Consider the following 136,813-nt stretch of genomic DNA (forward strand, 5'->3'; position numbering starts at 1 on the left):
AATGCTGGTTTTCGTCAAGCGCTGCTTTTGTCTTTTACAAATGAATTAACTGATTGAGTATACTTACTTAGCATTATGGATGTTTTTAAAATTTAATCTTTGCTGTGGGGGCACGTTGCTGGCTCACGGTCAACTTGCTGTCCACCAGGATCCCCAGGGCCTTTTCTGCAAAGCTGCTTTCCACCCAGTTGGTGCTATCTATATGGGTGCATGGGGTTCTTTCCCAGGGGCAGGACTTTGCATTTCCATTTGTTAATTAATGCTAATTAATATTCAGTCTCTATTGAATTTATAAAGAATAATGATATTCTACAGCAGTCTCTTTTCCTAAGCTAAGTAAGTTATTTTAGTCTTTTCTCATGAAAGATCTCTACATCCCTAGTCATTCTTGTAGTGCTTCTCTGCACTCTTCCTGATTTCATCTTTCTTTAGCGTGAGCCTAGTAACTATGATAATGTACAGCAATTAAAGCAATATTTAACTCACCCCTACTGGAAACTCTTTTCTTAGGTTTTATTTGTCTTTCTCATAGTTGCAAGAAATTACATATGTGTACATATGTACTTCTCCTTCTGTGCCATTCTCCAGTGAACAAGTCTCTAGCATGTAGCATTTTCATAATAGTTTCGGTCCAATGCCTAACACCCAGTACTATAAAATTTCATTCAACTTTCTCTTGCTTCAGTCTTCAGGACTACCTGGATATTCTCAAAATGTACTCTGATACTGTGCCTTTTGGCTCTTTCAGCTTTCTGATTACATAGATATTATTAACTGTATCTTCCCTTTTTGTACTGAAGCCATTAATAACGACATTATATATTGTATTGCCAAAACAGACTTTAAAGGAATTCAACAAGTAACTTCTACTTCCACTTGTGTATTTAGCACTGGTGATTATTTTCTAGTGGATTTGTCATCATTAGATGTGATTTCTTCACTGAAAATCAGTCTGCAATGGTGCGTGTCCTTTGCATTAAGCTTGTTCAAAAAGACTAGATTCACTACAAAAATTTTCACAGAAAAATACTGGCCTCTCACAATTTGTCTTTCATTGGGCAATACTCTGCCTTTTAGGCCTTAAGCTGCTCAGCTATCAGCTATGGCTGATTCTTATCTTTTCCTGCATGACTACACACAAATGTCACTTCTCTTTTTGCATTCTTGGTGCTTCACTTAAAAGCAGCAAAAGTACCTGTCCTGAGACAGGTATGATCAAAAGTATGAAACTTAATTTCCAAAGAAATTTATTTTTTTCATTGGAAATTAAGTTTCAGAAAATTGGAAATTAAATCTCAGAAAATCTCCTTATTTTGACAAAAAAAATGACTAAAACACTTTTTACCTTTACTGGTACCATGCTATGTTCTGTCGGCTCAATATTAGTTATATTTGTGTTTGATATTTTCTCTCTTACTTTCTATTGAAATTTTCTGATGTAATTGCATTTTGGAATGGCTGATATCTACAAGAAGTGCTGTAGGGTGAACCTTTAAGAGGAAGGGTGATCCTTTAAGAGGAAGGACAGAGGCTTAGTTATGGCCATGTGAGGCTTAGGTCATCACACCATTTAAGAATGTGGCTATACAGATCATAGGACTAAAATATAACAGTCCAGTAAATAACAAGTTGTTGAAAGGTACCAGATATTACAGATGTGAAAGTTACTGCTCAGTTAGGAACAGCAGACTGGCTGAAAAAAGCTGTAAGACAGAAAGTGTAGTTATACGATCAAAGAAGCCTAATGGACTCTAGTGCCCAGCTATCGGAGGCACTGAGTCAGAAGTGTCCCTTTGTAAAATAATTGTATTCCATTTTTAACACAGTTTTAGTTTGTTTCTTTTATTTATTTATTTATTTATTTATTTGTCCTTTAATTTCCATGCTAAATGTATTTATCAATGTACACCTTTCTTTCTCTGCCAGCACTTGCCTTTTGATTCAATGATTCCATGCGTAGAGAACAATTATTTCCCATTTCAGCTTTCATCTTATTGGGCTAGAATAGCCACATTCTGTAAACTTTCTTTTGTATAGAGAATCTCCTTCTTAATCATTCTGGGAGCCCTTCTTCACTTATTTTCTAGATTCAATTCATAATTGTATACGGTATTCCAGAAAAAGTTTCACTGAGAGCTTACAAAACAAAAATACATTCATGCCTCTGCAGAAAACAGATCTCTTGATGAAAGCTTAGCCTTATATTTGTTTTTCTATTAACTACCTCATGTCAACAGTTCATAAAAAATGTGACTTTAAGTATGTTCTCATTTCCTCTTCTGTTATTTAAAACTGTTGAGGCTTTAGCACATAGCATTGTTTTTTGTTCTCAAGCACATTTCTATAAGCATTTCTATATAAATGAAACTTATTCCCCTACATATTTCTCTAGGCTATAGGCTCTTTTAATGTAAATTCAAACTGGTAATCATTAATTATTTGCGTTGATGATGTTTTTTTCATTTTATCACTGAATTACACTAGTGTGTGTCCACACATCAACGTTGCCTGCTGCCATTTCCTTTTGTCAGCTTATTTCATGCTTCACTTTCACTCATTTTAGCTATTAATTTTCCATATATGATTGCTGAAATATGCTTATTTCTTTTGCTTAATAATTTCATAACATATTCTTAGATTTGCTACCTTTGAGTTCATGTTCTGTTCCCCCTTCTATTTATATTTCAGCTGTATTTTTCTTGCATAAGCTTCCGATTTGTTCTCAAGGACTGACTACACATACCAACATCTAATTCACATAAAAGAGGACAATCTCAGTCTTTGTTATTACAATGTCAAGAACAATCTTCTCAATCTTTGTAGTTACATAAAATTACACAAGCTTTTGTCTTATGATTACTTCATATTTTTTGTTGTTCTAGTATGCGGTTAATAATATCCTTTGTTATAAGCAGCACATCTTCTCTCAACGGTGTTAAAACCAAAGCTATTTCTTTTTAGCTTAGTGACTGTTTCTGATTTTGTAACATCGAAATAATTCATATATTTCCCTGTCTACTCTGGTAAAAGTAAGACATTTCATGCTTTCAGCCATGACGTAAGGTGCTATGTCTTCATCAGTAATATAATCACTGCTTCAGAAGCTTGCAGTTTGTTGGTGTTTATTGGATCCTTTATCCTTTGTTTGATAATGTTGTACTATATTCATTGCCACTTGACATGACAGGCATATCAGAAGACTGAAGCAAGCTGTGATAAAGCCCCTCTTCATCAAAGGAATATGCAGAGGTGAGAAAACCTAGCCTGTCAAATACAGGGCACTTTTCTGTTGCCTTTCGTTTCTGTCCTCACAGTGCCCAGGTTCTCAAGAACAGATTTCAGTAGGGTAGTGGAAGAACTGGGACAGAACTGTTTCTGCCTTGACTATCCACTGAGAGGGATGGATGAAGTGAACACCTAATAGTGGTAAGTTACATCAATGTCATGGCTGGCACAGTTACCTAAGTATCTCCTGTGAAGTTGCCTGTGGATCCCTGTAGCAGGAAAATACTGAATAGAAAGAGGCATCTGCAGCAGAGGAGGAAGAGAACAGAGGGTTGGGTAAGCCAGAGAGAACAGAAAAGTTCCCTAAAGAAAGGTGGATCTGTTATTTTTTGTAGCCTGCACTGAATGAAAAGTGAGTCAAAAAACTCCTGCTTGGTCCTGTGACTCCAAGGGATAGTTAGTGGGTAAGGCCTATATATTCAGAAAAGATATATACCAGATTGCTGGGCATCAATTTGCTTATACCATGTGACTGCCTATCCAAATTGAGCTGCAGGGATAGCACAGAGAACTATGGTCTTGTCATCAGGTCAGCAATGTATATCAGTTCTCTACAGCTCAGAGCTATTTGCTGTTAGTCCACCAGAAGCCCATACTTTCTGCCCTAAAGTCACGTTATCTAAAAAGCTCTACAGTTATCTTAGTTGCAGTCAGGTACACTGGCACAGGGTGTCGCTGTTGCTGATTGGGTAGGGGAGATAGTTAAAGACAAAGCCCTCACAGAGTTTGTCTGTGGGATTTGGAATTGGATCCCCAGAGCAATGCTGGAAGGCACATTTTCCTGTGTAGTGACCATAATACTGTTATATATGGAGTGGTAATTTGTGTTGAGAATATGTTTGATATTAATAAAGAAGGGGATATGTGGGAGTGTGGCAATGGGGGTTGGCAAGCCCCTTGGTTGATGGTAACATCAGACTCTGAACGATGAGACCATCAGGAATGTAAAAGAGTTTAGAGGGAACAAAGAAGTGTGATTCAGGAGACTCCATGCAGTCTCAGGTTGCTTGTTCTCCAGCCATTAAGGCGTGGAAGTTTCTGGGTGTTTGCTGTTGCTGTTATATGCAAAGTTGTTTGACCAATGAAAAGCTGTTTTTGAAAAGGACTGCTGTGGGGAGAAGGGTGTAAGAGGGGAGCCTGTCCTCAAGAAAGAAAGAAAAAAAAAAGGCAACACGATGAAGTTATGTCATCAATAAAGAAACATAAAGAAGGAATGAAAAGGAACAGGCTAGCAGAACAGAGACCAGGACGAGAACAGGGACATTGATTGCCTCATGAAGATAGGTTCGGACAAACTCAGCAAACCGAGAAGTACGAGAAGCTCTTACTGAAAGTCAATGGAAATGGGCGCACTGGACCTGCAAAGAAGCTCGAGCTGAGAGAAGTGGAGCCGCGCACACAACTGCCCCTCGCTGGTCAGCAGCTGCACATTATGGGGAATCATCCGTCCTTAGAAACAAAGACTGTCCTGGTAACCTTGCAGCTTATTCTCCTTATTAACAATCGGACAGTTTATAATCCTGAAATATGGGACCAAATTGAGGTCAAGGTGTGGGACTCTGCTATGAAAAACGACAAGGTTACGGTGGGGTTGCTCGGCACCTGGCGAGCAGTCTCTGAGGCCTTTAAGAGCCATGTGGGGCCGCAATCAGAAACGTGTGGCTTGCCAGATAGTGAGGGAGCTGCGGGCTCCTTTCTGATCCCGACTGCAATGCCATCAGCCCCCCCTACCGCTACTGCCATCGCAGGCCTTTGCTGTTACGCCCCCTGGTGACCTGGACATATGATTGTCACATATGATTAACCTACTATAAATTACTGACTGGACAAATACGGGCCCTCTTGACTATAGAACTGGAAAAGATGTATGCAATTATACTATTTACAAAGTTAAAAATGAACATGATATAAAGAAAATCCATGCAGGAAGATTTTATCACATTGCGTTCCCAGAACAAAATTTATTTTGACTTACACTGCTTCCGGCAGGTAAATTTTTTTTTTCCTGCTGTTGAGACTACAGGGTTACACCTTCTCTGTAGATCTTTGCCAGAACATAGCTGTACTCCTCTGATCAAAACACATCTTTGACTTAACAGAAATGAATAAGTGCACGGTCTGAGACAGCAAGATTTATTTATGCTAGAAGTTCATTTTGGAAAATGAGTGGCTGAACATTAGTGATGTGAAGTGCCATTGACTTTCTTTCCTGTAATGTAGTCATGCCCCCTAGCAAAGATTTGTCATTCTTCATCAAGGCTTTCAGGCTGGCAAAACACGTAGAGCCCTGGATAAATCACAAGAACAGCTACAGACTCAAGACAAAACAAAACTTCAATGCGTAAATGAGAGCAATATTCTTGCTGGAGATTCCATTCACAGATATTAAAGTATGGACAAATGCAAATCATACTTTAAGAAACCATATCATGATGAAACACATGTCATGTTGAAAAGCAATTCTTGTTGCTACTGTGAACTAGTTGCTCTGCCAACATCCCTGGCCCGAGTCTGGAAACTATCTCTAAATGATATAGCATGCAGCAGATACAGCAGTACAAAGACAAAAGGACTTTGTCTGGGTTACATTTATCTTCTGGCTCTTAGCCATGGTCCTGGTACCCATTCTGAGGTTTTTGACTTCTTCCCACCTGCTTGAGACATATTCTAGAATCCTATGTGGGACTGTTGTGGTTCCGCTTGAGTGGGCAGCCGAGCTCCACCATAGCCACTCTCTCACTCCCCCTCCTCAAAGAGGAATGGGGAGAAAATATGTGAAAAGGGCTCCAAGGTTGAGATAAGGACAAGAAGATCATGCAGTAATTAGTGTAATGGGCAAAACAGACTCGGCATAGGGAGATAGTAAGATTTATTGCCTATTACTAACAAGCGAGAGAAGTGAGAAACAAAGGAAAGTAACCAAAAAGCACCTTCCCCCCCATACACCCTCTTCCACCTCCTCCCCCCGAGCAGCGCAGGGGAACGGGGGAATGGGGGTTATGGTCAGTCTACAGCATTCTTCTCTGCTGCTCCTTCTCGGTCACTCTCATCCCCTGTGCTGCGGGATCCCACCCACGGGATACAGTCCTTGATGAACTGATCCAGCGTGGGCTTCCCACAGGCAGCAGCTCTTCCAGAACTGCTCCAGATATGGGTCCGTACCACGGGATCCATCCCTCAGGAGCAAACTGCTCCAACCTGGGTCCCCCATGGGCAGCAGCTCCTGCCAGGTCACCTGCTCCTGCGTGGGCTCCTCTCCACAAGCTACAGGTCTGGCCTGAAATCTGCTCCGGCAGGGGTCTTCCACAGGCGGCAGCCTCCGTCGGTGCAGGGCCACCTGCTCCACCGTGGTCTCCTCCACGGGCTGCAGCGTGGAACCCTGCTCCACCGTGGTACTCCATGGGCTGCAGGGGGACATCCTGCTTCACCATGGTCCTCACCACGGGCCGCAGAGGACTTCTGCTCCAGCACCTGGAGCACCTCTCCCCCTCCTTCTTCACTGACCTTGGTGCCTGCAAGGCTGTTTCTCACTCCTCTCACTCTCCCAGCTGCTGTGTGGCGCAGCGTTTTTTTCCCTGTCTTAAATATGCTCTCGCAGAGGCGCAAAACAAAATCGCTTATTGGCTCGGCTCTGGTCAGCAGTGGGGCCCTTACCAAACATGGGGCAGCTTCTAGATCCTTCTCAGAGAAAAACACCCTGCTACCAAAACCTTGCCACGTTGAGTGGTATGACCTGGAATGTAATTAGAAATTAAAATTTAGAAAAATAGCAGTAGTGGTAGGAGATCACATTCACAGAAACTGTGGAACTTCCTGCAATTAACTAATTTAATCACACACAGCCACAAATCAGTAACAGAAAAAAAAAGAAAAAAAAAAAAAGTAGAAAAGACAGAGAGAGCCCACAAGCACTGGGATCTCACATATAAGAATAGCATATTACACTGATTTGTAGCCATTGCCACAATGCCATATACAGTGTCCAGCTTATTTATGGCATGTAAACACCAATGAAAGGGAGATGTTGAATATCAAGGAGACCACCATCCTGCCTTTTGTTTTTTTTTTTTAATTCCATTTCCTTAAGTGTCTGCTACTGGTCTTACTTTGGATAACATTGAGAAAAGTATTGGCTCAGTTTGGCAGTTATTATCTTTGTTAATGTCCACAGAGCACATTTACAGCTATTGAGCAATGTAATCTAAGTTTATGGTGCACAGCTGTGAAATGCTACCGATGCTGAGGCAGCTCTGTTAAGATAATTTCTCATCAAGTAATGAACTATATGAATTCTAATCCAGAAAGCGCTTTGCTCAGAAAAATTACAGTGAGTTGAGCATAGTAGAGAGCCTCATGTTAACATTTGCCATATTAGATTGCACTTTTATATTCTTGGCAACACAGTAAACTTAAACTTTCCCAAGGCAATGTTGTAACACTTGCTGCCATGAAATCATTTCTATTTAAGACACTAGAATTTATATTCTATGCTTTAATTTTTGATTGCAGCTGTAATATTGCTATAACATCTCTGCAATCTGAAACAGGACCTAACTCTTAAAGCAGGATTATCAGGTCTTCAGGTTCCCAAGGACCCAGCTTTTTTTTGCTGAAGACTACGTAGAAATCTTTGCTAATGAGAAATGAAGAATATTGGCTATTTGTCAAAGGTTTCTAGTTATACATGTACTATCATTCAGTCTTCAGCACAGAGCAGGATGTTCAGAAATCCCAAACAGTCTAACAAACACACATTAGTCATGGCATTGCCCTGCAAATTTGGATCTAATTTGCATATACTGTAATGATGGTTTGCAAATGCACAGCAAATCCAGCAACTCAGGGTGTGTTGGAATTACAGAAAATGCCTTGTTTGCCCATGAAGCGTATGGTCTTTGATGGTCTACAGCTGCCTGAATGTGTCAGACTCACTGTTTAAGTGCTAAACCTATGCACATATACTTCTGTCCAGGCAGAGACACAGAATCCCCACCCTAAGAATATCAGTCTAAATGCAATCAATGTTCATAAACTCTGCAGGACAGAGAAATAATTCTGAGCTGGGACCTCCTCTTGGAGATATCTAAGGGTCCAGTAATCTGGTTATTAAGGCACCTCCATTCAGGTGTTGGCAGACATGACTTCAGTCCCCACTTCCCAGTTAGTATCTTTAGTGTTAATTTTCTCCCAAGGTCCATGAGGAAGACCTTGGCAGCAGGCTATAATATAGCTTGTGTGTGAATCTTCTCTTGCTCACTGTTCCACTTCATATAATAAATTCTTCAGAACAGAGATGTGCATAAGAAGCAGTATGTGGGTTAGAAAATGGATCCCTCCTCCTAGTCAGGATCCTCTTAAGAGGGAAAACAGATCCCACTCTCCTCAGGAGAGAAACAACTATCTCTTGAGTTGTAAATTACACTTATCCCTGTTCTTGGCCAGACTGATTAGCAGGATTAGACTTGAGTGCATTGCTTAGATAACCTAGGTTTCCAATCAGGATCTGAAGCAATCAGATGCCTAAAAATCAAACACCTTTGCAAACTTTATTCAAACTAATTTGGTGAACTTTGAGGCTCAAATGTAGAAGAAATCAGACTGAGCATTTTTCTTCTGTGAGACATTTTAATAGCTCTTCTTACTTCATGATGGTCTAGGATGTCCAGTCTTTGGCCATAGTCTGGGTGTGACTTTCAGGGTATAGTTGGAGTTTAAATCTTACTTTTTTCTTCTGCTTAATGCAGGACAGGATTTTGCCAAAATTACTATTGCATAAAATACTGTTTTGTACTGTGAGTTTATTCTATCCAACCTTGTTTTCTCTAAAATCATATCAATTACATTTAGCTTATCTGTTTCCACTAGCTAAACATTCTTTGGTATTTCACAGGAATGAAAATTGTTCCAAAGTTCCATGAACTTTCCCTAAACTACAGTAATCTATTTGGTAGAAAGAACTGAAGATAAATCAAGCCTCCATATTGTTTTACAGAGGGTAACTTTTTCTTTCATTTCCTTCAATATTCCCATTCTAGTCCTCACTGTCCTGTATCTTCTTCTTCTGTTATTAGACAGGATGCTACAATCTCTTAGAATCTCTTCAAATCATAAAATCATGGGAAAAAAATTGGCTGGAAGGGGCTTCATCTGGTCTAACCCCTGACTCAAAGCAGAGCCAACTCTTGACCAACTTCAAAATGAAATCTGACTGCTCTTGCTGCAACCCCCAATCTTTCCATTATTCTGATATATAGTGATTTCAACTCTATTGCTTCTATAAATGCCTATGCATGAGAAAGGAGAAGTAATTGTTTTGGAATTAACCTAGATACAGTATAAGCACAGAGCTTGAGTGTTTCATTTTGTTCTTTGCATTAGTGTGTAGGTGGTAAGTTCTGCTGTGCACCTATGAACAAAGAATCATGTACAACCACAGCACTGCAGGGCTCTGTAATTTCCAAACCCTAAATTACAATGTAGGTAAGTGCATCCAGCAGTAATGTAGGACAAAATACACTACAGAGATCTTGAAATTAATCCCCAATTCAAATATTACAAAACAAGAAAGTTCACAAAAAAGGTTACATTGAAAGGAAAATCAAACTATATCAAGATAGGGCAATGGAGCTCTGGCACTCGCTGGTGACACCAGGCAGAAATCAAGGGAGTGGCAGATAAAGTCATTTTAGGGCTTGTGATCTCAGATTAAATTTCATGTAATAGCATGAAATGCCTCTGCTTGTCTGTTACATCACTCAAAGGAGAAGATAAAGAATGCAGACAGTTCTCAAAGAATAGCAGCAGAGCTGACCCATTGTGTTTTTTACTGGGATCAGATGCTTGTAAGTGAATTAGACTAGTAGCTAGATCAGTATCTACTTTTTCCCCTTAGAAATGTCATTAAATGGAGCTGTGCATCCAGCTGAAGATGCAGTGATGTGCTCCTCTTGTATTCCTCTTGCACGCAGAGGCCTTTTTCCATCCTGAGGCCCAATGCAGTCAGATAGGGTTGTCTGATCAAGGACTGACAGCACCCCACAGGAGGCGGAGCACAAAGAACCTTAAGCAAATTCCCAGCAGACTAAAATGCCCCAGAAGGAAGCAGATATTAGCCCAGGCTATGGTATATTATACACCACAGGATAAACTGGAAAAGCCCTGTCTCTGATCGGCCAGCTAATTAATTTGAGTGCAGTGCCATGAGGATGCAATGATACTGCTTCCATTTCTGAGGTTAGCGCAGCCAGATGGGTTATGTGATATCTCAACAGTCTGGAATAGACACACATATAGTCAGTGTATAAGGGACATTAGCCTGATTATCTCCCTCAATAATTTTTTGATTGCAGCAGTATTCAGTAATTAGGAGTTGTGCTCTGGACAATGTTGCATATTCTCTTAAAGGTGACTTAATCTAGAAAAATTCAGATGACAGAGTTAGTTGCTTAGTCATAATGGAACTAAGAAACAGTGCTAGGCTTTCCTTGCTGATCAAACATGCTGCCTTCTGGACACACACATTTGTCTGATTAACAATCTTTCTCTGTCTAGACTGATGGGATTACCTTTGCATGCACAAACATAGATGTAAGCTCTAGCTCTATCCTGATTCCACATCAAGGTGTGACTTGACTGTACATCACCCCTTCTTTTTTCTTCTCTCATGCCTGGGTTTGCAGGAGAATAAGATTTGGGGTTGTGCATTAGCAAGACTCTGCAGCATTCTAAAGAAGGTTCGCTATCTATGTGGTCAGGGGACAAGGACCCTAAGGTCCACTGCAATGTGTATCTTCAATAGAATCACAGAATCATAGAACCACTGCACCAAGCCTGTCTGAATTTAAGAAGCGTTTGGACTGTGCTCTTAGTCACATGGTCTAAAATTTTGGGTAAACCTGTGCGGTGTCAGGAGTTGGACTAGATGATCCTTATGGGTCCCTTCCAACTCTGGATATTCTATGATTCTGTAAGCTAAAAACATGCTTTTATTCTTTCCTTGCCTGTACCTATGGAATCATTCTCTCAGTGGTGTAATGTAACACAAAGGACTTTGAATTTCTGTTAAAAGGCTTCAGCTGTTTAAGGTTGAGAAAAAGTTGGATTTTAGTTTTAGTTTGGCTTTCACATGTCATATGCAACACACAGTTTCACCCATCATCTCTTTCTTCTACCTCTTTAATCTTCTTTTGGGGCAGCTCAGAGTTATTCTTTGCCCCAGGTATCGTGGTATTTCTTCATGAGCGTTCTTTGTTTCCCTCCAGTCAACAATGCAATGGCTGTTTTATTTTAATCTTACTTTCAGACAAGTCAATCCTGCTTATAATTTATGCCCGGGACCATGTTCTAATTCTTCAACAAATGTATTTTGTTTGGGGGTTCTGCAAGGACTTATCCTATATCAGGACATATATTTCACATGGACTGCTATGCTTGTTCTAGCTGCAATAACCCTTTTTGTTAGTGCACTGGTGCACTAGTGGCTAGCTTTGTATCCTGCAATTCTCAGTGTAGTCAAGGCTAACATACTTCATTTGTTCAGCCCTATCCTTTAGTAGAGGGTCAGCCTCACTTTGAAAAATTTATGAGATTACCCAAATTACCAACCCACACACCTTCAATTACTGCACTTTTTGGAGGAATCTTGCCATGCTCATTAGTATCCTCTGTTGTTTCCTGAGCTGCTATCTTCAGTTTCTCCAGGATGTTACATTATTAAAGATTTGTGTCTTTCTGTTTGAAATTCAGAGTTTCTCACATACATTCGTTTAATATGTGCCACAAACTGATTATAGAAACATGCTCCTCTAGTTCTTCAGACACGTTTACCATACCCTGGAGCACTGTCCAGAATACTGTTTATAGATCCACTTCATTTGCAGCTCCTGAACCATTTTTGCTGGTAGTTTCCTTGTGACAGGCAATATAGTGCTGCTGGGATTCAGGGTCTGTCTTTCTTATCCCCAGTTAGGATATTTCTACTGCCTAGACAGTGGTGGAACACTTGTTCACAGTTACAATTGAAAGTTATCAAATCCCAGCTGAATTCTGAGGAGTTCATCTTTCAAGCCATAAAATATTCATGTGTTTCCATTGACATTTTAAAACATATTAAAGAAGCATTTATACTGATCTTCCCATTAGTTAAAGCTTATGTTTACAAAACTCACATTTGGATCATATTTAATCTGATAGCTTCTTTTAATACCTTCAAAATGATGGCTTACTTGCATGAAATGAGTATGACAACAGAAAATACCGTGTTTTGAAAATGATTATGATAATAATAATTTGATTTGAAAATACTTGAGTGTACGCTTCAGATGGCTGCTCATGTTAAATAAAGCACTTCTCCCTTGAAATAGAGGATATTATTAGAGCGCCACACTCCAAGTAAATATTATATTATTGGGTAGAACTAGTAGATTTTTGCAGAAATTTCTCATAAAACACAAAAAAGGTTCATCATTGCTGAGCAGAGTTCTTTAGAAGTAATATTTTTTTATAGCAATTCTTCCAAAAATGGCTCAAAACCACATTTGATCTAATTTTATTGTAAAATCCATGAAGCTTTTCATTAGCAAAAGTTAGAAAAATGTTATGGGTCAATATATATTTTCTTGCTCATGGCTATCTGCTGAAATTGTCATAGCCCATGCTTGAGAGAAGTTAAAGCCAATGCTAGGTGAAAGGAAGAAAGTTTCTCCTTCACAGAGAAATTCCTTGTGTTGCCATGTACAACGGGACAAGACACACGTGCAACTTTGTGACAGAGTATCTTGAGGAGGACAATTGATAAAGGAAGCTCTGAACAATAAAGGAGCTTAGAAAGTTGTTGGAACTCATCATTTTCTTAGATATTCAAGTTGTTGCATGAAAAAGAGGTAGGTTTTTGGTTCAAAGAATATTTTCTCTTTCCTAAAGTTGTTTGAATCCTCCTGTGATGGAAGAAATGACACAGTTAGGGAGGACTCACTTTTTTTTTTTTTTTTTTTTTTCCTGGCATATTTAAAATGTGAGAAAATAAGAGCACATTGACTAATTCTGCCAGGAGGAAAAAATTATCAAAACTGGTTCAGAAAGGATACTACATGCCATACCCAAAACCACGTTCCAGAGTCCAAACGGAAGAGAACAGAGAAAGCCAACTGAAAAATTGGAACTCCACTGAGTAAGATTTGCTTACTGCATGCCAGAACTTAGCACCGACCTGTCTAATACCTGGAAACCTATTTTCTTCTTAAGATCTAAGGGCATACTTTCATAACTCAAATGATGATTGCATGTCACATTTCGGTTCCCGCTGGAGACTGTCGAACAAAACAATTCTTGTTCACCTTAGCATTCAGGTTTTCTTTCAGAAGCAGTGCAAGTTTGATGATTTAGGGTGCAGCTAAATCAGCACTTTAACTCAAATCAGGCATGCACTTACAAAGCAAATCTCCTGATCCTATCCCATTACCATGCCTTTGTTCATACAGTGGAGCAACCTGAAACTAGAAATTTACTCTGGGAGACCTCCTAATGTGCCCCAACAACTAACTGGGTATTCAGTCCACAGCACTACAGTAAGTCTGGAGTAGCCCCCTACCAAGACATGTGTGTTGGTTTGAATATATTGCAAACATGGGTTTCATTGTGGGTAAGATCAATTTCCTTGTGGGTATCTATACAAAAAGGATGAAATATTTCTCCTAGGCATTAAGAAAAAAGAACTTAGGGAAACTCTTGTTACAAAAACAATGGCACATAAACAGGACTGTAAATTGTATTCTATTAACTCATCCATTCTGCATAGAAGTGGATAGTATGGACTGAGTGTAGCTCCAGTGAGACTCCAAATTCTAGATATGGGATGATTATGTAGGAGTTTTAAAATATCAGGTTGCTGTAATGTTTTAATGGATCTCTTTCCAATGATTTTGTACCACAGAAAAGCAGAACTGATCCAGTTGCTGTGCAGATGGGCTGCACTTCACAAGTTTGAGACAAGACTGCTCGTTAAGAAGAGTGCATTTCATTCCAGAGGCCAGGACATACAAGTTTGTAAATGTTTATCCTTGGTATAGTATGATTGTTTCCTTGGCTCAATAAAATTCATAAGGAAATTAGGTTACTACTTCGGTTTTACTGATAGTGAAATTAAGGCACAGCGAAGTGAATTGGCTTGCTAAAGGCTAAACAGCCTGCCAAGGTTAAGAATAAAATTTGGCTTCCTAAGTCCACAGTTGCTGTTCTTTCTAAGCCAAACTGCCTTCAACTCGTCCCAACATACAGACAAAAAATATTACAGCATTAGGTTTATTCAATAGCGTCAGCAAATATAGCCATGACTACTGAAAAGCTGAATACATAGAAAAGCTGGTGCTGAAAGTCCTACAACCTCGGAGAGAAGATGCATGTAGAAAAAAAGAGCTATGCATTGCATACCTATGAATCTTTCCAGACACAGTGGGTGCTGTGCATTGTCTTGTGCCACATAGTTCCCTGCAGGTGTCAGAATGCACCTGCTATTGAAATATGGTCTATATTTTCAGTCATATTTCTTCTGATGCAAAACCAGGATCATGAGGACATAGCTTGCTTTATAAAGTTTCTCTAACTTCTCCTGTATTTGGGGTTAGCACAGGGCTAGCATTAGCCCAGATTATATTGCAGGAGCTTTGTGAGCAAAATGGATGTATCTACAGTGATAGCTATAAACTTTATTTTTTTTAATTATACCTGCCCCTAAAATCATATAAGGCTAAGATTAATGTGAAACATAGTCATTTAACTGAATATTTTTGTCACAGTGAATTTATGTGTGCTGAGTACACATCCAAGCATTCTAATACTATGACTTTAAATCAAAGGACTCTTCTGTGGACATGCTGCAGCATCTGAGTTAGTTCTGCTCTGTGTGTCCAAAACGCACTGCATGTCCTCTTGCACAGGACATGTATTCTTCTTTTGTTGGTTTTAGTCTGAAAGGTGATTCTTCCTGAAAGCATTTGCTTTCCTTCAGAAAATGGTGAGAGTGCTGTGCATTTTTTCGTCCAGAGAGGAAAGAAGTAGCTGGAATGTCAGTTTTCTTTAATTCATTTAGCTCTATCCAATGTATTATGGATAAGAAATCATATACAGCTACCTACATAAAGGTCTATATCAAGTCACATCCATGAATGTGCCAGTCACAAGTGTACAAGGTGGATTGTTATTAATGACAAAACACAATACTAATAGCAATGAATGATTCCCTTTACTATGTACAGACAAATAGAAAATTGAATCCAATGAAATGGCCGCCTGAATATCTGTCTGAGTCATGCTAAATACTGAGCACTAATGTTATCTTTCTCCAGGAAATTATTAACCACTTTCTTAGTAGGGAGAAAAGAAATGCCTTCCCATTCACAAAGATGATTCAGAAAATGTCTCTGCATGTCATAACACATGTTCATACAACTCCTAACAGGGTTTATAGGTTTCAGCTCGTTCTTTCTCACTGTCTAAATCAACTCATTAGCCTAACAGCAGTTAACTGTAAGAAAATTTCCACTGTTATCATGAACCACACCGCCTTTACCTAGACAAATGTATGTATTTTGTACAATTTGATTTTGCACAACTAAGACAAGAAGAAGCACGTGAACAACTCTATCATGAAATTTACACATTAATGCATTATGCCCTTAGATGGGCAGCCAAAGAGATGCAAAGAGTCTCTTTTTACTGTAATTTAAACATTTAAGTCATTAATTCACCTTTGTTCATCTGGTTTATAAGCTTTATACTTGCCTCAAACCTATTCTGTCTTTCCCATTTAGGGAAGTGGATTAGAGCTCTTCTGCTTTAAGATACGTTCTGACATACCAATTTTGATGCTGGGTGCAGATGCAGCTGTACACTATCTCTTAGTGTTGTTTCACTATCACCTCTACTATGTCTCTTTCTACTTGTTCCCTCTGCACACATTCTACGTGCTAGGTTAGAATTATGGGACTGACAGTTAACACTTTCATGTCATGAAGTCTGTGTGATTGTCTACTGTAGCTAAAAGGACAGAGAGGACAGAAGGCATGAGGAGAAAGAAAACCACGGGGTAAAACAGAAACCAACATTAGAGAAGCCATAAGCAAGTTCCAGCCTGGGACACAAGTACAGCTAGGCCACTAGATACCATGGGATAATATTCTGAGGAATGTTTTAGAAACAAATCTGGGAAGCATCATGGTGAGAAAGCGGCATCAGCCAGCTTTCAGTCATACAAGTGTTTTTTGCCATCATAGCCATTCATGCACAGAAAACAATGGAAAGCATTTCTGAAAGAATGAAATTATTATCATGGAGGATACAGCAACAGACTGATGTAATGCTAAAGACATTACTGGTAAAAATAGTCCAGTGTGTACCCTGCCCCACCTGTAGTTTAACCCGTCAGGCAGCTAAGCACCACACAGCCATTTGCTTACTCCCTGCCCCCCTACCCCAACCCCTCCCAGGTGGGAAGGGGGTGAGAATCAGGAAAAAAAGGTAAAACTCATGGATTGAGATAAAGATGATGTAGTAGGACAGAAAAGGAATGGAAAAAATATAATTATGATAAAAAAAAAAAAAAAAACACTTACAAAACAAATGATGGACAATGAAATTTTCACCACCTGCTGACCAATGCGCAGCCAGCCCCTGAGCAGCAGCACCCCCCTGGCCAATTCCCCCAGTTTTATTGCTCAGCATGGTGCCATATGGTTTGGGACATCCCTCTGAACAGCTGGGGTCAACTGTCCTGGCTCTGTCCCCTCCTGGCTCCCTGTGCAGCCTCCTCATGGGCAGGGCAGCACCAGAAGCTGAAACGGCCTTGGCTCTGTGAGAGCTCTGCTCTGCAGCAGCTGAAACATCAGTGCATTATCAGCGTTATTCTCATCCTGAATCCAAAACACAGCACCATACCAGCTACTAGGAAGAAAATTAACTCTATCCCAGCTGTAACCAGGATACTCATTCTTGACGAAGTTTTCAAAAAAGTGATTCTTGGTTAATTAAACATGTAATCCTGCAAATAAAACTATGAAAGGTGGAAATACTCTAATAGATGTGTACCTTCCATTTGCACTTTCTTTTTGAACAAGACATTCAGTATAACAACTGCTCTTACATCAATTCACTACTGGAGCAAATATTAATATTCAAGCATGGACTATGAAATTCTATGTGCACCAATTTTCTGATGTGTTTGAATCCTGAAGGGTGAAAAAGAATTGTATATGTTGAGCTAAGGAGATGTCTGTCATGTTCATAAGAAGCATACACTTTTTAATGTACCACTAACTTAGTTTGGGACTTCTCTGGAAATGCTTTTGCCATGTTGGTATATTTAAATGATTTAGTATTTTAAATTATTGAAGGCAGAAAAACATAGAGCAAGGCATTCTGTTTTAAAAGTGGCTAGTGGAGCAGATCCTAGAGAAATAAAATGAAGTTACTCCTTATAAAAGATTTTACATGGAAAAAAACAAAACAAAACAATACTGGAACCACAGCGAGAACATACATGTATTATTGAATAATCTCTCCGTATGGCTTTAATCACTAGCTGTGTCACACTAAAGCTAGAAAAGCGGTTGTTGAAGTCATCCCTGTCATGAAACAATACTTCATATGGAATTTTCTAGAATCTCTCATGTTGCAGTCTCCAAGATTCAGTTTTCTTTTCTTTTCTAACTGGGATTAGCATGAACTAGAGTCTTAGTTGCTCTTTTTCAGCGTATTCAGATGTTAAAGGTAAAAGTCACAGCAAATGCCAGTTTCAGACAGTTCAGAGCTCTGATCTTAGAGCTATCTGTTAATGAATATAAAACTTGTTTTCTTGTACTGATTATGTTATTATGTTATTAACTGTGAAAGTACACATATTGTTTGTACTACACCTGCAACTTTTTGTATTTCAGGTTGTGTGCAGAATCTTTCAGCCATTATTCTCTCAGAGTAGCTGTAATTTATTGCTAACAACATGATCTCTCATAAAAATTGTTTTGTTTCTAATACTTTTTACTTATTTTAAAATGAATCATGCTAGTCCCAGAATTCTCTGAATTCCTAATATTCAGGATTGTCTCTTTACATGTGGGAACACTGACTGTCAAAAAAAGAAGTTGGCATCCTGAACTTCATTTTGAACAACTGGGTAATCTACCTTGAACTGGAATAGTTTGTATGAGAAGAGACTTCATCTCAAGTAAAGGAAGGGAAGGGATAAAGAATAGTATGTTGTAATAGATGTTATGCTAATGTGAGCCTATAAAGAAAGGGACAAGAGCAACCGTACATAGCTGTCATTACATGGGAGAAAGGTCATAAAAAAAAAAGGTATTTAGGATGAATGTTAAGTTACTACAAAAATTAGACAATGCTACTCACTTCCTAAGAGCAAACCTGAACTTCAGACTTGTCAGAAAGAGAGTGTTGGCCTCCTGAAACTTCCTTTGCATTCTTTTTGACCAAAATGTTCCTGTGTGCCACAGCTGCATGTGGCAGAACAATCAGGAAGCAAATGGTGGAATCAAGGAAGCTTCTTCTTGATGTACTATGCCTCAGTTAGAGATATCTGGGAAGGACCATGCAAGAGTAAGATGAGAGGCTTGGTGAAAATAAAAAAGAGCCCCCAAAAAGAATGTACATAATTTACAAATGATGTAAAAGACTTCCTTCCTGATCAAAGACAACATTCATTGTCAGAATTTACTGAGACATATGAATTATCTCTATCTGCTGCCATAATATTTGCACCAGTGTGAAAGAGAACGCTGAGCAGAAATATGCTGGTACAGACCCACACAAACCACGCAGTCAACAGTGGAGTGCATTCTTGGAAGAAAGAATTGGCTTCACTCTAAAATGCCAAAGTGTGATCCCTGGGTCCTTGACTAGTTTGCAACTCTCAAAGATCACACTTGTACAGACAGGAGTGGTGGTAATTGTGAAGGTGCAATTCCAGCACAAAAGCACAGCTGCAGACGTAAGAGTGGCATGTGGATGTGCTACACAGCTGTACAAGAACAGGTTGCCTGGAACTGCTGAGAGGATACATAGTTCTCCTACTTCCTCCTGAAAAATAGGGCTTCTCAACTGGAAGGCACTTGCTGTGCTCTTACACTATGTTTACTCTCCGCTACGAAGCAGGTTCTAGTCATAATTCCGCCATAGAAAAGCTTCTAGGAAGCACACTTATGCAAAGTGGAAAACAACAGCTGTGTTTTCTATTTAAAAGACTGAGTGTTAAATCACCTTCACGCAAACTTGCAGAACAATTTTCAAGGATTTGAGGAAAACAAATAGTCCTTTTGACTTGTTTTCCAGTTTGTAATGCTGAAATATTACCTGTCTGGAGCTGGTATTATTTAACCACAAATGTATTTTATTATTTTAATAATGTTCTTTACATGGTTTAAAGGTTTATAGAATTTGCACCTTTATATTGGAGAAGAGTATTACATGGTTTCAATGCTGATCTTCTTAGAATTAAAATTAGTTTACTCATACAATCTGGGTTATCAGTATCACATCAGTTGTCTAAAAAATATACATTTCAGTTATGAATTTGTTCAGAATTGAACATATGGTACAGTTGTATACATTCTAGCAAGTTATTTTCTTGCTTGTTTGAGAGGGTTTATGCTGATTTTGAGAGAATTATGAAAATTGTACTAATAATGTGAATGAAACTCTTTAATCTCCATGTCAGAGCACCATCTAGAGGCAAATAACACTCTGTATCATTGCACTCAAGATTCAATAAATGGACAATTTGTTTTTGAATTTAATTCAAGAATGTTAAAAAAAACCAAAAAACTTCTGTGGATTAGAAGTTCTTCTACAGTTGTTATTGTTGTGATACGGAACAAACTGGTGTGAAATCTCCAGCAACTTTTGCAGAGAGTAGAATGGGAGAAATCAATGATCAAAAATGTATAATAATTTCATGACACCCAGGGCTGAAGAATGATGCAGTCTTTCTGCTAGTCTTTGGAAGTATGGATACCATAGCTCTGTATGCTGAAAACATATGATATTTGCATGCCATGGTCTGAGACATCTATTAAGATTTCTTCAAGCAACATCCCATATTGGAGTACACCAGCATTAGCATCCACTTGAGTGCATTTAAATACCATTTCACATGCAGTAAAAGCCATATGCTTCCAGTATGATCATTTGTGAGGCTATACTTTATGTGTTTAATATCTGATAGGGAATTATGGGAGTTGCTAGGTATTACATGTATTGACAGCTGTCTTGCATAGGCAAAGCAGTTGTAACACCACTGAAATTGTAGATTGCTTTCGGTTTAAACTGAAATGAATTAGAAATAGTGCAAGTAACCTGTGTCCAGAAATTAGTATTTTGGAAGACTATGGATATGTTTATGACTCCATAGACGATTTTGATTTTTCACTGTAAGACATTTTGATTTCTCACTGTGTGGCATTTTAGCTAATCTGCATTTTGTGAAAAGAAACACAAGATGCTACAATACATATAAGAGTGTGGAAAAATATGTCTATATATTTCTGTTTTATGTGATAGACAATGAGCCTCCTTTCTTCACAAATACCAGATGCATCCATAGGTTTCTGAAATAATTCCAAAGTATGTACTGTTGTCATGGATTTACTATGGGCTTTAAAATATTGTAAAGTATAACTATATCTCTGTCATGAAAAAAAAATCACATTTGAATTCAGTTTTGCATCCTAGGCCTACTAGGGCTCTGTTTTCACAAAGGTATTCTAGCCTTGGTGGAAATGCATAAAGCTCAAGTATTAAAACACTTGAAAAAAATCCTCATAATAATCCTGATAATCCTCAAAATAGCTGTTAGTTAATAATATATATATTAAGTATAAATATATACCAGTTCCTGGGGTAATTTTTTTTTTCTTCAGAATCCTATTCTAGGTGCTTTCAGAGTTATGTTCAATATACTTTTAAGAAACACTCCCAAATTAAAAACACTTAAAAAAAATCACATTGTTGTATGAGCATTTGCAATTAACCAATTAGTCTACACCTATCCAGACCATTTAATCTGACAGGTTTATCCATACCCACTATATTATAAATAGCTCAAGCCTCACTACTATCAGCAAAAACATCTTCAGAGAGGTTGTTGTTTTGGGGCTTTGTTCACCCAGCCTTCATTATGGTTGTTATATTAAGTAGCTAGATTATAAGTAGCCTGAATGTGCCGATCCACACTGCATTTGCATCTTCACCTAGCTGAGCAGACATATCCTAGATAAAGATTTTACAGCATTTCAGTCTGCTTCATTAAATCTGCATAGTCCCATTGACATCTCAGTAATATTTGGTGGCTATGAGGGTTGCTCTGTGCTAGGGTGCTACAGTCCCCTGGCTCTGTAGCCCTTTCACTTCTTGCTCTTCCTGCAGCTCCATTCCCTTCCAGTTTTCTCCATGCTTTTTTTTTTTTTTTTTTAACTTTTCCTAATTTGTTTAGGGGTAAATTACTGTAAGACACATAGACAAATTTAAAAGGGACCAGGAAAGGACTTTCTAAAAACTGCAATCATGCTTTTTTGTTTCCTCACATCAGCTAAACGAAAAAAGGCCTTTTTTCTCCAAGTGAATGTGTTCTTTTCTCCTCCTCCTCTGTCTCTCCCTCTCCTTGCTTAATTTTACCAACCTTGTCAGATCTTGCTCAGCCTCCTCCTGGAGAAAGGTGTGTCCTCCTTTCTTGATCATGCATTGTACACAGGGGCACAGAGATGACAAACCTCAAACAGCTACTACTTTCAGCTGGTTCACTAGTTGCAGAGGTTGAACAGGAGATGAAACAACATTTTAATAAACATTCCGTGAAAAAAAAAATCCATTCAGACTCCTACTGTCTTCTCTGGGATGTCACTATCTCCTTTCTGTCATCTGTCATCAAGTTTCCCAGAATAGATATAGTCTTAATTTTATTATTAATATACTTTTTACACATTGTACTTTCAGTGCTTCCTTAGTGTTTGCTAACAGGGAACAAAATTTGAATGGTCACGGATTACTTTTTGTTTTATGTTTATGTCTAGAAAACATGTGACCTGCACATAGCACCTGCAATGGGTCAAATACATAGCTTATGTTCTGTGCAGCTTGACTGGATTTAGCTTCTTGTTAAATTACACGAGCCCTCTAAAAATGGAAAACACTTATCTGAACATCTTTTCCACAGAGATGTGACTTGTTTGCAATTTCACCTTCAAAGATGAGGCACTAGGAGTCAGCTTTTAAAGTATTGGCTTGCAATAGTCTTCCCTTCTTTGTCAGAGTGAGCACTTGAACTGTCACTGTCAGAGGTACAGAGCTAGGAACAAATGTCATTTGACAAAATGTCACAAAATGAACGGTGGCCAGCCAACAAGTCTAACATTCCTTCCAAGTCAAACACAAGACAAAGCTTTGAAAGTTGAAGGAGAGAGAAAAATTTTCTGGGATTGGAGTTAAAGCGTACTTGAAGGATAATTACACTTCTAATGATAAGACAACTGAAACCACAAATTTCCTAAGGACCAAATGATATACTTGAAGATATATGTAAATCTCCCTGGAGAAATCAACATAAAGGATATACAAGTGAACTTTTATTCTTGTTAAAAATTAGAAACTCTCAAGGAATTTTGTTTCTGTGTTTTTTGTTGTTGTTTTGTTTATTTGTTTTTTGCACTGGAGGAACTAAGTAGTGAAATTATATTAACATAGGTCAATAGTTCTCAGTTCTTATATGTTGGATCCCCTGATATAGCCAAAGTCCTAAAAAAGTGAAAGGAAAGATATTTTCAAAAGATTCTTAATTACTTGTTTGAAAATATTTAAAGTTCCATTTCCATGAAAACCATCTCACAGCTAAGAATAAGAAACAGCTTAATACATACAGCTTTACAGACACAGTTTATTTTCATAAGAGGCAGATTAGGGTTAGGGTTAGGGTTAGAGATCTTTTGGAGATGTACAGTTTTGGAGGTTAAGATTGTTTTACTGCATTGGAATAGTGATATAAGTGCCATTGTGTGAATAAAATACTATGGGAATAACTATTACTACATCTATATGTTACCTATAGCTTCTTTATCTCAAATATCTACAATTTTTTTGCATATAGGCCTGGCTTCTGTTGGTTTATTCTGGCTAGAAATCTGTCACTCTTTGCTCTGCAGCTGATTAGAAATCTCATACGCCAAATTCATGAAGCTCAGTATTTGTAAAGGTGACATCTAGCTAGGAGAAAGAGTGAACAGACAAGCTGGTAACATCCTAAAGCATCCTTTCTAAATCTGTCAACATTCATCTCTCAACTCTTATATCGCCAGAAATCAGCTACACTGCAGTCCAGATTCCATCTTTGTACAGCCACAATTACATTAACTTCATCAGAACTACCCCAGGGTTAACTTGGCCCCTTTTCTCTTCGTTAATACAGAAGTGGCCATGGAAGGGTTCAGTCACACTCTGTATTATCTGCTTAGTAAAACTGTTCAGATATTTTTCTTAGGAGGAGACCTTTTGGCTATCTCTTCTTCTCATACACTGAAACACTTGGTTCTCAATATGAAAAAAAGCATCCCAATTTTTTTGTTTCAGTAGCAAGAGCAAACTCATTCATTCACTGTGCTCTTGCTGATAATTGGAAGGCCATACTGTTTCTCTAAAGAAAACTTCCTCTTTTTCTCCACGTGAGAGCAGTGTTGCTAATAGCATACATCATGCACTGTGGCTGCATTCAAATGCCTCAATAGATGTTGCTCCATGCAAAAATGATATGTGGTCTTTCCCCTTAGGCTTACCAATTTTTAATTCCCCAGCAAGTAAACCCCTATACTTGCTCATAGCACATGGGACACTTGAATCTTTTATTGTGGATGTCATGAAAGCAAACAGTTGTAGAAGAGATGATCCCAAAGCCAAACAACAATTAAAACCTAAGATCCTGAACTTATCCCTATGGTAGGAGCTGGAGGGAGCCTCTTACAAGCCAATGTCCTCCCTAAAACATCACCAGCTCTTCAGGTGCACAATTTACCAATCTTTTTTAAAAATTACATGGGTTTTAGGAAAACCTTACGTACTTTCACTATATAAATAAATTGTCATTAGATATCAGTATTTAATACAAAATTAATTTTGCTATGACAAGGACTTCATGTTGTGCATCCCTACCATTATAATGGTAAAAGAGCCACCTTTGTTAATGAATGCATGTTGCCTCTCAGAATGGAAATCTGGGAGCTAGGGAATTTCATCTGTAAGGCAAATTCTCCTTTTTAAGAACACAGACCGAAGTCTAGGGAGTTTAGAAGTTTCCCCAGTGAGAGCATTAGGCCTGTGAGAGCAGTGCTCTCTGAGGAAACTCACATAATAGTGCTTGTGAAATTGTACAAATAAAAAAAGGGAAAGGAAAGAAGGAAAGGAGGGAAGGAAGGAAGGAAGCAAAGGGAAGGGAAGGGAAGGGAAGGGAAGGGAAGGGAAGGGAAGGGAAGGGAAGGGAAGGGAAGGGAAGGGAAGGGAAGGGAAGGGAAGGGAAGGGAAGGGAAGGGAAGGGAAGGGAAGGGAAGGGAAGGGAAGGGAAGGGAAGGGAAGGGAAGGGAAGGGAAGGGAAGGGAAGGGAAGGGAAGGGAAGTGATTAAGGAGGTATTGGGGAGGCATTGGGGAGGCAAGGACAATCCCCAGACATGGACTGTATATCTCGAAACAAGACACTGGAACTCATGATAAGGAAGCGGCAGACGGACAGAGAAACAAACGTAAGGACTATAAATCTCAAAACTGGACATTGGAATTCATTATAAAGATACAACAAATGGAAGAATTAGCAACAACCAGCTCTTGCAATTAAGAAACCTGCCAATTCAGCAGATTCCTGACCAAAGGTGAAAAGTACACTGTGAGGAAGACTCGGGGTCTTCCTCCCAAAGACCCCTGCCCACGTCCCAAAGACCCCTGCCCACAATTCTTGGAAGGCTCTGCGCAGGCGCAAGGTGCCAAAAGGCTAATTAGCATGAGAAGCGAGGGAAGGCGGGGATAGGTAATGCATATGTACAGGTGCTTGTAGAATATTGATAGATTGATTGTATAAATTCAAGACTGCTTTCCGCTTTAGGTATGCACGATAGGTGGAGAGATCCCCCGTGCATCCAGCGCTGCAATAAAGAATATACCACTTAAAGGAATTTCGGCTTCGATCTTTGAATCAGAAGGGAAGGGAAGGGAAGGGAAGGGAAGGGAAGGGAAGGGAAGGGAAGGGAAGGGAAGGGAAGGGAAGGGAAGGGAAGGGAAGGGAAGGGAAGGGAAGGGAAGGGAAGGGAAGGGAAGGGAAGGGAAGGGAAGGGAAGGGAAGGGAAGGGAAGGGAAGGGAAGGGAAGGGAAGGGAAAAGGAAGATCCTTACAGTTCGGGTGCAAGAGCCACTTAAGAAAATTTGTTCTATTTAATCTACATTGAAGGAAGCCGTTGTCACGAAACTCTTGAAAATGTTGTCAGAGCTCTTTTGAGTCAGAAAACATGGATATAATCTATGTGCACATACTGAGTAAACAGAAAAGGAATTACAAAGTACGTCTTCTACTTGTATATGTGATTTAGACAGTACGGTAAGTTCAAACACTTCCTCCCTAGTAATATTTTGTACCTTTGGTTTGTTTTTTTCTGGTTCTAAGAAAGATATCCCAAGAAATCAACTAGCTGCAGAGATGTAATGATAACATGAAACAAAGAAAATGCATGCTAGGCAAAGAATGAGCTTTGTGATACATCCATCTCAGCAGATCTGCCCTTGATTACAGATATTCATGACTAATGGCATAGTTTTAATTATACTGGAGTACTTATTGTTGAGATGCAGCAAGTAGATCAGATTTTCAAAAGCTTTTGTATTTGAATGTTTTGCCAGTGCTTGTTGAAACCCCCTAAGAGGTAATAATTTCCTATGAAACTTGCCAAAGCGAACTTCTAGGCAAAGTATTGCATGATAAAGATCCCAAATGAAGTAAAAACACATGGATTAAAAATAATAATAATTAAATGCACAAGTATTATTTCCTTTCACATAAATATTTTTATAGCATCTGGATATTTTTTTTCATGAGGGGACAAAAATTCATGCTCAAGTGGATGACAGCTCTTGACATGCAGTATTCTTAGGAAGACAGGAATTACTGAATCAAGTCATACTCAAGGTCTACATGCATTTTGACTTCTTTATTACTTTATTAACATATTTAAAGAATTCTGAGAAAAATAAGGCAAGACCTGTCAAAATGTGCCTTTATACTGCAAATGCCAGTGACACCAACTTGGGGAGTACAGTCAAAAGCTCAAAGGCAGGCTTGCCATTCAGAAGGACCTAACATTCAGTTAGAAGAATGGGTTTACAGGAACCTCATGAAATTCAGCAAGGACAAATGCAAAGTCCTGCACCTGGGATGGACCAATTCCTTGCAATAGTAAAGGCTAAGGACTGACTGGCTAGAGAGCAACACTGCTGAAAAAAGCTCAGGGCTTGGGTGAACAGTGAGCTTAATGAATCAGCAGTAAGTAGGCTGTGGGAGCAACGAAGGCTAACTGCATACTGGGACATATCAACAGCACCTTAGGCAGCAGACTGGGAGAAGTGATTATACCTTATTACTCAGCACACACTGGACTGCATCTGGAATCCTGTGTCCACTTTGTGGGCTTATTGTACAAGAAAGATGACCAAGTTGAGCAAATCCAAAATCCAGTGGAGGACCACCATGATGTTCAGGGGCTTGGAATAGTTACTCTGTAAGGAGAAGCTGAGGGAACTGGGCTTGTTCAACCTGGAAAGGCTTATGAGGGCCTAATAACAGCCTTTTCATACCTAAGAGGGGTGCCCAAGATAAGAAAAACAGGCTGCATTGTGAGAGAATGAGACAAAATGGCCACAAAATGAAAAAGGTCAGATTCTGACTGGGTATAAGGTAAAGAAGTTTTCCCTTAAGGGTAATTAAACACTGAAGCAGGCTGCCTAGAGAGCTTCTGGGATCTTTGCTTCTGCAGATTTTCAAGAACCAACTGGATAAACCCTGAGCAACCTGGCCTGAATTCACTGTTGAACCTGCTTTGAGCAGGTGGTTAGACTACAAGGCTCCTAGGAATCAGAATGATTCTGTGAAACAGTAGATAGTCAAAAGCTTCCTTTAAAATTGTTACATTGACAATAGTCTCTTCAGAACATTGGGAAATTTGAAAAGCCCTTTGTATTCATTTGTAATCTGTACTCAAAAAAATAGAAATGCAACTTATTTCCTATGCAATCCAAACTATTGATGTGATACCATCACCTGGTTAGTCTAACGTTATTTACACTGCAGCCATGAAAGCTGAATGACACGTGTTTCACTGTCACAGCACCAGGGTGTAAGTAAATGCCTGTAACAAAGTACTTAAGATACTTGCGCAGTGAGATAATACAGAGGAGTGTTTTATTGCATAGAGGTGGGATTGACACTAGCAATAACAGCTGTCAGTCTGAGTCTTCCCAAAAATTCAAAAAATGACAATCATTCCATTCAATATTCATATTTTTCCAAAAAAGCTTTTACTTCATGCTTCAGAGAACAGAGCTATAAATTAAGAAGAGAAATATGCATTCATATTTCTTCATAAACATGGCAGGCAGTGTGCCATATGACTGATCATAAGTTAGGAACAAAAGCCCGGGAGAGAAACATAACACAAATGGATAAAACAGTGATGGTTGATGGAAATAAAATAAGGATGTGTAGGTAGTACATACCTAGAATGAAAATCTAATAACACCCAAGAAACTTTAAAAAAAACATCTGCAGATTTTGTGTAATACCTCTGTGAAGACGAATACAGGGAAGATGAGACTGCAGCTCCACTGAAGCAGGAAATATGTGCCTCTTGCAGGAGGTAGATCATTTGTGGCAGGGAGCTCGTAAACATTGCATAACAGTGCAGTAATAGACTCACAGCCCTGTAGTCTGCATTGCCGTCTGGAATGCAGGACTCCACATACCAAATGAGCTCAGCTTTTGGTCTCTGCAACCATAATGTTATACAGTGTGGAACACTCTTAACAGAAAGTATCTCCACTTACATACAGTGATGCAGGGGCCTTTCACTGATATTTTCTATCATTCTAGGTAGATTTCAGCTTGGAGTTTTATAGACTTTTTCTTATTTCTTTTAGCTCCTCTGTAAAATAGATGTACATGTAGTTAACTCTTCCCTCAAAGATAGTATGAGGATTACAATAAGCAAGAGCACTGTTCCGGCATTAGTGATAAAATAACCATAGAACACTCTCTGCTGGAAGGATACTGTTCCTCTAGGTATATTCTTAATGTGATGAGGTCGTATTTGAGCATCTGTGTCTTCAGATCTGCCCATTTCAACCCAATGTTCTTTTAAATTATTAGGCTGTTAGGCCACTGTAGCAATGAGCTCAGCTTGAGAAACTGCTCAGCTTGAGAAACCAGCAACTGGGCACAAAATTGCATGTATTGAGGTATGTGTAGTATTCGGTTTGCAAATCCTTTCAGGACACAAATGAATTGTAAAAGGCCCTTAGAATTGTAGATAGTCAGTATTTGGTCCAAGAGTGACACTTCCACTTAAAATACACTAGGTCTCCAGATTTGTACACAATTCCTCCTTTAAATATAGATTTTGGAACTCCAGAATAAGATCTATTTAGTGTAAGGTGCTTCTTAAATACTATTGTTTTCCAGAGGAAGAAACATTTCTCTAGCTTCTATTGTAATCTTAAGTCCAAGGACAATCTTGCAAGTGTGCATGATTCAGACTGAGTATTTCCCTTCCTCATATAACTCAGCCATGTGCATCCAGTCTGGTGTGTACAGAAGTAGGCCTTTTTAGCCCTTGCTGATTTAACTTCAAAATTTGCATTACTGTCTGACATTTCAGATCTGCTCTTCTTTTTAAATGCACTTTAACAAACCTCTGCAGCCAAACTCCAAACTGTCCGATGCTGAAGATTAGCACTGCTCCTTTGAGTTAGTGTAACTGTGTCAACTGAATAACTGCTCCAGTGAGTATTAAATGTAAGCTAGAGGGATGCACTAATTTTACAGCAGTGCACAAAGAGCCCAGTTTGCAGAGTGAATGAGTATGTTTAGAGAACTGACTTATGTAATTCATCTATTTTGGGCACTAGCTATCCCTGAAGTTCTGAAAAAGGTAACTGGGTTGGGCTATTTATAAAGTCCGTTCCTATAGTTACAGCACAGATGCTAGCATGCAACAAAAACAGTTAGCTCAAGCCATCTCTTCTGTGCACCTTAGTAAATCTATATTCTCACAAATGTTTATGGATCTCCCAGATACAAACAGATTTTTGGGTCCAGAATACTACTACTACCTTTGCACATTAGTTTGTCCTATTTCCTTTCAGCTTCTGACTGTGCCTTTGTACTGTTTTTCAGGTCATTTGTATTAGAGATACCCAGAGACTCCTTTAAAAGGAGTTTCCCAGTGTATGCAAGGGGAGACAGGGCATTAATCTTGAGAAAACTAATGAGTCATTGCTTAAATTCTTCTTCTGTCTTAAATATCACAAGGCTGCTAGGGATTATGGTTTAGGATGTGCATAAAAATTCATGTGAAAATGAAGCCCATAACCAACAAGTTCAGTCTTGAGATCATACAGAATTAGAAAAATTACTTTTTATAAGGAATTGAAGTAATGGTTTGCACTAGTATCGTGTATGTTTGGGCTGCTTCTTACGGATTCTGCTTTTTTAATATATATTTTGCTATATATATTCATTGCTGTCTTTTATTAAGCACTGAAATACAGTCAAGAGAGAATTTTGCAGTGCATAGTAAGAAGGGGGAAAAGAGTCAAAGGGAAGAAAGTTAACTGGCTAATGGAAGAAAGCCTGTTCCTAACATATGGGTTACCACTGAAAAAATCACATTAGGGACAGGACTGTATAGGGATGGCCATTTTAATATGGACTCTGAAGCATGGAAAAATGAAGTGACTTGCTCAGGCAGGTGATGAAGAGCCACAGATAGAAGTGGTTAATTTTCACCTTCACTTTACTATGCTAAGAAATAGGAAGATTACAATATAAAACAAAAGGTAGTAGAAAATGAGAGCAGAAATATAGGACTGGGTCCTTCACTACTCAGCCTTCTATATTGTCACTTATGCATAATGCGAGCTAAGCAAATTTTGATTTCTTAGTATCCTAGTTCAAAATGCATAATTAAAATGACAATATGTTGTGCAACAAAGTGTGGATCTGTGCCTTTTACTAAAAGCCTAGAAAACTAGGATAAGGAATGTAAATTTCAGATGGAGGGAGAAAAGCAGCCTAGGAATATGTTTCAGCAGAGGCTAAGCAGAGAACTAAATGTTTTATCAGGAAAATCAAGATAAACTGTGTAGTTTGGTGATAGAGAAGAAATATATATGCCAGCAAGCAAGATCCAAGAGACATACTGACTAGTATCATCTAATTCATTGAAATTACCACTACATTAGAGTAATAACATTCTTCTCTACTGAACATCATAATAGAAAAAGCCAGGCTGATGATTTTTAGATTCAAAACCATTTTCTTCTTTTTTATCTCACCAGCTGAACATAGAGACTGAAACATAGAGAAACAAAGAAACAAAATCAAATAACTGCTAAGCACTGAGACTCATGAATTTTACCATAAAGTGCATTTTACCATAGACAACATTGTCAAATCCAACCACAGAAAAGAATGAAGTAAAAAGGAGAAAAAGAAGTGACTGGTGGTCAAAATACATAAGGGGCTGGACTTCCTGACTAATTATATTATGATAGTTACTGTAAGAATTTCATGTTAGTACTGACATTTCGGGAAATTTTAAGAAGAAAAATGAGTTTTCAGAAAATTACTGATCAATATGGAAGGATTTAAAATATACATAAAATGCAAATAAACAGTATTTAAAATGTCTTTTGAGTTTTGTAAAAGAAAAAGATTAATTCAAGAATTTGATATTGACAATTATTAATATCAAGTTAATAATTTAGTGAAAAATAATGACTAAATAAAGGAGGGAAAATAAAGAAAATATATTATTACTTCAGAGCATAGTATATATACAGACTAAATATACAAATAAGTTAAAAGAGTACTTGAAGATACTTCAGGTAAAAATATTTGACAACAAATTGAGTTAATCTTCAATAAAGTTTGCTATCTATAAGTTTTAATTTAAAGTATTTGATTATCTGGGACAAGTTCTTTAACATACAACTTAAAACATTTTATTTGCCATAATTAGCATCTCAAATACTGAAACACTTTGTATACAATACAACACATTTTTGTCCTTAGTAACAGTTATTAGAAGGTCTCCATCTTCCTGCATGTTTGCATAGCACCTAACACAGTATTTTCTTTCATAATCCAAACAAAACAATGTTTTTTTGCCAGTTCTCTATTCTCCACGTTTTTAAGCTGTTTATGAAGGATTTTTTTTCAGAACATTCACTGGACTGAAGAAGTCTGAAATGTTATTTTTCATTTGTAAATTGAATACATCATTCCCATGAGATTTCATCACGCTCCAGATCGCTTGCTTGGATACTATCTGCTCATCTGCAGTGACTGCAAAAAATATGGGAATATGAACTTGAAATGCCTTTTCAGTAGAAAGAATAGGAAAATATGTGGCTACCTGCATAAAAAATGCAGACCTTCATTGCTCCATCCTGGGTCATCCTGAGTTGTCAATGCTGTTTTATGCAGAACTAGCATATTCAGTTACAACAGTCTTTTTAGGTCAAATCTCTTACTTGTAGGTATCTGCTGTTCCCTAGCTCCCACCTCTAGATTCCAGTGGATACTAATATGTAATTACTCAGAACTGTTTTAGTAGATGTCTTAATGGATTTGAAAATGTTTTAGAATGTGTGTGTGTGTGATACATGTTCAAGAGAGGGTTCCTAAATCTTTAAGCCTTGAGTGAGGTTCTTAAGCCTGGAAAGGGAGGGGGGGGGGATTTTAGATTCATCCCTGTCATCAATGCTAGATGCATTTTCTGCGCATTTTCAGGGATTACTTATACTCTCAAAACTGGTCGCCTTGTGTCGCTTGTCAGGAATGCCATGTCAATTTCAAGGATAACAAAAAAGAACACAAGGCCCCATTAGAGCAATACTACATTTCATGTCATTAAATGGGAACTCAAGCCTGAATCAAGTACTTACAGCTAGTAATAGGCCAATAAACACCGTGGCCTATATAGGACTGTGTGTCTGCATATGCATAAACATATACCATTCCATTTGGTATTGACCCCAGAAATCTGATGATCCAACAACACTTTTGAATTCTGTACCAGCTTCTTATCTACTGAAAAAGGTCATGAAGTACACTATGCTTCATTATAGCAATGTATTCAGCAAGACATTGACAACATGCTTCATTGTCATCAGGGCTAATATTCCACTAAGTAATTACTGACTATAAAACAATTTATCAGAACTTTAATATGTGAAGTAATATCTATAGTTTCATATACAGTTCTATAAACATTTATACCTTTAGTCTACAATTCCCTAAAAGTTATTTAGCAATGTGTCAGTACCTATGAGTTGAAATTTAAATAAAGCTTCCTTAACATTCAAGTTATACAACTGTATTTTCATTACCGACCATTGAAATGTCTCTGTAGGAAATAAGATGTACCTCATCGTCATGACTTTGCTTAACAGCCATTTTAGCATTCCTCCTGGATGTTCTGGGCTGTTTCTCCAAGTTTCAGATTCTTCTCATGAGAAAGAGATGAGGTAAGCACAGCTCTCCATTTAGGCTTCAAAACAGCCATGTAATGCTATATGAAATTCTATGCAGCCATGACATAGGGTGGCATGCAAAGAGCAAACACTCATACATTCATGATTATGTCATCAAAGCCTGACATGTCCATGATAGGTCAATAGTAATTCGTAATAAACTGGGTATCTCCATTATGTAACTTGGATAAGTTACACTGACAGCACAAATGGGTGTCCATTTAGACATTGCATGTTTCACTTAATCAGTGAAAATTCTAAAAATAATCTGGATCAAAATTACCATTACAGTGTCTAGATTAAGTCCCTAGGCAACCATGTGTAGTTGAAGTCAGGTGAATGGGACTAGACTCTACCAGCTTCTGTTTTCTTCCTAATCTTTTTCTCAGTGATCTTTGCATTTAATCTGTATTTGTTTCCATAAAACAGAAACAAAGAGCATCAATTTTTTACTTTCCTTACAAAGAAATCAGGGAGATTTGTTAACATTCTGATTCTCAGATGAAAAATGCTATGTAACTGGATAAAGATTATTTCCAAATTTCAGTAGCTGCAAAAAACACATTTTATGAACATGGTAGACCACCTTTTGATTTTCACTTGTCTGCAGGTTTTTTCATCTAATTGGAAATTGGCATGTGGTAGAAGCTTCATCTAGCTGCAAGAACTCAAAAGGCACCTGAAGATACCCAGCATTGCTTAAATAAATTACCAAACATGCTGCTGTGGTATTTGAAAAGCCACAAATCTTGTCAATCAAATGAAGTTCTAAAGAGTTTACTGACTGTCACTTTGGATCTTCATTGTGTCAAGGCAGAACATTCCTTGGACACATTTAGAAAGGTTGTCTCACCAGTTATCCAGTGGGCCACCAATGATCTGTTCCCTTGCTCAATGATCTACTAATATTCTCTTAGTCATAGTTGCAGTTAGAATACATTTTATCTGGAACTGTCTACTGGAACAACCACAGTGGCAAAAAAATGATTTTGTAAATAACATGGAAAAAAAATAACTTTAACAGTTAAATCTTAAATCTAGGGGATTAGAATCCAGAATTCTTAAGGAATATTAATACACCAGATTATATAATTGATTTGTGAAAATATTTCTTGGTCACTTAGTATATAATCCTAGAAAGTATTATATTCCACTAATGTACCTCAGGATGTGTTTAGTTTCAAGGTACAATATAATACTTCTTCCTAACAAAAATGAATAGACTTTACAAAGTAGATTATTCAGTATTCAGTATTTTTGGAATACAGCCATTGTTTACCTAGCTGGCTGTAAAATCCGTCTAATTGCTTTCCACTTGTCTTCAACCTGAGTGTCTGATTACATGCAATGGTACCAATTCAAAGTAAGGTGTCACGCCTCCTGCAAACAAAGAAACACGGTGGTTTTTTTCATGTGCAGTTGATTAAAGTATCTGTACAATCTATAAGGGAAGGTTAAGGAAGGGTAGTTCTTTGATCAAGATACAGACTCGTCAGAGGAATAGGCTGTGGTCATCTTTTCCCTCCCACCCTGTCATTTCAGCATCTTCAGGTTTTCATCTCTCTCTCTGATAATGCAACAACATACAATTCCTTGCAACCAATTGACAAATTGGTTGCCTTTCTCTGGTAGATACCTGAGATATCTAACAGTTCATAGTTTCTGGACTGCTCTATTCAGTTCTACCCGGTTTTATACATTGGCTCATTCATAGCCTGATAGCCTGCCATTTTCAGAACATGGAAACTCAGAATCCATTGTGGGTTTTCTCGTCATGTTCCAAGAGAAGCAAAAATTGTCTCTTGTCTCATTTGTGTGCTGTAGAAATGTATTCTCACTAACATAAGGTAATTTCCTAAAAAAATTGTGATTTTTTTTTTCCACCCATTATCTATATGCACACTTATAAATTCAAAGGATGATGAAATGCTTTTTCACAGCAGAGATTTTATTTTTGCATTTGTTCCTTAAGAGTTTATATACCTCTTTATACCACAGTGACTACAAATTCTGGTTTTAAGCCTCCCATGGAACAGCACTGCAGCAGGTGTTAGCCCCGATTTCTCCTCTTCCGTTAAGTAGTGCCCAAAAGAGACCTGTTGTTTTTTTATTGTTTTTTGTTTGTTTGTTTGTTTTACAGGGATGATTAAGAAAGAGAAAAAAAAATCAGAACATGAATCTTCATCTTTCTGAAACATTAAAAGAGCTCAACATCGTTTTCAGCTGAGAGTTACTCAGTGAATACACTGTGTTCAAAGGAAAATGTTCACAATTACAGTATTTTGTAAAAGAATTACATTCATTTGGTCCACTAACTGTCATTCACACATTTGATATGCCATGTTTAGTGAACACAGATGACATAAGTATTTTCAAATAACCTGATTTCTTGGTATCAGGGATAGTCCAAAACATATTTTTTTTCAGTATATACAGATTAAGCAATATTTAACTGTAATGAAAAATTTATATAGTAACTATCACAGGCTCTATTAGTTAACAAATGTATATCTATATTTCAATTTTTAATTCTTTTTATTATTATTTTTGTATCTTCTCTCATTCAGGGAAAATGTTGCAGTTCTAATTTGTCTTCTATATTTTTTTCACATGCAACTTCCTTTCAAATGATCAAGTTTAGCAATCTTTGCTTGAGATTTTGGGTACAACAAATTTAGTACCTTTGAATAAAAATGACATTGAATAAGCAATCCTTTTTCAGAGTTGCTATAAAGACTACGTATGCTTCAAATCAGCCAGCTAAAATCACGTCTTAAGGGCATCTGCACTAACAGACTCTAAGCTGTCTGAAGTCAATGAAGTATTTTCAACTGCAATATACTCTGGTGCTTTCTCTGTCTCATTTTTTTCAAGGCTCCAGCCTGGGGTCTCTTCCAGATTTACATGTGCATTGTAAAGTATGCAACTTCAATAGAAAGAGCAACATCTGCAGCTCAGGTTTGTTAATACTCATTTTGCAATTGTTCTTAATGGCTCATTGCCCATTTTCACTATCTGTTGCTACCAGTTTATACGAAAGCAGGTTTTTTTTTAATGCCATGCCCTTGCTATATGTTGAGTCGCTAAAGCCTTCAGGTTAGCATTGTTAATTGCTGAAGTGGATATAAATCTCCTAAGAAAATATATCATCCCCATAAACCTCTATATGCTTTCTTATTTGTGTAGGTAGAAGGATATTGACAACCAATTAATACTGGAAGCCAGCTCTATCCTGATCTCTTGAACATGTTTAAGTGGATTATTTCTTTACTTCTCAGATTACTATTTACTGAGGGAACCATGAACACTTTTTGGATTTTTTTTGGAGCTTCTGTGTTTCCTTCCTTTCCCCATGACAATACCATCTTCACAATTCAATAGTATAAAATATCTGTTCTGCCTTTTTGTGAAATACTACAGGTATATAGATAGCATAATCTAAATAGTATTCACTGTAAAAGCAATGATAGCTTCCGAATGGTGTGTTAAAGTGTGCAGATGTAAACATATATTTTTTTCCTGATTAAATGGGCTAGAAATCAGAAGAAGCATCTACTGCACGAAAACTATCATGCAGCCAAAAATAGTTTTTATTCATACATATGGGATAGTATTATTTACACATTTTACTTCTTAGAATGTAGGCAGAGTTCTTTATTTCTTTGCCAAATTTTTTAAAGTACTAATTTATATCACAGCCTCTTCAAATGCCTCCACTTTATCTAACACATTTGAGTGATTCAGGTATATCCGTAAGTGTAGGTGCAATGGGGTTCTAACACTATATTTTAATGACTTTTCAGTACCATCAGTTTCTCATTAAAAACATGACCTTCTATCATCTCAGGGCTTCTGCTCCTCTTCGGTATATTCTTTTACAAAGAAACCTGGAATCTGACCTAAAGTGTCAGTTACCTATTCTTATAGGTATAAGTATTCTTATTTCTCACAACTATTACACTTATTAGCTTTTCAGTATTTTTTATCTTGCATTTGTAGATCACTAACCCACTGCCTGCATTTAACATCACAAAGCTTTCTCTGCAAATCCTTCCAACCAGCTTCAGAGATCACACTGTCTTGGGCATAGATCTATGAGTAAAAGGGGACTTGAATTTAAAAGTCAAACTTCTTCACAGCTACCAAGGATACTTTTTCGCTGAGACCTTTCTTTTCCCTGTAAATGCCAAATTAACAAAAGCATCTGAGGGTGGGTACAAGAGAGTCAGGAGGGTGTGTGTTGAGAGTGACATCAACTGAGACAATAAAAGGGCTTCTAAGTTACTTAGAAGCTCTATTTTAGAGTTACATTTAAGGGCCCACTAACCAATTCAGTAGTCTTTAAATACACTTGACATCAAGAGACAGTCATCTGCCGACATACCCAAACGAGAAATCTGTTTAAGATAGTATCTGGTAAGTATATATTTTATTTCCAAGTTCTCTAGAAGGCTTATCTATAAGATTTTATCATTGATTCTTTATTCAGCTTTTACTTCAGCTTCTTTTCAAAGTTAAAAATAGTATCTTACGGATAAAGTGAATGTATGTAAGATCGAGCTGTTTTGTTATCTGAACCGTATGTTTGAAATGCAGAAGTCCGACACAGTAAACTAGAAATTTTTAATATTGACTTAGATGAACTGCTAGGACCACATTCATTCTATCAAGGAAGATGCCATGTAGTAAATGCTTTTCTGACCTAGTGTGAAACTGCAGAAAATATTGCAAGAATGGCATTCTGGAGTTTTATATTTTTAATATTTATGTTACCGTCTATCAAATTTCTTAAGCTCTAGAAAAAAAAGAAGGAAAAAAAAAAAAAAAAAAAGGCTTTTCTGGCTGTCAATACTGAAAATCCAAACTGGAAACTGAAATTTTGTCTGTGTCATACCTGCTTGCTGTAGCATCATCAATAACAAATATTCTTCAAGTACAAACCAAGTGGAAATACTGATGATGATATACAAAGCAGAGTGGAAATCATACTGGCAAGGCAGGATTTATAATGAAAAAATGTAGGGCTTAATTCTCATTTCTCTATTGTGAGATTATTGTGAGATTCTCTACTAAATGGAGAATGAAATAACTCAGTAGAGATATGACACTATGCAAAATTGTCAAGAAGAGCGTCAGCTTCTTCATTCTAAAGATAATGCAACTAGATGACACAAAAGAAATAGCTAAAAGAACAAAACTTTTTCACTGGCATAGCTGTATATAAGTATTTCAATAGACTTGGAGCATATCAAGTATAAATGATAAATAACGGTACTAAAAGGACACAATGCTTTTCAGCCAGTTATTGAAAACATGGGTACCTAGATGAGGATGATGCAGAGCAGCTAAGGCTCACAGAATTTTTTAGACTTGCCTACAAAGTAAGTTGCTCACAAAACTTAGTATAGAACTAAATTCTTCTGTTGCATTCCTTACTCTAACCCATTTCATGAGAAGAATGCTTTTAAAGTCACTTCTCTGATGTCTTTCTTCAACCTTTCTTTTTTAGAACAGTAATTACCTGAAATACAGATTTATACATGTATTAATTACTATCTTTGCAGACAAAATGACTTCTATAATAAGACTGGCCAAGACTGCAATGATTTTATCTGCCATATGCTTTTTTACAAACTCTGATGGAAGACCAATGATGTAAGTACATTATTATACACTTTGAAATTTTGCAGGATAATGTTAGCTGTTCTTGAGAAGATGGTTTGTCTGTATATAAGTTTATGTGTATGTCAGGCTTTCTATCCCTGTTTTTGAACCCCTTGGCCCAGCCAGCCACACTGTCTTCTAGATACATCTTTAGAGATCTCATACACAGAGTTCTTAAACATTTTTTGAAAATAGTGGAGGAAGAAAAGTCATGTAAGTGTTCTCTTAGGAAGATCACTGGGGACGGTTGGACCAGATGACCTTGGAGGTCTTGCCCAACCTTAATGATTCTGTGATTCTGATTACATGTTTGGAGGATCCTAAATAGAAAAACATCTTTCTTATTGTGCAAGAGTCTAGCTGGACCTCACCTGTGGGCACTAACATCAATCAGCATTGAGATACAAATCCACAGGAAACCATGCTTCCTTAACTCTAGTGTTCATAGAAGAGTACTCTGAACAAATACCATAATTTTATTAATCAGTTAACTCTTGCCATGTTAAGCCCTAAGCTCAACTACAACAGATAAAATAAATGGTAAATATACAAACACTATTATCATGGAACCGGACTACTTCCCATTTTTGATGCCTTCTGACTAATATACCTATTGTCATTAACAAATTACCATCCACCTTCCTCCTCTTCTCCAGATGTTATTCTATCTCTGACAAATTAGAAAGGAAGGTTGTACAGCTCTGTATTGCTGAACATTACAAAAGTTTCCAAGCCTGGGTTTTGAGAGAAAATCACGAATTCAAAAAGACTCTGCATCTGTTCCTTTGCTTTCCTTTCTTTCAGGAAAAGATCAGTGAGTGAGATGCAATTAATGCATAACCTTGGAGAGCATCGACACACTGTGGAAAGACAGGACTGGCTTCAGATGAAACTGCAGGATGTGCACAGTGCCCTTGAGGATGCTAGGACCCAGGGGCCTCGAAACAAGGATGATATCATCCTGGGGGAGATAAGAAGTCGGAGGCTGCTCCCTGAGAATTTGCGGGCACCAGGGCAGAAAAAAAAACATTGATCTGGACAAAGCTTATATGGATGTACTCTTTAAAAGAAAGCCATAATGAAAAGACCAAGAGCATTATATCTGTCCAAGTAAGCATGTGTCTGTAGATCACTGATCAAGTAGGGCATTTTATTATTATTTATTCAAACTACAATAATGATTAAAGGCTCCTTTCAAGACTGTAGCCCCACTGAGTTAGGCATTTCACAGCCAAATAAAAAAAATGTATTTACAGGCCATTCATGACCATTGCTGCTAATTTCTGGGTATCTTTTAAATAGCTAATATACCTTACAAATTTCCAGGGAAATTAAAAACAAACAAACAACACCATAAGAAAGCTAAAAATCATTTAAGACCAGTTCTACCACTCTTATACAGAGAGCATTTGTCTGTAATCATTAGGTCTACTTGCCCTGTTAATCAACAGTGCATAAATGCATCTGGCCAAGGGCTAAACTTTAACTTTGTACTAATGAAAATATGTAAACTTAAATCCACATTTATTTTCAGAAGAAGGCCTAAAACCAGATGAAACTGAATTGCATAGCAAAAGCTGCATGATAATAATTTCAGATTAAAGACTGCAAATATGAAAAATAGAAGCAGGAAAGTAAAGCTTAAGTTTAAAGTAGAATGAAATAAAATTAAAACAAGTTCTATATGAAATAGAAGAATGGAATTTTGCAAAACACAGAAACAAAGGGAAGGTTTGATTAACTTCCCCTTTTTCAAAGGATGACAATCCATAATTAATTGCAGAAACCGTGGGAGCAGAGATGGTAGCACATATTTATTCATGTCCCTAACTATATAACTGGGAAGGATTCTACACCAGACAATCACAATTGAAACAAAGATGTTGTAATACTTACATTTGTCCATCCTTCAGTCTATAAACTATCTATCTACGAATTTCTGCATATTGTGTTTAGGCCTCATGGGTAAATAATGTTTGTTTGTGAGACTACTGGCTCTCATAAGTTAAATTACTTATTTCACATGTACACTTTTATAAAATTGGGATCGCAGTTTGTTGAATCCCTGAAATGAAAATTAGCATGTAGAAATCAACATCTGGTACAAGAACCATTAGATATAATACATGAAAACTCTGAGCAGGATTCAAAAATAATTGGACATAAATACAGATGGGAAAAAATAAATATTTTTTAAAAAGGCAGCAAATACAAAATTATTTTGAATGGTATATACAAATATGTGCTTAGGAGCTCAACCACTTCTGACTAACAAGACTGTTTTCTCGGCAGGAGTAATGGCAGTTTCCTCCAAACTTGCCATTGCCAGAATTCAAACCTAGATGAATTGCTGCTCTAAACTGCTGCCAAAACATCTGTGTATTCCCATATCACTTCTTGTTTGTTTGATGCCTAGCACACCTTGGGGAGCCTAGTGAAAAACTCACAAATAATTACAAATATAAATGCAATCTGCTGGAGGCTAGAAAGGCACTCATAACTAGTGAACTGTAGTTCATAATCTAGGCTGTATCTTTACTAATCTAAAGGCCCTGGTGCTGCAAGCAAGCAAGCAGATGACATAGCAGTGCACATCAGTGTGCCCAACACACAGGGAATGACTCCATACCACTTGTCTCTTTGTAGAATTGCCTTAAAATGCACTTTCTATTTATTCTTTTATCTGACATCTGTGCTAATTTAAATAAAATTGCATTTTTGTACCTATGTCGCACATATGTATTACAAAATAAAGTGGACCAAAAGCTCTTGGACATTACTTGAAAGCATAACTGACTGAGCTGTCACTATTTAGCATTTTGGGCATGATTATCAAACCATTTTATTTTATCACAGCAATATAAATGCAAAAAAAAAAAAAAAAAAAAAATCTTTCCTTTAATCTTTCCTGCATACAAAATCATCCTGATGGTTAAAAATAAAGGTGTTTACCTACAATGCACAAGTTCATCTTCACCTGGCCTAATGTGTGCAACTTTGGTTATCTGTTTCACAGATTAAGGGGACTAGGAAGAAATAGGACCACTAAAGCAGCTACATATGATTATAAATAGTAACAACAGCAGCCAGAATAGAAATAAAAAGAGGCATGATAAAGATCTATGGAAGAATTAACAGTACAGAGAAACAAATGGTATTGACCACCTATCTTCCTACAGGAACAGTAAACCAGAGGCAAAGGATTGAGCTTGCACATGGCCAAATACTAGCTGTTAGCTAGTATGAACCAAAATCGAATCTCCAGACAACATTGCTGGAGGAGACACTTCAGTCATGATTCTCCAGTGTATGCAAGCTCTTTTCCCTGCCTTAGATTTACACCAGCGTTTCTATTTGCATCTAAGCACTTAAGTTTGCTCGCATTTCACAACAGAATCAGACATGCATGTGACCACCAATGGAGACTTCCTGTGTCTCCTGTTACAGTGAGGTAAGGTTAGAAAAGTAGTAAGTCCACATCCTTTCTCATCCATAGGATCAGCCTCCCAAAGATGGGGTCCTACAGTGTCTCTATAAGGCCTCATCCCTTCCTTGAAGAATGCAGTTTCTATGCATCCAAGGCAGAAAACCTTGTTTTCTGGTTTGACAAAGGCCTTTTGCTAAGACCTGTGCCCTCAAACACCTCAAACATCTGTGCAGATGGACATCTACTGTACACACCTCTTTTAGATAAAATTATCAGTAAAAAGAAATATAATTGTGATTCATCATGATTCATCACTGAAACATCAAGCATTAACATCAATATCCATTCTCAGGGGAAATAAAAACAGTGGCACATAAAAAAAAAAAAAAAGGCATGAAATATTAACAAAGCTAAAATCATGAGAACTCCAATTAAAATCTAGACAAATGGTTAAGATCTGTAGGCAAACCCTGCTGCTGGTGATTTGTTTTTCTTAGCTTCTTCTAACTAACGCTGCTGAAAATACTGCTGTTTTGTATTGCTCAGCTTACTGTTAAATAGTGTGTAATATCTGACTCCTCACCTAGCTAGCACATTCAAATGCTTTTGTGCAGCCTGCATTGGCTGTCATTGTTTTTACCCATGGATTTCTAGAACTGCATGGTTCGCCTCTGTGTGGCTACTGTAAAGAATGGAAAACAGAATTCATTTAACGGATTCACATCTGCAGCAAAGCTTCTGTCTTTTATGGGGCATTTTGGTATAGTAATGACAGAAATCCTGGGTCAAAGGGCATTGGCTATCAAGTTCCAGTCTTTGGAATTTGATAGCCAATTTGTCAACTTCTTTCACTGGCTTGGTAATGTTGAAAAATAAACAACAGCAATACATCTTTAAGTCTGACAATACCCAAACTCAGATTATCAGGCACATTTCTGCAACACTCCCACCTGAATCACAAATATTACTTTGGCTGGTGTCACTCTGGTAATGACTCACTGCACAATAGCTAAGATGTACATAACTGAGTCCAAAGGAATTTTTGTCACATGTATTTCTTCACATTCAGACATCTCTCGTCCTCTTTTACCTTCCCTCTTAAACTCTTATCTTCTTCTCTCCATTTTCATAACAATCAGCTAAAAATGGCTTAAGCTTTCAATACCACTGCCCAAAAGCCAGCTAGTGCAATTTAAGCACTTAAATAGATGTGCAATCCATAATATTACTGTTTCCAGCATTTCTTGCATTGATTTCTTAACTAAGAACCCTGCTCAAGGTGAATAGACAGGATATAGATTGAAATTCCCTCTTACCTGCATGATTTCCCTGGGAGGTCTGGCCCAACAGAGGCTTAGAACAGCATTTTATGAGGCTCTGAGATGCCCCCATGCACAATGGGGCTGCCCCAAAATAACCACTGTGCAACCAAACTGGCTTCCCACCATGCTCAAAGGGGAACAGACAGACATTCAAAACTTGCAGCATGGCTTTGCTCTTCCTCCTTCCAGACCCTCCACTAGTTCTCATTTGCTTGAGCACTCTTATTACCTTAAGTTCTTCAGCTCTTCACCTGATAGTAAAGATGTGTGTGCTTAACAGTGGTGATAATAAAGGATATCCTAGAAAACAGACGGCTGTTGCTTTCAGACATGGGCACGGCTGGAGCGTGGTACCTGATTTTCTCCCTGCGTGGGGAGCGCTCAGGGCTCAGTGTCACCCCAGCAGCTGGGGCACCTGCGCACACTGAAGATGCCGTAACACGGAACATGGCAGCCCCGCAGAGGAATCACGGAATGAGACACAGTCACCGAGTATATTCCTAACAGGACTGCAGATGGCGCAGCCCGAGGAACCCAGAGGACCGCACTAAGCCGAAACGCGTCTCTCGGGTTTACCCGGCAGCGGCTCACCACAAGCAGCGGGCGGCGCTCGCTCCTCAACGCCGCCTCTGAGGAAGGCCCTCCCGTAGCAACTGCGTCGCCGCGCGCCCTCAAAGTCTCGCGAGATCTCAGCGCCACCGTCTCCTCCCCTTGCGCGACGATGCGGCTCTCGCGAGAGGTGGTGGTCGCCGGGCCTGGGCGCAGCGGTGGGGGCTCGGCCGCGGCGCCGTGTGGGTGAGTGGCGGCGGGCGGGGGGGCCGGGGCCGGGCGTGTTTGCGGCCCTGCTCCCGGGGAACCGCACGGCGCCTTCAGAGGGGCGTCGCGGTAGCGCCGGGTGGGTCTCGGCACGGGCGGCGCGAGGGCGGCACGGAGGCAGAGCCGCCCCGCACGCTGCCCTGCCCTGCTCCCCGAGCAGAGCTGTGCCTGCCCCAGGATTGCCAGAACTAATTATCTTCTATATATATATATTTTTTTTTCCCCCACATAACCACATCTTATTTGCAGAAAAATATTTAATCCCTTCGTGGTGAAGCTGTCACAGTGTAACTATGTGCTAGCTGCCCAGCGTTACGTCTTTTTTTCTGCTTCTGCATCCTGTCCTTTGTATCCCCCATCTCACCCCGCCTGTCGCTCCAGAACTCTTTCTGTTCAGAACTGGGGCCCAGCTCCGTCTCAGATCTTCCCCAGGTTTGTTCCTGTCAGTTGCCTGGCTCCTCTGCCCGAAGTAGAGGATGTCTGTTGTATCTTTCTGTCCCTCGCTGTTGGCTGGCTTCTAAAAGTTCAACTACCTGCTCAAAACCTGGCTTTTCCAAAGTAGCCTTTGGACTGTTTGTTTTGTTTGACTTATTTTTTTGATTTATCTTTTGTTTGACTTATTTTTTGTCTGCTTCTGTCTTCGTGAATCATTTTTGGTAACTTATTTAAGGAGTACTTAAGTGCTGCTTCACCTTCAATAATTCTTTTTCTGGAAGACCCTCTTTTTCTCTTTTCTATTTGCTATTAAACTAGATGGTCCAGAAATGCAGCTCAAATTATCAGCTTCACGCAGTTGACAGTTCTTGACCGAACACTTTGCACTTGTTTTGTTTTATCTGATTTAAAAATATCCCTCTGCATCATCTTGCAGGGGTTAATTTGAACTCATATACCTTGAACACAGTCAAAAGGAACTAGCTGATTTTTGACCATTTCTCTGTAGTTAAGGAATGCTCTTCCACTGCATTAGTTTTGTCAATCTGTTATCGTCTCTGACTAGGTCTCTTTCATGCAAAACATCACAGATATTTTTTTTTCCTCTGTTAAGGTAGACAACTTCTCTTTCCAGGGACTTTAAATATTACATCTATGTTTGTCCCATTTCTGTCTCCAAAAATTCATTAGAGTGAATGGTGTCCTGTCTGTGGTCATCATTGAAATCTACTCATGATGCTGTTTCACACAGTTCTTCAGACATATTTTTCAGCACATTTATCCAGTTTTATCCAGTTACATTTATCTCATGTAACTCACTGTATTCATTCTTGGAGCCCAGTTTTCCTTTTTTATTCACAGTGGCACTTGAAAATGGTAAAATGGTTGATGTGTGGCTGATTTATTAATCACAAATGTCATCACTGTTGTTTTTTCCTGTCTCTTTGTTCCAATTTGTATTCTTTCTTAAATTATATGCTTGAGACTGGGGTTATCTCCTCCTCTATGTATACAGAAGAATTAAAATCTCATAATGAGCTAATATTTTTCAGCACTGCTTTCCTCAACAGTGCTGCTTAAATATGGGCATGGTACTGTTCCTTATCAATGCATGTAGCTTTTAAGAATACATATACAACCAAGTGCTAGTTTAGAATTCATGCAAACTGTGGAAAAATATTTGGGATTTCTTTGCTGCTGAGATTTATTTGTTACTGCTGGTGTGATCAGTGCTGTAGACCTTGCTTGTTACTTTGTAGACAAAGAAATCTACCTGATCCCCTGTTTTATGGTATTCATCTCCTTGTTGGTGAGGCGTGCTACAAAGTCCTATGTCTTTTCTTTGTTTTATGTTGCTGAGCCATGTGTGATGGCAGTGATAGAACCCAACTTTGTGCTGCTACTGCAGTGAGGATTCTGATTTTGTCTAGAAGTTGCTCAATCCATTGACTGTTTTTAAATTATTATTTATTTATTTTAGAGGTAAACCTAGTCTGATTTTACTCATTGGACCCTAATATAGAAGGGGGAAAAAATCACCTGCCTTCTGCTTTTTAGGTTTTCAATGTCAGATAACTTTATAATATGACCATAAAACAGCTAAAGCCTGCAATATAGTCACTGGGTATCTGTTACTCATGGTGCTATAAAAATGGGGGAATATCAGCTTCATGTGACTGTTTCTATTGATTTTTTTTTTCTTACTCATTAAAAGAAGCTTCAATCTTGACCTACTAGCTTCAGTGTTAGTACTGCATTGCAAAGGATGTTTCTTAGCTATGCTTTTATCATTGTAAGTTTGATAACATTTCAATGGTGAGGACTCATAAAGCTGCTGTGTGTGGCTAAGTTGTGGCTGCTGTCTGTGCTAGCTTGCAAGAAACTCACTTGGCAGGTATGGGTTTCCATGATACGTGGTGTTTGCATTATTATCATGTGTACTTTGAACTGTATTCCTTAATTAGGATGTAATATCATGCTGTTCTTGCATTCCTAGTAAATCTTATTTGTAAGTTTTTTGTTGTTTATGCTTTCGTGCTTTGCCTAGAGGCAGTGAGCAGTAAACAGTCTGTACAGTCTAAGTAACTGGGAGTTTTAAGATTGCCTGTCACAAATAATGCCAGGTTTTGTCGAAGCTGGTGACCCCTCTGATTAACCTGGTTCAGCTTTACAGGGCATTTCACTGATGAAGCTGGTTAGAGCAGATGAGCTGCTGAAACCTGCCCTACTTTAGGAAGCCTTTCTGACCAATGCTTAAATCTGAGTAGCCGTAAGACTGCTGAGTAGTAGTATTCTTTCTTCATGTTGTATTCTGTACTGACAGCTGGAGCAATCAGTTCCTTGTTCCACCTGATTCTGGAATGACTTCCTGGGCTTCTGCCTCAAAAGTTGGGCTATTTTAATCTTAGTTAGCCAGGCTTCAGAGCTTTGCAGCCTTACATTTATGCCCAATAAATATGTGTCTGGCTAGAAATGTATAGAAAGTTGTTTGAGGTTAACTTTACTCCTTTCCTGAAGGATTACTCAAGATTTTTTTTCCACCTGCGGTACCTTGAAGAATGCAAGCCCTGCATCTCACAAAAATATGTGTTCTTCTGTCCACCATTGGATGTTTCCTAAATGTTGCTCAAACTGCTGTGTGCTCTTGTGTATTACCTTTTGTCATAGCACAGAAATGAATATGCTTGAAATATTATTGGACACAATCTGTTCTACTGCTATCACAAGTTAGTATATGATACGTTCTTTTATGAGCTCCTGAAGTAGTGGTGTAAACATGTTAATTACTGGTTTTTGGAGTGCATCTATTGGCTCTACTATGTGCATTGCTAGTTTCCTGAACCTGTTGCGTGTCTGTCTGCAATTTTACTGTGTCTCCATAGCCTAAAAAAATCAAATTAGTAACAATTTCAATTTCAAGTTGATGTTAGCAAATCTATAGTGCTCTAGCTATGTTGAAAGGTTTGAAAATCTGTCTGCTTCCTGATTTGTAGCAGTACTGTTCTACAGAGTTTCTCCTTGTGCTAATTTTCAGTACATTAGCTGTTTGCAGAGGGGTCAGAAATCCCTATTTGCACCTAGAAAATTGCTTATTAGCTAATTAAATAGCAATCAGGTTAGCCAATATGCCAGTATTGTGTGTTTTACACAAGATCTTCAGATCCAATTTTTTTCTTTAATGTGTTTCTAGTACCTTTACCAACATTTTTCAGGTATTTTTTTTGATTTCATGGGAGGCACTGGGTGGTGTTTGGGACCACGTCCTCCTGCACTTATATTTTGTTTTACACCCAATGCCAGAGTGTTCTGCAAGGAGATTTGCTTTTGTGTAAATTACCTGTATTGCCCACAATGTCAATCTATGCCAAACAAACAAAAAAATCCCCCAAAAAACTGTCATCATTTTAACCATGGTTGAAGCATTTATTTCTTTTGCAGAAAAAAGTGGATTTGTAAAAGTGTTTAAAATTAATCAGCTGGACTAGTTAGACACTACACAATGCAGCATTTGCTAATTGAAAAAGTAACTATCTTCAATAAGAATAATCTTATGATGTGTTTCTGTTACTTACGGTTCTAGGGGTTTGTTAAAACTTGGAATAAAACTAAAAAATACATTTGTTTATAATCAGCTTGAAAGCACTCAACAACATTCGAGAAGAATTGGCTTTGCTATAACAAGTTGTTTCTTAGAGGAGTGTTGTTTGTTAAGGTCCCCTTGAGTGGAGAATGCAGGGGAGACGTTGTTTGTAAGTCCTTAGCATGGTATGCTTGGGAATTTATATTAGAAGTTTCACAAGATGTGACTTTGGACACTTCAGGTTGTTGATCTTGGTCTCAGAATTGTGCTCCAAGTGTCAGCTGCATGTGGGTCTGGTACTCCTGCAGTCTGCATTGCTGAAACTCTCCTGTGGCTTTTCACATGCTTTGAGCTGGGAAAAGGGAATAGGGGGCAGTCCTGTTTACTCCTTTCTGACCTTTTGTCACGTATTGTTTGTAATAGCTTAAACCTGGCACGGCACAGCAAAGCAGATTGAGGAAGTGATCCTACTTAAAAGTTTTGAGTGCATGTGGAACTATACCCTCATGTCAAGCCTGTCACTTTAATTAAATGAACAAGGTGAAGAAGGCAGAAAGCTTGACGAAACTTAGTGACCTTAAAGCACCTTTTCAGCTGCAGTTTTTGTAATAACCGCTGTTTTTCCATGTCTGATGTCCTTATCTTAATGAAATAAGTAAGACCTAGCTGCTAGCTGACAAACTGGGCCTGATCAGGCAGTGGTTTGGGTCCATGTGAGAGAATGAGGTATTTATAAGGCTCCAGATGGGAAGAGGGAATTTGTGGAAACAAACAGAAGCTTGGAAAGTGAGGTTGTGTGTATGGTGCTGCACAAGCCTATCACTGCCATGCTTCAGCAAGAAGGGAGTCTCCCCAGGTACCTGCCTTAGTCAACAGCTGGGAGATGGTGACCTGCCAGGTGGGAGTAATTGCCAAGGACTAATTGTGTCGTCCCAGGTGGAGAGTGCTCTGTGCTTCTCCATCTAAACTGCTGTTGCCACGAGTAGTAAAACTTGCTGTGTATCTTGCTTGAGTGACTCGGTCTAATGAATGCAATTTGTTTTGATCCAGGATAAAAGTTGTCCTTATTTTTGTATTGCTTGCGCATTAAAATAGTGTGTCGTACAGTGCCTGTGTCTTGAATGACAGCTGCTGAAGGAACTCGGTTCTGCATTTGTAAACCAGGCTTCCTTTCACTTGTCTCCTTAACAAGACTTTTTTCATTCTGAACTAGGTTTTAGGTTTGTTTTTTTGTTTGTTTGTTTTTTTGTTTTAAGTATCTAAACACACTTGATATAAGAGCGTAGATCCTATAACCTTCTGAGTATGTACTATCATCATGCAGTGACTGTGCTCTGGTAACCTGAATTTCCAGGTATAATACACACTGAAATGCTCGTTGGGACTTTTTGCATGAGGAAGTTGAGCATTTGCTATAATTTTTGATGCATTAAACCTTTAATAAAATGTTTTTTTTTTTTCTTTCTACGACTTTGTATTTGACCTTATTAGTCTTCTAACTGAATAGTATGGAATTATAGAAACTATAGCAGGAAAAAAAACAACCATTTGGTGGAGATTATAAAAGGCTGCAGCTTTAACAATGTGACTAAGCAGCTGCTCAGCAGTTCACATGTGAATGGTGCTGAAGATAAAAGGTTAAGCAAATATCTATATTTTGGTTATACAGGAACATAAGGGATTTGCAGGACAGACTGTAAATAATCTGTTTACTCATTTTAGCTGCAAAAAATATTTAATTCTGGGAAATAGATTTCATACTATTTTCTTTGTTAAAATGGAACGTGAAAGAAAAACTGGTATGCAACTAACATTTCTAAGGAGCTAGTTCTCTACTATTCCCCTGTAATAAAAATTTCAGGTCTAAATATAGCTGGGAGCTTTTCTCTTTTCCATGACAACAAGGTCTTTATTTGAGAAGCTACAGTGTTTTAAAGGAGAAGTCTCAGTTCCTTTGGGACTTGCTTCCAAAAAGGATAAGTTGCATAGAATGTAATGGAAATATACTAATTATGGGGGTGTGAGAATATGATGTTTCTAAAATATTTAGCCTAAGATTTAAGAGAAATGTGGTAGGCTTGTCTATCTGTTACTGGTTTTTTCCAGATCATACAGTCATGTATGTTGGAAAAGACCTCAAAGGTCATTGAGTCCAACCACTGTAGGTGCTATAGAACCATCAGCTGGTCACTTGTGGCTGCTTCATTGCTTTTGTAACCAGGTCATTTTGATCTATAAAACTGTCTTGACAAAAGGGTTGTTTCTAGGCTTGACTTTAACACTAGTTGTTTTGGATTATTTTGAATTACAGTCACAAAGTTATTTTACCTGGGAGTGAGTTTTTAGTGGGTGTTCAACATAATATTGTACCTCAGTCAAACCAAGGGTAGGGTTATGATGATTTGTATTTTTCTATGAAATTTTGGTCTCTACTGCAAAATTCAGTCTACTGATTGGATTGAGTGTTTCTAAGTAGTGTTGTTTGTTCCATTTTGGAGTAAGGACTCAGATAAAAATGTTAATCTTAATTCTGTTTACGTTTTGGACAGCCACTCAAATTGTAAAACTAATCTTTTTACATTGGCATGTTTCTTTGAATTATGTTCATACGTTTGAAAGAAAGTGATGTTTGCCTTGTGTTTTATAACCAGTGACTTTTCTATTTGGACACAGTGCAATTAATTGTGGCAAAAGCTGAAGTTATCTGCCAACACTTATAGAACTGGTACTTATAACAAAATCTTTTTAGTGCAGGTATTAACCAAATGTGTAAAAGATTATGGTTGTATGATGTAGAAGTCGTGCTTCAGAATACCCTATGTTCTGTAATTTTTAATTTAAACAATGAAAACTAACAACACTAAACTATGCATCTGTCTTTTTTCCTGTATGGCATTATTTAAAGGTAAACACTGCTCTCTTAATGTAGGTTGTGAGTGCTGCATGTGTGCTTTTGAGAGCAGTAGTGTGAGGAAGCTTACAGTGGAATGGCAGGACGGCCTCATCCTTATGACAGTAACTCCAGTGATCCAGAGAATTGGGATCGGAAATTGCATAATAGACCTCGTAAACTTTGTAAACATTCAAGGTAGGTGCTATGTACAATCTATTGCATCTCAGAACTACAATAAAAAACCATTCTAAAGGCTACTGTATCTGGTTGTGGCAAGTCCTGTCATAAATTTCATAGTTCTTTTGAAAAGGAATGCTACTTAATTCTTTTAAAACATATTACCTAACTGATTTGTCAGTTTCCCTAATTTATCTGTGCTTACGTTTGCTTTATGGTGAGTGAGATCTTTGTCTCTTTTTTTTTTTTTTCCTAAATGTCTTTTGTGTATATCAAGACACATCTAAATATCTGGGGCGCTTAATATGAATGAATTGCTTCCTGTTCGTTGTTTTTTAGCCATTTGGTATTCCCTGTTAAGTAGCACATTTAAAATACTTGCAACTTGGTCATGATGATACCTAATGGTTGCTTACATGCAAGTATCATGCTTTATAGCACTTTCTTTGTAAAGCTGTGTGTCTGACCTTGCTTCCACCACCATGAGGATGTTTTCTAAGTGCTTCTAGAAGATATTTTGAAATTAACTAGTGTTTTTCCAGCATATTGTGTTTAAAAAAATATTACTTAAGCCAATTAGTTACCTAGCAAATGTATGTGAAAGAACATGTTGCTGGAAATACATCCAATATAAGCATCCAAAAAAGCGTGCATCTTTTGAGTTCATTGGCCTTTTAGAAACACTGAATATAACATCTGTTAGCTAGCTTAAATTGTTAGTGATGTAAGCTTTCCTACGTTTAAGATGATAGGAATAGAGTGAAGGAGCATGTTCAGTAACAGCAAGTTAATTCACATTTTTATTGTATAGATCCAGGTAAACTGGACTGCAGCATTGCCCAAAGCAGTTTGCAAGCAATTAATGTTGTTGGTTATTTTCCTGTCATTAAATCTTGGATAATTGAGAAATGTCCAAAAGGGTAGGGAAAAAAAAAAAGAATGCACTGGTAATTAAAAGGCTTACAGGGAGACACAGGTAATTATAGGCCTGCTTGTGACCTTACTTCTACAGCGAATAAAGGAATGGTTGCCGCAGAACTGAAGAGGGAGGATCCTGCTGCTGGTCACTATGGGTTTATGGAATATAGCTTTGTACAGCTGATCTTTTTGTTAAGATTAGTGTCTGGTAAGCAGTTGATCTGCCCTCCTTATTTAGGGTCAAGATGGGGCCCAGTATCACCAGATGAACAACATAGGGCATATGAGTGGAGAACTGTTCACTGTCAGGTGCCAGGCTGTAATAGCAAATGAATAATTTGTTGCTGAGTCTAGATCCCATGCTACCTCCTGACTGGTGATCTGGAATAAAACCTAGAGCAGATACTAATGCAGATGATGAATGGTGGAGGAAGTATTAAATAATGAAAAGGACTCATTAACAGTGTGCAATCTGACTGGTTTGATAAAATGGAAGCAAATGAACCATGCGTTTCTGATATTGCTAAATGCCAAATTAAACACTTAGGATCAAAGAATGTTGGTCAGTTTTGTGGATTGAATAAACTCTGTCATTGTCAGTTCAGACATTGAGAAGCACTGTCTCAGTGGGTAGTTACTTGAACAGAAGCCTCTAGTAACATCATACGATCAAAAGGGCTAATGCACCTCTTGGACACATGGTGAAGTTACTGGGAGCCAGGTATCAGCAGTTCAGGGAAGCTTTTGATTAAAGTGGATTCTGAAGACAGAAGATCTAAGTATCTTGTGAGACAGGGAACAGTCAAAGGTTAAGTGATGGCAACTTGAGCAGTCTGCAGAGATCCTTGCAGAAACAGTAATACAATGGTGAGTCTTAGGAAGCAAATTCATAATAAAATGTAGCAGCTGGAAGCTGAAGCTAGGTAAATCCAGAACACAGAAACAATATGCATCTTTCCATCTGTGGCCTGATGTGGATTATCTATATTTTGGGGACATGTTTAAATAAAAAAGCCGTGCAGCTTTCTGAAAAGATTATTTGATGCAGACAGGAGTTAATTAGAGGAAAGCTGTGACTTATGCCTTTCAGAAAAGCTGCTGTTGATCACTTCATAAAATCTGAACTCAGGGCGTACCCATCAGAAATAACTGCAGTTAAGTTGAACACACTTCTGGCAAAACATAGTCCATCTTTCCAGTAAAATGTTGAGCAGCCAACGTATTATGGAAGTTCTAGTATGGATGGTAGGGATAGAGTGTTTAAAGTAACACTTCTGTTACAAATAACGCAGAATCGTTTTGGAAAGTTTTGTGAATGAAAATCCAGCTTATAGTTTGAGGCTGTTACGGAGTAAGGAATACATTAAGGAGAAATATTCTGTTACCTTTTTCATTTGAGCTACTTGATTTCTTCAGCAAATCAAGTTATTGGAAAATAGTGTACTTTATTCAAAAGCCTAAACCAAATGATTTGATTTGAAGTGGCTGAATATTGATATATTATCATAATTTCTGACTTAATGGATGCTTTTTCTTAAGAGAAGTCCATGCAGAATGCAGCATAAGGGAAAAATGCTTTTGAAAACAAATTTAAAGGTAGAACTCGAACAGAGCTGCTTCATTAAAAGGTTTGAGTACTGCAGTCTTATTTGTCTTGCATTTTCAAAACAATTCTTATTATATTAAGGAAAAAATACTTCAGGTTTTAAAAATGAAAATGTGAAGTAAGAACTTTGTAAGAAATCTCAACAAGGGAGTAATACTTCAGATGCTTAGCTTGTCACTTCTTGAAGCTTTGGAGTGTTCAATCCACCAGCCGTAATGTTCTTAAAATAGCTTAAATAATTGTCTGGACTCACAGAAACCATCCAGGACTGTGAGCCATCCTTCTCCATGTGGGGCTTATGCAGCGGCAAGGAGAGCTGTTGACCCCTGCTCCCTTCACAGTGCCATCTGCTTAAGGCAAAGGGCTTGTGGCAAAGCTGTCAGGGGGATGCCCATATTAAACAGGTTAACATGTCTATTTTATTTTAGTTTATCAGCCCCAACTTTTGAAACCTCTGTCAAGCTGTAGCATTGTTTTCTCTCCTCCTTTTTCTTTCTTGTTCTGAGATGGGTGGTGAAGCAGAAGACAAGGACCAAAAATATAATGATGCAAGCGATCCCTGGAATAAATTGAAGGATCCCGACAGGGTGGAATTATATGGTGTTAAAACTGTCTGTAACTAGTAACAATACAGTCTTGTTTGTCCAAGCTATTATGGAAACCTTGGAGATAATTTTTATTCAAGTACCTGAATAAGATGGAAGAAAACTTTTGGGAATCAAATACTGACGGAACAGTGGCTAAGATTCAAGTAAATAGTCATTCATGTTTTCATTGATAAGTATTGCTGCTCTGTGTTTAGTATTAATTGTGCATTGGTTGCTAGCTTGCCACATTGCTTATTAGCTTCCGCAGTGCTTTAGTTGTTGGAAGATTTTAATTTTAATTCTGTTGCACTAAGTGCTTTGTCTAGAGTTGGGCTGGAAAATCTGTCTGAAACTTGCTTCTTTCTTAATATTTGTTCTGGATTTCTCTCTGCTGCTCTTTTAGACTCATTTGACAGTCCCACATTTGTTTGCTCTGTTTAGATAGTATTAGATTTGAAGTCCTCTCTGGCCTACTACATTAATGAACAAAATGTGGCTGTACCATGATTCTGTTTTCATGACTCCTGAATCTTTAAAAATCATGAGGTTTGAAAAATTTTCCATAGATGACAAATTATTGTGCAGATGCTGAATGCTGAGAATTTTTTCAGCTAATATTTTTGCATGCTGGGGAGGATGTACTCATGGGTTCTGAATGAAAATGCCACTTGCCTCAGCATTTTGTAAGTACATGAAGCATTCCAAAAGGCTCCTTTTATCATTCTTGGAATTATATCAGAATGTATAATCTGTTTTCTGCTGCAGGACGAGTTTCTATCCTTGTAAATAGGGTTTCTGCCATTGAGCAATTTATAGGATGGGGCAGGCCTACACAATGCATGCCACTAAGACAATTGAGCCTGTGAATGAATCAGGCCTAAGTCATAGCCTATGAAAAAGTTACCCTGTGTCATCTACTTTGTTACCTGCAGGCATGCCTGCTTTTAATTGCAGCCTGACATTGACAGATCAAGACCTTAATCTGGCATCTTGGTGGATATAAAGGCCTCAGAAGAACTGGGATAAACTGGGAAGAGATGCTCTTGAAATCTAGAAAAATGAATGGCACTTGATTGTTTTCAAAAACCTATCAGATTAATAATGTTTTGTAAGGCCCCTAAGACAGTGGTCTTAAACAGCTTTTTTTTCCTTCCCTTTTGAATTTCTTCATTTCTGAAAAGGCAGCTTGTAAACATTTTTGGAAAATCGACAACAACAAAAAGTGACAACCTTAGTGTCTTCTTTGCAAGACAGACCTTTCAGATTCCTTTTGAATCTCTCCAGCATACAAATGGCCACCAAATATCATCTGATATTTTTTTGTAGAGGACTTTAGAATCATGCAAATCTCCTCAGACTTGTTATTAAGATACAAAATAGTGTAGAGGTTAAACTGTTATGTTCATGTACATTCCCAGAACTTTTAGGGGAATTTTCTTCTACATTGCTCCTTTCATTGCTCCTTCTTCTGCTCATTTCTGCTCTGAGAGTAGAAACTGTAATGGCTCTGTACGTGTTCAGTAGGTGGTTGGACCCAATTCTTTTTGAATATAAACTTCTGAAGCTAATTTTTAATAGATGGATATGCATCCTAGCCCCAAGGAAAAATATTATGCTTCTGATATTCTTAAAGATAAGAAAACTTAAAACTATGAAAAAATTCCTATATAAAATATTATATGTTCCTTTTTGAATATGGAGGAGGCATTGCTGTATAAATAGAAGCAACAAGTACTGTTGTATAGAGGTCATGTGTTGGGGTAGTTTGACAGAAGACATGAGGTATGGTTGTACATCTATCTAAAGGTTAATTCCTTGCTGTTGAAAAATCCCTTTGGCAACTGAACACACATGAAGCTGTCTGTTTCCTTCCTGAAAAGGAACTGAATTACTAAGAAATATATTGCTCATGGTTGAGAGGGCCTGCTGAAAAGCATCTAAGAATTTTTGAGTAGGAAATGTGTTTGCAGAGCTGCTGTGTTGTGCTGAGGGAAGATCCTGGAGCACTCCCCTGTAGAAGCGGAGAGTTCTTTCCGTGGGCTGGCTGGTCAGAGACTGAGCCCTGGGTTAAGCACGGCTGCTGCTCCCTGCTTCTGTGTGTCTAAAAGGGTGGGAAATGTCTGTGAGAGGACTTTCGTAGCATGCTTTCTGGATGGCTGCTTGTAGCCACGTCTTTTGTGAATTATTTTGAAAGACATTACTTATAAGACTGGCCATTCTGTCTCTGGAGGGTGGTTGTGTAAACCCTCAGGAAATCCTAAAAGCAGGAGGAAATTCACTGGCTCAGATAACTGAAATTGCACAAGCAGAAATTTTGCCTGCTAGATCTAAAGAACTGACTCTTCAGGTGGGAGTGCCGATGCTGTCTTGCCCTTCTAGTCACAAGTCTTATTTTTCTTACTGACTTCCTCTTTCCAACATCAGTCTTATGCTGAAATCCCCCTTGTGCCTTCAACTTTCATATTTTTGTTTCCCTGCTACTGCAAATCCCATCTGGATTTTTTTTTATTAGGAGACTTGCTTTTAAGCTATTCTGCCAGTGCATGGTGAGTCCTTAAATCAGCCTACAGCCATTTAACAAGACTCATTCTAAAATGCTGTAGCATAATGTTTACTTATCCCTCCCCAAAGAAAAAACCTCTAATATACATGTCAGGATAAAATTTTCTCATGTGCTTTGCTTCCTTCTGCATTCAGTGGTCTCATTCTGTTGCCAGGCATTGGATGATCTATTGATGCAAAGATGTGCTGTATCAGGAGTTGATGCGCTGGTTTCAGATCAGCAAACACACTGATTGCTATAATTGTGTGCTAATATTTAGGTTGTCAAAAAGCACAGTCATTTTTCTTACCATAAACTTGCTGTGAAAGACGTTTACAGTTTTAAAAAAAAAAAAAAAAATTGAGAAGAAGAAAATGCAGCCTCCAGAAGCTATTGCTTTATCTGCTGATGAGCTCAGTGAAAGGTGAATTAATTTTAAGTGTTAACCCAGACAGACTTTACAGGAACAAATTCAATGTCTCTGAAACTCACACGAATTTGTGTATTTTGAATGATCATGACCACAAATGGGATGTGTACCAAGAGAAAGTTAGCAGTAACCTTTTCAGATGTGGTGTTTGTGTGCTGAAGCCCGACAAGCTGGCAGGACTAGAAATAGCTTCGCAGATGGTACTTGGCGTGGCACCGAGCAGCTCTCCTCTCGTGCGCTCCTCGCCCTGCCTGTCAGTCGCGTCACCCAATGGCTGCTTGGAGCAGGGGAATGGCAAGGCTGAATTCAGCTCACAGGAGGCTGCGAGGTCAGACGTCAGGACTGCACTACGCATGGCTGAGTCAGTGACTGGGAGGAATTGAAGTGGATTAATACCTAGAGGGGCTCACGTCTTTCAATGCCTAATGGACTGCCTAGCTGCAACCTCTTGTCCTTGAGGGGAAGATGATGGAGGAAAAGTAAGGCTTGCTGGTGGTGTGATCAACTGCTGAAGAGACGATGGCAATATCAAATATGCTGAACTTAACAAGTAATGCCAAAGGATGCTGATCTGGCTTTCAAAGCTGCTTTCTTGGAAGGAACACAATTCCTTTGTGCTCTGATTTCAAGATTATTTCCATGCTTTTGTGTTTCCTCCCTGATAGATACCAGAGGAAGGTGCGTATCTGTTAACAGGCATAATTTGTGGGTAATATTCAGGACCAGAACGAGTAACAAGGAAAGCACTGTCCTTTGTGTGTACCGGTCAATTTACATATCTGCTAACAAAGAACAGACTTCAGGGGGAGGAAGAGGGGCATAAGCATTGTTGTTGTGTAAGTCATAGTCATAGGAGCAGAACAGATTTTTTTTTTTTTTTCTCTAAAACCTAATAGAAATATTGCTGGAAGTTGGTCTATATAAAGCTCTATATCCACGTTCTGCAAATGTTGATTATGTGAATCATCCTAGGAAAAGATCCTAAGTTTATATGTGAAGAGTTAGTTAATATAAGTTCTAGAAGATAAAGGGAGGGAACAAAAGGCTGAAAATCTTAGTTAATATTCAATTGCTGCATCCTTTATGCTTATATACAGTTTTATGCTATTTTTTATGGTTGCTTTTTTATGGCTTTTATATCAGTTTGCCACCATAATTCTGTGGACAAGGTGTGTTTATTGGCAGTGTTCAGTGGGATGCACACAAACTTTTTGTATTGGAATAAATGCTAATTGTTTTGGCAGTAGAATTAATCCAGTTTAATCACTTCTTTTAATCATTAGTAATATATTCAGAGCAATATGTTATGTATAAAGACAAACTGAAGCTCTCTGTCCACAGATAACTCCAAAGCATCATTAAATCATAAATTGAAGAGCTTTCACATTTTTTTAGAAAAAGCTCTTCTGTTGCTGCACGAATAGAAAGCATACTAGTATGACAAATGTACCATTTTGATGGTACTCTCCTCCTTCATATTAAATAGGTTTCTTTAAATAAACCCTTTTGCTTATTTGGTTTTCTTTGTGAGATAGCTGCTTTTAAATAAAATGGCCCTTTCTTTTTACAAAGGCAGAGCTTCCTTTATCAGTGACTGAGGAGGGAAATAAATTCACTTACTGACCTAAGGTTCTTGAATAGTTGTAATGCTACTCTCCCAGGTTTCCTTTGGAGCCAGGAAAAGTAATATGTTGAATTTGTGAAAGTTGTCTAAATGCATAGATATTCATATGGCTGGTTTCTTTCCAGTCAGAAGGCAATTGACAAAGGAAGATAGTCTTAACCTTTCCTTTATAAACTTCAGTGGACTAGGTAGTTTGCGTAATGATTTTTTTTCCAGCTTAGTGAATGAGGAAATGAGGCTGTTGATTTACTTTTTTCTTACTGTTTTAAATGAAATGCAATGTTGTTAAGCACCCAGGAGAAAATTTTTGTACCTCCATCCCTGCCTGCAGCTTCCCCGGTGCAGTGCACAGCTGTTAGTCATGAGCTGGGAAATTAATTGAAAGATCCAAATTGCCAGTATTTATTTTTAGAGAGAAAGAGAGATCTGAGACTATAATGACTTTCTCAGAGGCTTGAAGTAATGTGCTGTGCCCTTGACTGTTGTAGGCTGAAATTACAGATTAATAGTGTGACAGCCAGGTGCTGCATAAGACCAGGGGCTTCCTGGCACTTCTATTGGTGGTTCACTGGTGTTGTATCTAGTCTGTGTAGTGCATTAATGAACCACGGTATTTAACTAACCATTTGCCTGGTCTTGTGAGTAGAGCTGCTCTGCTTTTGTTGGTGGCTCTCATCACCAAGGGGAGCTGTGCTGACACAATGCAGCTCCCTTGTGAACACCCCTTTGGCTTGCCTGTAGGCAACAGGTTTGTAGTGAAAGCCTGATTTTCAATGAAGGTTTGGACTTCTAGAAAATGCACAGGCAAGTCTTGGTTAGCAGCTTCAGAAATCCATGTTTTAAAACTATGGAGAGACAGCAAATTCTTTGGTCTAACTTAACGAATGAAATAACTCAGAACAAGTTTTGCATCACTGGAGTGAAGCAAAGAGTTTGTGTTTCACTGTGGAAACAGCCTCCTGTTCCCAGTGGCTTTGCTCGGAAGATGGGGGGAGACGATATTGCTAAAATGCCCTTCTATTGGGGGGGAAAAAAAATTGGTAGCTTTGATGTCTTTTTTCTTTTTCTTTTTCTTTTTTTTTTTAAATGCTTGCAACTTCTAAAGCCTCTTCATAGTAAAATATAAGTCACAGGTTGTCCTTCCTATGTATTGGGCAAAGACGTAGCTCCTTTTTCAGCCTGATACAATTGCTCAGTGACAGGGTTCTCCAAGTCCAAATATCATAGATTAAAGCCAGTAAGTGTCTCTTCTGCTATGCTAGGTCCCACACCTTCCTTTATATTCTCCTTGCTCAGATTTAAACTCAGTTTAGTTGCCTCATTTACTGTAGAGCAAAGTTGTACTTCAGTGATAGTATTTATCTGCCTGCAAGTAGAACTTCAAATTTTTGTCACATGTGTCTCCAGTGGATCAAAGAAATGCGTTTAATTCTTCCTGTGTACTGTGATTCAACAGTGATAAGATTTAAGACTGACATTGAAAATGGCTGTTATTAAGATGAGTGGAGGGAGATTCATGGTTCAGTGCTGTCTCAAGCCAGACTGCTTGAATCTCAAAAGCCTTGCATTCTGCATGGCGTTCTCCTGGCTAGCAGGTGATGTGCTAGCTCACAGTCAGCACTAACCTGTACGTTAAAGGGAGACACGGGCAGCATAGAAGGCGTGTCCAGCTGCATCTCAAAAACTCTTCTTCAACACTCTTTGCTACTCTGCCAGGCTCAGAAATGACTGGGTAGGTGAGAGGGTCCTGCCCTCCTGGCTCACAGCCTCTGCCGTGGAGCTGGGGGCAGCAGCAGGTGCTGTGTCCAGGCTTGTGCCAGGCTTAGCACGGGGCTGTGGCTGACAGTGGCCACCAGCTTAGTCCCTCGCACGACCATGGATGAGGAAGAAGCGTGAGGCCGACTGAGTCAGTGCCACTTCCTGCAGCACCTGTTTTTCGTAGCTCCTGCCAAGAGATTATTAACCTGGGCTTATCCCACTGCAACGTGCACTCTGAATCACCAATTTGAGGGGAATGTGTCTTCACATATTTTTCTGGATTAAGAAACACATTCCAATTGTCATCTCTGTTAAAGGGTGGTTCGTGTCAGCTCTGCCAAAATGCATGATAGGTTTACCTGTCCTTACAGCGGTTTGGTTTCGTTTTCTAGCATATGTCCCTTAAAGAAACTAGAGCTCTTCAGCTGCAAAGAAACAGAGGCATGCACTTAGATGCTATAAAATCTGGCACCTGCAAAACTCAGGTTCCTCACAGCATGGTCAAAAATACTGGGACTAGGATCAAAATGCACTGTTACAAAAGGCTCTGTCAGGGTTTGCTGAGATATTCTCCGCAGTACTGCTGGGTGCAAGTGTGGTAGCTGGTTTGTATCTGCACAACGTGCTCTAACCCCATAGGTGTAGGTGAGATGGAATTTTCCTAAGTGCGTGACTATTTCTTTTGAAGTTTAGCTGTAGTGTAATTATTAATTAATCATATATAAACAGCATTCAGACTTCGGGTTCATGTTACGTTTTAATTATAAGCTACAGTCCTCCATTTCTGATGCTTTGGAGTCGTATTTCATGCCTATTTAAATGGTTAGCTTCTGTATGCTTTAGTAAATATGAAAGAAAGGTGCAAAGATTTTCCTGAATTGTTGATGGTCCTTGAAAGGGAGGTTGGCAGATCTTACCCTTGCAAACTTCTGTACATTTTGTTTTCATAATACAGAATTTAAAGGAACAAAACAAGTATTTCAGCACAGCTAATCCATTTCCTTACATCTTCATATACTCAAAATAGTGTTGGAAGTCCTGTGAAAAATACTATTTTAATTTAATGAAAATGTTTGGATTTTAATCCTTAGACTGTAAAATCTGAACACTTCCAGCCATGAGCAAGTCTTGCAGTTGTTTTGCCTTATTCAATAGACCTTTGGCTGACTTCTCATCTTAAAGATGCATGTCTTAGTGCAGCATATTTTAAGCTTGGCAGGAAACAGTATTGCAGTACATTCTGTCTGCACCAAACTTGCTTTATCAAGCTCTTTCCCTCAATTGGTGTGGGGGGAAACTTGTGTTCCTTAGCTGAGAGGTATATTTCTTATTCATTGCATTGTGTTAATACTCATTTTGGGCTATTTTTAGCACCAGTGTAAAATGAAGATCTGTTACAGGTTTTTTGTTCTCATTTATGTTCTTCCTCTTATCAGTCACTGAAACACAAAGCTGAAATATGTTGAGTTAGATGCTTACTTTTTGGACTAGTCCTGTGTGGTGATTTTTTTTTTGTTGTTGTTTTTTGTTTTTTGTTTTTTGTTTTTTTTGGTCACTACTTCAAAGCAACTTTAGAAACAAAATTATTCTATTAAAAGTAGAATATTCTGCTCAGCTTGCTTGTTCATACTTGTAAAAATTTCTTCTTAGCTAGGGCCTTATTCTTACCTCTTCATGTTCTTGAATGCTACAGCATTCCTAGCAATCATGTTTAAGGTCTTTTGGTAAATGGTGTGATTCACAGGTTGCAGGCAAGTGGAACATTGAGGATCCTGTGGGAAATGATGCCTGTCTTTGCCTGTCAGATCTTGTAGCTGCCTGCATTTCTGTCTCAGTTGCCCAGTACTGGAGGTTTTGGGAAAGTTTCTCTCAGTTAAGCATATGCCCCATAAATGAGGAACATTGTCACGTCTGTGCTTGAAAGGCAGATAGCGAAGGAAGTGATTTAGGAATTCTGGTGGGGTACAAAGACACAGATGTGTCTGTGCTCTGCTGATAGGAAATCATATTTAAGAGTACAAACGAAAGGCATATGTAAAATTCAGCAATAGCTTTTGCAAAATGCTATTAAATTTTTAGGTAGTTTCTGAGAGTAGTGAACCTTGAAACTGAGAGGTTTTATTGATAGGTTTAATTAATTACAAAATAGAATCAGTATCTTAATATAGGGAATGTAACATAACTTTTTCACAGTCTCAAAACAAACAAAAACATCTTAAACCATTAAATTAAAATCTGCTAGTTTAAAAAAAATGTCCTGCTTGTTACTGACAGTGCTGTAGGTCTTAGCTTTAACAATGTAATTTGTATGTTTGCTGTATTAGTTGTGATCACTTGTTACTGCTCCTTCAAAGAGTAACTGAAAATTCAAAAAAAGAATGCACAGAAACTCCTGGCTGGTAAACTTCTGGCTGGTGTGTCTTGACGTATTAACTAGTTAAAGGCTGATCTACTTTAAAAAGGGCAAGTTGCAATGGGAGGAAAAAAGCTAACTCAATACTAAGAACCTGTGCTCTGAGAAATGTTTTCCAAACCAGGTTTTATTGAAAAAAATGACCCCTAACTTTTGATTTCATTGTTTGATTAGAGCACTTAATTTTGGCTCTTATTTTTAAATAAAATAATTCAGTTGTATTTGAGTAACCTGTTCTGGAAGGGATTTTTGTGATTGCAGGTTTGCAGGTAGTCTCATCTGATCAAGCAGCATCTCTTTGTAGGTCATGGAGCAATAACCAGCTAATTCTTGTTGTTGTCGTGATGTTCCAGACCATTGTTTACATTTGCAAATGTAAACAATATGAGTACAGCAAAGAAAGAAAATGGATGTGAATAATATTAATCTTCACAATTTACACTCTATGTACATGTTCTGGATGCCTTTAAAATTTAAATGTAAAATGTTTCTGAAACTTTGAAATGCTGAACATTTTTCTTCTGTTTTCAGCACCTCATCTCGTGTTGCTAAAGGAATAGACTGTACAAAAATGAGCCTCCATGGGGCAAGTGGTGGACATGAGAGATCAAGGGACAGACGCAGATCAAGTGACAGATCGCGTGACTCATCCCATGAAAGGACAGAATCTCAGCTCACTCCATGCATCAGGAATGTTACTTCACCAACAAGACAGTACCATTCTGGTGTGTTCAGATCTATGATGTTTCAGGATTATTTTTTTTTTTTTTAAGCTTAATTACTATTTTGTTAAAGAAATACAATAAAAAGCATTATTTTTGTTGATGCCACAACATTCAGATTTCTTAGATGTACCGTGGGCTGGCAGTACCATTTTTTGCTAGAACATCATGTAGGAATACATAAAAGTTATGACTGTATTTAATTTGAATCACAAAAATGATATGATCTAGTTTTCCTAAGAAGAGAATAGACTAAATTTCTGGTTTATTTGGTAGGGCTTGACTACATAGAAGTAAAGAGTTTTTTTTTTAATTAAGTGACAAAACCTGATTTGTTTCTTTAACCTATAGCACTAAACAAAAACTGCAATGCATAGCTCCAATACTATGTTGATTTGCTTTTTCAATACTAGAATGCAAAAATTTTCTTGTCAAGAGTTTGGGGAGACAAGGTGGTTTGATGTGATCTTTGTGAGGTTCAGCAATGTCAACTGCAAGATCCTACCAGCTGGGTTGGGGCAATCCCTGATATCAGTACAGTATGGGTAATGCATTGGTTGAGAGCAGCCCTCCGGAGAAGTTCTTGGGAATACAGGTGGTAAAAAATTGGATGTGAGCTGGCAGTGTGTGCTTGCAGCTCAGAAAACTGATTGTGTCCTGGGCTGCCTTAAGATAAGCATGGCTAGCAGGTCGAGGGGTTTCTCCCCTACTACTCCGCCCTTGTAAAGCCCCACCTGGAGTCCTGCATTCAGCTATGGGGCTGCAAGCACAAGAAACATGTGGAGCTGTTAGAGTGGGTCCAGCTGAGAGAGCTGGAATTGTCTAGCCTGGAGAAGAGAAGGTTCCAGGGAGACCTTATTTGCAGTATTTTAATACATAAAGGAAATTTAAAAGAAATACGTGGGGAGACGTTTTACCAAGGCCCATGGTGACAGGACAAGATGGTAATGACTTGAAGTTGGAAGATTTAGATTGAATATAAGGAAGAATACACACACACACACACGAAAACACACTGAGGATGGTGAAGCAGTAAAATAAATTGCCCAGAGAAGTTTCAGATAGCTCATTGTTGGAAGAGTTTGTGGTCAGGTTCAATGGGGCTTTGGGCAACCTGATCAAGTGAAAGATGTCCTTGGCTGTGGCAGGAGGGCTGGACTTTAAATGATCTTCAAAGATCCCTTCCAACCCAAACCATTCTGTCATCACCAAGTAGTAGAAACTTTGTGTTCTCATATCTAGACTGTAGCAATTTTTGATGTCTTCTTTAACTAGAATAGCTTTAACTAAGTTTTTATCAGTTTGGCATGTTATGTCCCTGGAAAGATATAAACTGCATAGTGCTTATGTGAAGTTATAATTCTTGGTTTTTGTTTTTCTCCCACCTTTTCCCCTCTTAAGATCGAGAAAAGGATCACAGTTCATCTCGACCAAGCAGCCCTCGTCCTCAAAAGACTTCACCTAATGGTTCCACTGTTAGCATGGTGAACAGCAGCAGAAACAGTAGCCAGTCAAGTTCAGATGGGAGCTGCAAGGCTGGTGGAGAAATGGTGTTTGTATATGAAAATGGAAAAGAAGGAGCTCGGAATGTAAGAACTTCTGAACGGGTAACACTCATAGTGGACAACACCAGATTTGTTGTGGATCCTTCTATTTTCACTGCACAGCCTAATACAATGTTGGGCAGGTTTGTATCTTTTTTTCCTCTCCTTAATCTCTAACTATAGGTGAGAGTCATTTTGTAGGTGTGTTTTTTAAAGGTACTAAAACTATTTAAATGGCAGTTGAACTCATTGCTTCAGCTGATCTTCTAACACTTGATACTAGAAATTTGTAAAGGTCTTTAAGTGAAAAAAGAGATGAAAGGTCTCTGCTTGGCGGGGATGTCAGTGGATGTATATTGCCTAGAGACATCATAAGTAAATTAACATTTCATATGAGAATGATATTCATTTCCTTCTGTCTTTCCGGGTATCACTTCTGTATTGAGTCTGCCTCATGCTATCTGTTTTTAAACCTAGTTGTTTCATAAAACAAAGTCATGAACATATAACTTTTTTCAAAAGCAGCAAGGAGGAAAACTTGAAGGTGTTTTTTTTTTTTTTTTTTAATGGGCTTATCTGCACAGTATTCAAGCTCAACAGATTTATCTTCTGAAATGCTTTTAAGAAAGGGGAATATCAAATGAGTATTCTCGGTATAACACGTCAGAGTCTCTCAGCAAAGAGAACTAATGTTTAAAATGATCAGTAGTTGAATGAAAGTCCACTTATTTGTGTCCAATACTTCCTATAGAATCTATGATGAGCTACTTATTAACATGTTTACGTGGGAGAAGATTCTATACTTTACTTGCTTGGATACTGACTGTTTTCACATTATCCAGATGTAGAGAGCAATGCTTACAAACTTGCAGCAAGAAAGACTTGTTTTGCCTGTGTTGCTTTAGATTTGGCTTTTTTATTTAAAAAATAAAAAATAAAAGCAAGCATTTTGGATGTTTCTCAGTCCAAAAGGATATAATCATATTATAATTATGTATATATGAAGCTACTTGTCAAGGCACAGGTAGTATATACAATGAACTAACTTCATGCTTTGTTTAAAACCCCTATGTGGGATAAATGGTACCTTGTTCCCTGTTTTGTGGAAAGTTGAGGGAAGAGTTACAGAGAGACAAAAAAGCTGTTCTGTATAAAAAAAATAAAGGGAAATAAGTTGAAGCAATCATTAATTTATGGAAGGCTTTTGCATACTTACAATGTGCGTGTGTGTATATACACACACAAAAACTATACAGACTAACAAACTGGTGGTGTATCAGCATGTGTTGAAACAGTATCTCTTTTCATGTGCAGCCAAAGCTCTGCGTGTGTGTGTGAGGAAGTGGTGCTGGCTAATATAGTAGATTTTTTTTGTGCGTGTATTGCTGTTATTCTCCCCTGGGGACTGGTTCAAGGAACAAGCTTATTTTATCTTCTGCTAATTCACAAGTAGGTTAATAAAAATGTGGAAATAGTGTTCTAAAATGCAAGTTATTTATAAACCCACTCTTCCCCAGTGTCAGTTCACAGGACACTGAGCAGGAACTGCTTAACTAAAGTGCACTAGGAGGTAAAAGTAACTAAAATAGGAACATATTCTTTGCCTCAAGCCTGTATCCTGTTAGACTGCTGTTTTCCAAAATGTTTCTTGGCTTGAAAAGTGGTCAGAAAATGCATGTCAAATCATTAAGTGAAAAAAGTGAATTTGTTTTATCTATTTGTTCATCTTCTATCAGAATGTTATTTTTAAGTTTGGAATTAACTAAATACCTTAAATTAAACTGTAGTGAGTTGCATGTGCTTGAACACTTGGTTCTATTTCTTAAACTACTTTAGGTGTTTTTAAATAGAATTCCACAACAGAGTCTGGTCTACTGCAACACCTACCACAAATGGACAAAGGCTTTTTTGGGGTTTCTCCCACAGCCTCTGGAACTGTCAGGAAGTGGCTTGGTCTGACTAATCTTATGATCAAATGATATTGGCAAGTTAATGCTGAAGAAAGCTAGTCCTTCCAGAATTCCACTGAGCTTTCTATTTTCTAGTAGTCTTGCTAATTACAAGCCAAACTGTATGTACATAAATAGGCTGGTTTTATTCCTTGCTTTTTGAGTGCAGTTTCTGATGTATAGCTTCACAGATTCACAAAAAAAAAAAAGCATAGCAAAGGCAAGACATAGTAACATAACTGACTACTTATTTTTGATCAGGATGTTTGGATCAGGCAGAGAACATAATTTCACACGTCCTAATGAAAAAGGAGAGTATGAAGTTGCTGAAGGAATTGGGTCTACCGTGTTTCGTGCTATTCTGGTGAGTTTTTATGGAGTGAAAAAAGGCAGGTACTAAAAGTATTGTTAGCACAAGCACTGTAAGTATTAAGAAATGTAAGTTCTTGATTTAGTCTTACTTACGTATCTGGACTTATTGGATGGAACAAACACTTTATGTATTGTTCTCAAGAGGGGGAAGTTGTTTGACATGAAAACACTCTTAGGTTTTTTAGTTACATGCATGTGACAGCCAGGGTGAATACATAAAAACAATTTAAAAAAATACAGACTGTCAGAAATCTATTTACCTTCTATGCATCTAGTTCACCTAGTTCAGATGTATTCTATTCATTCCTTCTTGTGATAAAATTAGCTAAAATACAATACCGAAAGTTAACTTACTGCAGGCCACAGGAGAAAAGCAAACTTCAGTCTCAGAAGAAAATGTGCCCTTACATATTACATGTCTACGTAAAGAAATAGAGATGCTATACTGCTTCGTCAGTGGAAGTAGAATAGCAACAGCTGAGTGAAGTATATATATATAAAAATCATCATACGTGCACCAAAATGATTTCTATTAATAGTTTTTGCTTAAACAATTGCTTTAACCACAGCTTACTGCTCTGAAAGCAACTATCTGAGTAACTTGATGAATTTGAGGACAATAATATTCATTAAGTTGTATGTTTCTTTTCACGGGGCTTTATTGTGGAGAAATAATTTGTTTTTTGAGGCTGAAATGTATTTGTCAGTAGATGTTTAAGTGATTTGTGCTTGCTTGTTTGCTGCATGACTTCAGGATTACTACAAGACTGGAGTGATACGCTGTCCTGATGGGATATCAATTCCTGAATTGAGAGAAGCATGTGACTATCTCTGTATCTCTTTTGAGTATAGTACCATTAAATGCAGAGATCTCAGTAAGTATGGAACTTATAAAAAAAAAAAAAAAAAAAAGACTTACATGTTTAGACTTAAGACTAAACATGGATTAATTCTGAATTGTATCCTTTAGTAAAGTAAGGAACATGTCTGATACTACATGAGCAAGATACATCCTATTATCTCTCTTACATAATAGGGCTCTAAAGGTGATGGATGTGCAGCTAGCTTGTGAAGAATAATGGTTTAGATATTTGGATATCAGATATTGAAATATTTTTCTGTTATGGTGGGTGGTATGGAAGGTTAACAAGTTTAAACTTCTTTGATTAATTTGCAGTACAAATACAGTAATGTTAAGTAGTATCTTTTTGCAGAAGAGAGGGTAAGTTACTTACCTCCTTGCTTATGAGAATTAAGCTGCGTTGCTAGCTTAACTACAGCTTTGCTGATGATGTAAGGCTCATCTGAGCATGTAGCAACTGTCCAGCTTGTTTCTTCCTGAACACAGGCAAAGCTTTGGCCAATGTTTAAAATGAACTGGTGTGTCTTTGGTTCCTGGGATCTTGTGTTATTTGTGTAGTGCCCAGTGATAACATGCAACCTCACGTTGTGTTGGCTGCTGAGTCACATTCAGTGCACCTTGCCCTTAGAAGGATTTCACAGGCGATACTAGGAGGATTTTGAGAGGCTTTAGTTTTAAGCTAATTCTTACAAAAAGTGGGTTGCATGTGCTCCTCCTTAACAACTGGCTGAAATAGTGTTTCCTTTTACGAAGCCCAAGAGTCTTGCATACAATTATCAAATGTTTAGTGGTAGTGAAAACATTAAGGAGGTCTATGTGAAGTCATGCCAGTGTTTACCCAACAGAATGTTACTATCTGCAGGATAATCCTATCAGTTTGAACTTCTGGTAAAAATTTCAAAAAGTTCTGATCTTACACAAACTAATAAACTAACAGTGTCTTTACAGATGTCTGCAGTCAATAATACACAGTAAACAGAACTGCTGTGTTCCTTGCTCCTGCCTTCATTTCTTTACCGATCTTTAAAATGTCTGCTATTTAAAATTTTGTTCCAGGTGCTCTCATGCATGAATTGTCAAATGATGGTGCTCGCAAACAATTTGAGTTTTATCTAGAGGAAATGATTCTCCCATTAATGGTAGCCAGTGCCCAAAGTGGTGAGAGGGAGTGCCACATTGTTGTGCTGACAGATGATGATGTTGTTGACTGGGATGAAGAGTATCCTCCACAAATGGGAGAGGAGTATTCACAAAGTAAGCTTATTTTCACTGTTTCCACCGAGCCACCTCTATGGTAGTAGTAGTCAACGTGCTCATTCAACTTATTTACACATAAGCACTGTTAGCAAAGTCTTTACAAAATCCTTAATGCTTCACAAAAGCTTTCTTACTTTTTTCCTTTGTTCAAGCATATGTTGCATGCTATGTTCAAGTCTAATTAAAAAGAGGAGATAACTTTTAATACCAGTCAATGAGGGGAGAAAGAAATACTTTTTCAGAAAGTTCTCAGAAAGATGGGTAGGAGTCATTGTGTGAGAGCAACTGGGGGGGTGGGGGAGGGGTGTCAATATTTTGAAGTGTAAGAATTACATCTATAGATCAGTTAAAGCACTGTGAACTGTGTTTTCTTCCCTGGATGTATGGTGTCCTTGCTGCTAGAAATCTCTTCAATGTGAAAACTCAAAATTCAGTTTTGAGGGGAATGTAGGAGCTTGAAGTACCCTTAGTACTCGGATAGCTTAAGATCTTTCTAGAAGTCTCTTTTAAGCTGTATGGAGGATGCTAACCTATAGCCCCACCTAAAATGTGCAGCCCAACTAAAATGTCTGCAGGAATTCCATCTTGGGGGGGTTGGGGGAGAAGTCCTTTTCTGTGGAGGGGCCTGAGAGTATAGAGTATACAATGTGGTTGGTGAATTGTCTTATTATATTCCTAAATCCAGCAAAAAAAAAAAGTGTATGAAACAGGATAAATTAATAGGGGGAAAAACATAAAACACAAAACCAACAAGTTTCACAGTGCCTTTGGCTACTTTTCTCTGATTTCTGTTTTGGATATTTTAAGGAGTTTTTAAGTCTCTCCCCTTCATTCTGAAATAGAATTACACGAGTAGAGCAGGACAATGAGATCTTGTTGTTTGTAGGATTAGAAATATAATCTTTTAATACAATTATTCCTAATTAAAATATATTTTTAGTTATTTACAGCACGAAGTTGTATCGATTCTTCAAATACATTGAAAATAGAGATGTGGCCAAATCTGTTTTGAAAGAAAGAGGACTCAAGAAGATACGACTGGGCATTGAAGGTAAGAAAAGTATTGCATACAAACTAACTCTTTGGGAAGCAGGTTTGTTGTATTTACCTGATGATCATCTGTATAGTTAAAGAAACAGTGATTCATCTTTCATATTGAAGTTAGATGATATATTGGCTGGGGGAGTGGTACCTAATAAACAACTGGTCCAGCTGGAAAACCTGATTGCAGATCAGTCATGAGCCTGTAATATTTATTTATCTGCTAGACTGCTTACAGAGTAACTTAGGTGGTTTCTCCTGTCTTACAGCTGCATTTAATGTCTTTTTCCCTTTATTTTTCATGCAGAATGTTCTCTGTTCTTACTGTACTTTGAGTCACGGTGCATTTTTACAGCTTTGTTCTGTTCTTGGCCTGGTGCTTTTTTCAGGGCTTGAAATGAAAAAAATTAAGTTGTAGGTAGATGTTTTCAGGAAATACAAACCTATCAAACGGATCACTAAGGTGCAAAGAAATACTAATCTGAAATAAAAGTCCTGTAAATTCAGGATGCTGATCTGTAAAGTTTCAGCTTTGGCCTTGCAAAAAACAACTACAGTTAGTTGTCTTAGATTTTTATTGTGAATATAACAACTGGGTTGCTCTGTATTTCATTTTCTTCATGATTGTTGGCCCAAATATTTAAAAATCCAGTGTTTGTAATTTGAAGGATTTTTTGCATTCACTTACCAAGTTGTCATGGTTACATTTGTAACTTGCCAACCAAAAGCAAATGCTTTAACAGCTTGCAATCCTTAAAAATAAGTTCAGCTGAACAGAGTGCAAGCCTTCAGACTGACATGCCATTAAACTAAACAAGATCTGTTTTTGTCTGTAACACTGGCTAACACCAGCTTATTTCTGCTGGCTTTTTTTTTTTTATTTTAGATGAAGAGCAACTATTTAACTAAATTGTAATGCTAGTACCCCACAGTAATACGCAACTTCCTAGTAATGAAAATTACTTAGGGCAGGGAGGGAGAGATGACATGAATGAACATAGCATAACCAGAATTGTTAATTGGTTTAAAACTCTGTATTTTCTGAACTGCAGGAACTGGGCTGAATGTGAGATGAAAGTGCTAAGATTCTGCTTGCAAATTTAAACCACTGATCAGAGCAACACTGCTCTCTACCTTTGAGGTCTTGTTTCTTGCTTTCCAGATTAGTATATTAAAAACAGATTGACACTTCTGGTCCAAGGAAAAATCAACTGGCATTGCCTGTAAAATTTGGAGAGTTGTTTTATGACAACATCGACATTATCAATAGCATTAATCTCTTTCGTTACAGTTTCTGTGGTATTTTAGCCTCTGTCTCTATGTTGTCCCTGCTTAGATAACATTAAGAACAACACAATTGAATGTTTCCATGCAGGATGCTGATAGTAACAACTGCTAACTTTCATTGTTTCCACATACTGCTTTTTGTGAGTGTGAAAGAAAACCCTGAACTAGACAGTACAGGAAACGTTAACTTATGCTGTACTCTGTATTGTAGGTTACCCTACATACAAAGAGAAAGTGAAAAAGCGACCAGGTGGAAGGCCAGAGGTGATTTACAACTACGTCCAAAGGCCATTTATACGGATGTCATGGGAGAAGGAGGAAGGAAAGAGTCGGCATGTTGACTTTCAGTGTGTGAAAAGCAAATCTATCACAAATTTAGCAGCAGCGGCAGCAGATATACCCCAGGACCAGCTTGTGGTAATGCATCCTACCCCCCAAGTAGATGAGTTGGATATTCTGCCTATTCATCCTCCACCTAATAACAGTGAGATGGATACTGAAGGACAAAACCCCCTCCTCTGATCTAGACTGTTATGAAAACAAAAGCATGCTACTTTAAAGTGACTCTGTACTCAATTCATATTACACTGCAATTCCAGTTTTCTCCATTGTGTAACAGTGTTTAGGATATTGCAGTATGGACCTTTTAGAAGTCCAGGTGGAGTATCTGATTGTTTTTGAGAGAGTACAGATTAAAACATCCAGGAGTTAGTTACATACATGTATTTGTTTACCAGTAGATTTGTGACATTGGTTATTTGTACACTGGACTGTCCTCACTCTTAAGCCCATTGAAAACAATGGGATACTGGTGGCTAGTGTACTTCAGTATTGTTACACTGGGGTTAGCATGCAGAATTGGAATTGATAGTAGCACTTTACAAATGGTTGATAAATGGAATTTCAAGCCATTTTTATAAAAAGTATTGCACAATACTAACAAAGTGCTTCTATCAAAAGTATTAATTGTAAATAGTTTTGCTCTGAATAGATTGACCCTTTTAAAGTTATTGTATATGGCTGAGCACAAAACTACTTACCATTGGGTTTTTGGATTGAGGACATGATTCAATTACCCATGTAACATCTTGTTCTTCAGTGAATTTTTTTCACTTGTTTGCAGTGTGAGCCATGGTCAAAAGCTGTGAACGAGGGATAGGGGCTTTATCTTAAATTTTGCCTTACCTTAATATGTTCACAAATATTTATTTACTAAATTTTTCGTAAGTGTCATGAAATAGGAAAATGCAAATGGTTCATTCTTCATTTATTGATGATTGTAAACAAGTTTTTCATGCAAATAAAATTTCCATTATTTTAATGGGTTTGAATTATCTGTGAATGAGATTATGTATACAGAGGAGTTTTGGAAGTGCTTTTTTTCCCTCAGGGTGGTTGGAGATCACTTAATATTAACCACCTTAGTGAAAAACAGGTATTACCTAAAATTAAAAAGAAATCTGTTGCACTATCAGACTGTCTTAATTCACCTTATTCTTAAGTTTTTCTCTTAGTTGAAATAGTAATTGACAAGTAATAGCTTCTCTGTAAAATTTATCATAGTGATAAAAATGCTGTAAGTGTATGTAAGGCATTGTTTTTCTTACCTTTTTCCTCCAAAGCTAAAGAATTGATAAATAGGCAACTGCTGCTAGCATGCATCTTCAGCAGGGTTCTATCAAATTTATTTATCAAAGTAAATGCTCCATCTTAGAACAAAGGAAACATTTATTTTAAAAATATTGAACTGTCTAGTACATTACACTTCAACAATATTTATAGTAAAGGATTCTTACAAGAAAGAATAAACAGCTTTATGGTACAATTAGTATAAGAAATATCCACATGGGGACTGTTTTGCAGTGTAAAAACACACCATACATCTGAAATGGTCATTTGCATATAAAAGCTACCACTCATCCCAGTGAGTTGCACAGTGATTTAAAAAAAAAATCAAACAACAAAATCCAAAATATACAGGTATTGCAAGCTATACACAGCTAACCAAATCAACACAACACTGTAGTGGGTTATTCCACTTTGTCTGAAGTTACATGTGGTAGAATGAATTGCATTCTGATATGGCTTTTATGAAATTCATACATAAAAGCTTCTCAATCCAACAAGCTTCACAGACTGTAGAACTCCACCAATAAATGCACTTTGATATTTGGATGTTGAAGCAAGGTGCACCACTTACAAGGGCCATGGCAAATCACTAAAATCCACAGGGCCACCAAGACCTGCATCTGCTTCAAGAAGGCTCATGATTACTGCCATTGCTGCTTCATCATTGCTAGGGCTGCTTGATCCTTGATCGTTGTCAATCATGTCAATGCCTATATGCGAGTTCTCCCCTGTAAATATAAAGGCAGTAAGTTGTCAAAAGTTGTTTTGTGTGCACCTGCTACAGTCACTTGCCATATGACTTGAAGTACAATACCTGACCAGGCTCAACTATGTGGGGAGTATTAACATGTTTGATAAGCAGAGTTTCAGGGATACAACTGACACCCGCACATCAGAGCACAAAGGTTAGGTCACTTCTCAGGTATGATCAGACCAGGCCCGTGAGCCTTCCTTCTCATCTCTAGTTATGTAAAAGTACTCAGAAAAAGCAGGTCAGGCATTCAGCTAATTCATACCAGGTCAGCAAGAAAAGAAAGGTATCCAACTGCTGCTTCAAAAATGATAATACAAAGTAAGCTAGCAAAGCACAGTGCCAGGATACTCCTTGTAGCTACCCCCTTAAGGTGAACAAAGTGGTAGGGTATGTACTGCAGCTGGTAAAAAACAGGCCATCTCTAACAGCCATCATGTTGTTACAGTTGTCTGTGTAGTTAGCTGATACTTGGGTGCATTTGTGTATGACTTCACTTACCAAGAATAGAGGAGTTGTCAGAATATGGGTAACCAGAGCTGTCTTGGATTTGCCCAGATAGTAACCCGGCTGAAGAAATGTCTGGAGTGCCACCATTCAGGATCTGAGAAAACAGAAACCATAAAACAGCATGAAATGTTGCATTAAGTCTCAACTGTTTCAGATTAGGATTTTTAATATAGGAAGGATGGATTTCCTGAAAGAAAAAAGAAAACAACTCGCACCTAAAGGCTAATCAGACTAATTGTAAACTAGGAACTACCTTCCTCTGTATTGTCTACAAACTTATCAGACAGTAGATCTGTTCCTTTCTGGTGGGGGGAAGTCAGCACTACATGCTAAACTTCTGAAAAACTGCCAGAAAAAGTCCTGAAAGGATTTCTGGGCATTATCATTGTAAATATTCCATCTACAAGTAAGAGTAATCACAGCTAACTACAGAATGTTTTTGAATTTACAAATACAGTGCATATTGCCAATTAAGATTCTCAGTTTTAAGAGTACAATCCTCCTAGGTAGAGGGAGACTGCATGAGCTGAATATTGCTCCTGGATTTTAAAGTCTTAATTTTTTTGGTGCAGAGCAGCACAGCACTACCATGTACACCAGAGCTCACACCAGGCAAAAGTGCCTTCCCTGGGCTTTTTAAACAAATAGTAAAGGAATACCTGAACTGTAGTTTTGAACAGCTTGGATAGGCATACACTAGAAAGGGTGTAGTTTTGAGCTTCCTTCTGAGGGCAGCATCATCTGGAATGTGTGTTCTTTATAGAAAACTAAGTATTCTAAGGCAAAATATTGAGGGAGCATACTATAAGAAATACCATATATCTACGTGTATTTTCCATTATTCCATTATGTTGCAGTAGCCTGCTATATGTGATGGTGACTTATTCTTGGGCAGAAGGAGCATGAATGATTGTTCCTAGAACCACAACTCAGTTTGTTCCAACTTCAAGTTTTATTTTCAAGTACAAGGCCAGAAATGGAAATATTTAGTGTCAATTATATGCTCCAGTCAAGCAATTCTTATGTATAGTCATCACAATTTCTGGGAAAAAAAAAAAAAGTTAAATCTGAAGCAGTGTGTGAATGCACAGAATAAGGCTTTGGAAAAGTGCTCTTCCAGCTTTGAATATGGCATCTATAAGTAGCAATTTACTAGATGACTTAACCTCCAAAGCACTTGTACTGGCTGCATTTAAGTGTTAGCAATGGTATTTGAACGCTACTTAAGCGATCTTAGAAGGCGGCACGATACATAGAATTGATTTAAAAATAAAATGTCAGTACACAGTGAAGTATCTAAGTGTCATATTTTGTGCTACAGCAGTACAGTATAACTTGAAATTCATTTGAGCATCATCAGTGCTCAAATGATAGCAATTCCATTGTTCACCAGTATGTGGTGTGAAAGAGTGGAGGATCAAGAGACATGAAGAGAGCCGTTTCCCTACTTCTGTGTTGGTTTTTTTTTTTCTGTTTGTTTGTTTTTTGTTTGTTTTTTAAAAAGTAAAGAGCATGTGGATTTCCAAAGCTGTCAGTGCTTAAGAACTGTTGGTCTCTGCACTTCACAGACTACTGTAACAGGATTTTCCTCCCACCCTCTCCAAGAATACTTTGACCTGCTGTCAAACTTTTTCAGCCAAGCAGTTAAAAGTTCAACACCATAATTCTATAACACGATTTGTGTGTCACTACTGCTACAAGACTGTACAGATTGTTCTTACCTTCTTGTTTCCTGGGGAGGATGTATCAGGTGGTGGTGTGCTGGTAATGTTCAGTGGACTTGAACCACAGCTGGACGGTGATGATCCTCTTATCCTATTGTATGGGTAACACGGAATGAATCTACCAGGGGCTTTGAGACTTAGGTTCCAGAGACTCAGAGTTTCAAACGCCAATCTTAATATCAGGCATACAGTGTTTAAAAGCATGCACTTCATTTTTAGTTTCTTCAATTTTCAACATTATTCAAATCAGCAGCAGTAAATTTTTATTTGCAGCTAGATAAAGTCTGTGGATAAGTGGCCCAGCTTGCTCAGTCTACAAACTTAAGCTGTTTCTCATGCTACCCTCCTTCTCCCTTACTTGTTCCTGTACAGCCTTCACAGAGATGGAACACGGGAAAAGTGTTGGATACTGAGGAAAACCTAATTTTTGTGTGTTACACTTCAGTTTCTATCAGTGATAGAAACTAATGTGAGCTCAGTTCCACTCCCCTAGACTCATTAAATGGGCTACTGCTACAGAAGTATGCTGGACATGTGAAATAGTTAATATATGTATATATGTTTTTATTAATAAATAATGTATTCATTATAGAACTGACAAATTCCCAGACTAAATGAAGGTGGGATAATTACAAAGAAAAGCAATTAGACTTGGGAATTTCATCCTTGGCAGAGTTCCCCTGGGAAAGCTGAACAGAATGCAGCTTTGAAAATAGTTAACAGCTGCCAAAGGACTAGAAATAACCAGGTGTCTTGTAATAAAATGAAAACAGCCTCAGATATCCTGTATAGGTAGCTGTAGATGTCTACTTATACAATGCAATTGTATCAGTATGTATTTAGTTTGAAGAAAAACCTCCTTACTTCCTTTTAAAGAACAATGCTGATTTTCTTATTTCTTCATACCATTTTCTCTCACCTGTGAATCTCCATGATCTCTTCAGCAATCATCCTCCCTATTTTTCCTGCCCCAGCTCTTGTTCCACCTGGAATGCCAGGGACAGTAGGATGGGTCCTTTTTGGGCCACCTAAAACAAGTAGGTTTCTGAAGTGAGATAAAAGTTTGCACCTGTATTCCAAATAGCATTAGTATTTAGGCATGCAAAGGTCCCACAGCTTGTCAGAACTACCTAAGCTTTATTTACTTTCAATTGCAATAACTGTTGAGTATCCTTAAATATATGGAAAGCTCTGACTTTGAGCTATGCTGTCTATCTTAGACATCTAGGTACACCTATTCTGGTACACCTATACAAATCTGGCTGTTTCAAGCACCTGGTAGTACCTCTAGTCCAGACATAGTAAAGAATAGCTCATCACAGCTGCTTTATTCTGTAGCTGAATAGGCTCATCTCCAGCCATGTTTATTTTTTGCTTTGTGTTAAGAACTTGCCACCACAGACAATACAGAATAGATCTGAGTCACCTGATGAACATAAATTAAGCCTCTGCAGGTAACTGCAAGTATCTAAGAAGGGGGGAAAAAGTGAGGTCTGAACAGTTAGAAGTTCATTGTTTCTTTATGCTTGCACAATACTTAAGAGGTAGATAGGAAGGAGCCTGATCTATTCCAAGGCATAGTAAAGAAAAGATGCCATTCTGAAAGGGGAAGAAAGCCACAAAGTATTGTTTATGCATAACAGATAATTGTCATCTTTTAGAAATTTATACTTAACAACAGCAACCTTCAGTATCTTTTTAAAGCTCTGACCCATCAGGAGGCAAGAAGGTTCACTTAAAAGCTCATCAAATCCTTAGCAGAACCAGAACCACTTGAAATTAAGCTTTACTCAATCAACTTTATTTTTCTGGGGACAAGAACTGTCAGTATAACAATACTCTATGTCTGGTTTCATCTCAAAGTTAGTATTGTGGCAAGAATTAAGTTTAGAATGGTTTGTTTTATATTTTTTCCATTCTCGAAAGGCCTGTATACTGTATTACTGCCATAATTCCAAATTTGATTACTAGCCCTCATACCAACATAGCAGCCTCTCTTCCTACCACACTGCTAACTGCTCCATGCTTTGCTACCATTCCTCCTCAATAGTTCACTTACTGAACCTCATTTTTCAGAAGAGAGATAACTAAAAAAAACAAGTCTGCTGAAGTTTTGCACTGTTTTGCTAAGCATTTGTATACAATTTAAGAAGTAATTCCAGACAAGCACAATATCCTTGTTCTATGGCTGTAAGTGCATAGCTGATAAAAGTAGTATCTAGTAAGCAAAGTCTCTAAAAGCAATGGTTCCCAGTTCTGGAAAGTATAAGTACTATCATCATCTTTCCTCCCCAGTCCTTCATTCATGGGCTATAATTGCATCCTCCTACTCTTCCTCAATTCAATCCTGATCCAGTAACACTTGGTTATTAAATCAAGCTCCGTTCCACATTATGTCGCACACCACCTGTTATAAAAGATATTTTAGTCATCTTCAGCAATGGTAGCAATCCCATGACAATTACTAGATGTCAGTCTTCATGTCTTGACAAAAAGTCAAACAAAGGTAACAGAGGTTATAAGCTGAACAGCTAACCTATGTTTATGATCCAGCCACACTGAGTGGTCATAGGCACTGACCACAGAACTGGAAGGCAAACATTTTTCCTTTAAATTGCCCGTTCAACCCTAGACTTATTTCTTTTATCTGGCTCTTCCACCTCTCTTTGATCAGCTATAGACAAAGTTGGTATTTAAGTTCAACAGGACAAGAACTGCATTAGCACTTCTTTTCCCTAAGCCATATTATTCTTTAAGATGTTAGCAAAATTCTAAGTGTAAGACTTCAACAAATCTGTGCTGCTAACTATGCATGACTACTGGACTGCAAGGAAATGATTGGCAATTACCTTCTCCAGCCTGAAGCATGCTGTCCATGCTATGTGGAGAAGCTGCAAGCTGTGGAAAGGCCGCATCTCCACTATCAAGAATGCTGGTGCTGTGGATTTCAAGAATTAGAAGAATCAGTGCTAAAAACGCCTGTGGAACAGTCATTCTACCAGTGTGTCACAATGGAATGCTTCAGGGTTTAAGTAGCTCGTGAGTCACTATCACCTCTGTGAAAGAAGCACTATGACTGACACCAAGGCTAGATAAACAACAGAAATAAAACACTATGTTACAACTCAGAAGTATGCAATGCAGAACCCAAACAGCATCTTTAAGACAATTTTCTCTGCAAGTTAATTCCACTGTGAAGGCACAGCAGCTGTACAAAATCGTCAAACGGGGAAAAAAAAGTGGAGGGGAATTCCTTCCAAAGCAAAGAAATGCATCTCCCTTAAGTCCCTACAAAGATGAACACCCCTGGTTTTCCCAGTGAAAGAAAATACTTTTATTTTTTCCAGCTTTAATAAACACTATTTAGCCCATCTTGCAATTATTAAACTAATTTCCCTCCCCTCACATATGCAGCTCTTCTTTTTTTCTCCAGGGTGTTACTTGGAGAAGACACCTATTGCCACACAGAACACGTGCATGTATACATGTGAAATATCACCTGAAAACAGTGCAAAACAATCAGTATTTACATAAATCTACTTAGTGAGAAATACTTACGAAACAACTGTATTTGTTGAGACGATGTATTCTACTTCTTTGGTCCAAGGGTTCATGAAACTGAACCAGCGACTCCTCAATGTAATAAAAGACCCATCTTTTATTTTAAACTTATAGCAATTAGTTGTAATTTTTTCTCTTGTCTGCAAAACTAAAACCAGACAGAAAGTAACTTTGTGTGGAAGAGGCAGCATGATTATATGAGCAATATCACAGAAAACTCAATTCAGTTAATTCCTCCCTCTCATCCCTGGAGAAAAATGTTATTTCTGTAGTCAACCCCCTTACCCAATGTGAGCCTTAAATATTCACAAATAAATCCGTGGAAGTCTAAGACATTTGGCACATACAGAACAATGATCTCAACTAAAGCATTTACAAAGATACCCAAATCTTTTACAGTTTGCATAGTTCTCTTAAATCAAAACTATTCACATTATTTATACAAAATTTCTTTACTGAATTATTCATAATTGTACCTTGTCTATGACATTCTGCAAGATGTCCTATATCATCTTGATGAAAATATTCATAACATGAAGTACCTAGAAGTTCCTGGGGTAAGTAAGCCAGGATGGCTGTTGCCCTTGGGAACGACAAGGGAAAGGAGGTAGGGGAGGGAAGGAAGGTAAAGAAAGAAAAAAAAAATGAAAAAAAATATATGTATATATTTTCAAGTTGAAGTATTAATGATAGCTTACTGAAACACATTCTGAAGATGGGAAAAGTACAAGTTATGCTGAAAGTTATTATTTTAGTGTAACAAGTGTTTCAGAAGCATTTTCTCCCCTAGTTACAACCCTTAAGAGTTGGACAAAAAACAAACAAAAAAGCAAACCATCAACCAGGCCCATATGAAAAGGTTAACAAATAGAATTTTCCTAAAGAAGCATTAAGAAACCTACTATGCATCTGGTTTAAATCAAACAGAAGCATGAAGCAAATACAACTATTTTTTTCTTTCATCAAAAGCAGACACAAAGCCAATTTATTTTCTTCCTCATCAGAAAATTGTACAACTAAACACACCTGCAGTACAGGAAAGTCAGGGACTCTTGATCAGACTCTCTGGTAGCATTCCAGGAGCTGCTGGCATGGATGGAGAACAAGAAACTACTGAGCCCTAGTAATTTCAGAACCTGACTTCAAGAAAGATGCAGTTGAATCAGGCACTCCAGAGGCCAGCAACAAGAACACCCAGAAACTACCACCTGAGGAAAGATTGAACTTAACTCTCTTCCTACCCTCACAAGAAAGACATTTCATTACACTTGTGACTCCCATCTCAAAGGAACATTAGAACAGCAAAAAAAAAGAACAGATAAAATCTGTTCACCTAGTTATAATGGACTTAAAGTGCAACAAAAAGGATTCAGATTTAGCATTCAGATGGAAAACAAACAAGAGTATACACGTTTGAATCCAAGTCGTCAATGTTTTCTGAATCATTATTTTGGAAATACTTCAATATCTATCAGGATAATAGGTTTGATCTTTCAAAAACAGAGTTCATAAACTACCATACCTTGGCATGACAGCTTGGCACACTTTCTGAACAACAGAAAGGCTACGAGTATTTTCAAAGCTCCCACAGTGACCACCAGTTTTAAGTACTGCTGCAGAAGAGCTGGTATTTCAAAAAGCTTGCTACCAAATTAAAAACAAAAGAGAAAAAAAAAAAAAAACACCCCAACCAGACAGACACCATTAACAAAGGTTCTGCTTACTGTAATTTTTCCTCAAGACAACCAGCTCTACTTCCTCTCAAAGTCCACTAAAAATCAGCAGACAGCAGATACACCCCAGAAACAAATTCCAGCAGGCAGATTCTGGCAGAGTTTGGAGCCTGGTCTTTTTTTTTTTTTTTTTTTTTACATTTTAAGTAATTGGGCCTAAGCCACAGACTCTGTGAAACAGTCTCCGCTGGGCAGTCTCAACCCATCTTGGCAAGGAAGTGAAACAAAAACACTCCCCCCAAACAACCCGTCCCCTCCCCAGTACCATCCTTCAACCACCCCTTTTCCCTTGGGAATGCCAGTTATTTTGAAGGAAGGTTCAGGTCATGTCTCTTTACTAAGTAAGAAAATTCAAGCAATTTCTTTTTTAAAGATAAAAATTAGCCTTAATAAATAAATAGATAATAAAACTGATGTTTGAAAGAAGATACCACATCGGTCTGAGTTCTCAAATCTTTTCCAAAAGTAAAGCTTATGGAAAGCTTTCTTTCTTAAAAATACATAAGATCATATACAGAAGTATTAATTCAGCAGAGTATGTCCAAGTAGATAAATGTATATACTACCAAAGCTTAATGCAGCCTGTGCGATAACTTACCCACGTAGCATTTGCAAAAGATTGCAAACAACAAAATGTTGTAATTACAAAGTCCAGTTAAAAAACAGGATAGCATATTCTTCTGAAGATTACATATATACACATATTCCTAATGAACAGGCAGAAATGATACTTGGATTATTCTGTCTAGTAAAAAATAGTTTTGGAGCTTTTGTTATTTAATCAGTAAAACCTAATAAATACATAGTGGTAGCTTTAAGCTGGATCTCAAAAGCCAAAATAATTTGCAGTTGGGATTTAGAAAAAAGCTGAAAAGAACTTTTTTTCCAATAGTAGTTACACTTCTCTAAATACCACACTATCATCAAATCAGTATTAGAATGATGTATTGTGGAAATTACAAGTATTCTTACCTCTGATCTACAAAAACAAACTTTCCATCTATCGCATGTCGAGAAACATATTCTGTAGGTTTCACCCTGATCTCACCGTTGACCGGCTGCGGTACTACATGAGGATGCAGCCGTCCAATTGCAACAAGACAGCTTAAATTACAACCCTCATTATCTGGTTCATTATCTTCATCTAGTCCCACTTTTGTTGGTGGCCAGCTTTTTAAATAACCTGTACTATGGATAGTGCAAAAGCTTTTGCGGTCCACTGTAAAAAGAAAAAAAACAACAAAACAGTTAGGCCATAGATACTGCTTTTGGAGAACTCATCTCTCAGTTCTGCTAAAATACATGTACAGTTCCTCTCTCACCCAGGATATTTGTGACACTGCTCACTAAGGGCTTTTTCAGCACTCCTGTTTCAATGCAGCTCATTTGAGATACATCCATGTAAAAGTTCTCTCTACAAAGTCATTGTTTATACTGAAACATCCCATCGTTCAGACTAACTTCTGATCATCTTTAAGTAGAAATTGCATCACATCTTATTTCAGCAAAGGATGCTAATGTAATGTTAATAAAAGGTTGTTTGAAAATACATTATGTTAATAAAGGATTGTTTGAAGAAATTGATATATTAATAAATAAGACACCTTCGTCAACTTAACATGAATCTCCTACCAAAAAAAAATGGCTGGCAGAAAATGCACTGTTTGGGTGTACAGAGGATAAGTTGCACATGGAGGAGAAGACTAAGATTCACAATGACAAATAATACAGCCCATATCTGAAAGAACTGATACTCCTCAGCACTGAGCAGGCCTTATAACTGCAAGAAAGGAGACTTTCACAGAAGAAATCCTTGTGCCTAACTGCATAAAGTGATTTACTCAGGGATGAGCACTGAAGTATGATACAAATTTAACTAATAAAAAATGCATTCTCTGAAGTACTCAAAAGAAGAAACTTTCAAACGTGGTCAAAATATATACTCCAATATATCTGGAAGAATACACTGCAGAGGAAAAAATATCCAAACCTTAGATAACATTATGACCGAATACTTCTGGTGTAGAAATACTGTTTCCGCTACTCAGAATGTACTAAACCCAGAAATGAACTCATAATAAATTCATTTTATAAGTTGGATATCCATCCAGATATTACTTGTCAAATATGGAGCAGAAGAACAGCAAGGGTAACAGCTTCTCTTTACTGGAGACATGGGCTAGAACATTAAGCATGAATGTAATGTTTGGCTTCTGAAGATGCATTAACCACACCAGAACCATCAGCACAAACTGCCAGCAACAATTTCAAGAGAGCAGAGGGGAGAATTTGGCTCTATATGCTAATCCAATATGTTAAACAGGAAAAAATGGAACAGTATCAAGAGAGAAAAGTAATAGACCAATACGTAGTTCACATAACATCTTATGAAGAAACATTGATGCTGCTCAATAAATATAAAAACCTTAACCACCGCAAGTGAACAGTTATATACAAAAAAGCCTGACTGCCACTATACTTGATAATAAAATTCATAATTGTTACCTTTCTTCTTTGAACAGGTTGAAGGAAAATCCTTGTCTTCTACTTTCACTGAAGGTCTATTGCACTTCATCCTACAAAAGAAGGACCGTCTTGCTCCAGAACATAGTCTTGATGGCCCAGGCGTTATATCAGTTTTAACTGGGAGTCCAGCTGTAGCAAACAGAGGAAGTGAGGAAGCCTTCTTTGGAGGGTAAAAAGTTAACTGAACAAATAATTACATCATACTATTAAACTGCATGATGTTTTAACTTTCTGAGGACTTGCACAAGGTCCCAGTCATTATATCCTCATTCAGAAGCTGAAGTGCAATTTTGGAGATTTTCATTTACATGAACATGCACAGGATAGCTCAACCAACCACACAGAATTTCTGATTACATTTTCTACCATGAAAGCATTGACACAAGCTTGAGAACAGAGGCTTCTAAATGTGAAGATTAGAAATAGATGGTAAAAGTCCATACAAGTTTTGCGATAAACATGATTTCTTCAAACATTAATAAACAGATTAAAATTAGGGAAAGATTATTTACCCATAACTAGAGCAGTACTTCATACATATAGTTACTAGATAAGCCTGTGACCCTTCAGACTGGAAGACTTATTTTTAATCACAAAACACACCCAAAGAGCCTATATGCATGTACAAAGCAGAACAGACCAAGTGACGTTCCAGGACCCTCTCAACTGCAGTGTCTCAAGACATATTTTTACATTGTTCTGACAATGAAGCATAGCCAGCAGGTCTATGGAGGTGATTCTCCCCCTCTGCTCTGCTCTTAGGAGACCCCATTTGGAGTGCTGTCTCAGCTCAGGAGGCCCCAACACAAGGACATGGAGCTGTTGGAGTGGGTCCAGAGGAGGGCCACAAGGATGAACAGAGGGCTGGAGCACCTCCCCTACGAAAACAGTCCGAGAGACATGGAATTGTTTAGCCTGAAGAAGAAAAGACTCCAGGGATGCTTTATAGAGGCCTATCAGTACTTAAAGAGGGCCTACAAGAAAGCTGGAGAGAGACTTTTTACAAAGTCACATAGTGATAGGACGAGCAGGAATGGTTTTAAGCTAAAAGAAGGGAGATTTAGATGAGATGTTAAGAAGAAATTCTTCACTCAGAGGGCTGTGAGGCACTGGAACACGCTGCCCAAAGGAGCTGTAGATGTCCCATCCCTGGAAGCGTTCAAGGCCAGGTTGGATGGGGCTTTGAATAACAAGGTCTGGTGGGAGGTGTCCCTGCCCATGGCAGGGGGTTGGAACTGGATGGCTTTTAAGGTTCCTTCTGACCCAAACCCTTCTATGATTCTATGATGGAAGGGGGAAAAGGTAGCAGCGACATACACAGGGACTGCAAATCCCCAAGACCTCTGATTATGTATAAGAAATTTTTCTGTCCTCAAAGAAAGTTCATATGAATATGCCCTAACAATAAGCCCTGACCTTTATCATATACTTGCAGGAGATTCTCACATTCTTTTCTATGGAAAAGAACTGTAGAAACATGGTACAAAAAATGCATGTCAAATCTGGAAGCCATCAACAGAGTGCTGGTACAACCAGAGCGGTAGGAAGATGCTTGGCATGCATCAGAAGCATGGGATATCAACAAGGCCACTGATGCAGCTAGAGCTCCAGGGGAGAGTTCTCTGGGATATGGTGGAGGATTTAAATCACATAGCAACTTTTTTCACAGCTTGCTAACTACTTCAACTACTTCTGCATAGGGATGTATATAAATGAGCAGCTACAAATGTACAAAACCTTCTAGGACCCTGTAGACTTTTAACGTAAGGAGGAAAACGGTGATGCCAATGTTTTAATTAAAATTAGAATTGCAGGAGGTCACCTCAAGGAGGTGCTGCAGACTGACTTTCACCATATACACTCTAAACTGCCATTCAGTGGACAAAGTACAAGTTGTGCCCAAGTCACTTATGCCAACTTAAAAAATAAAAAAATACTAGTACTCTTAAGAATATTTGTTCTTGAAAACTTATCAGTTGGTCTATCACAGCAGATGAGAACACTAATTTGTCGTATTTATTTTTGCCCTAACTTTTTCAGAGGCATGCAAAAAAGGGGATAGAACTGGATGAGCATGTTTCATGACCAGACAAAACCATGAGCTAGAAAAACTTCAGCTGATCCAGATGCCTCTAGGCTCACTGCCCTGGAATGACCTTTCTTGGCTCCACTTTCTGAAGTTGTTCTGGTGGCTTCTTTGCAACAGAGTCCTACCAACTTCTGACTTGACAAGCATAAGACTTAAAAACCTGGAAATCTGTAGTTGTAAGATACCACTTTCTACTTAAGCAACAGACTCCTGTTATGAATGTAGATTAAACTCACACTCATCTCAAAACAGCACAGATACAGAACTACTTCAAAACACCATAATGGTCTAGAACTAAGGTGTACAGTAGGAAATGATTCTAATGACTGGATTAAAAACTTTGTAAAAAAAAAAAAAAAAAAAAGTTAAATCATTGCTGGAAGTGGCAAAACAAAAGAAAACAAGAAGTCCTGTCATGACTGACAGTTATGGATAGCCAAAATAATACTGTGTATATCCTGACCACTGACTGAAGGATTAGAACAAATACTTCATGTGTCAGTGGGAAAAATTAAACCTTTGATGCCTGGAAATGAAATAATACCTCATGTGAAGCCAGTTAATGCATCTATACTGTAGGGCATGCAAAAACTACAAGCTTCTACATTCAAGTATCTGTTTCATACTTTGTCTTCTGTCTCTTCCTTGGCATCCCCAAAACACTTTGCATGTTAGTGAAATATTCAGAAGTATTTTTCAAAAAGAATACTCACTTTTTGCATCTATAAGCCTTTCTCGTGGTGCAGTGTCAGAAGAGGAGAGCTGCTCCTTCACTTTGGCAATGTCTTTAGGATGAAGGTAATCAAATAAACTTTGACCAATCAAATCATTCTGTAGGGATTGAACATTTGATCAAAAATTTAAATAAATGTACAGTGTATATTCACAATTTTAGTACCAATTACAAAGAATCCTTCTACATGTAAGTCTAACCAATGAACATCAAAAATCTCAGATCCAAGATTAATTGGAAGATATCAGGATGTTTTGAAGTTACAGAATTTTCAGTAAGAGGTTTACAGAATTAGTATGCTCAATCAACCAACAGGTATTGTTGTTTCTCTTCAGTTTCATTTTGTATGCTACACGTTTTAAGTAAAAATCATAGTTGCAAATGTTCTTTTTCAATATTTACTTGATTGGTAGGTATTTGGTACATATCTAGCTAAAGGCTGGGTGATGAAAGCTTTTGAAGCTAATACAATGTTTAAAGTTGGAAAAGAGGGCAGATGTATAAATAACGATCTTCATTATTTCTGTCAATATACATTACAAGTTCCATTTCATTTTAAGACTATATTTAAAAACCTGGCTTTGGTATTATTGATTCCCAGTTTCCTTAAGTAATTATGCTAGCAGAAATAGAAAGATAACTAAGTTGAAAAAATCATGTAAAGCTATTGGAGAAACCTCAAACTGATTTTTCTATAGTTATTTACAAGTCAAATTAGTTAACACTTCGCGAGTCCGATGTTAAAACCTAACCTGAATGTGTCACAAACAGTGAAATAAAGTTGGTACCTTTTTACCTCCTTCCTTTGAATGGGAGCCAGCAGCAGTCTTCTTCAGCAGCATGACAGAGAAAAACTTTCTTTGCAACAAATCGCAGCTTTCAAGGCAGACTATTCACACAAATACCCCTCCCATATCAACGTATAATAATAAAATAACTTTCAAATCTTTTAAGGCCTAACATTACTTTAAATGGAAAAGAATACCTGACTGTAGTTGAGGATCTTGAAGACAGATTCTGAAACAAACAGTATCTTCCCTCTGTCACAGCCCACAACAAAAAGAAATCCATCTGCTGCCTAATTATGAAATGAAAAAAAGTAAATTTCTAAGTTATAGATCTTCATTGCACCATCATAACCTTTAAAAACACTTTGTAGACAGCAGGATTTCTACACTAGGAGAACTCTTTTAACATTTAGAGATAACTTAGTCAACAGACACTATGTGAAATTACAATGAAGTTTTTTTTGCATCTGCAAACATTTCTGGCATCATTCTGGGCAGAATTTACAATCACTTATGTAGGAAGAAAGAATATTTTGTCCAGTAATATTACAATGATGTTTAATAATGCCTGTTTTAAAATTATTATTTCAACTGCACTTATTCCATAGTTCATATTTCAGAAACTAAATGTAACCTGTGTATTTATCTATCTGTCTGTAGGCAAGTTTTGAAAGTACTATTTTTTGACCACATAAAAGCATGCAGGATTAGCCCCTAGCTTTATAGCTCAAGGTCACAATGCTGCAGAAATTCAGTTCTGAATATGCTGCAATTGGCCACTACAGTTCTTCACAAATTACACAAGCTACTAAAAGTGCTTAATTATTGGCACAAGCCATATATACTCCCCACGCTATAAGTATACACAGGAAGCAGCCAAACACACTGTCACATTACATCAGTGACCTCTAAACAAGGTGCTTGTTATATCATTGGATGGTAATAATCATGTTAAGGTAATCCATTGCAGAAAGTCTGTAAGAAAATTGTTTTTGTTCATTTCATGAAGTAACTGAAGATTCAGATGGTTACCATTAAAACAGCAGTTTCCTCAGATCTCCCCTTAAAATCATACCACTTAATTTTAGAGATGTTAGTTATCTTTAAAACCCAGATACTTTATGCAATAGTCTTACAGATTGATACATTAATTTCTATAATCAAAACATCCTTAAGTTGTGAAGCAACTTACAAGGCAGAAAAATACTGGAGTTTCACTTTGGGAGAATTATATTCACAGACATTAATATAATTAAAAGCTGAAACATACCCTGAGAATAAGATGTTTTAATTCATCATCTGATAGAAAAGCAGGCTTATAGTTGGCTTCTGTATATGGGTTTGTAGCACCTAAAGAAAACAATCCCCATATCACAAACTTAATTTGTGACACAAAGAAAAAAATATACACTTAAATAATTTTTATTTGGCTCTTTTTTAGACTGTTATTCATTTCACCTGTTCTTTAAAATGAAAGGCGCTTTTTGGTTTCATTTTACTATCATGACAAATTCTGTTGGTACTAACTCAGAAAAGAATGAAGCTTTTTAGCTAAAAACACAATATTGCATGATGTAGCAACACAAATGCCTTCTGAGATGGAAGTTTTTTTGGACTTTTTTTTTTTTTTTTTTTTTTTTTTTTTTTTACTCAAATGCTGTGCTTGATTCATGGTCTATACTCAGAATCAGAAACTAAAAGTAAGAGATAAAATAAAAATCTTCAAACTGTTTCTTCTCCCTAGATCCTAGTAAAACATGACAAGGTGATGTAAACAGATTGTCAGGTAGGATCTTGCAAATCAGTACTCTCATGCCATGCCATGCCAAAGACAAAACATTCCACTGACTTTACCTAACAATGCAAAAAAAGCCAAAAATGAGCAACCAATGAGGCATCATCTTATTAAAGAGTGATTCTTTTTTATCTTATTCTCTTCATAAAAACAAGAGAGTCAAATTAGTAACCACTGAACTGCTATAAAGTATCAACATGACAGTGGCAGAAAAAGCTGCACCTTACAAAACTGCTAGGTTAAGTATGACTGGAAGATGTCTTGTGTCCTAAAAACTAGAATAGTGACCATTTCTGTAAATTACCAGCATCACTATTCTTTCTCAAAGGTGGGTTGCCAACCACTAGAGCAGGCTGCTCAGAGCTGCATCCAGCCTGGCCTTGAATGCCTCCAGGGATGGGGCATCCACAGCCTCCCTGGGCAACCTGTTCCAGTGCCTCACCACCCTCTGAGTAAAAAACTTTCTCCTAATTTCTAACCTAAATTTCCCATCTTAGTTTAAAACCATCCTACCTTGTCCTATCACTACCAACCCATGTAAACAGACATTCCCCCCTCCTGTTTAGATGCTCCCTTCAAGTACTAGAAGGCCACAATGAGGTCTCCCCGGAGCCTTCTCTTCTCCAAGCTAAACAAGCCCAGTTCCCTCAACCTTTCTTCATAATAATTCATGGGGTTAGCTAATGGAAAATTATTATTTTCTCACCTACAAATTTCCCTGCTGGATCAGGGTATCAGACCATGAACCAAGCCATCCTGTGGTTGCTCAGTTGCAAGGAAGAGGGGAAAGGGAGGCCATATCCCTTACATGGTATCTTGATGTTAAAACAAATCAGCCACAGCTCCAGATAGAAAGTACAATTGGCAGCATTTGCTTTCTCATGACTTCCTTCTCAAACTCTGGTAGCCCCCACAAACTCCTTTATTTGTTCTAGGATGTGATGTTTTTGTATTCTTACAGCTTCCATAGGAAAAGAAAGTACTAAAGATGACAACTGTAAAGTCAAAGGAGTTTCTAAGGAAGGGGAAACTGAACGTAAAAATGAAATGTATCCTTATTATATTTTCCTTTTGTAAACAGCTCTACAAAAATAGGTAAGAGAGAAGGCAAAAATGTTCATGGCTGCATCTGATGAAGGGCCTGCAGCACTACCAAATGAGAGTGTTAGGTGAAGAGTTCTGAAGAGAATTTCATCTCAAACCAGCACAGCACAGAACCAACAAAGCTCAGGGCTCCAGCAGAATACATAGCTCCAGGGAAAAAATAGCATTCTTACATCAGTTTCATTCACACAGGAAAAAAGCTAACAACAGCTACAGCAGAAGATCTTTCAAATGTCTTTTTTTTTTTGTTTGTTTGTTTAAATAAAGCTCCAGAATTTAAACTCCACTTTGCTAAAAGACTACACATTGTTCTCTTCATACTTGAGAGCATGGCAGTTTTTAAAGTAGCTCTGGTGAATTTGACAGGCACTAGTCCTTTCAGTTCCCCAAATATAACTACACCTGACAAGACTAGTGCTTTAAACTGCTTTGGTGCCCATAGCTCATGAAAAAAAAATGCAACCTATGGACCTACAGGAGATTACAGTAAGCTATAAATGAATGTGCAACATCACACGCTAAGTAAAGGGGAGAAGTCCTCCGAAGAGGTGTTAACTTACTTCTCTTTGACAAAGGGGCAAGAAAAGGGTAGTAAAAGCATGACTTTGAAGAAACGCCATTGTGTTCTCCTCCAGTCCTGCTCACCCCTCACACACACACATTGCCCTCAATCAACTTACCACGTAATGTTTTCATATGCTGGACAGCCATTCTCAATACAGTGAGCTTATCCAGTTTTCGAGACATCGCGTTGCACGTTGGTACCAAAGATGCCAGTTCATCTATAAAGCTGTTCATTTTATCTCTACGTCTTTTTTCAATTTGACTATGAGCCTCCCTAAACAAGTGAGGTGGTGGGGAAAACAGAAAAAACATTAAACCATATTAAAGAAATAGTAATCCCCAAATCCTGTATAACAACAACACAAAATAATCTCCCCTTGATAATTTAATCACCCTAAAAAAGTACATACAGACTTTTTCAGACATTATATGATCATTACTTGGAACAGTAACATTTACAAGCAATAGGCAAGGTTGCAGCACTTGGCTCTAGTTTACCAACTATAGATATTGTTGGTCATATAGTACATTGAATCCTCAGTTCTGAGCAATCCATGAAACAGCAAAAAATTGTCTGGAGATTTCTCCTGCTGAACAACACCTTTGTTGTTGTTGTTCCTAGCACTGAAACATATCAGGAAATCATAGAGGTTACAGATAAAGAAATATATAAATTGTATATACCAATGGATAAAGCATTCAGTTGTGTACGTGTAATCAGCATACTGCATGAATGGACTAGTATTTAACACTACCTTTTGCTGTGGCAATATAAAGCTTCTAATCATCCTATAGTTTTCCATTTCCAAGTATTTGAGATACCTCTGAACTAAACTCTTCCTACCCAGGAAAACTGATGATAAACACTAAATGATTTTTGTTTTTGTATTTTCACATATTACAGTCACTATTAACACTTCTACAACCCACTATTGAGTTTGAAAGAAATGAGATTAGGAATATAAGATTATAAGAAACATGTGCAGGCTTCAATTTCCATGTTAACACTAACAAGAAGTGACTAAAACAAAAGTTACCTACTGAATCAGCATTTTCACAAAACTATAACATGCAGTTTATACATGAAAAAAATGATAACGTAAAGATAAAGAGAAACGAGAAAAGGTCAAAGTTAGAAAAAACAACTTTCAAGGTAAAGCACGGCCACATATTTCATATATGGCAAAAGGCAAGATATCCGTTCTTTTCAGCATACTTGTTTAGAGTACTACCTTGCATTTTTTATTCTGCCTTGTTGGTCTGTATACTCCAATCTGTTAAGAAATGATATCACAAAATTACAGTACTGAAAACAATTTTTAATGAATCATATATCTACTGATATTAATTAAAATAATTTTTAAAATAGAAACTGTTTGAGACATTTGACCAAACTGACACTGAAAGAGATCATACGTCAGTACTGTGGAACTAACGTTTTAGCGACTGTATCTAATAGTACCTGCCATGTTGGTCATCTTTATCTGTATCCATACCTTCCCTGCAGAAAGAGAATATAGCAATATATCACAAATTAAGCAATATACCACAAATTAAGCAATACCATAAAATCAGAACAAAGTATTCCTGTCACCTTTAAATCTTGAAAACAAAAAGAAGAGTTTAAAAGTAAGAAACTGGAAGAACTAAAGAAGTTCCTCATTTTCCATGATATTAAAACATTTTCTTAAAATCAGTTGCATTTCCTTTGAAGCAAACAAAACAGCATGGTTTGATATGTTTGACAGTAAAACATGCTGCAGTTCAAGTCATCATCTGCTACAAAAATATTTTTCAGTTAACTAGAGAGGAAAAAAACACCAAAGGAAATATCAAAGCAGATATTTTTCATGCCTTCATCAAAAGTATGGCTACTAACTTGCATTTAGAACAGTTAAAAAGTTCAAACATTGGCAGTTATCAAAGCACCTACCATAGAATTCACAAATTGCCCTGAATTAATTTGTGACTGTACATTCTACACCTCAGCGTGCCTTACAGTAGTTGATTTTGAGATAGGATATGGTAATAATCTGGACAACATAATGCAGTAGAACATTGGAAATGGACAAATGCACAGAGTGGATGGGAGACTGTACAAAACTAAGCAGACGTACTTTAAATGAGTACAACTTGCAGTGTATGTGACTGAATTTGTCTCAACATCAGAAAAAAAAAAATCTAAGGAAAAGAAAAAGGATCCTCCTTGTTACATTTTAATATTGTTAACACAATACGGAAATAAGTAGGAGAGGAAAGTGTAAGTCTTCACAGCAGTATCTGGAAATAAAATGGAGAATGCCTAAGTCTACAGGACTGTTAGACAAAAGAATTAGGAAAATAATGTTTTGATACAGATAAATCCGTACAACTGTGCTTTAAGCTTGTGCTCTTAAGCCTGCCTTAGTCTGGTTTAATTTTTACCTGAAAATCTTAGGTAAAGTGGAGGGAAGGCAAGGAGAAGCATCAAGCATCTTTTTCAAGTGAAACCAATTACTGAAATATTTATACTTACTCAAAAGGAAAGCCATCAAGTCTGAAAAGAAAGAGAAATTAAATACACCATATATAGGAAATAATAATGTCTTTCATTTTCTACTGAAATGCTCAAGCTAACTTATATTCTATTTGAAATGAAAAAGCACGATGAAAACAAAGACAGTAGTAGTGACTGTAGTAGTGACTGTATTTTAAGGAGACAAGTTTGTTCAAATTAATCTGTTTTCTCAGAGAATAATTCTGCTTCTTAAGAAAAGCTAACGTAGTCCATTGTGCTTAATGTGAAAAATTAGTAAAGCAACTAACTTAAATTATGTCTATTATGCAAATCATTGAGATACTGTTTCATAACCAAAACCAAAAGATATGTGCTTTATGCACGATGTCCTTGCAGTTAGATAAATGGAGTTTCGGAGGACTCCAAGGTTGGGAATAAAAATACCGATATGTATCCCAAGTTTCTCAGATTTTAATTCTGCCCAACAAAACAGATGAACATTTTGTTTTGGTCAGTACCAAAGTCCTAATTCTGAACTTTACACAAACTTTATTGTATGAAAAAGAAAACGAATTTCTACATGCAAGTTAACTGCTGGCATCACTTCAAGACTGCAGAGTCTTCTGAAATCCACTGAGCTTTAACATGAGAGGCTACATTCTATAAAAGCCTTATGAAAAATCTTCTCATACTAGCCATTGATACAGCACTTACTCCCATTCAATACTGGACATTGGTATTCTTTAAAATAAACATGTTATTTTTTCATGTATTATTCACTGAACTTCTTAATTAGTCATCTTTGTGATTAGTTTTTAAAGAAGTTTGAATAATGCTTAAGGTTTTATTCATCTCTCAACATTTGAGTTACTGATTTTGTCAATGGCTCTGAGCACTTCTGATGCTCACAAAGAAATAGCATGTGGGTCTAGAATAGGACTTAGAAACAAGGCATCAGTTATCCACTCATGATGCCACTTTTAGCTACAGGATGCAAAATCCTTTTTAGTCTTGTAGAAACACAGAAAATAAAACATAAAAGAGATATTTCCACCAGGTAGAGGGTAATTTACAGAAGTGTCAGGATAATTTAATTTCTTATAAAATATTATTTCAATGTTTAACACTACTGCCAAGAAAAGAAACTGTTTATAGACCTGTGCATGAAGTCTTGGATTCCAGCAAGTGACTAGAACACTCTGTAGTGGAAAACAGCTAACCTTTGCTGAAGTGACAGCAATAGGTTGGGCAGGAATTTCCCTAGAGGAATAGCAGCAGAAAGAACTGAAAAGAAGTTGCTAGAAAGCTGAAAGAACAGCTGACCAACAAGCTTTTTTGTACTTGAGAGGTGGATGAAGAACCACACTAAGACAGTCAGGTTCTTCCTTACGCCCATCATTCTCTGGCAAGTGAAGCATAAAACTGGACACACACCATTTATAAATCATTAACAGGCAGCAAAAGCTGAACAGTGATTTCTGAACAATACACATAGAAAGGGAATTCTACCTTACGTTCTACTTAAAAATAGGAATATTTACTACCACTTCCTTTGCAACACGACATGAACTGCAGTACGATGACAGCTGTTGTAAACTGATTTTACTTAGGACTTGAGGAAACGGTATTTCATGTATTTAATAAAAGGCACACACAACCTAAAGGGCAGAATTATAACTTACAAGAGCAAGCTGTCTTTTGGAAAAGAAGACTTGAGCAATGCTTCCTACCCAGAAGAATAAAGATGGAGAAATTCTTTCTAGAGAAGAGGAAGTTGGTATGATTGAGGTTGTTCACTGAATTTTGTAGTAGTCAATTCAACTAAAGAGAATCACGTACTCTTCAGGAAGGTTAAATGCACATTACAGAAGAGATGTATGCAGTATGTTTGTGGTCTCTAAACAGTAATTAAAGTTTTGCACATAAATTCTCCTAAAAGGAACTCTATGCACAGAGCATCTAATTCTTAATTGTCTTCCACAGCATGGATCAAAAATTCTACCCCTCCCTGTAGAAGGAATTGCCAAGTATCAGAAGGCCCACAATGAAAAATGTGTGTCAAGAAAAAAAAAAAAAAAAAGTCCTCCATAGAAGGACTCCCTAAGTGTGTTAATAATGGATATAACCCATTCACAAGTTACACTGCAGCTAGAATCTGTAACGTTACAATACATACGAAAGTTGCACAGTGACTTAGAGTAAGGATGTTGGTCTTGGTGTACCTACCATGGAAGACATTACACAGTTGGAAATTTGGCAGACATCACTACAACCTTCACTATTCTAAAGCACAAGTGGTATGATTTCTTTGTGTTTCAAATACCTGCCCTAAGACAGAAGGTATTGCTTGGATGATGCGTCTAAACAAGAATAAGAGAAGCAGCTTTCTTGAAACGAAACCATATTCTACCACTGATTCAGGAGAAAACATTTTTTTATTTTTCCAGGAATAACAGTTTGCAATCAGAGACCAACATAAGATTAAATCAGTTGATTAAGGAAAAGGCTGATCTACTGCATCAAACCAGAGACTACCCAGATTCATATTCAACTGGGAAACCAAAATAGCTTCATCAAGCAAAGACTTGCAGCACACTGATAGGAAGCAACAAACAGGCAAAAAATAGGTGAAGAGAAGGAACTATTCCTAGTTTTGCTTCTGCTTCTTAATTATTAGCATCCTTCCTGTTAGTGAGACTTTCTATTTGCTACATGAATGATCTACATCATCAACCTTCATGTTGTCCACTTCGTCAGTATTAATTTTTTTCCCCTCATTTAAGCCAAGGTTTCTTTCTTCAGCCATACCTCATTTGATAGCCCTCAATTTTAGCTGCACTAATGTGAAGGCATTATTTTTATTACTAAGTAATGAACATTCCTCTTAGCCCATAATAGCTTTTTTCTTCTTTACAGCCTTTACAACAGGTTGTCAGGAAAAGGTTATTAAAAAAAAAAGTCATAAATATCTCTATTGTCACCCCCCCACTGTATTGTTCTGTTGCAACCTCTTTTCAGAAGGGTTAAATCAAGAGAAATCCAACTTACTGATAATCAGTAGAGCTTCCCTTCCTTTTCCTATTACAATCCACTCCTGAAGTGCTAAGGGAACTGGAGATCAAGTCAGCAGGGTCCGGTGACATAAAATCACTAATGGTAGAAGAAATGTCCATCCTTTGGTCTGCCATTGGATTGTCTAATGTTATCAAAAAGATAAATGCTGCCACATAATAGAACCAGAAACATACGTATTTTTAATACACAGAACAAATCTCAAGTTTAGTATAAGCTTAAAAATTAGCTTAGAATAGCAAAAATTACAATCCCATTATTTGCTTTTGTCATAAAACAGACATAGGCTATTTCTGTTTTTTAATCTACTTGTATATTACATACAAGCCATGACCATTCTCAAAACACATTATTTTACAGAATTGTCAAAATGACTTAACTAAAGCAGGCTTACTCATATCTTAACTGGAGGCCAACTGCTGCTACCTAACATAAGCAAAGTCTAAGTTCTGTCTGTCTTTTGCTTAGTGGGAACACTGATTTTACCATGTCTCTCTTTCATTTGAAGATGGTATTCTCGAAGTTCATAAGGTTTGACAGTTCTACCTCCCTTGGATTTTATGGAACAGAATTCAAAAGATTTCCATAGAAAATAAACAAATTAACTGAATAACTCCATCAAAGCAGAATCCATAAATGAAAAAAACTAATAATCCAGTGATGGTCTAAGATGACTAGTTAAAGGTACAAAAGAATTCAATTAGCTTTTTTCCTCTAAGAGATACACATTTTAATCCTCTAGACTGCAAATCTAATACTGTTGGAAGAAACACTGTAAAGCTTATCCATTACTAAATGCCATCAATTGTAAAACAATAGAGATTTTACCTGAAAGCTTGTCTTGGAAGCCTAGATCCACCTGAGGGAAGAAGATGATGCTCAGCCTGAAGCAGTTGACCACCTCAAAATATTTTCATGCCTCATAGTCTGTTTAGTCAAGTACTTTCAAAAACCTGAATGGGAAGAAAAGCAGCAAGCATTGTTTTAGACACTGTTGACAACAGCAAATGTTTTAAATGAGAAAAAAAAAAAATCTTAGCAACACAACGGTTGAACTTTAATTTCCTTATAATATATAGAAGCTCCATCTATCATCAAAAGGGTTAAATGTTGGGATGTGCAGACCAAGTACTGCAAGAGAAGGAACCTCCTCAGCATCACTTGCCTTTGGGCTCTCTTTATCACTCTTTGGTTCCTGCAGCTAACCACATAAAACCCCTCCATTCACAATGAGCAGATTTGAACATATTTGATGTCACATGCTAGCAGAACGAGGCAAACTGTTGTTGCAGTACACAGAAAAACCTCCTGGTTGCCTTACTTTTAAGGTGGCCATAGCAATAAGATTGGGCTGGGCTTTCTATTTTATTTTTCCTTACAACAGCACTTGCCATTTTCAGAGAAAAGAATGGTTAAACTTATTGTTATATTCTGCATGTTTCAAGTTTTATTTAAAATTCACACCCCATACTGGAAACTCAAGTCATAACTGTGTCTCCTAACTACACTGTATACCTAGTGGATGGCATGCAGATTAATGTTCTTCCTTCCATAGAAACTTATTTTTCAGCAAAACTTCTATGTGAGACTTGAAAACCATCTCAGGACTGCCTCTTGCAAGATCTTTAAAAGTCTTCTGGATATGCTCTTTTCTGGTTAACGTATCTGTGATCATTGTGTCTGCCTTTCCAAGCTGTGATGCCAGCAGAACTTCCCAAGCACACGGATCAGCAAGCTCCCACGACACTTTCAGAAGTTCTCAAGTCTAAAATGCTAGTATTCTGTCCACGTGGCCATATTATAACCAAATCTACTGAATCCCACATACAGATATGCTAAGAGTTAGAAGATAAAGAAACCCCGCAAAATCCAAAGTCAATAGTATAATTTTCTTCAGCTCTGCCAGAATAGCAAATTCAGAACTTATTTCAGTAAGTTTAACATATTGGACTCACTGGTCCTATTACAGTAATGACAGTCAGGATCAAGGTGCTTAAATCCAAGGTCAGGCGAGTCATCGCCTTAATACCACCAATGTGTGAACACAGAATCATTGCTGCTCTACAAGCAGACCTTCCAAACTGCTTTTGAGGGCTCACCATGCACCTCACCAGACAGCTTCTCTGTGGTCCTTTCTCAAAAATGAAAAAGAGTCAGGTGTTTATGAGTATGTGGACATCCTGGTCCTGGCAAGTTGGGAGCATCGGAAAGCCATGGACAAAAGCTAAAGCAACACAAATGTTAATCAAATTGTGTGTTGCCATCGACTCCATAGCCACAATTGACTTTACAAGAAAGCCTTTTTTGCACACTAATACAGCTACTTGTAGACCAGGCCTTACTTTCACCTATCTGTCCTTTCCTAGTTGTCTACTTTATCTCTGCTACTCAAGCAGCCCGACAAAGTACAAACTTGATTATGTTACTGTGGTTTATGAGATTACTGCAGATTAATTTACAACCCTCCAGTTAAGCCACAGTCACTGCCCATTTCTCTGCTCTTGATTCAGATGCAAAAACATTATCTTTGACCTCAGCTGATGTGCAGAAGTTAGTTACAGCTATACTTCATATAGCCTGTGGCTAAGGGGAACAAATAAAGTGATAAAAGTACTATGACACCAAACTACCTCTTATGCTGTCCAATTACTGTACATCCATGATTCAGTCTCGGAACCTAATCTAAAACCCTGAGCACTGTGTAATGCACCTACTAGAAACTTCTGACCACCTTCATATGCAAGCATACTTGTTGAACTCACATTTTACCGCATAATGTAATTTCATTAATCACTTAGGAAGACCTCAGACCTCAGGGTGGGATGTGCTGGAATTAAGAATAGTGGAAAAATAGATTTAACACAGTCCTTTCCTTATACAAAATGCCTGCGACACCCAGAGTTTCAGATTCAAAATGAGAACACTGCACAAGTCGTCGGTGTGCTGTAATGCAAACAAACTTTGCTTTGTTCTTCACCTCAAAACATAAATTTCAAAGCAGTTTTTTTTAAAAAAAAAAAAAAAAAAGAAGTATCCATTCAACTCTGCTGCTCTTTTAAATCGTCTAAACAATTGCCTATATTTGACAGTTTCAAAGCAGCTACTTAAAGTGTCTTGACCATTTAAGCAGTGCAAAACTACATGAAAAGAAATTGAGAATTTTGCTTTTTAAAGTCAGCCCTTTTCCTGCCATTTCCCAAATGCTCATCCCCGTTCTAACAACCACAGTCCTACATTTCAGCAATATGGGAATTAAGAATCATGCATGTCTCCTGAAATGAGGTTTAAAGTTAAAAAGTGTCAACGCAATGATCAGAGCAAAAATTGGTATGCCCTGCTGTAATAAACAGTGAACAGTTCAGATAAATATGCTATTGCAAGGGTTTCTTAACATTCTCAAAAAGGGAATATTTTAGTAGCTTTTCAGTCTCAAGCTGCTAGTTGTTCAATGGCTCAAAAAATCCCCTATGAAAAGCAACACAGTAATTACCCATACATACAAACAAAGCCCAAATCTTCCATTTACAAACCTTACCCTCTTGCCAAAGTACTCCAAGGACCTACTTGAAAATATGCCATGTAGGCCACTTCCTGATTAAATTCCCCCAAAGATGAGAATCAAATGATATTTTGTCATTGAATTGCATGACAACGTCTCTTTGCAGCCTATTTTGGACTGCTTCCTTCAGGGTTCCCTTCCCTTGCATCCAATCTCATTCTCTAAACCCCTATAACAAGGCTGATGAGTCAATAGAAACAAATCTTCCTCTTCATCCCTTTAAAAAGAAAAAAAAAAGTTAGCTGTCACATGACTAGCTTAATGATGCAGGAAAGCTGATCACGAGTACATAAACACCTCTGAGCAAATCCAGGTCAGAACTGAAGTAGGTCAACCAAGTCTGCCAAGCACCCACTCAGGAGTCAAGACCTCTTTATGCAAGCACCACCAGTTTCAATTACTCCCAGGGAAGAGTCAGCTATTTCCAGCATAAAATACAGACTTATTTTAAAATAAATATAATTCATAACTTTATGAATCAGAAGTGTGTCATTTCTTAAAGCATTTTTTTGCAATGATTGAGGAAAACTGTGGTGTGGTTTCCTTAGGAAATAATTAAAAATACGCTCATCATCCCTGTGCATAATGACTCGAACCAAAAACAAATAGCTACAGAAAGGATTTTTTTTTCTTCCCTTCACTGCAAACTCCACCTCAGAAGTAACTGTCACAGCATGAACGAGTAAGAAATAGAACAGGATCATTTACCTCCGCTATCTGTATTTCTCCAAGACGTGCTGTGGGTGTACGTGTACTCCACATGTGCACACACTGACTAACCATGGAAGATTTCTGCTCAGCAGCACAAGGACTGCAAGTGCCCCGTGATGCAAGATGCATACAGGCACACAGGGGCATGGCTACTGCAAGTGACAAGCAGTTCCTACATCTAACAATCTTTATTAGGAAATGGTGTGAATCAAAAGAAGGTCTTTGAACTAAACCAGTGGTATTTTCCTTTTCCTTCAGTAGCTAAGGAGCAGCAGCAAGAATACCTCATATTTGTCCAACATAGTGATGCTATTTTGTTTTAGTGACACGTTTGTGTTCCTTGAACTCCCTAATGTTATTTGCAGGAACATTCTGTACTCCCAGATGATAAAATGCCCCATGGCATTATCTTGTGTGCAGATATAGCTCGCAGCACTCTCCGGAGCAAAGAAGTGATTTTACTGTTTTGCTTGTTGAGGTCATCTTTTTTCCACTCACTCACTCAACACCATGTTTACCAACCTCTGGCAGCACACAAGCCACATCTGAATTTTGGTGCTCTTCCTTACCCAAGCTCTTTGCAAAGACCAGAAGCTCATGTTTCCACCCCATCCATAACCATGCTCGCAAAGCAGCAGTGATCAAGCAGCCTCCTGCACCTCTCACATTAGCAGCTGCCACTACCCAGCCCTGCACAAGATGGGCTGCATGAGCAGCCTTCAGCTGCTCAAGTGACTTACTGTTCAAACAGATGCTCCCTGTCTTCTCCAAGGAAAAAGCAGCAGGCTGGAGGGAGGCATCCCATGAAATTAAACCAGCTACAAGATGAATCATTCTGACCTAAGGAAAGAAGTCTGCACAGAAGAAAAAGTCTACAGGCAGAAACACCATCTTTCAGCTTTAGGAGGTGAATTGAAAGGCAGTTTAAACAGATCTCAATAGATCAATACAGTGTCCACATGCACTCCCAACCAAATCCAGGTTTGTTCATCGCTAGTATCTATGAGAAAAGACAGTCACACCATCGCATCACCGCAGGAGTTTTCTAGACTGACATAGTGGTAACAGAGCCATAGGACAATATTCTGAATTTATCTTTATAGAAGCACGTGGACTTTCAGCTCAAGAGAGGCCTCAGATCCCTATCTCTCCTTGTTTAAAAGGGGAAGAACTTAAAGCTTTTACTTCCAGCTATTTTGTCAAAAGACTTCTCTGTTGTTCCAAAACCTAGAAGTTGTAACTAAAATAATTTTCTCTTATGCTGGAAGTTTAGAACTGGACCCAGGGCCACAGCTGCGTCTCACCAGTACTGAGTAAGGTGGAAGGATCACTACCCTCAGCCTGCTGCTAACAGAGCCCAGGAGGGCTGTCTTTCTAACAGAGCCCAGGAGTCTAGTAGCCTTTTTCATAACTTTCCATGACTGCTGGCTTAACTGGGTGTCCCCCAGCACCTCCAAGATCTTTTCTGGCAAGCTGTGTTCTAGCCGACCAGCCCTTAGTCTGCACCAATGCACGGGGTTTTTCCTCTCCAGGTACAGGACTTGGCATCTCCCTTTGCTGAACTTCATGAAGTTCACGTCAACCCGTTTCTCCAGCCTGCCAAGTTCCCTGTGATTGGCAGCACTCCCATGGGGCTTATCAGTCACTCCTTCCTTTTTTGTACTGTCTGCACCTATAGGTATGAAGCTTCAGAGAGCATGGGAAAAAAAGGAAAACAAAACGGTTCACCAAAGAGAACCAAATATATATATTAAAAAAAAATAAATCTAGTTCTTGTTCTTCTCTAAGTGAAACAGACAAGTGCCTGCTTTTAGGCTGATGAAGTCCCAGTGGAAAGCCTTTCTGTTGGAAATCACGGAATCACAGAATTGAAGGGGTTGGAAGGGACCTTGAGAGATCATCGGGTCCAAACCCCCGGCAAAGCAGGTTCCATAGAGCAGGCTGCTCAGATAGACATCCAGACAGGCCTTGAATATCTCCAGAGAAGGAGACTCCACAACCTCCCTGGGCAGCCTGTCCCAGTTATCACCAAAAGTTTCATCTAGTGTAAGCCTTCAGATGCCTTGTTACAACAGGTCCTGCTCACCAAAACATCCAGTGTGACTTCACTGGACACGGGCACAGCTACAAAAAGCAGTTATTCGGAGAACAGCTGCTTGCAGGAAAATGGCTGAGCTTGATATCAAGCATTTTGATTTTTTTTTTTTAAGCAACAACAACAAAAAAATTACTTTAAGACAATACCATAGACATTTTGTTCAGCACAGCACCCCAAAATTTCTGTAGTGTAAGTTACAGAATAAAATAGCTATATTTTATCTTTAAAAACAGGGCCTACCAGTGTTAAATGCTGATAAAATAAACTCACAAAAATCTGTATTAAGATGTAGTATTTAATCTTAATTTATTCCAGTCCTTCAGAAGACTTCGTGCCTGTGTGAGAAGCAACACAGTATTATATTTTCAACATTACAGGGGGGGAAAATGAAAAAAAAATACTAAAATGAATAGACAACAGAAACTTTAAGTCCTCTGGGCTAGATATCTATTTATTTAATGTCCAAATTTATTACTCTGCTAGTAGTGATACACCCATACACAGTTAAAATATAAAAATATAAAAATCGATCCCCTCAATTACCCAAATATAAACTTTGCTGAATTGTCAGTGTTACCATGCTAGATACTCACTCCAGTGAATGTAATCCTCATTTTTAACAACCCTAAGCCACCCAAGGGATTTTGAGTGGCTGAAAGACAGCCAGAAATCCATCCTACCCAGTAGGTTAATCAATTATCCAGAATAAACATGGTTTAAGTAACAACCTCATCAAAGCTGTTGGTGACCTCTGTAGTAGTTAATGTACTTCCAGTGTGTTTTCATTGGAATCCTTGGGGGGGGGGGGGGGGGGGGGAAGGGAACTAAACGCACCAAACAATCTCAGCTGAGGAGGCAGTGGCTCTGTGAAGTCTACCAAATTGTACACATTGCTTCTGAACTGTCAACAAAATGTCTTATCTTGTGCTGCAGTGTGCAGTCAACTTCAAAGAAGAAATTAAAAAAATATCTTCCTTAGGAGGACTGCACACAACCAGGACTGACATTTCCAGAGCAGGAGAAGCATATAAGAAAAGTAGGTAAGCTACTTAACTCACTCCTTATGTTCCCACAACTTAAAAATCAGCGCATTGTTAATGCACAACTGCCAATGCCTACTTTGCACTTGCACTCCATAAGATGCAGCCTTCTGTTTCCAGATTTCACCTTACTCCTACAGATGAGAACCGGCCTATTGCAGAGATGCTTCAGGTACAAGTTTTAAGGATATCTGCACCCTCCAGTTATCCAAACTGAATAAGCTAAGTTTCACATAGTTAAATACAAGTCTAATTTAGAGTTTAATAATGTCACAAAGCCTGATTGCTCATTTTAACTATTTTGATGACCATGATATGCTCTGGGTGAGCTCAAGATTTCCTTGCTGTGGCTCAGTGAAGCTCCTGTATCCTCACATTTTGGCAATTATTCTGCCTGCAGTTCATCATCATCAAAGTTGTCTTTGAATGGCAATAAAACAAAAGCCTCACACAAAGTTCTATGAAATGTGTTTTCTAAAGTGTCTCCATATGAAGCATCAGTATTCTAAAACACTTTCTCATTTACTTAAAGGGCAGAAACTGTATGTATATCAAACACCTAATACTGACACCCAGTCTGATCTGTGGTACAGCACACCACAAAACCCATTCTAGGATTTCTTCCTCAAGCTTTGGTGTGTGCTTTAATATACCTTGCAATAGGATGCCTTGATTTAAAGACTCAAGTGAGAACAAACTTCTGCTCAATCCACTACTCTTTTTTTCCACTGGCAAAGCACTATTTTAGTACTGTTAGCTACCCCAGCTTGCAATCTCAGAATCTGTCTGTGTGCTTTCATCAGGTTTTTATTTTCTTGTCCCCTCCTCATAGTGAAGAACTGTAGGCAAAAAAACTTGACAATACATTCAAGCTCTGTTGCGTCTAATACTACCTATGTAATATCTCCTCACCTGACTCTACGTTTTTGCATTCAGGGATGTTAGCTATTTGTCAGTTTAACAGGCTGAGCTTCACACTGCTTCTAGTCCCTCAGGTACGTTAAGTAAGGTGACAAACCTAGTTTCCTGGATCTTCCTTTTTTTCAGATTACCTGTTCCAAACACCGTCAGACATACTGCATACAGTTGATTCTGTTTTCCAGTCACATTATTACTACAACAAACCCAAACACATTTGGCATGCATGAGACCTTTCATTCAGAGACCTATTGCCAAGCAAATCGTAACTAATAGAAAACAGGTCGAAAACAGAGTTTGTATCTTCAGAGAACAGAGTACAGAAACAAAAGGGCAAAAATATCACTAAAAGGAGTGTAGGCATGGGTTATATTTATACCTTACACTTTCATTTCCAGGTTTTCACAGTCCCTCTGGTCCTGTTAAATTCCATCTCTGGCTGGAAGAAGCAGTCCCTGCTATCAGCACTCTGCCAGCCTGACAAAGAAAAGTTGACAGGCTGTCAGTTTACCTTTGCTCCCAAAGAATGCCTTGGGAAAAGCAAAATATTTTCTGCCTGCCTGGAACCAAGCTAAGGGTATTCCCCACCCAACTGTTTCCTCCAGCATGCGTATCTCTGTGAGGTTTATTTTTCCCCCACTGGTTTATCAAAAGTTCTTTTTAACTTAACTTTAGGCAAAATGAGCCGTCAAACACATATGCACCAGACCCATATGAATACCAGTAGTTCTTCCTTCTGACTACTTCAGTACTATATTAAAGGCTCAGCTTCATTTTTATTCTCCCACTATTTTTTGGGCAGAAAGACATCACAGCTTTTTTGTTAAGTATATGAGTAGGTAGTCTCCAAAGGAAAAAAAAAAAAAAATCTGCAGGAGAACATACAAGACAGCTTACCAAGCATTAAGTTAACAAGGTTTGTGTGTGGAAATAGAGAAATTTACAACTTATAATTATTTACAAACTCCAAGTTTTAAGAAAACAACCCTCCCCATGCACACACACACTCATGCAAGTAGCCCCAGCTACTTGCTACTTGTCCATGTATCTTGATTCCCTTTATGTGGAGCTTATCATTTATATTAGTGTTTAACAATTTTATTTCCTGTACTCATGCAATTTACCACTAAAATCCATACCCAGATAGTAAAAACTGAGACACTGCAACAATTCAGCACCTGAATGTAACACACAAGCATCAAGAAAAGATACACAGACCATTTTCAGACTTATTCAATGTTTCAAAAACAGCCTCTCCCATTTAAGAAATGGGATTTTCGGAATGAGTGATCTGTCTCTAACGCTTAGAAAGGCAGCACTTCAAAGTTATGACAGCTCATACTGAGGCATTATCTGATATTCTGCTCTTCAGAGAGATTCACAAAAAGTAGTGGCAAAGTGCAACACCAGTGAACACTGAGAAGTGGGGCAAGTTCCCAGCACTTCCCTAGGGTCTGCACTGATACTGATGCAGAGCATTACAAAGAGAATTGCTGTGCCTGAAGACAAGCCAACCAGTTGCCCAGCCAACAGTAGTACTGCCACAGGATAGTGCAAGCACAACTTCAGGACTCCTCCTTTAGGCCCTATACTTCCACAGGATTCAACTGACTATGAAACCAAAATGACTATTAAGAGAAGTCCTTTAACAGGACATAAAAAATAAAGTTAGATGTGTCATCATGTCAAATACTGAATGCAATAGGTGATACACTCTTGGCTTCTTCTACCTCTCTACACCAGCTTTTTACATTCCCTTCTCTCTTACTGGGATAAACTGGAACTTCTGTGCAATGGGACGCATCTCCATAGTGAGCCCCAGGTACCCCACAATGCGCATTTCACTAAAGCCAACACCCAGAAAAGTCTGGCTTCTCAGGCTTCATAAATCACAGTATTCAATGAAAGACTCAGAGGAGCAAAACAAGTGATGATTTAGGGAAAAACCAAGCAGAATATTTCTTGTCTTACACAATGATGTCCAGAATGGTACGTACCTCATCCAAACCTGCATGGCTTTGGAAAGTTGTATTTGTTTAGCTCAGGATAAGCATCACATACCAAAAACTTCACAGCAGCTTTACAGAATAGTTGCTGTAACATCTTACTGCCACAGGAGTGGCTTTGCTCCCTTTTTGTTCTCTTTCCTGTCTCCCTTCCCCCAGATTTCCCTCCAGTGCTCTAGCACAGACTGCACAGTCCCCAGAGCCTGTCTGCATAATGTGTCCAATCAATCTGCTCATCTGGCTGAGTAACAACTTGACAGAAAGCAGTCTTCTGTGAGGTTAGCAAGCTGGACCATCCTACGGAAAGGTCAGATGATACCCAGAAGTACCACAAAGAAGGGGGTGAGGCATGCCAGGAGACAGGAAGGAGCAGAACAGTCCCTTTCAACAGCAGTGAATTAAAATATCCCTGTTACATCCTTCAACTGCTCTTGCAGCTTACTCACAGCAGGATTTGTTTTCACATGCAAATCCCCACATGGTTTAAGTAAGGCAAGGTGTGCTGATCTCTTCTACTAATCCACACCTGCACTGTAACATTTTCTCTACTTCAGGAGCTTGTTCTATTGTGAATGACAACTTATGAATATATAGGCTTGCTAGAGGAGGCTTCCTATCCACTCCGTTCACTGCTTCAGTGTGAGCATGAATTTTATTTTTCTGTGAAAGGCATAAAGCAATAGGAAAGCCCTTGACAGAAAATGCTGATGAACCACGTTCCTTTTTTTGTGTCTATACATTAATGCTGATGTTGAGAAGAAGCAAGTTTCCAAAGCAGTGACATTCACTTGCCAGAGATACATCTAAGACTTGAAATTTTCCAGGCAGGATTGTAAGACTATAGTTTCTATTTGAAATAAATAGTCAAGTTTGAATGTGTCCTTTTATATTACATGCAGAACTGAAAAAGCATGTTAAAATTGCTGTTATATTTAGAACAAAGTCTCTCACCACCACACCAAGACAGCCCTAAATAAAGACAGAGTAACAATCAGAACACCAGGAAATCAGAATTCACTTAATAGGGCCCTTAAACTATACAGACATCTTGACTGTTTAAAAAAATAAAAATAAAAATAAGGCAAGTGGGGAAGAACAGTATGTCATGCACATTAAAAAAAATAAAATCAAAAAAATCAAAAATCCTGCCAACAACAAGCATGGGTAGAAGAGAAAGAAAACTCATTCAGAAAACAAAACAAAATACAAAAGCACTCTTAGTAAAAACTGAAGATTGTTGGTTTGTTTGCTTGTGTTTTGCTTGCTGTTGCTTGGGTCAAACACCTATCCATCCAATGCAGGGAGCAGCAGCTCCTTCCTCCCAGATGAAGAGGAGATACAAGACAGAGAAAGCAGACATCCAACTGACAGTTGCAAGCAGAAGCTTTTCCAGTCCATTGTTGTATTCCAGAATAACACTCCACAGCCCAATCCCACAGGACCTTGAAAGGATCACCAGACAGTTCACATTCCTCCACAGAAAGTTTAAGTTGGGTTAGATGATCCTATTCCACAAGCAGATCTGTACCAAATATTAATAATGGTACAGATTGGTTACCACTTAAAAATGCTCATAATTATTTACAATTCCTAAACAGTACAGAGGACAACTTGGATACCATCCAACAAATCCAATTTATTAGAAAATGGAAAACTTTCCAGCTTCACTCAGTAGAACAAGATAGGCAATGATTTCTATATAAGGAACAATCAATCAATTAAGCTAGTACTCTTCAGCTTAGAAAATAGGCAAGACCAACGTCTACAAAATGATCAAGTCAGAGGGACAAACAGGGTTGAAAGGTTAAAAACAACACAGCCCTTCACACATGAGGTGGAAGACTATGGAAACTCCCAGGCAAATAACCTGAAGGCTAAATGTTCACCTGGCTGCCAAAGAGAGGTGAGACCAGCTCACAGACAGGCACAGTGCTGAGGGATCCCAAGCCTGGCTCAGGAAGTCTGAAGGTAACTGGGGGCCTACACTTGTCCTAATCCTCCTCTTTGCTGGGCCACTCGCAGGCACTGCTTGAGGTAGGACTTTACAGTAATCAAGCCTGGGTTACAGCATGCAACTCTTACCTTCTTCTCGTACTAGTGAAGATATATTATTACTGTTATCTCAAATTTCTAAGTATTCAAGGAAAACTTCTACTTTCAAGGATGACGTAACATGCTTTCATAAATATTCACAGCGAAAATGTAAATTATTCTCACAACATTCCCCAAAAACTGTTTGAGGTAATCTCAGGTTTACATCAGCTAACCTGCAGTCAGCAGCAGAACATCACTTAACGCCAGGTGGAAGATTTAAATTCAGCACTTGGTAAACAGAATTTAGCAAGGCAAAGGTAAAAGCTTACTTTATCAGAAATAATACTCTAATATAGGAAACAAGATTTATACGTTGGGTGTTTGCTTTCATAAGTGGAATTTAAAACCCAGTTCAGACAACTAAATTTGGATACAGTGCCTAAAAGGAATAGTATGTAAAATACCACATAAAAGGCATTAGGCACAAACTACCCAAACCAAACATGCAGGACAGCTGTCCCATTCTTCACCAGCCTAAGCACTTGAGTTACTACACAGCTCTCCACTCTATGAAAGTCATTACAGTATTAAATGAAATTTAAAATCATTGACTACAGCTCACAATTCTCTTTTAAAGAGGCCAAAGGAGCCAGCAAAATAGGGAAACTGTTACTGATAACACAAGGGGTGGGGAGGGAGGGGGGAGACAAAAAGGCTTAGAATAGAAAAGAATCCCATCTTTCAGGGGATCATATATTAATCACTATAAACAAGTATTTCTTTTTTCAGGGTCCTATTTTCCTGCAATGTTCATTTCAGCACTTGATCTAGAGTTTTGTGCATTAGCTTGCCTACACTTACTAGAGAAATACATACTTTTTTGCACGTATTTTTCCTCAGTAGCTAATCTGGTGCTCCACTGAAGTGTTTTTAAGGATATCTGCTAAAGCCCATTCAGGTATCTTCAAAGGGTTCTGTCAAAGAAAGGTTTGCCTTGTTTTCTAGTACTGCTGAACAAAAACCTCTAAGATGCTCCACTTTACCCATGCTTTTCCGAATACCAGTATGAATATCCCAGTAATATTTTTAGCCTTCTAACTTTTAAGTTGTTTTGTAGAACGGTTACAAGAGTCGTTGCAGATGTTCCCCTTCTCTGCTGCAAGTCTTCCTAGCCCTCCCTTCATTCACAGTCTGGTTAAAGCTGTGTCCCCCTCAGCTTCCTTCTGCTCAAGAACAAAGCAACTCAGAGAAAAGCATAAAATTTTTATCCTAATACTGATACAAGATTTGGTTAGGTTTATTCCCCTTTATGATCATGTATTCTGATCTCCCCTGCTATAGGCAGCAAACAACCTCATTTGCTGCTTTATACAACAAACTGATAAGCTGTAATTCAGGCCAAAGTTTATTTTAGAAAGATATTGCAGATCAACTGATAGGTTGCAAGAATCTATTACCCTCCTCCCATCTTTTCTGTTTCAAAGCTTAGTTCCTCTTGTTCAAAACTGTCACCCTTTCTAGTCTGTATTTGAGTAGGTTAGCCATCAGCTACTGAGCCTCATTTCACTTTCTGCTGCCAGGTACCTCTGTCACGTCATCAGCTAAAGGATGAATTCAATTAATTGCTTTTTCTTCCCATAACTAAACTGTCATGTTTCTTTGACCTCCCACTGTAAGGTTGTATTTGCAAAACACAGTTTCTCTCTTGAATCCTTTTCAGTTTTCTATAAACTTTCTGAAGTACAGGAAAGTTTTAAAGTTAGGACAAATTTAATATCAGGATTAATTAATAAAGAGATTAAGCTACCTTAGTCCAGCTTGATATCCTTCTTTACTAACTCAAAAATGTATTTGTCCAGCTCTCTGTAACATGGCACTGGGAACAGCCGGTCAATAGAATCCTCCCAGTCACTTCAAACAAAATAAGCTTTCCGAGACTGTTGTCATCTCTTTAGTTTAATATATAGACACATGACCGTTTGACAACTAGTTAGAAATGACACACGTATTTCTTAAGTAAGATCTTATCAAGCAACACAGGCTATTGGAGTGATAATTAAACAGACCAACCTGCTCCACTCGGCTCTCCCAACAGTACCTTCCACCATTATGTGATTAATAAGGATCCTGAATAGAGTAACATCAAGGACAAACACAGGTGGAAATTGCCAGAAACCACACTACTGACTAATCCCTGCTTAGATCAGAGAGTAATCACGTGAATCAGTTAACTAGTTTATTTAATACATGGACTTTTAACAGTACAAACCTCTCTTTGTGGGATTCATGTGACAACTTGCATATTTTTTATTAGATGAGAAGTTGCAAATCTAAATGTTTACACCTCTGTTATTGACAGTGTGATTGCAAGAGGTGTTAATCCCCAGCTTCATCTTTCAGCTGTGTTCTCCCATGTAGCACTGTCACTTACCCAACCTCACACTGAACTCTTCAGAGATGCAAAATAGAGTCAAACTATCCCTGCCAACAACAGCAAAATCTAGAACTTTGCATACATCACAGCGTGGAGATTCGGGGAATCAAACCAGCATTCTACAAAGGAGAGAGAGAGACAATGAGCTCAGCAGTACAGGGCTATGTAACTTACTATGGTAAACCAACAAGAGAACACATGGGTTAATTTCTATAGGGACATTCAAACAAGAATAAGCCCAGAAGGCCTCCAATATAACAGAAGTATTAAAGAGTCTGAAAAGTGGTATTCGTTTTGTTTGTGAACTGCTGCTTTGCGTAAGTTTACTCTTTTTATAGAAGACTTTTTTTTTTTTTTTAAATCAACACTTGTGTTAAAGCAAATCAGTCTCTATTACATCGTAGCACAGTCATGAATGAGCTCGTATAAACGCTATTCAATATTGAGGTACATTTGGCTTAAATATTGTTCTGCATTAGAATGACACATAAAAACATCAAAATAATCCTACTGAGATAGCTGATGTTTATAAACTAAAAAGCAGGAATGTGGAAACTATAAAGATAAACTGAAATGAAGCAGAAAACACAAGAAGCCAGCAGAAATTGACCACACCTTTTAAGGGTGGAAGACAATGATTAGATCAGATGTGGAAATTATTCCGATGAGTACATTATTGGAAAGACGTGTGGAAAATACGGAATGATTTAATAGAAACTTTCATGTTATTGCCAAAGAAAAAAAAGACTCATCCAAATTACATCACTGGGAGGAGTTAAAGAAGATATGCTCTGTTGTATTTGAAGGTGGAAAACTATGGTACTTTGCTACAATAACCAATTGAAATGAAAACTAAAGTTAAAGAAGAAACATTAGGGATAAATGCAGTTAAGTAGAAACCTCTTAGTCCATCAAGGTTCTTTCAGGTGTTGAAGGACCAGGAAAGCTCCCTCTTCTGCTTCCTGCACTTCTCCAAAACCCATTTGCCAGCAGCTCCTACAGACACCCATGAGAACTTGCACCAGTGTTATTTTCTGCCAACACATCATTATTACAAAATGTCACCACAAAACATACATTAAAAAAAGCAAACAAAGCACTTCAGCATTTACAGAGCTGAGAGAAAAGAGCAAGAAGAAACCATACACAGGCACCTTCCATATATACGTGTATGTTTAAATAAAAATCAGAGACCAGTTAAGAGACCAGTTACCAGGCTTTCTGAAGATACCAAAGAAAAGTCACCAGAAAAATGGTTTACACTCACAAATAACAGAAAATGAGACACCAATGGGCACTTTTCCCTTGCTTTCTTATTGAACAGAGGATTGTTTTGGTCCTGCTTCTTTCTGGTATAGTCAACTATTTGGTACTTACTGGTGTTCATATATACTGCAAAAATAAATAGTCATTAATTAATTTTAAGTAGCAGGTACAGATTCTCCCACAGCCTACTGACTTAAAGTTTTTCTTATTTTCCATTAAGTACAAAAAAATAGCTTTTTTTTTTTTTTTTTTTTTAAAAAAAAAAGCATACATCAGAACCCTACAGAAAACAGATTTTCATGTCATTGAACAAAATGACAGTTCTCCTAAAGGGCTATTTCATAATTACATCATGGACAATCTCTCTCTAAATGGAAGCCTGGGTAGGTTTTAGAGAGTGTTGCTTTCAGGAAACAGAGCATGCACACAAACTTACAGCACAATGAGGTCTTTGCCAAGACAGAGAATCATTCCTAAACAGCAACCCAATGTTTTTTTTGTAAATGCAGACAGCTCCCCATCCCCAAAAGGAGCAGAGATGTATGCAATTAGCTTACTGAAGTCCAAACCACCTATCATACTGGTGGAAAAGAAGATCATCTTCTTTTTAGTCTTCTTCCTATATTTCATTTCCTCCAGGTTTCCTGGCAAGCCTAACTGGAGACATGGCTGGGTCTCTGCCATTTTTAAATAAATTATCAGTTTGACAACATATGAGTACTCAGCACTGTTACAGTCAAGCAATCATAGTAAATGAGCTCCTGGGAGATATGCGTATCTGAAACACTTCTGTATTTGCATCTAGAAACCCTGAAGCACAAGAACCAGTAAGGGGAAAGCGAAGACAGTCAGAGGTCTAGCTGAGTTATTATTTTTCACTACAAAAATAATTTAAAAAAATGGCTGAATAAATAGTGGAAAGCTCCACTGTCTAGCTCCAGAGATAAAAGTACGAAGTTGTTTATTTTTTACTGGCTCCTAGCTATCAGTATCAGAACCAGATTTTATTTTTTTTAATGTATTCCACTTCATGGAATAAATTAACCAACAGAGCTTAATGCAATAATATTCTGCCGGAGATCCCCTTCTTCCACAACCACATCGCACTGTAACATACTTAAAACAGCACTCTGCACACTCGCTGCCTCGACCACATCTCCTCCAGGTCTACTTATTTTGTGAGCTGTGCTGTTTCTTGACCTACAAAACCACAAATGTTTCTGAAGCCACTAGGTGTATGGTATCAGTGAACTGAGTAAACTCCTCACCCCAAGACTGATTTGAGATATCTTTGAGCCAAATCACATTCCCCCACTCAGTATGCTTGCTGGGCACCTAAAGCAGAGATGTTTCTGGCTATGGGTTTTCACTTTTTGTCCCATCCTAGTACTTGAGCACAGCCCTAGCGATACCGCCCTGAATAGCGACAATTCCCACACTGGTCCTTCAAAGATTCCCAGAAGTCCTTTGGTAGACTTGAATTCGGGGGGGGGAACATATATATATAAGGGACGCAGATGGAAAGCTTGCATTCTGGCTACAGCCACATACAGCTGCTAAATTCTGCTCTGAGCTGGTAAGGTGATAACCTCTACCAGGAACAGGAATGCTGAACATCAGTTCCTACTTCATTCATCATTTGGAATCTCTTACATGCCCCAGATTGCTTTTGATGGATTTTATGTCCAGAAATAACTTCCTAAAAGATTCTAACTTGCAGTACAATTAATCAGAAGAAGCTGATGAAGCTGTTTTACATGTTGAGCATGTCAACTAAATCAAGAATTCCGCCTGAGCAACGTGACTTTACCCATGTAAATCAGAGCAGGCCAAGCGCTGGTAGATTGCAACAGCCAACTGTTGTAAAGGTCTCCTCTACTTTTTTCTCACCTTGTGATGCTGGATGAAGTCAAAAGTGTTAGAGCAAAATAAATAAAGAGCTACTTCAAGTAGGGAAGTAAAGCAGGCATTTGCCATAGAAGCGTCTCGGAGTAAAGTCAGATAAATTAGGATGGGAATTAATTTGGCATTATTTATTGAATGAAGTAAGTAATTAAGAACCCTTTATTAATAGTGAGGATATCTATATTAGACTGAAGTAGATTTTTAGATGTTGTAATAGTGAAATACTCATCTTTCTTCAGACTGTTCGATGGCCAGACAAGCTGACCAAGCTGCACATCCCAGATGGGAAAAATAAATAAATAAATGTACACAAGCCCCAGGATTTCCACTCCAGATGAAATTGAAAATTCCAGCATAAACTCAGACCAGCCTGAATTCATCTCTCCTACTTCTCTCCTCCTGTTACAAACAGGAATATTCTGTTGCTGGCCTTATATTTCTAATATACAAGTAACTTTCAGAATTTGCACCCAAACTACCAGGCAAGCATTATACAACAGTGCCTTCTGAACAGATTATTCTTTAAATGGCTATTAGAAGAGCAGTTCCAGCACGTCAAATGGTTTTATGGGAGAAGTACCTCTAGAAAATCACTGAACTCACTTGACAAGTTTCTATAAACAAACTGCAATATTCAGTGGCTAGTTTGGTCATTGCTTCAAAATAATGTTTTCAAGTAATAGAAACAGAAGAAATTTTAAAATTAGGAGAAACAACACTATTTGTAATAAAAGTCTTCCAATCTAATGTGCTACTCCTACACACACACACGTCTCCTCATATGTGATTTTTCACTAAAAATGGCATTGTGAGAATGAAGTGTTGTAATACAACTCATTTAAAATTTCCTAATTTTGCGTATCACTAGAAATTACATACTGTTCAAAAACTATTAATTGAAATAAGAGTTCTGCAATTGCAAATTTTTGACAGCATCTAACATCACAGAACTTAGTTTTTAAAATTTAAGGTGATGGAGACTGTTCAAAACTTACAAAGTCATAAGAACCTGGGTGTAGATTAAAACTACAGTATAACATACATTACTCTAGGTCAGCAGGTTCCCTACTGCTCCAAGGCTTTAAAAGAGTATTAAGGAAAAAAAAAATACTGTAGATAGCAGAGCCTTCTAAGGTCAAACTTAAGTAATTTTCTTAACTGAAGAACTGTAAGTACAACTCAAAGATGTTCTTAAATATGTTGAGAGTACAGTGTTGATATTGACTTTAAAACAAAACAAAACTCACTGAATTCATTTCATCTATAACAAGCGAATTCATAAACCCAAATGCAAGGACTACATGAAATGGCTTGGCAACAAGACACATTAGGAAAGGCAACAGAAGAATAGAAAGGCTTCCTGTTTCTCAGTCGACGATTCTAAAACAGCAATGTGAAAAAACCAACAATGGCAAGTCAAGATCAGAAAACATTCTAACATAAACCTCAAAGACTAGCATCTGTTGGCTTTTTATTTTTTGCAATATACTTTGGACCCCCTGATTTTACTCCTGGAAGACAGTTAAACCATTCAAGCCTATGAGCAAGCTTAATAGGACTTTAAAAGGTTATACGAAAACTAATATATACCAATAGCCAAACTGCAACATAAAGCCTAGATCTCAGGAGGATTTAAAACAGTTCTCAGAGGTGCTTGAATAAAGGACAAAAATAAACGTAGAACTTGAGCCAAAGCCATTCTGCTTCACTCTCAAGACAACCACATTGCACAGATGCAACCTGAAGAATAAACATTTTTAATACATATTTTAATACTTTTTAATACATATTTTTTGCTTCAGATTGGAAGAGAAGTCCTGAATTTCCTAAGGCTCCATCAGAAGACTATATATAAGAAAAATCCATTCATAGCAATCCAAGAACAAACTAGTTCAAGGAAACAACAAAATAATCAGTTCTGAAGACAGAAAAAAAAAAATCTTCAAAAGTCATTAAAATCAAAGTATGTTATGTTTATTTTCTCCCTTTTCTTTTCCTATGATGTAACTTTTCCTCTTCACTTCATCTTTTAATGTTCTGCAGTACAGCATTATTTAGCAATTTCTACCAAATTCCCTCTGATCTTGTTAGACAAACTTGAAAAGGCAAGCCACCTAGATGGAAGTTTCTAAGCCAAAGAATGCTTTAGATCAAGAATAATACTTATTTCCGAGTTCTCTGATAGCTTTATTTCATTCTCCCCCAAAACCTATGTCAACCCTAAATGGGTAAAATTATCTGCAGAGTTTTCTGGGTACTCTTGAACTGGGACCACATGCAGTCTTAAAAATACATGGATTCCATGAACATATTTTCAGCTGGCACAAAAATTAGGCCAAACAGCTGCAACTGCATAAGCATATATGACTTACTATAAAATGCCTTCCTATTAAAGTGATTTGAGAGACATGATGGCAATACACACAGCTAAGGAACCACCAAGCATATCCTCCCTAATGTTACAGCAACTGCTCACTGGGAGATATATTTCCATCAGACACCCCAAGTCAGGACCGTTAAGAATTTAGCAATACGTTTGTTCATTCCTTTATACAAGGTGCCACTAAATCGCCTTGGATCTGTGGAAAATAACAGCCTACTAACATTTGTAACAAAATACTGTCAAAACAAACATGAAAACTACAGTCGTCTTCCTTGACTGCTTCCATTTATATGAATGGGCTGCTTTTTCAGTTCGTACAGAATATCGGCATCTCGCACCACATGAAATGTGGCATGTTATTTCACCACTCCAAATCCTGCCAGTGATATTTCTTGCTCTGTAAGTAGCCCACTGGCACCATTCCTGCAGAAGACCAACCTACAAAACCACAGCATGGCTTCAGCTCAGGGTCACAAGTTGTTCTGACACCAGCAGCCGGCCGAGAAGTGTGTCTGACATCAGAGGCATTGAATAACTGCTTCTCAAATGGCAGGAGGCTGAAAAGGTTACAAATTCTGCACGCCTTGGCTAAGAAATATCTTTTTGCAGCTGCAAGGGAGAAAAGATAATCTGAACATAAAGAAGAAATGTGAATCCTTGCAGGCACAGAACGGGTAGGGAATATGGACTGCGCACACATAGACAATATTATCAGCCAGTTCTTGAATTAAATTACACAAACATTACAGGAATTATAGTAACAACTAAAGTAAGTTAGAAACAATACTGAATGCAACAGAAACCATTGATCTTCTTTGGGACAAAGACCAAGATGTCAGACTATTTTTTTAGTTAATAAATATTCCAGACTATCAAAGCAAGAAAATGCTGTTTTGATCTGCATTCTTCTGCAGTACAGATTAGAAAAGAAATTACATTTCTCAACATCTGGTGAAAGATCAGGTTTCCAAGGAGATGAAGTCTGGGCCTTGGATAAGTAGCCTTACTGCAGTTTTCCAATGAATTGAGGTAAAAAACACAGGTGCAACGTGCACTTCATGCTAGCGAGCTATCTGCCTTGACATCCACCTCATTCAATATGAAATTTACTTAAACATACACCACAGGTAACGTACACCTCTTTTGAAAGAGCCACGAAATACCTTCTTTACTTCTTCAAGCATCTCTAGAACACAGACCCTAACATCTACAGTATGATCAGAGTTTTCAATAACTAACTGAAAAAGTCACTGCTGAGTTCACTCATCGTCATCTCACTTATTACATTTATCTAAACCAATTATTTTGGTCCCAAGCTTTCTAAGTATGACAACAGTCAAAGTGAGTTTCAAACCACATTTGAGATATTAAAAAGAGAACTCTTGAGTATTCTTTGCATTCTATAGACTTACTGAGAACAAGGAAGCTACGCAAGCTTAAAAATATGTATTTATTTTGGGCCTCTCTTTGCAATCATTTACATATGCTTTTACACATTTTCTGTTGAAGAAAATTAACTTTTCAGAGAACTTTAAACTTTCTAATACTTGGAGATATAGCTAGCTGCTTTTTACTGCATTTCTGTCCTCTTTCTGAAGTTTGTTGAAGTGCAAACATCAGTTTGTCTATGGGCAAACTGATGATAAAAGTGAAAAGTGTACACTTTACAGAACTAGGAGAAAAAAAGGCACTATGGGATCCATCAAATTAAATTCACCTTGCTTGACCTAACAACTACGTAACCTTTCAGGTTTTCCTGTACCTCCTGTCAAAGCATTAGTGCACAGACAGTGCACTAAATTAGTGCTCTGTGTTGAAAACAAAAGATTGAAGTTGAGCATTAATACAATGCTTTTGTGTTCATCAGTACATAGAAACCTACATGTTTCTATGTATTTCCAGTGTGCTTGATAGCAATTTGCTTTTTAAAAACGTTCTTATTCATCTGCAGCACACAGGTGGCAGCTATCACACTAGGTCCCAGCTTTGTCATCATAGTCTTGGTTAGTGTTAAGGAACTGTGTGTAACTAAGCGCTGCCAATGAAATCCGATGAATGTTCATTTGTTCCTATTGCCGGTTTCCCCAAAGAATCTTTGAGAGCAGGTATTTGGAAGAAAAAATAACATCTCCAGTAAGGGCCCCCCATGAACACCACCTTCCTGATACATATACCCTTAGCAATGGCCCCCAAGCACAGCAGGTTTCCTGGAAGTTGATGGTGGCAGTGACTTGGCAGAGGGACTATTTTCATCTCTGGCTTTGCAGAATTTCAGCTACAGCTAAGGTAGTTTACAGACACTCCTGCGCCATCCTGAGGGGCCTTGTAGGGAAGCTCAAACCAAAGCAGTTATCCCCAGTTTCCAATGGTACTTCTGTCTCACCTAGGCAGTCTTCAGATGGAAATGGCAATGGAAATACACAGCATAAGAAGAGAACACGGGATGAAACAGTGTGTTAATCTCTAACCACAGTATTTTGTTGCTATTTTACAGTCTGTTTTCACACGTAGATATAAAATCATGAATGGTCATGAGAAGTACAAACCCACAAAGCCTAGAAGTAGTAAAGGTTTTCCCCTCAATACGTAAATACGGTTTAAAATATTTGGACGGAGGCCTACAGTTGCTAACGGCTCCAATAACTGTTTACATCTGATTATTCCTAGAGCACACGAAATGTGCATTCTTTTGGGGGCAGAGTTTAACTTGATCCTTCTGTCAGACCACGTACTGAGACATTCAGTTAGTACTAACAGTTACACAAACAAACAGCCTTCCTTTTCCCCCTACAAACCTGGCCACAGCCTGTGTGTTATCAGTTGCTCCCACATCAGAAGCCCTTTGGATGAAAGAGGACCGGACAGTCCAGGGCAGGTCCTTTATCTAACCCACTGAAAAGAAATTAAAATGACATTTCACTCTGAACGTTCAAAGGCCAAGGTTTTGGAAAAATTTCTACTTAGACTCAAGTTTATAAAGAGATTAAAAATAATTTTAAAAGATGATGGTTATCTGCAGCTGACCCCTTCTACCTCCAACACCATGCAAACACTTAAAAATCACTGCGAGCCTATTTGCTTCAGAAGCAAGTACACACACCCACTTGTTTCCTCGCTGTTATTTCTGAGAACTAAACCTTTCCAGAGCTGTCACAACCGAGGCACTGGAGTAACAGAAACTTCGGCCATTAAGAAGGCAAATGTATTCTCCGGGAAATTAAACAAAGAAACAAACCAGATCAAAAAAAAAAAAAAAAAGGCACGCAAAATCCTGATCCTGGGAAGCCACCGTCGCGTTCCCCCCGCCCACCGGGGATGCCCCCGGGGCCGGGAACCGCCAGCGGCCGCGCCTCGCTCCCCCCCCGCCACCTCCGGCTCTGGCTCTGGCCCCGGCCGCCCGGCCGCAGCCCCCGCGCCCAACCGACCCCGCCGGCCAGGGGGCGGGGCGGGGCGGGGGCAGCGGGCGGCTGCCCGGACGGCCTCCGCTCGCCCTCCGGGGGGCGCCGTCTCCTGGGCCGGGGGACCTCCCGCCGCCGCCGCCGCCGCCGCCGCCGCCGCTGCCGCCGCCGCCCGCACGCCCGCCCGCCCGCCCGCCGGGGCTCACCGCCGGCCCCGCGCCCCGCCCGGGCCGGGGGTGCCGCCGTCGGTCGGCGAGGCGAGGCGAGGCGCTCGGCGCAGCGGCCCCGTCCGTGACCTACTTTCCGCCTGGCTCGCCACCCAGCGGCGCACCACTAACCTACTTTCCAGCCAATGGCACCCTCCGCCGGCCCCGCACCGGACGCGCCCGTCCGCCAACGGGCGAGCGGCTCCCCGGCGGTCCCGTCCAATCGGCTAACTGCCGGGCCCTCCCGGAGCGCCAGCCAATCGGCGAGGCGCCTGTGCGCGCTGGTCCCGCCCCTCCCGGGGCGGAGGTGCGAGGGCCCGGATGAGGCGGCGTGGCCGGTGGTGCCGTTGGCCGCGGGGACCCGGAGGGGCGGCGGGAGTGGCTCGCGCTCTTCCCCGGCGCCGCCATTTTCTCCCCTCCTCTCCCCTGCTTTGCCGTCCTGCGCTGTGCGCGGCAGGCGGACAAGGTCGGCGAAATACCGAGCGCCTCCGGGCAGCCTGAATTCAGAGAGTCTGTGAAGCAGGGCCGGCACGCGCAGGGGCGTGCTGCAGGAACATGACCACAGCGTGGCTGGTTTCAAGCGCCAGCACGGTCCCGGTGAGGTTGTACCATCGCTACAGCTCGTTACCGGTGCCACACTGTGACTGAGGCTTCCTGTCCTGTGCTGCCGCGTTACAGGTGTAAACATGTCAAGAAAAGGTGTGTAGACACGTAAAAAAAAAAATGCGTACGGCTGTACGCATGTAAAGAAAACATCGCTGGAGAAGCTCGGCCTGCACTACTACCACATCGCAGTGCAGAAAGGGTTGTGCCACCCCACTGTCACGGAATGTGCGCGCCCCCCGTGACAGGATTAAGGTTTGGTTTCTACTTAATTGGGACTAAACAGGCATGCAGGAGCCCCATGCTGAACGCGCACCTCCTGCCCCCGTCAGGATAGCCCTGCTCGGTGAACCGCCCTCCAGCAGGACAGTGTAAACGAAATATATTAGCCAGATGAAAATGTTTACCATGAAAGCAAAAGAAGAAAACGCATCTTGTTTCAGCAACCATTTTTCTGCTTTGATTTGCTTTAGCGCACAGAAGTTAGGGAGGTGGAGAAATCTCCTTGACTACTTCTTTTTCACAAGTCTTTGTATTTCCATTGTTGTTTCTACTCACCTGCAGAAATAATCTTCCTTATTCATTCAGCCACATATGGACTGCTTTAATGAGCCCAGTCACTGTTGTAGGGAAGGATGCCAAAAGTAATGATCTTTAGTTATTTCTGTAGGAAAGCAACGTGGCAGGCCATATGTCATATTTCCCAGTAAATGATTGTTTTGAGTTGTTTTTATACTGTAGTTTCTATTTGTGAGATATTGAAGGAAATAAGAGCATCTGGTTAATCAGATTCTGGTTTTCAGCATATGATGATTTATACCAATAGTGCAGGGAATTTATAAGTCAATAAGGCATTTTATAGAGAGCTGTTACACCTTTAACATTTTAAGGGTGCAGAGTTCACTGAAGAGCTAAGAAATCACAATTTGAAGCTTAATGAGATCTAAGTTCCACTACTATCACCAGGAAAGAGTTTGCATCACCCTTATACCACATGTTTATAAACACAAAAAGCAGATAGAAGGGGTAAAACTTGAGCACAGGTAGGGTATTTTTTACTTAAAGGGTAATTCTTGAAGAGGCACTTCAAACTGAGATGATACTGCAAATTGTGGAACCTGCTAGGAAGACCAGCTCTGTCGTGTGCACAGATGCTTCTGTTTCAATAGCAGAAGCATTTCCTCATCCAGTCAGTCCTGACCTAATCTTCAGAATTTGTTCTGGTTTTAGAGAAGGTAGTAAATTACTCTTTAATCAGAAATGTAGCTGCCTCCTTAGCTATGTAAGCGTGAATGGCTACACCATACTTACACATCAAGAATTTGGACTCATATCTGGCTTCATTTTATGATGTAGAAACAGGAGAAACATCTGTTATGTGGTGGTTTTACTGAAAATTGTGATTATCAATAGGAACAACTAGCCTGTGTTCCAACCTATTGCTTTTCTGTACTCCATTCATGGTTAAATAGTACAGTAGCCACTTTCTTACACTTAGATTTATGACTTTGTATCAAGATTAGGGGGTATGTTCTTCATTAAATACAGCCTACCTAAGGTATAATAAGGTGTATCAGGTGGTTCACTTTAGAATCTGCAATTTTTCATTAATTTTGTTCTAGATATCCACTTACATGCTCAGAAAGGAGTCTGCCTTGCTTTGGTAGTAACCAGCCAAATTATTTCTTTGATGTTTTAGTTGTCTTTTCTCTGAAGCATGGTTTGTGGCCCCAGTTAGAGATACAGGGAGACACATCTCTGAGTCTTTGGAGCATGGGTGTTTTTAATATAGTTTGTTGATATTATTTTACATGTTTATTTTTTAATGTCTTCCAAAATATGTCCAAGATAAGCTGTGTGTGTTAGCAACTAACTGTGGATCCAGCTGCTGTACTTTTTAAACACCTGCTTTTTGCTTATAGATTTTCTGATATGCAATATTAACTTCCCTGTATTACCCTTCTGTCAAATCTCTTCCTCAATATGAATCTTGGAAATTTACTGTGACATACAAGTTATAATCTTACCTGCAGTAGGAGTATCTATAGCTCATAGAAAGTTTACAAGACTAGAATATCTGAACTTCTTGTTCTGTCTCTATGTTACAAAACCCAGAAAGACTCATATTTGTCACCGTGTTGCACAAAAGCTCATGACATGCTTCAACCCACTTATAAGCTTGGTGCTGTTTGCATACTGATGCAAAAAAAAACCAAAAAAGTCGCAGTGATGTTCTATTTATTATAGTCTGTCACAGTTCATGTGTGGTTGGCTCAAACATACGTAAAACAAAAGTTTTGTCTCAGTGTGCTATTGTTTATTCATTCCTTTCATGGTTCTTCAAATTCTTGAGAAATTACAACACATGAGCCAGGCAAATATTATTTTTTTCTGCTTTTGTTTGTGGAAACACCAATTTGAAGAGTGTATACTTTCTCCTACCACAATATATCCACACTTGAGCATTAAAAATCATAAAACTAAATATAATGCAATAAATGTTGATGTTTCCATGTGTCTGCTTCCTTTTGTACTTTTAAAAACCATTCTTCATCCTTACAATCATTTCAGAAGGTAGAAACTTATTTTAGGGGAAAAAAAAAAAGTTCTGATAAAATCCATAGATTTCAGCCCCAGGGTTTCTAAGAACACCAATTAATATTCTGAGACTCAATAGGAACTCACAAGAGTTGGCAATTCAATATCTGGCAGCATAACAGGAACAGGAAGAAGGATTTAATGAGGAAAATTAGGTTAAGGCCAGAGTGTTAAGAAATTCTGAATACTTCTCTGCAATACTTGTTCAGTCTTTATGGATGGCTCAGGAAGAATAATTTGTGTCTTTATCTGGATCCAAACTTAATGGAGATCAAAACACTTTCAGAGCTATTACTTCATTAAAAATATACAGAATTTAATTAGTATTTCAGAGGATGGAAATGTCAGAAGTGAAAGAGAGAGAGCAAATTTTAAATATTTTTAAAACATTTTAGTGAATTAAATATTCTAAATTAAAGATCTTAAAGGCTATAGAAATACAGCCTTTTCAAATAACTTTTTTTTTCTTTTCCATCAAGAACTTTTCTTCCTAGTTTTTCTTTCCTTTTTTTTTTTTTGTTATTTAAATATTTACTAAAGTTTTATTTACCGTTTTTGTTGATAAATAAAATAATCATTCTTGTAGTAATTTTAATTCAATACCATATTCCTTTCTCTCTTTTACAAATTGTGCAAAAATCTGGAGGTAGCTTGTGTAAGATTCTTACAAAATAAAAAATAAATAAATAAATCTAGCAGCAGCTATTTTGTTGATAGAGAATTAAACCAAAGACACTCTTGAAATTTCTGGCAGCATTTCATCATGCATTGAATACATTAAGACCCAGGATGGCATTTTACTTTCTTTTCATGGGAGAGGATGTTACAGTTGTTTTATGGTCCCTTGGCAGCTGCATCTTTGAATAAAACTAATCTGTTTCTTCCATACTCCTAAGGAAAGCTATAACTTTTATGGCTTTTTTTTTTTTTCTTCATACTTCTTGCATCCTTACAAGAGTGGTGTCAGCTTTGCTTGAACAGTGGTATGAGAAACATAATCTTTCTCTTGGAATACTGGAAAAAATGTTAGGCATTAGTTGCTGCATTTCAGACAGTAGCAGCACTCCACTGTGGTAGAGTAAACCTTCATTTGTACTTGGAATAAAGTTTTGTTCAAGAATAGCAGATTCGTCAAATCTGTAAGCTAAATTTCACAGAGTAGAGACAGCAAGGCAGTACATACACAGCTTTGACTTGAAATGAGGATAAGAATCAATGAGAAAAAAAGCAACAAGAAATCTTCCTGATGATCATAGGAAACTTAAATGAACCTTGACTTGATGGTTTTAAAGGATAAATAAGCAAAAACAGTTGAAGAGAATGGGATAGCTGGAATTGTAAATGTCATTAAAATATTTGAAGTCTTCCTTTTTTTTCTTTTTTTTTTTTTTTTTAACTAATTAATAGTCACAGACTGTATTAGTTAAGTGTATATAATAACCCCCCTTTTACAGATTGGGTAAACAGACCTAGGCATTAAATGAGTCGGCCAGGGTTACACCCACACACTAAGTCAGATGCAAAGCCACAATTATAAGTGGAGTGCCTCATTGCTAGTGTCCTGGTCGGGGTCTGCTATAGACCGCCGAACCAGGATGAGGAGACGGATGAGGAATTCTACAGGCAGCTGACAGAGGTTGCAAAATCATCAGCTCTTGTACTCGTGGGGGACTTCAACTTCCCTGACATATCCTGGAAGCACAACACAGCCCTGAGAAAGCAGTCTAGGAGGTTTCTGGAGAGCGTGGAAGATAGCTTCCTGACACAGCTGGTTAGTGAGCCTACCAGGGGAGGTGCCCCGCTAGACCTTCTCTTCACAAACAGAGAAGGACTGGTGGAGGACGTGATCGTCGGGAGCTGTCTAGGGCAGAGTGACCACGCAATGGTGGAGTTCACTATTCTTGGCGAGGTCAGGAAGGGGACCAGTAAAACCGCTGTATTGGACTTTCGGAGGGCTGACTTTGAGCTGCTCAGGACATTGGTTGGTGGAGTCCCTTGGGAGGCGGTTCTGAAGGGCAGAGGGGTCCAGGAAGGCTGGGCGCTCTTCAAGAGGGAAGTCTTAATGGCGCAGGAACGGTCTGTTCCCACGTGCCCAAAGACGAGCTGGCGGGGAAGAAGACCGGCCTGGCTCAACAGAGAATTGTGGCTTGATCTTAGGAGGAAAAAGAGGGTTTATAAGCTTTGGAAAAGTGGGCAGGCCACTAAGGAGGACTTTAAAGAAGTAGCGAGGCTGTGCAGGGACAAAATTAGGAAGGCCAAAGCTCATCTGGAGCTCAATCTGGCTACTGCCGTTAAAGATAACAAAAAACGTTTCTATAAATACATCAACACAAAAAGGAGGACTAAGGAGAATCTCCATCCTTTACTGGATGCGGGGGGAAACTTAGTTACAAGAGATGAGGAAAAGGCGGAGGTGCTCAATGCCTTCTTTGCCTCAGTCTTTAGCGGCAATACCGGATGTTCTCTGGATACCCAGTACCCTGAGCTGGTGGAAGGGGATGGGGAGCAGGATGTGGCCCTCATTATCCATGAAGAACTGGTTGGTGACCTACTACGGCACTTAGATGTGCACAAGTCGATGGGGCCAGATGGGATCCACCCAAGGGTACTGAGGGAACTGGCAGAGGAGCTGGCCAAGCCGCTGTCCATCATTTATCAACAGTCCTGGCTATCGGGGGAGGTCCCAATCGACTGGCGGCTAGCAAACGTGACGCCCATCTACAAGAAGGGCCGGAGGGCAGACACAGGAAACTACAGGCCTGTCAGTTTGACCTCAGTGCCAGGAAAGCTCATGGAGCAGATCCTCCTGAGAGTCATCATGCAGCACTTGAAGGGGAAGCAGGCGATCAGGCCCAGTCAGCATGGCTTTATGAAAGGCAGGTCATGCCTGACGAACCTGATCTCCTTCTATGACAGAGTGACGCGCTGGGTGGATGAGGGAAAGGCTGTGGATGTGGTCTACCTTGACTTCAGCAAGGCTTTTGACACCGTCTCCCACAGCATTCTCCTCAAGAAACTGGCTGCTCTTGGCTTGGACTGGCGCACGCTTCGTTGGGTTAGAAACTGGCTGGATAGCCGGGCCCAAAGAGTCGTGGTGAATGGAGCCAAGTCCAGTTGGAGGCCAGTCACTAGTGGCGTCCCCCAGGGCTCGGTGCTGGGGCCGGTCCTCTTTAATATCTTCATCGATGATCTGGACGAGGGCATCGAGTGCACCCTCAGTAAGTTCGCAGATGACACCAAGTTAGGTGCGTGTGTCGATCTGCTTGAGGGTAGGAAAGCTCTGCAGGAGGATCGGGATAGGTTGGACCGATGGGCTGAGGTCAACTGCATGAAGTTTAACAAGGCCAAGTGCCGGGTCCTGCACCTGGGGCGCAATAACCCCAAGCAGAGCTACAGGCTGGGAGAGGAATGGTTGGAAAGCTGCCAGGCAGAGAAGGACCTGGGAGTGATGGTGGACAGTCGGCTGAATATGAGCCAGCAGTGTGCTCAGGTGGCCAAGAAGGCCAACGGCATCCTGGCTTGTATTAGGAACAGCGTGACCAGCAGGGCTAGGGAGGTGATCGTCCCCCTGTACTCAGCTCTGGTGAGGCCGCACCTCGAGTACTGTGTTCAGTTTTGGGCCCCTCGCTACAAGAAGGACATCGAGGTGCTTGAGCGGGTGCAGAGAAGGGCGACGAAGCTGGTGAGGGGCCTGGAGAACAAGTCCTACGAGGAGCGGCTGAGGGAGCTGGGCTTGTTCAGCCTGGAGAAGAGGAGGCTCAGGGGTGACCTTATCGCTCTTTACAGATACCTTAAAGGAGGCTGTAGAGAGGTGGGGGTTGGCCTGTTCTCCCACGTGCCTGGTGACAGGACGAGGGGGAATGGGCTTAAGTTGAGCCAGGGGAGTTTTAGGTTAGATGTTAGGAAGAACTTCTTTACAGAAAGGGTTGTGAGGCATTGGAACAGGCTGCCCAGGGAAGTGGTGGAGTCACCATCCCTGGAAGTCTTCAAAAGACGCTTAGATGTACAGCTTAGGGATATGGTTTAGTGGAGGGCTGTTAGCGTTAGGTTGGAGGTTGGACTCGATGACCTTGAGGTCTCTTCCAACCTAGAAAATTCTGTGATTCTGTGATTCTGTGATTGACAGCCTTCTAAAGAGTTTGGTAATCCACTCAGCAACTCTGCTTATTTTCTCATATCGCTTACACAAAAGGTTTTAGCTATTTTCCAGATTCAAGGAAAACTTGTAACACCTATTCTAAAAAGAAGCAGTGAAATACTTAAAGGCTAGGGGCTTGGTTCCATTTTCACTTAGTGCTTAGAAAGCCAATAAAAGCAGAGCACTTAACAATCCATGGTTTTATTAGAAGATGGTGGAATTTGACTCCATTCCTTTAGGATTTCCATATTGACAGGTTGTAATGTGACAATGAGAGAGTGATTATTCTTAGCCTTTGATCTTGTACATGTACTGGACTTTATTCTGACATTCTTAATTCTTAAGTCAGAACTCACCGTTGATTTCACAGATTCCATTAGGCACTTGGAGAAAGGCCTCTGAGGTTAAGCATGTCACAGGTTGTTACTTCCCCTCAGCATTACAAGTGTTTGTATTCCTGACAGTGTTTTAATGTAATGTGCTTTCAGAGAGAGTAGTGATTAGTTGTAGCCTAGGAACTGTCTTTTAAAGCAAAAAACAATGCAGCTTTTACGAGGAACTGTCTTTTAAAGCAAAAAACAATGCAGCTTTTACGTTCACTGTGATCTTTGATTCCTCCATTATCTACAGATTATGTTAATTAAGTAGTCTATTAATATTACATTGCTACATAATAATGTTAGAGAAACAACTTTTTTGTTGCCACAGAAGATATATGCTATTTTAAAACCAGAACAAAGCACTTTCTGAGTCTTACTGGTATTTCAGCCGTAGGTGTGCCTGGTGTGCTGTAAATTGGAAAGCTGGGAGGACTCCATCTTGTTATTAGTTTATGTAGAAAGACAGGAAGTACTTTGGGAAGGTTTCTCTCTTGTTCTGATTTCCAGGAGTTACTAAGCCAAACACATGAATCACAAAGCAGACTAGGAGGGAGTTTCTGAGTGTGGCATGAAAACAACAACTGCATTTTAAAGACTGAAAAGTCAAACAATTTGTTACCTCTGTTCTGCTTCAGATTTTTCATGGAGAATAGAAACCCTGGTAATACATGACAACGCAAAGTCTTAGTGCATGAAATGTGAAGTTTATATAAGAGATACTACCTTACTCATCAGCTGCTCTATTTTAAGCCTTGCTCGACATAGGGACTTTCGTTTTGTGATCTATTTGGACAGCAGCTGGCACATTAGAATTGCACAGTAGCTGGCATCTTTATAGTCTAAAGGATACTCAACATAATCCTGTAACATCTATTCTCACAGTTGTGTTCAGTCACTCATATTCCATCTTGGTGTGTTGTCTTTTCTCACATATATTTTCTCTCCATTTGATGTTAAAATAAAGGTCAGCGTATCATCAACATTAACATTAGTCCTTAGTAATATTTTGCTATGATGTGATCTATATATCTATATACACAACATATGCCATAAAATTGATGTGACATTTCAGTGCCTGAAAAAGGCAACAAAAATGAATGCATAGTAACATATGTTGGGGATAAATTCCAGTGACTAGCACAAATAACAGAGAACACTGTATATGTTAATTCTATACAAAAACAATTTACATAGATCATTTTGATCTACTTAGAAATATTTACATTGCATAAATACGAAATGGATGCCAGACTGTAACCTAATTCCAGAATCTAGCAATTGCAGAAGTAGCTTGCAAATTTCCATAAAATTCTAGAACTTCATCTATCCATTCATATAGATGGAAGTAAGTCTTTCTGTATGTTAAATTCCAATCATCTCTAAAAAAATGGCAAGCAGTGATGACAGAGGCTAAAGATACCTGTTCCCAAAGATGCTTCAGAAAAAGATTGATGAGAAGAATAAAATACGGGTACTGCCTGGGTATGGCACGCTTTGGACCCTTGTACAAAATTTGAAACTAATGAAATTTGGGGTACTCTGCATATTCATTTATGACTTTTATTACTTCCATTTCTTTGCTTCAATGTGTGGGAAGATGTCTATATGTATTTTATAGGTTTGCATCATCTTCAGGTATCCTACAGACTGGTGCTTGGACCAGAGATTAAGAAGCAACACATGAGATTACAGGGGACTCTAACAACTTAATGACAGGCCAACTTGCAACACCCAACAAAATAAAATCCTATATGGAGATTTCTTCACATGCATGTACTCCTACTGCAGGTCATCTGGGTCAGAGAGCTGAACCAAGATGAGCCTGCCTCTTTGTCAAAGATGGTAAGGTACATAGAATTCTTCCTCTTACGAAGAGAAATTCTGTCCTAAAAGTATTCTCTGACTTTTCTTTTTGGAGAATAATAATTATTTTAGGTATCTGCTTTTGTACTGTTATTTTCAACTTGATCTTTTAATTAATTGAAACTTCAAGTTGCAAGTCGCAGATTAGGGAAGCCAATTATTTTGAATTTCCTTGGGTTTGCTCCCATAATACTTATGTTGTGTCACAATTATGTTGATGGTATAAAGTAGCATACAGTTTTTCCTACATAACTCTTTTAATTTTGTCTTGGAAAATGCTACGCCTGTCATAAATACGACCTACAACATCCATAGTATAATTTTATTTAAATACAGTATAACTGCTCTAAGTAAAGTTTCAGCAGGCTCTTTTTACTTCAGTTTTAGTGACTATTCCCTAAAATATTGTTTATGCTTTAATATCAGCAGTTGGTTACATAACTTCAGAATCTTTCTGAAAAAAATAACGGAGTGTATACTGCATGTATAAATGCCAAGCATGAAATGATTAGTAAGGGTGGATAAATATACTCATGACAGCATACACTTTGCCAAAATCATGAATTGAATGTCTGCTTTTTACAGATCTGATCTACATTTCATTAAGTCATTTGATAGACTCTCTTAAGTGATCTTTGGATCAGGTATTTGAATGAAAAAAGAAAATGTTCTTCTGTGTTTGTTTTTATTTTCCAGGTTTATATGTGTTGTGTTGTGAACTGGATGCAAAGCTATTTTTCACAGTATCTGTAAGTACGCAGATCAAGTTATTAGTGAATAATGAAATGCAGTCCACAAAAGGGCTTAAATATTGCCAGTGTTCTTAGCTTGTCAATGCACTCCTTTTATGATTTAGTAGTACATTCCTATTTACTGAGAAAATATTCATTAACCATGCTAAAAGTTACAGAACGATCTCACAGAAGGAGAGTATAAGAGATCTACCACAGACTCATGAAGTTACTTCAGACTAAATCCTTATTTTTTTTAAAGGGAATTATTTACTTAAACATTTCTAGATCTGGGTCTTTGACCTTTTGTTTATTTTTAATTAAATGTGGATAATATTATTTTACTTTGGGTATTGATTCAAAGCATTTTTAAAATATTTTTAGTCTCTTTAGGTTCTCCACTAAAATACAGGATAAAAATACAAATCATTGTCATGCCTTTTTTTTTTTTTTTTTTGCCATGGTTCTTTTGTGGTACACCTAATTCTTTTTTCATGCTATTGTTTTTTCCTTGTGGTATTCGATGTCAGCTTGAAGTTCAGAGGATAAAAGGCTAAAGTGCCACAAATAAGCATTTAAGATAATCAGAAATTATATTAATTAGCTGATGTAAAATTTCTGCCACTAATGAAAAAAACGGACTTCTATATTTTAACGTCTCTGCAAACATTTCTGCATATTGCACTTGGTATTTCTCATGAATATTGAATTAGTGAGCTCCCAAATACTACTCAAAATACCTTTCATCACACACAAAATGGAAATATGAACTGCAGCCAATATTCACTTGGAATACTAGAAATGTATTCTGCTATAAATTATGTCTTATGAAACCCTGTGGAGTCCATTTGGATTTTGTAATAAACCATATTTTTGTGTAATATTTCTGAGATATTACTAGTATTACAGTAATTAGTATAGTGCAGTAGTAGCTCTCATTAGGAGTGGGTTCTAGTACGCCAGACACCAGCAAAATAGACAGAGTCAGTATTTTTGAAAATGTTTAAACAGCATAGAAACCTTTCCAATTTCAAAAATAATTTAGGCACTTAGAAAACACTATTTTATTGAAAGCCTATAGTGCATAGGATTTTATTTGTAGAACTCATTTGAAGAATGTAACAATGGGATTTCTTCAGATTTTATCCTGGTTCCTCATTAAAATGTAACAGTTTATGTATAGACTTTGGAGATTTCAATGGACATAATAATGAAATTCAGAATAGTTAATGTAGTTTAAATGTACCCTTAACTAAACGTTTGCTCCAAAACTGAAGATTTAAGCAAGATGAACAAGAAGTTGCTAGAAAGCATTGTCTAAGCAGTATCTTCATTTTCATTCCTAAATTTAAAATGATGGTAAATGGGGAAAACAGATGGTTGTATGGTGAAGCAGCAGGTCATTCCCTGTTTCTCAGGAAAAGTGTATTTCATTAATTCAGGTAACACCATCCATCTCTTTGGTTTTGGCACACAGTTGGTCCCAATCATAACATGTTTTGTCTGGGACTCCCAGCCTCTTGTCTAAAGCACTTTTTTTTTTTTTTTTTCCAAGTATAACTACCAGTAGAATTGTATTGAAATGATATTTCAACTATTTACAGCCCTGGTCATTATAGTCATGCCAACAGAAATCTGCAATATATTCATTGACCTAAAGGTCTATGTGTTTATTCTGTAGAAAACAGAAAGGCAAAAGGACAAAGAAGACGTCAAAATAATGTTTATCATAAAAGCCTGCAAAATCAGTCAATCATTCTTTTCTTGTCCCTGAGAAAGTAAAGATGACATATCTTACATCTTATAATGAATCCTAAGGACCTAAAGAAAATTAAGGGCAAAAAAGGTTTTCCTTAAGGCTGTTAAGCCTTGTGGATCCACATACCTCCACTGCATGATTTTAAAGTCTATATACAAGTCTCTGCTGAGCCCACATTAAGAAATGTGGTATTGCCATTTGGATCATCTAGGCATGAAATTTACTGTGCTTCAGGAGAAATATTTCTGCTTTGGAAGTGATTTTGGCCTTCGTGAAGTCAGGAGGAGAACTGAAAGAGAGTTCTAATAGTTAAAAGTGAAGAAGAAAAGCAAGGAAGGAGGGGTTTGGATCAGTTTGTCTAATGGTGTTAAGGTTTTGAGAGTGAGAGAGTATCTGTTTGGTCACTTTGGGTAAGGTTAGCACTGATCATGCAGACACATTTTGTCTTTTTTGAACCACAGCATTTAACCAGACGTATTACTGGGAAAAATAAAAAATAAAAAAAAATTCTACTGCTGTTGGGCATAGTTTTCTTATTACGGCAAAGAAGATATATTTTCCTTTTTTTCCAAGGTGTCTCTTTTAAAGGATGTCTATGTTTAAGGACTGTAATTGTGGCTGCATAAACAATGTTTTGTGGGTTTGGCCGTTGGCCTGTCACTGAGAAAGCAGTTAAATACACGCATGCCTTATCATTACAAGGCAAATAGTTTGGCCAATAAATAATCATTGATTGTCTTAAATATTTCTGTGTCTGTTTAAGCTGGGGGGTTTCTCCTGATGACAAGAAAACATTCTCGATGATGCTAATCCAAGATAACTCAGATGTCACATCAGTTGCATAATCTCCATAACTATAATCATATTCTAAGTCTAATTTTCTGTCTCTCAACACCTCTGTTAGTTTGATGTTGGTCTCTAACTAGCTCTATATTTCCATGGTTACTAGTAGTCAGTCACAATGGTTCTGTTAACCCCCAAAGGCAGAGCGATTATATCTTTTTTGCTGTAAGAAGCACAGAATTAACAAATTGAACTATATATAAATTAAACTATTGTTTTTAACACTACAATATAGACTTCAAAAGTTAATTTCCAGTAACTCAGAAAGCACTTAAGTCTTTTGCAACCATTACAACTATGTCATATTTTTTGTAATGATGAGTTTCTGTTCAAGAACCCGGAGGGTCTTTTTTCTTTCCTTTTTAATATTGATTTAAATTTGCAATAGATTTGGAAGGCAGTGTATTTAAACCAAACAATTCAGGTTTAGACCTATCCTGTAATCAAGTAGTCACAAGCAAGCATTACTTATTAGTATGTATACTATTGTTCATTTATAAAGATATGAAAAATGGAAATAAGTAGCATGCCTACTTGCCAGAGAATACCTATGTAGACACATCAAAATCAGACTAGAAATTTCAGATCTCAAAATGCTGTATGTCTTTCTTACAAAAGACTGACTGGAAGTCCTTTTCTGACTTTCACATCTCATCTCTGGTCAAAACCTGGATTCTTCCCAATAAATTAAGTGCAGAGAATTGCATCTTCTGTGAGTGAATCAGAGGTGTTATATACCCTTAATAGGAGAGCACAGCTGGAAGGAGCAGTGTTTTTCTGGGAAGTTTTCTTCAGGTAAGACTAAAACAGTTGTGTTTTGTTTTGTTTTGCTTTGTGTGTGTGTGTGTATGTGTGTTTTTTTTTTTTTTTTTTTTTTTAATTAAAAATAAAATAAAATACTTATGTAGCCATCAATTATATTATCTAGTGGAGAAGAACTCTGTATCAAGGAGAGGTTTCTGGATCTTCTCTGGACAGAGCAGTTAGTGAGTAGCTGAGGGCAGAGAAGCAAGATGAAATGACAAAAGAAAACCAGATAAATGTTTAGCAGGAAGTAAACATCTTGTGTGCTAAAAAGGTTTTGTACAGTGTATGGTGGGTCTGTCTGAGCTGTAGTCACCTTTTCCCTGCAGCAGCCCACACAGTGCTGTGCTCTGCACTCGTAACTGGAACAGCACTGATATCACGCAAGTGTTGTGTCTATTGCTGCATAGTGCTGGCACAGCATCAGGACTCTTTCCAAGCCCCCAAGAGCCAGCAGGCTGAGGGTGGGCAAGTGATGGGGAGGGGACATTGCCAGGACAGCTGACCTAAACCGACCAAAGGGATATTCCATAACACCTGATGTCACACTCAGCAATAAAAAGGGGGCTCTTGTGGGCTAGGGGGCTGTTCCTCCTGAACAACCACTACGCGTTTTGAGGCCCTGCTTCCCAGGACGTGGCCACACATTGCTCGTTGATGGGAAGTAGAGAATAATTTTTTTTTCCCTCACTCTGTGCTTCCATGCGGACTTATTGTTTCTTTTGTTTCTTTTTCTCCCCATTCCCTTTCCCTTTAATTAAAGCTTTCTCATCTCAAACCTTGAGTTCTCTGTGTTGTATTTTCTCCTCCTTCCTCTTTGAGGGGAGTGAGAGAGCAGTTGTGGTGGAGTTCAGCTGCCCACCTGAGTAAAATCACCACACAGTGAAGCACTGACTGGAATTGCAGAAGTTGACCCTGTTAAGTAGTGGAGCAAACCTCTGTTAGGGAAAAAGAGTGACACTTTATTGTCAAATATACAGAGTTATTTCAACAAAACATGCAGCAAAGGCAGTAGAATCATCCTAACTGAGGAGGGGAAGACTTCCCCTTTCCTTTCTTTTGGGAGCTTTTGTTTTAGTTGCAGATATTAAAATTGCTGAATCACCAAATCAATAGAGGCACAAGCTGCTTCTGTGGTCATCATATCAAAGCATGAAACAATTAGTTGTTTCAATAGGAAAGCTGTAGGAGAAGGGAATATATTGATGGGTGAAATGGACCAAAAAGGAAGTATCATATGGTAATCTATCCATTTAAAAGTTAGGCAATGACACAACAATGACACAACATTCTTTACTTCAAAGTATATTTGAATGTCAATGGAGTTCAGTGTTCATAGTATCACAGTGGGATGTGTGGGGACACTAGTAAGATTCAAATATGGTGTATGAAAAGTGACATTTGTATAGTTATATAACGTATCTAAACAATTCTGAGCAGAAACATTGTCCAAGTACACATATGAAGAATTACTAAAAAATGGAATAACAAAACTCATCATAACAGATTAAATTAAACTTCAAATTTTTAACCTACCTAAGTAGCAGATATCTGAACATGTAGTTGTCTCCCAAAACTGTTTCTCATGATCTAAGAATTTATAGAAGTTACACAGAGATCTGAATAGATCTTAGATATGAATAAGCGATAAAAGTATATATTTAGGAAATATAAAATAAAGCATTAATGCTTATCTTTCTGCAAATAAAGTAATAGCAAAA

General features: G+C 38.3%; 3 protein-coding genes and 1 long non-coding RNA gene across 19 annotated transcripts; 2 read left to right on the plus strand and 2 right to left on the minus strand.

The window, feature by feature from the left end:
- Positions 1 to 31,557: 31,557 nt before the first annotated feature.
- On the minus strand, positions 31,558 to 37,831 carry LOC311437061. Its single transcript, XR_014693260.1, has 2 exons — positions 34,393 to 37,831; positions 31,558 to 33,085 (listed from the first exon to the last, which is right to left on the minus strand). It is a non-coding gene; the product is annotated as an uncharacterized lncRNA (long non-coding RNA).
- Positions 37,832 to 37,950: 119 nt separating this feature from the next.
- PTH (parathyroid hormone) lies at positions 37,951 to 42,429 on the plus strand. The gene is made up of 2 exons (XM_084519857.1): positions 37,951 to 38,768; positions 39,582 to 42,429. Exons 1-2 carry the CDS (start codon positions 38,683 to 38,685, stop codon positions 39,808 to 39,810), a joined length of 315 nt encoding a protein of 104 aa, XP_084375983.1. The 5' UTR covers positions 37,951 to 38,682; the 3' UTR covers positions 39,811 to 42,429.
- A 1,769-nt stretch (positions 42,430 to 44,198) lies between these two features.
- Positions 44,199 to 73,660, plus strand: BTBD10 (BTB domain containing 10). Of its 3 annotated transcripts, XM_084519840.1 has the most exons (9): positions 44,199 to 44,321; positions 51,287 to 51,445; positions 63,837 to 64,030; positions 65,429 to 65,714; positions 67,782 to 67,884; positions 68,647 to 68,767; positions 69,811 to 70,008; positions 70,952 to 71,062; positions 72,551 to 73,660. In XM_084519840.1, exons 2-9 carry the CDS (start codon positions 51,345 to 51,347, stop codon positions 72,859 to 72,861), a joined length of 1,425 nt encoding a protein of 474 aa, XP_084375966.1. In that variant the 5' UTR covers positions 44,199 to 44,321; positions 51,287 to 51,344; the 3' UTR covers positions 72,862 to 73,660. The 3 variants fall into 3 exon arrangements, with proteins under 3 accessions (XP_084375966.1, XP_084375967.1, XP_084375965.1); XM_084519841.1 differs by lacking the exon at positions 51,287 to 51,445 and having other exon boundaries at positions 44,203 to 44,321; XM_084519839.1 differs by lacking the exons at positions 44,199 to 44,321; positions 51,287 to 51,445 and adding an exon at positions 57,840 to 58,188.
- Positions 73,661 to 74,049: 389 nt separating this feature from the next.
- BMAL1 (basic helix-loop-helix ARNT like 1) lies at positions 74,050 to 121,601 on the minus strand. Of its 14 annotated transcripts, XM_084519796.1 has the most exons (21): positions 121,374 to 121,455; positions 106,121 to 106,218; positions 98,244 to 98,368; positions 97,392 to 97,563; positions 94,362 to 94,382; positions 93,309 to 93,347; positions 93,079 to 93,120; positions 91,963 to 92,120; positions 89,654 to 89,733; positions 88,581 to 88,673; positions 87,576 to 87,693; positions 84,753 to 84,902; positions 83,220 to 83,466; positions 81,541 to 81,600; positions 80,991 to 81,097; positions 80,512 to 80,662; positions 79,803 to 79,891; positions 77,873 to 77,981; positions 76,951 to 77,044; positions 75,221 to 75,323; positions 74,050 to 74,696 (listed from the first exon to the last, which is right to left on the minus strand). In XM_084519796.1, the coding sequence occupies exons 4-21, from the start codon at positions 97,529 to 97,531 to the stop codon at positions 74,536 to 74,538; spliced, it is 1,962 nt and encodes a 653-aa protein (XP_084375922.1). In that variant the 5' UTR covers positions 97,532 to 97,563; positions 98,244 to 98,368; positions 106,121 to 106,218; positions 121,374 to 121,455; the 3' UTR covers positions 74,050 to 74,535. The 14 variants fall into 14 exon arrangements, with proteins under 14 accessions (XP_084375922.1, XP_084375924.1, XP_084375921.1 ...); XM_084519798.1 differs by lacking the exons at positions 106,121 to 106,218; positions 121,374 to 121,455 and adding an exon at positions 121,506 to 121,601; XM_084519795.1 differs by lacking the exon at positions 106,121 to 106,218 and having other exon boundaries at positions 97,392 to 97,539; positions 121,374 to 121,467.
- Between the last annotated feature and the right edge of the window lie 15,212 nt (positions 121,602 to 136,813).

The sequence above is a fragment of the Aythya ferina genome, assembly GCF_964211825.1.
Source record: "Aythya ferina genome assembly, chromosome: 5".
In the NCBI taxonomy this organism is placed as follows: domain Eukaryota; kingdom Metazoa; phylum Chordata; class Aves; order Anseriformes; family Anatidae; genus Aythya; species Aythya ferina.

Bases quoted from the DNA above. Each gene is read 5' to 3' on its own strand.
- PTH (XM_084519857.1), top strand. From the start codon at position 38,683: ATGACTTCTATAATAAGACTGGCCAAGACTGCAATGATTTTATCTGCC. The intron at 38,769-39,581 runs GTAAGTACATTA...CCTTTCTTTCAG, and splicing joins TCTGATGGAAGACCAATGAT to GAAAAGATCAGTGAGTGAGA.
- BTBD10 (XM_084519839.1), top strand. From the start codon at position 58,064: ATGCCAAAGGATGCTGATCTGGCTTTCAAAGCTGCTTTCTTGGAAGGA. The intron at 70,009-70,951 runs GTAAGCTTATTT...ATATATTTTTAG, and splicing joins GGGAGAGGAGTATTCACAAA to TTATTTACAGCACGAAGTTG. The intron at 71,063-72,550 runs GTAAGAAAAGTA...TCTGTATTGTAG, and splicing joins GATACGACTGGGCATTGAAG to GTTACCCTACATACAAAGAG.
- BMAL1 (XM_084519798.1), bottom strand. From the start codon at position 97,531: ATGGCAGACCAAAGGATGGACATTTCTTCTACCATTAGTGATTTTATG. The intron at 94,383-97,391 runs GTAAGTTGGATT...CTTTCTTTTCAG, and splicing joins GGAAGCTCTACTGATTATCA to ACTTGATGGCTTTCCTTTTG. The intron at 88,674-89,653 runs GTATGTTTCAGC...TTTCATAATTAG, and splicing joins TAAAACATCTTATTCTCAGG to GCAGCAGATGGATTTCTTTT.